This window comes from Natrix helvetica (genome assembly GCF_964273705.1).
Source record: "Natrix helvetica genome assembly, chromosome: 11".
NCBI classification, from domain to species: Eukaryota; Metazoa; Chordata; class Lepidosauria; order Squamata; family Natricidae; genus Natrix; species Natrix helvetica.
Genome location: NC_138562.1, coordinates 5275311 through 5419196, shown reverse-complemented (window position 1 = coordinate 5419196; position 143886 = coordinate 5275311). Strand labels below are relative to the sequence as shown.

General features: G+C 45.9%; 2 protein-coding genes across 2 annotated transcripts; one reads left to right on the top strand and one right to left on the bottom strand.

Annotated features, from left to right (window-relative positions):
* The first annotated feature begins 33068 nt into the window (after positions 1-33068).
* LOC309397712 (uncharacterized protein) lies at positions 33069-101823 on the top strand. Its single transcript, XM_081963973.1, has 15 exons — positions 33069-33522; positions 74075-74157; positions 80416-80589; positions 81609-81758; positions 82375-82416; positions 83921-84005; positions 85872-85949; positions 87476-87542; positions 89734-89922; positions 90404-90579; positions 91827-91988; positions 93243-93352; positions 94820-95009; positions 96812-96929; positions 100138-101823. Exons 2-15 carry the CDS (start codon positions 74078-74080, stop codon positions 101817-101819), a joined length of 3303 nt encoding a protein of 1100 aa, XP_081820099.1. The 5' UTR covers positions 33069-33522; positions 74075-74077; the 3' UTR covers positions 101820-101823.
* A 6113-nt stretch (positions 101824-107936) lies between these two features.
* On the bottom strand, positions 107937-124696 carry LOC309397743 (adrenodoxin-like). The gene is made up of 4 exons (XM_081964038.1): positions 124513-124696; positions 116812-116936; positions 113949-114078; positions 107937-110724 (listed from the first exon to the last, which is right to left on the bottom strand). The coding sequence occupies exons 1-4, from the start codon at positions 124662-124664 to the stop codon at positions 110604-110606; spliced, it is 528 nt and encodes a 175-aa protein (XP_081820164.1). The 5' UTR covers positions 124665-124696; the 3' UTR covers positions 107937-110603.
* Positions 124697-143886: the final 19190 nt, after the last annotated feature.

Below are 143886 nucleotides of genomic sequence, written 5' to 3'. Positions count from 1 at the left end.
CAGCATCTTAGCCACTGAGCCACTGGATCCCTACTAGACATATACTATACATATAATAAATTAGGTATTACATGCTGCATTATTAGATTTATATTTATTTTGTGCAAATCAAGGTAGCTCAAAAGATGTTCCCTTCTCCTATTTGCCCCAAGACAGCCTTTTCTCCTTCCATTTCCTGAATATATCCTTTTTTACCTTTTATTTTCAGCATTTTAGAGAACTCTCTGATTTTTTCTCTTGGGAGAGTGGTGGTGGGTGTGGTAGAGTCTTCAATACTGTAGAATTTCCCATCTTTCCTGGACCTTGTTCTCCCTCAGGATTTTACTCCATCGGGCCCTTGGATCCAACCTGCCTTTCATCCCAATTCTGCTGTGTTTGTGTTGCAGGCTGACTCTTTTCAGACCCTGCTTCTGCGGCTCTCTCAGATTCAAGGATGACAGGATCATTTCCCCTCAGCTCAGCGTCATTTCTTCAGCCAATTCCTTCCTGTTGGTGGGGTCCAGGATAGCAAACCCGGATTTTTTTATTTCTCTTTCTGACAGGGGAATTTGTGGAGAAGTATCTGTGCAAATTTAAAGTGTACCATCCTCAACCGGTTTGTCAGTTAGATTTTCTGAATAAGTTGTAGATTTTCATTGCTGTTCTAATCATGAGCAACACCCAACTAAGTTTTAGGGGAGGCTGTCCTTCCTGAGTTAGGAAACCCTTTAGCTCTCTCTCATCCGTCCCCTGGCCCTGGCTTTGATGGCATTGCTGACTGCCTTCCTGTTGCTCTTTCTTTCTTTCTTTCTTTCTTTCTTTCTTTCTTTCTTTCTTTCTTTCTTTCTTTCTTTCCTTCTTTCTTTCTTTCTTTCTTTCTTTCCTTCTTTCTTTCTTTCTTTCTTTCATCTTTCTTTCTTTCTTTTTCTTTCTTTTTCTTTCTTTCTTTCGTTCTTTCCTTCTTTCTTTCTTTCTTTCTTTCCTTCTTTCTTTCTTTCTTTCATCTTTCTTTCTATCTTTCTATCTTTCTATCTTTCTATCTTTCTTTCTTTCTTTCTTTCTTTCTTTCATCTTTCTTTCTTTCTATCTTTCCTTCTATATTTCTTTCTTTCCTTCTTTCTTTCTTTCTTTCTTTCATCTTTCTTTCTATCTTTCCTTCTTTCTTTCTTTCTTTCTTTCTTTCTTTCTTTCTTTCTTTCTTTCTTTCTTTCCTTTCTTCTTCTTCTTCTTCTTCTTCTTCTTCTTCTTCTTCTTCTTCTTCTTCTTCTTCTTCTTCTTCTTCTTCTTCTCCTCCTCCTCCTCCTCCTCCTCCTCCTCCTCCTCCTCCTCCTTCTAAATTATAAACGTTTTATTAGATTATAGAATAAAATACAAAAACACAAAAGCAAATAGGAGGACACAGTGGGGAGGAGAAAGGGAAAAAGAACTGAGGAGCAGAAGGAGAAAAGAAGGGGGGAGCATTGATTTCCGACTTTCCGACAGGAAAATGAAGCATTAACATTGAACCAAAACTTTTGACTTTATCATAATATAAACTAACCATTTCTATAAAAACAAATCAATCTATTCAGTAAAACCCAAAATCAAAGCTTCGTTTTTCTCCACCCCAAGCACAAAGTCCAGAAGTGGTTTCCATGTAACAACAAGAGTACACTTTTCTTTGATCAAAACGGTCAATTTAGACATCTCTGCCAACGCCATTTCTTCTGACACCGAGTCCCTCACATTGGCTGATTCCTTTCCTGCTTCTCCCTTTTGGTTTTTGATTAATATGCAGTGCTGGATATTTTTAATTCTTCCTCTTTTATTCTAATAAAAGAATCTCTTGGCGAGATTGGTGAAGGACCTGACAAACACTTCCTTCCTGCTCTTTGTAAGACGTAACTCATATCTTTCCAGGAGTCCTTTGGAATGTAGCCCAGGCCATAGTAGAATTCAAACCAGTGGCGAAATTCAAATCTTTTTACTACTGGTTCTGTGGGCATGGTTTGGTGGATGTGGCTTAGTGGACGTGGCAGGGGAAGGATACTGCAAAATCTCCATTCCCTCCCCACTCCAGTTCTCTGAACTAATCAAAATTTCCGCTGCCGGTTCTCCACAACCTGTCAGAACCTGCTGGCTTTCACCCCTGATTCAAACCCTTAGTCACCATATTTAGCCAAGTGTCGACTTCCACGAAGTTCTTCCTCAAAGACAGGTGCTTCCTACTGGTCATCCAGATTTGCTCAAGGGCAATGCGGCCACTGTTGGAGAGCCAGGCTGAGCTAGAGACTCGGCACTCCCGAGAACCTTCCTGCCTCCGCCGGTTGTCCAGCTGGCATGGCCCCGCTCGCGCACCTCCTTCTCCCTCCTCCTCCTCCTCACTCCCCAAAGGCTCTTCTCCTCCTTACCGGAGCTCAGCGGGAGCCAGGCACAAGGGATGGGAGGAAAACCACACCTTGGAAAACTTCGCCGGGAAGGGAGGCAGGGAACCAGTGGGGGGCGGGGATGCCCTTGAATGGCCAAGCCTCCTAGGCAGGTTCGGGGAGCTACCACCCGTGAGTGGCGATGGAATGGGCGGGGCAAGCGAGTGAGGGGGGGAGAGTAGGTGCTCCATGACGAACCTCTTTTAACCAGTACAGTTGATTTCTGGAAGCTCTTCTTCTGAACCAGTTAGAACCGGCAGGAACCCACCCCTGGGTGACATGATAGCAGTCTTCCAATATCTCAGGGGCTGCCACAAAGAAGAGGGAGTCAAGCTATTCTCCAAAGCACCTAAGGATAGAAGAAGAAACAATGGATGAAAATTAATTAAGGCGAGAAGCAATCTGGAACCAAATTTCCTGACAGTTAGAACAATTAATCAGTGGAACAGAAGTTGCCTCCAGAAGTTGTGAATGCCCCAACACTGGAAGTCTTTAAGAAGATGTTGGATAGCCATTTGTCTGAAGTGGTGTAGGGTTTCCTGCCAAAGCAGGGGGTTGGACTAGAAGACCTTCAAGGTCCCTTCACAAGGTGCCTATTCCCTAAAGTGGGGGGGGGGGAACAAAATGAGATTTCTTCCAACAACCGGTTTTCCGAACTGCTTAGAAAGTTAACAACTGGTTCTCCCGAATAGGTGCGAAGTGGCTGAATCTCATCCCTGCTTCTCCCATGGATGTCAAACAGTTACATTTTGTAAAAGGAACTCCACTGTGTAATGGGAGCCATTGCTGAATCTCTGTGCATTGGGGGCATAAAATGCAGAGCCCCCTACTCCTGTTGCCACAGGCATTGCCCAATCCATGAACATTGCAATAAAGAAGCTCTCCATCAACATGAAGCGTTTGAAGAAAAACTCCAAGGATAAAAGCAATGAGCAGCCACTATGATAACATCATAGACTAAAATACAGTGGGGGGAGAGGGGAGCTTTTTAATTAGCATGTGAAAGCTAACAGAAGGAGAGATCAGCAGATCCCCGTGGGAAGGGAATTCCACAGTCATGGTGCCGCCATTGAAATATTGTCCTTCTCCAATACTGTCCCCTCTTGTCAGATCCACCCATCCTTGGAATGCAAGTTCAGCTCGGGTCCTCCCAGCTCCAGGGAAAAGGCTGTTGGGAGCTTGCCCACTATCCCACCCCCACCCCAGCATGCCAACGGGCTGGAACTGGCTCTTCTCAGCCTGCTTGGCCTGGCTCTGCCATCTTGACTGTTTGCTTGCAGACCAGAGGTGGTATTCAGCAAGTTCTGACCAGTTCTGGAGAACCAATAGCGGAAATTTTGAGTAGTTTGGAGAATCAACAAATACCACCTCTGGCTGGCCCCGCCCCCATCTATTCTCTGCCTCCCGAGTCCCGGCTGATTGGGAGGGAATGGGGATTTTGCAGTAACCTTCCCCTGCCATGCCCACCAAGCCACACCCACCAAGCCACACCATGCCATGCCCACAGAACCAGTAGTAATTTTTTTTTAATTCCACCACTATTGCAGACATTTCATTACCCAAATAAGTTACATTAGCAGGTCACTGATAACGTTACCTAGTCGGGTAATGAAATGCCTGCAAGCAAATAGCCAAGCTAAGAGAGCACGAAGGACTCTACCATTCAACCCTGAGCTACTAATATTATTTTATGTTGGAATAAACTACTTAACCCTACTTGTTTATCCTGTTCAGGTGATCTTCCGGTGACTCTCCCTTCCCCCCACCTTTCAAATTTTATAAAGAATGAAATTGCCCAAAATGGAATCTGCCCTTTCATAGAGAACCATAGTGGGAAGACACAACATGAGTCCTCTTTCTCTGCACATCTGAAGTGAATTATATCATGTTTTCCCCAAAATAAGACAGGCTCTTATTTTCTTTTGACCCCAGAAATAAGCACTTGGCCATATTTTTGGGGAGGTCTTATTATTTTTGAGGTGCAGAAGGCGGTGAGCGTGATTACCTCATGGCTGCTGCTGTGTTGCAATATTTTTGGGGAGGGTTTATTTTAGCGCATGCGCTCAAAAGCCCGATTGGGCTTATTATCCGGGGAGGTTTTATTTTTAGGGAAATAGGTCATGCATTTATCCTTGGATCTGAGGAAGGGACTTCTTCCTTTTGACAGTGTTCATATCTCCCTTTGGTGATAATCCAAACCTGTAAGTAGCACTAAACACACACGGCCTAGTGGGTAGATTCACTTCCCTCCACTATTTTGATTTTCTTTGGATACCAAAGATGGCTTTCTACAGAGCAATGTTGTTTTTCTGGCAACTGGCATCCTGATTCCTGATAAATGCATTCACCAAAGGCTGAGGTAGAAAAAAATAAAAAAGTAGAACTATGTCTCAAGGATATCTTCAGTAGGAATTTTGCAAAGTTCTAGACTGCATTTGTGAATAGCCCGATTTGCAGGCTACCCTGTTTCCCTGAAAATAAGGCCTCCCTGAAAATATTGCAACACAGCAGCAGCCATGAGGTGACCATGCTCACCGCCTCCTGCACCTCAAACATAATAATGTCTTATTTTCAGGGAAACATGTAGGATAGTATGATTTATAAATACTACTAAAAAAAAGTCAATCGATCAATGTAATAAATATATATAGTATATACCAGGGATGGCTGACCATTTTTGGATCGCATGCTAAAAGCCATGCGCAGGCATGCCACACCCATAATGCTATGTGTGCCCCCCCCATGCACACATGCACGCGCAACTAGCACCCTCCCCCCTGCTTTTGGCACACTTTTTTTGCCCTCCCCAGACTCCAGAGGCTTTCTAGGAGCCCAGGGAAAGCAAAAACAGCCCCCCTCACCCACCGGAGGCCCTCCAGAGGCTTCAGGAGACTTCTCTGAAGCCTCCAGAGTGCAAAAAATGGCCCCATGGGCAAACCAGAAGTTTGGGAACAGTGACTTCCGGTTTGCCTGTAGTGCTGTTTTTCACCCTCTGGAGGCTTCAGGAGGCTTTCCTGAAGTTCCCGGAGCACGAAAAACGGTCCTACGGGCAAACCGGAAGTCGCCGTTCCCAAATTTTGAAAGCTTTCCTTCAATAAGCTGAATTTCCAAAACAAAGCCAGCAAAATGGTGGCCTCAGAAGTGTGCAGTGGTGGGTTCCTACCGGTTCGAACCAGTTTGGCCAAACAGGTAGTGGTTTGTCAGCCTGGGTCGCTGGAACCGGCAGTGACCCAGGCCTGCCACACCCCTGAACCGGTTTCCCCAGGCAGTGGTGCCATCTTGTTTTTCAGCTCTGCGCATGCACAGAACAATTTCAATCGCACTGCACATGCGCACGCAGTGCACATCAAGCGAAGCAGCAGTAGTGCCTGCCCGAACCCACCCCTGGAAGTGTGTGTGTGTATGCATGTGTGTGTGATGCCTGTACCCAGTTGCAGAGGTTGTGGTGGAGGAAGCACTACAGAAAGGGCAGGTGCAGTGGGGGGGGGGGCGGAATGGAGTAGAGTGGGGGAGAAGCCCTTCCGCCTCCCCAGGGTTTTCCCCTTTCCAGAAACCTTCTGGGCGGATGTTCTTCGGTTGCCAAGGAGGTTTATAAATGTTATTTGCTTATAAATCCATTTTCTCTGGCTGCTCCCTCATACGTTCTCTGGGTGGTTGACAAAGGTTAAGATAACAGCATAACAATTTAAAAGGATATAAAAGTGGCCATACTAGAGCATGGGAAGCAAGGGGGAGATTGGCCTTTAATAATACATTTTGAGCCGGTTCAAAAGAGAACTCATAGGACAACTTGACCAGGGCTTGAAGAAAAGCCAGATTTTCAAGGATGGACGTTCTGTGCTGCTCAACACCAAAGAAGAAGCAGTCATGGGAATGCAAAACCCATAGCTGCATAGAGTCAACCTACTCTCCAAAGCACCAGAAGGCAAGACAAGAAGCAACGGATGGAAACTAATCAAAGAGAGATCCAACCTAGAACTGAGGTGAAATTTCCTGACAGTGAGAACAATTCATCAGTGTAATGGCTTGCCTTCAGAAGTTGTGGGTGCTCCCATTACTGGAGGTTTTCAAGAAGAGATTGGACAGTCATTTGTCTGAAATGATATAGAGTCTTCTGCTTGAGCATGGTGTTAGACTATAATACAATACAATAGTAGAGTTGGAAGGGACCTTGGAGGCCTTCTAGTCCAACCCCCTGCCTAGGCAGGAAACCCTATAGCGTTTCAGGCAAATGGCTATCCAACATCTTCTTAAAGACTTCCAGTGTTGGGGCATTCACAACTTCTGGAGGCAACTTCTGTTCCACTGATTAATTGTTCTCACTGTCAGGAAATTTCTCCTCAGTTCTAAGTTGCTTCTTTCCTTGATTAGTTTCCACCCATTGCTTCTTGTTCTATCCTCAGGTGCCTTGGAGAATAGCTTGACTCCCTCTTCTTTGTGGCAACCCCTGAGATATTGGAACACTGCTATCATGTCTCCCCTAGTCCTTCTTTCTCTTAAGTCCCTTTGGGGAGAGGGGGCGGTATAAAAATCGAAATAAAGGTAAAGGTAAAGGTAAACATACCCAGTTCCTAGAAAACCTCCAAGGTCTCTTTCAACTCTGTTATTCTGCTATCTATATCTGTCTGTCTGTCTGTCTGTCTGTCTGTCTGTCTGTCTGTCTGTCTGTCTGTCTGTCTATGTGTGTGTGTGTGTATATATATATGTGTGTGTGTGTGTGTGTGTCTGTGTGTGTGTGTTTTCGTAGATTTTCAGGGGTGTGGGTATGCTGGTCTTGTTGTATTCGGGTCTTCTCCCATGTAAGATTGAGATTGTCTTGGCAACGTTTCGACGAGGTCCCACTCGCCATCTTCAGGCTGGTGTTTTCGGCTTCCTGCTTGTGCGAGTAAGGTGTGGCCGGAGCTGTCGTCTTTCTATAAATCTTGTGAGGGGGGAGATGGAGTGCTGGCTTTGTTGCTGTAAATGGGTTGATTGGTTGTGTGGTTGCATCCTGATTGGTAGATGGAATTGATTTTTGTAGATTGGTCGGCTGTTTCGTATCATCCTGTGTGTCTGAGGTGCTGGCTGTGTGTCCGTTGTTCTTTTGTGTTGTAACGACCTGGGTGGTGAGTGGGGTTCATTTGTTGACTAGGGCTGGTTTCCAGATGTCTGGTAGGCGGGAGGTATCGTCACCTTTATTCATGTTGTGGGGGTGTTTCTCTATTTCGATGGCTTCCATAATTATTCTCTTGTTGAAGTGTTCTGTTTTGGAGATTAATTTGGTTCCTTCAAAATCAAGTTCATGTCCTGTTGCTTTAAGGTGCTGGAAAAGGGAGGAAGTTTTTTTCTTTTTTTCTGACTGCATTCTTGTGTTCTGCAATGCGTGCATTTATTCTCCTATTAGTTTGTCCTATGTATGTGGCTGGGCAGATTTTGCATGGTATTTCATAGACTCCTTGGTTTTCTAGCTGGATCTTGTCTTTGAGGTTTCTTAAGATGTTGGCTATTTTTTGGTCAGTGCTGAAGGTTGTCTTGATATTGTGCTTTTTGCTGAATCAGAATTTTGCTGATTTTATCTGTGGTGCCTTTGATGTATGGAAGGAGGGTTATGCCGTTGTCCTGTTCTGTGTCTCGGTTCTTGCTGTTACAACACGAAACAACAACGGACATACAGCCAGCACCAATCAGCACCAATCTACCAATCATGATACAACCATACAACCAATCATTCCACTTACTAAAACAAACCCAGCACTACACACACACACACACACACACACACACACACACACACACACACCAAGATTTATAGAAAGACGGCAGCTCCGACCACGCTTTAAGCCCAAAACCCAGCCTGAAGATGGTGAGTGAGACCTCTCCGAAACTTTACCAAGACAATCTCAATCTTACATGGGAAAAGACCCGAATACAACAAGACCAGCATATACATACATACATACATACATACATACATACATACATACATACACACACACACATATAGCTTTGTGTGTGTGTGTGAGTGTGTGTTTGCGTGTGTGTGTGTGTGTGTGTTCCAGCATAACTCTGGAACGCCTCAAGCAATTTCAACCAAACTTGGTACACATATGACTTACTCTCTGGAAACAAATATTGTAGGGGTAAGACATCCCTAACATCCCTCACTGTGGTGTGTGTGTGTGTGTTCTGTTAAGTTATAACCTGTTGTGCCTTAAAATGGCTTCTACTGTACTGCCGTAAAATGGCTTGTACTCTACAGTGCAGTGGAGTTGCCATGGCGATGCCTTCACAATACTCCACAAGGGCGGTCCCTCTGGTAAGGGGGAAAATCACCAACATTAGAAATTATGTTTGGTCTGGTAATTCCCCCCCTATAAATAAATACCCGGACAACACCGGCTTATCGACAAATTCTTTCATAAAAGTTGATGTCCTACAGCTGGCCATCAACCTCCTTCTGACTCTATCTTCACATGACACCAAATGCTGACCTGAAGAAGTTTCTTCTGCTTTCTGTCGAAACGCCTCCCTTTCCTGCAGGACCACCTTGTTCTGGCTTGCTTGAACCTGTCTCAGCAGCAGATAGGCCCAGATAGGTGACCCCATGGGAGGAGATGTCCATTATGGCACAGGGTTGAGGAGGGCATGTGGATTCATCCTCTCTAGCACAATGTTTCTCAACCTTGACAACTTTAAGATGCTGGCTGGGAAAATCTGGAAGTTGGGTCTATACTTTTTAAGCTGCCACAGTTGAGAAATAAGCTCTAGCATGTTCAGTAGCAAAAGAGGCTGCTACATCACAGCTTCTGCCATCAAAAGAAGGGAAGTAGAGCAGAGGTGGTATTCAGCAGGTTCTGAGCAGTTCTGGAGAACCAGTAGCAGAAATTTTGAGTAGTTTGGAGAATTTGTAAATACCATATCTGGCTGGCCCCGCCCCCATCTATTCTCTGCCTTCCGAGTCCCAGATGATTGGGAAGGGATGGGGATTTTGCAGTAACCTTCCCCTGGAGTGGGAAGGGAATGGGGATTTTGCAGTATCCTTCCCTCAGGAGTGGGGAGGGAATGGGGATTTTGCAGTATCCTTCCCCTGCCACACTCACCAAGCCACGTCCACCAAGCCATGCCACTCCCACCAAGCCATGCCACAGAACCAGTAGTAAAAATATTTGAATCCCACTTCTGAAGTAGGCTGAAGTTCCTTGGGGAAACAACTATGTCACTCCCTTGGAATCACATTTCTCCAACACAATGGAGTTGCATTGCAGAGACCTCCCAAGATTCTGCTCATGGCTGAACCATACATGCAATGGTACAGCTTCCATTAGGACAGAATAGAAAAGGGTCTGAGGAACTGGAGAAGGCTCACCCTCCCAAATTCATTAGGGGGTCTTCCTAACGCAGCAGGAGGAGAATTAGGGTGACAGGATCCTTGAAGGGCTGTCACAAGGAAGAGGGTGTTGATTTATTCTCCAAAGCATCTGAGAGCAGGCCAGAAAATAATGGGTGGAAGCTCATTAGAGGGAGATTCAACCTGGAAATCAGGAGGAATTTCCTGATGGTGAGAACAATTAATCCATGGAACAGATTGCCTCTCCAGTTGTGGGTGTTCCAACACTGGAAGTTTTTAAGAAGAGATTGGACAGCCATTTGTCCAGGATGTAATATGGTTTCCTTCATTGGGCAGGGAGTTGGACAAGAAAACCTCCAAGGTCCCTTCCAGTCCTAGGATTCTATGATTCTAAGACTTTGGTTTGAGCTGGGATTTGGCTACGGCAGTTTTCCTATCCTGGTTCCTTCAGATATTGTTCTGTTGATGCAAATGTCTCTCCATGTGGATCAGATCTGGCTCTTAAGGAAGCAGAAATTTTATTTATTTATTTATTTCATCAAGCATGTATTAGATAACAGATATAAATATAAGCCTGATTTGAATACATGAAAAGGATACGAATAAATGGGGACATTAGGACAGGGATGGCAGGCACTTTGGAGCGTTTATGCATGCCCCTTACAGACCTCTTAGGAATGGGGGGAGGTCGACAGTAGACAGTCTAAGGTTAAAGTTTTGGGGGTTTGGGGAAGAAACCAAAGAGTCAGGTAGAGCATTCCAGGCGTTGACCACTCTGTTGCTGAAGTCGTATTTTCTGCAATTGAGTTTGGAGCGGTTTACCTTGAGTTTGTAACTATTGTGTGCTCGTGTATTGTTGCAGTTGAAGCTGAAGTAGTCATTGACAGGTAGGACATTGTAGCAGATAATTTTATGTGCTACGCTTAGGTCAGACCAAAGGTGACGTAGTTCTAAGTTGTCTAAGCCCAAAATTTCAAGTCTGGTGGCATAAGGGATTCTGTTGCGAGCAGAGGAGTGGAGGACTCTTCTCGTGAAATATCTCTGGACTCGCTCGATTGTATTAATGTCCGATATGCAGTGTGGGTTCCAGACAGATGAACTGTATTCGAGAATTGGTCTAGCAAAGGTTTTGTATGCCCTAGTTTACAATACAATATTACCAGAGAAGTTATGCAGGATTAGGTTAACAACTCTTAATGCCTTTTTGGCAATGCTGTTACAGTGAGCTCTGGCACTTAGCAGGGAAGACTGGGAGGATAATGGGGAGAAAATTCTCTGCATATTCCAGGTACCCCTTCCATTTGGTGAAAGCTGCTGAAATATCATGTGTGAGAGAAGCAAACTTCAGTCACTTTCTGATTCATGGTGACCTTAATGAGTGTGTGTCAAAGTCTTGGCTTTTATACAGTCTTCTATCTTGTAGTTGCATCTTCTGGCACCGCGTATAATAGAAAAATTATCCGAGAACAAACAGGTTAAAAAGGGAGGTCCTTCACATGGGTGCAAATTTCTACCCAACATTTATTTATTTATGTTCTTAAACTTATGGGACTACTCAGGTCACCACAGCGACTCTGGGTGGCAACCAATTTTAAACCGAAGCCATAATATAAAACTATTAAAACATGCAACTGATCACAAACAATTGAAAGAAAAAAATGACAGCCACATGTGAAAAATAAACTATCAACCCATTCCCTAATGTCCTGATCCTCAGGTCTGGGCAGACAGCTAGGTCTTCAGTGTCTCTAAGGGTTCAGGCCAGACATGGTATTCAGCAGGTTCTGAGCAGTTCTGGAAAACCAGTAGCAGAAATTTTGAGTAGTTTGGAGAATTGGTAAATACCACCGCTGGCTGGCCCTGCCCCCATCTATTCTCTGCCTCCTGTGTCCGAGCTGATCGGGAGGGAATGGGGATTTTGCAGTATCCTTCCCTTGCCACGCCCACCAAGCCATGCCCACCAAACCACACCACGTCCACCAAGTCATGTCCACAGAATTGGTAGTAAAAAAAATTGAATCCCACCACTGGTGCTGCTCATGGGAAGAGATGGAAAAAAGGACGCCTTTACCAGCAACATGTCATCTATTGGGAGGCCTTAGTCAATTGAGAGATGTGTTTCTAACATACCAATGACTGAGCTCCCAGCTCCCCGCATCCTATGTACATTCCAATTATTTTATGGCAAAAGTCTCAGGGTGGGCTGTGGGAGGTGAAATAAGCCTAGGTGGGAGCCACTATTATACAGGTGAAATTCTTCCACTTTGTTTAATCTCCTGCCATAAACACCCTTTTTAGTGGACATCTTGTTCCTCTTTGTTATAATATTCTGTGTCAGTGGTTGCCTAAAAAAAGAAGGGACATGGTGTGGCTTGGTGGGTGTAGCTTGGTGGGCATGGCTTGGTGGGCGTGGTATGGCTTGGTTGGTGTGGCTTGGTGGACTCCCCAAAGTCCACCAAACTTTGCACTCCCCAAAGTGATCAACTGATTAAGAAATCAGCAGCAAGTAGAGTCCTGCTTGGCTCTGTTACATGACTGGTAAGATTAGTTCGCTGAGAACCAGTTGTTAACTTTCTAAGCAGTTCGGAGAACCGGTTGTTGGAAGAAATCTCCTTTTGTTTTTTCCACTTTACAGGGCTAATCCTGTAAGGAAGGCAGGAAGGAAAGATTCTGGTGTTGTTTCTAGCTTCATCTTGATTGCCCTGCTTACAGAAACTGCCTCTCTGGTTAACCCTTATTACATTGTAACAGCTAAGGCGAAGTGCCCATTGACGTGAGTGACCTTGAGTTGGCCACGCCAACACGGTCACATGACCAGCCATGACTACCCAGCTGGTCATTAGGGCAGAAAACTGGTTATTAAATTATTTGAATCCCACCACTGGGATTCAACTAATTTAACTAGTGCATAAAAATGAAATGATTCCAGATATGATATCCCCCTCCCTCACATTCCACACATTCAATCTTGGAATAAACACAGAGAAATCATTTCAGCCCTAAGATCTGAAAGAAGAGGGAGCCTGTTTAATATTCCAGTGATCTGCTCATTTGTTTAGTTAACTTATTTTTTTTATTAGACGCTGTCTCTAAAAGCTTTTAGGATGGAATTTATTTCAGACAGTTACAAGTTCGTAAACACTTTGATAAATCCCTTATAATCAAAGCTTTTTTAAATATCTGCTTAATGAACTTCAATTACAGGAGCTTGTAAACTAACTAAGGATATATTTTCTTTTCTAGGATATCTACTGCAGTGGTCTTCCTTGACTGAGTTGATTGCTCTGAGACTTCAGCTCCTATCTCAGGTGGCGTTCATACAGTGTCTCTCCTGGAGAAGAGAAACTGCCAGGTGGAGTGAGATTTTCAGGCACAGGTTTTGCTCGGAGGTGGCCATGGGCATCGGTGCATATCCTGCCTTTCCTCATTCAATCTTGTCTCCAGCAGCCTCCTCATTTCCTAGGGTTCTATCGAGTTCCAAAAGAGGTCTTATTGAGGTTATTTTCATGGTTGTTCTTCCAGGGTGGGAAGATAGACTTATGGGATTCAATTTTTTTTGCTACCGGTTCTGTGGGTGTGGCTTGGCTTGGTGGGTGTGGCTTGGTGGGCATAGCATGGCATGGGTTGCTGGGCATGGCAGGTGAAGGATACTGTAAAATCCATTCCCTCCCTACTCCAGGGGAAGGTTATTGCAAAATCCCCATTTCCTCCCGATCAGCTGGGACTTGGGAGACAGAGAATAGATAGGGGCAGGGCCAGCCAGAGATGGGATTTACCGGTTCTCTGAACTACTCAAAATTTCTGCTACTGGTTCTCCAGAACTGGTCAGAACCTGCTGAATAACACCACTGTTATGGGCCTATTCCACTGGATCAAAGGCCAGATGTTTCTTGTGAACAAGTCACTTGTTGATGTAGTTGGTGGATGGATAATGGCCACGGAGCATTAGAACTGTTGTGTAAAAATGTTAAACATTTGTGTATAAGAAGAGTCTGTATTTGTGTGTTTAGTTCTTGGTGCTATTTTGCTTTCTTGTTCCTCATTCTTTTTTTCCCCTTTCATTATTTTCTCTTTTGTTTTATTAAATTGGGGGGGGGGGGGATAGCAAAGGAGGACATCCAGAGGAAACATTTCCCATGAGGCTTTTTTTCCACTTTGGCCTTTGAGTCACGAGTGGAAAATGGCTTCTGCTTCATGTGTCTGTAAAAATAAAACAACCAATTTCTATTTCTACAGCCTGATGAAGTTCAGAAGCTCCCTTACTCAGCTCTCCTTCCAGCCTTGTCTGAAAAGAGGCTGCTGAGCTCACTTAGCTCGCTCCGTTACATGGCACTAGGCAGTGGTGGGTTGCAGGCGGTACATGGTTCTGGTACAGTACGGTGCTCCAGAGGACCCACCCGCCCATCCGAGCTCCTTACCGTGTTTTAAAGCTTTCAGCGCTTCCATGCATGTACATGGTGCGTACAGCACCTGTGTGATGCTCCGCCGAGCAGCTGGAGCATCGGGGAGGCTTGCAGAAGCATTGTTTGCAACTACAATGCATGCATGCTCCGCGCATGTCCATGTGAGTGACGCCGGGCCCGTTCCAGCCGTACTGTTTGGAATGGGATCCGGAACCCACCACTGGCACTAGGGATTTGAACCGCCAAACTGCTGACCTTTCTGATTGACACTCTCAGTGTCTTAGCCACTGAGCCACCATGTCCCTGTCATTCAGTGATTATCTATAGGTAAAATTATCATTCTGTACACAGAGCTCTGATTTCATTCAAAATGTTTTCTGCTGTGGTCCTAGCAATTCTCCTTTCTAACCCAGCCTCTCTCTTGTCCTACTCCCTCCCCAGGTCAGTGCAAAATATGTGGCCCAGAGCATCTCCTTTAAGACCTTTCTGGGGTGGGGAAGTCAATGACACCCCTATTTGCATCGTATCAAATGGCTAAGATGCTGAGCTTGTTGATCAGAAAGGTTGGCAGTTCGAATCCCTATTGTGGGTTAACAGAGTGAGCTCACGTTACTTGTCCCAGCTTCTGCCAACCTAGCAGTTCGAAAGCATGTAAAAATGCAAGTAGAAAAAACAGGAACCACCTTTTGTGAGAAATTAACAGTGTTCCATGTGCCTTCAGTGTTGAGTCATGCTGGCCACATGACCACGGAGACATCTTTGGACAGCGCTGGCTTTCAGCTTTGAAACAGAGATGAACAGCACCCTCTAGAGTCAGGAACGACTAACTTATGCACAAGGGGAACCGCCATCCACAAGGCCCTGGCCCTGCTCCTGGCTCTCAAGATGCTCGTCAGCATCCTCATCTTGAACGCCTTGGTGTCCGGCTGCAGGCGGGGCTGCAGTGGGAGTCTATAGCAGCCGTCCTTCATTTTTAGCGGAGCCATGCAGCTCCAATTTGGGAGATGGATCCCTGCCTAGAGTAGAATGAAGGCTTTAATTCTTTCATGGATGGATGGATAGATGGATGGATGGATGGATGGGAAGCAGTTAACTTACTGGGAGGGTTTTGGAATTCCAGAGCTACTAAGTAATTATTGGCAGTAGATTATAAAAATAACATTTTCCATCTGTGCACAAATTCAAACATGAGTTCTATATATTAGTATTACCTGTGAAGGGTATTTCAATTGAGTATTTTTCTTTTGCTTTTACTAAAAAGATAAATATTTGAAAGTGGTCTCTAAAGCTCAAGACTCAGCCATGCCCAGCCCTCCTCTTACACTTAAAGAAATGGGAGGGGGGGGTTCTTTCCACTGGACGTGTTCAAGCAAAGGCAGGAATATCTCCGGAACGCTTGACTCTCTTCCTAAATGGGTGTGCATTCCTCTCCAGCGTGGCCCTCCTCTCCTACGATCATGGCTTCCATATGGGAACAAGGGACACCAGCCATTAGGAAGTGGTTATGTAAATAGAGGGACCCGGTGGCTCAGTGGCTAAGACGCTGAGCTTGTCAATCAGAAAGGTCGGCAGTTCAGCGGTTCGAATCCCTAGAGCCGCGTAACGGACTGAGCTCCTGTTACTTGTCCCAGCTTCTGCCAACCTAGCAGTCCAAATGTAAAAAATGCAATTAGAAAAATAGGAGCCACCTTTGGTGGGAAGGTAACAGCGTTCCATGCACCTTCAGCATTTAGTCATGCCAACCACATGACCACGGAGATGTCTTTGGACAGTGCTGGCTCTCAGGCTTTGAAATGGGGATGAGCACCGCCCCCTAGAGTCGGGAACGACTAGCATGCACATGCGGGGGGACCTTTACCTTTACTTATGCAAATTCTATGTGACATCAGCAACTAATGAAAATCATTTATGTCAGTTGTGTGATACTGTCTTAAGGCTAAGCATATCCAGATTAAGCTCCCAATTGCCTATCACCATTGGTGCCCTTCTCTGGATCCCTTCCAGTTGATCTGAATCTTTCTCCATGGGTGCCATGTAGAACTGAACCCAGTTCTTTAAGTAGAATCTGTGAAAAGTCTGTTTTGTCTGTAGAGATTCTCAGTCATCCAGGTCATGGTTGTCCCAAAGGTGCTTTTTCAGGAGGCAACTAGACTTCCTTGATTTTTTCTTTTGAAGACATTTCACTTGTTCAGCTGTCAACTATCCAGTCAGAGTGCTGTGGTCTGCTGGCAGCCTGCAGAGCTAGCAGCAGATTCGGACAGTGAGGAGGTTGGGGAGGAACATGGGCCTGCCCTGGAATCTGGGGAAAGCTCGGACAAGGGCTTTGTGTTGGACGCAGAGAGGGGGCCAAGGCCATCTGGTAGTGATTTGTTTGTTTGTTTGGATTTATATGCCGCCCTTCTCCAAAAGGACTCAGGGTGGCGTACAACATTAAAAACCACACATCCCAAAAGTTAAAAAAAAATTAAATCCATATCCAAAAAAAACAAATTTAAAAGACAATACATTTAAAATGAGTTAACAGGCCAGGCCGGCTTGCTGGAAAAGCCAACTTTTTAGGGCGCGTCGGAAGGACCGGAGGTCAGGGATTATGCGAAGCTCTGGGGGCAGCTTATTCCAGAGGGAAGGCGCTCCCACAGAGAAGGCTCTCCCCCTGGGGGTCACCAGCCGACACTGTCTGGCCGACGGCACCCTGAGGAGGCCAACTCTGTGGGATCATACTGGACAGTGGGAGGCTACTGGTGGCATTTGCTGCCTCCGAAGCCTCTGGAGTCTGACATCAGCAAGGCAGAAGAACAACGGGAGCCTGTTCCCACTGTGCGCATGCGTAGAACTGCCAGAAGGCAAGAACAATTGAGAAAACAGGGTCGACACAGGAGTAAGGCTTGGAGATGACTGTCCCCTCCCATAAGACATAAAAATGGAGTGAACGGGATGTGAACTTTTTCAGGAAGTAATTAGTTCATCTGGTTGGTTCAAGCTTTGAGAAGTTCTGTGACTCTGTGCTAAATTGGCCTTGCAAAATTAATTTTGCAATTAGGTCTTTGGCAGCATTTCAAGGGAGATAAAGGTGGGTGCTTATCAACATTCCCTTGAAAGACTGTGACAACTCGAGCAAACATCTGTCGGAACCTTCACATATTGTTTGTGAAGCCTTGCAGACTGGGAATGACCATAATTCACAGCCGTATAAATAAAAGAGGGTTTTTGGGACTAAGATTATGATTTATGCTTTCTCAGGAAGCCTAGGTCAGAACACAGAGCTGAAGAAGCTTCTTGGATGACAAGCGAAAAGTCTTCAAAAGAAAAAAACAAGGAAGTCCAGTTGCCTCCTGAAAAAGCACCTTTGGGATGTCAGTTTTGTCAAATCCCGATTTTCTCTTTGCTGTAGCCACATCTGGCTGGAGAATTCTGGGCGTTGACGTCCACACATCTTAAGGTCGCTGAGGTTGAGAATCCTGCTGAAGTCACACCACTGATGACAATCCCAAGATTCTTTTCATACAATCTTGAGCCAAGGCGGAATGTCTCCATCCTAGTTTTTCTGTCTTTATCAGATCCTGGAGGAAATATAGAGGGGAAATGATCTATTTAACCCATGGCTTTCTTTTTTCTTTGGGAGGAGAAACTCCATTTCCTTCAGGGTTCTAAGGATTTAGTATTTATGCAAAAGTCAACCTGGTAAATTGACATGACTGCAAGGACTTTAGCATTCCAGTGGCCATATTATTGCTGAAGTGAAGCAGAGAACTCCTCCTGGATTTTGGTACTTGAAGAAAGAATTTACTCCGAGAATTCCCAACCAAAGCCATGATATTTGGGGAGAAATTGTCATCACTAAGGAGTGATGTCCCTGCCATTATTTTGTCATTTTTTTAAATAGTAATTTTATTGAGTGGTTCATGGCCTGGCAGAGAAGATGCTCGCTTCCAACTTGGAAGGTTGAGGTCTCGATCCTAAGTAGCGGCAGATGTTTCTCTCCCAGGGCGCAAAGAAAAAACATCATCTGTAAACTCTGTGTTGGTGTTGGGAAGGGCATCCAGCCAGTAAATGCACCTACTCACCCTGAATCTACCCCGAATAAAGGGATCTTGGGTTGTAAAAAAGGAAAAAAAATAGTAATTTTATTAAAAATTACAATTAAAAAAATAAAAACTAATACAAATTAAAGAAAAAGAAAAAAGAAAAAAGATGAACATTTTGAGCTTAATACCTCAAAAACCAAGATAATGGTCATCAGCAAACAACCCATTAACTTACCACTGATAAATTTGGAAGGAATGCCACTAGAAAAAGTTGAAACGATCACGTACCTTGGTTTCGATTGACATGAAAACTGGGACATGATCACTGAAGTAAAGACAAGGAGAGAAAAAGCTCGAACAGCATTCTTCAAAATGAAAAAGATTTTCTTCAATCATGACATAAGCCTAAAACTGAAAATCAGGCTTGTCAGATATTATATCTTTTCTATCCTGCTCTACGGAGTAGAGAGTTGGTCTCTGACAGAAAATGGAAGCATTTGAAATGTGGATGTACAGACGGCTGTTATGTATAAATTGGGCTGACAAAATCAGAAATGAGGAGGTGATAAATTGCTTGGGAAAGCCAAGGGAAATCATCAAAGCCATTAAAAAGCAAAAGTTAGAATATTTTGGACATGTGATGCGACACCCAGAAATATACGTCCTCCTTCACTTAATCCTCCAGGGAAAGATTGAAGGCAAACGAGGTCCAGGCAGAAGAAGAACATCATGGCTTCAAAACCTAAGGGACTGGTTTGGACAAAACTCAGCAGTACTCTTTCGTGCGGCTGTTGACAAAAATAGGATTGGCAACATCCAATAATGGATAAGGCACAAGAAGAAGAAGAAGTACATATTCCTATTTTCCCAAGTTTCACCACATCCTACTCTTCAATAAAGCCGCCAGATCTAGGCACTTGGTCTGTTTTATTGGAGGATAGGTGAGCTTAGCTGCATGTCGAGCTGCACACAGAGTAACGTGTAGTGCGGACAGAACAGTGGTTGTAGTAACAGAATCTTGTAGGTGTAATTGTGTATCTCCTTCTTCTTCTTATACTTACCGTATTTTTTGGACTATAAAATGCACTGGTGTATAAGACGCACTAAGATTTCAAAGAGGTAAGTAAGGAAAAAAAGGTTTTATCCTCCCCGGCCCCCAGGAGCACTCTGCAGGCTTCAGCAGGGCTGGGGGAAGGCAAAAACGCCTCCATTTTTGTGAAAAACGGCCTATTTTTCTCCCGTTTTTTGCAAAAATGAGATGCAGGGGCGGGGCTTCAGGAGGCCAAAAATGGCTGTGTTCAGTGTATAAGACGCACCCACATTTCCACTCTCTTTTGGAGGGGGGGAGGTGCATCTTATACTCTGACAAATATGATAATTAAGATGGTATCTGCCTGATCCACTTCCAAATGTTATCTGTAGATTCTGGGCTGAACAAATGCTTCAGCATCCTTTACTTAGGCAGCAGAACCTGCATATCTCTGCCAAGGTCATCTTCTTTACTCCTAACACTGAGGGTGCAGATAATGAAACAACAATTCCTCCAGTGGTTGGAGCCTCTTTGGCTTGGTCTCTTTAAATGCAAGGAGTGGACTTTACTAGAAACTCCTCCCTTTAGCCTTTTCCTGGCCTGCTCCCATCATCTCTGCTGAGAGGGAAAGCCCTACAGCCACATTCTTCAGGCATTTCTTCTTCTTTTCAAGGAATTGGGAGAAACTGTCTGTAGAATTCGTCTCTCCATAAATTAAACGGAAAGCTTGCAAACATCATCAGTATTTGGCCTTGCTTGTTGCCAGTTGTTCCAATAGCTCTGGATTATGATTTTTATTTTATTACATGCTATTTCTCAACAAATTCCTTTGAAAATATTCATTTCAATTAAAAAAAAAGAATATGCATGAATTAATCCGTCCCTTGCAATCCCAAACGCCTCCGGATTCCAGAGATTCATTTCTCTTCCCCGTAAAGATCACCAATCAGTGTGAGAAACAGCTATCAAAACTCTCTTGTGAGTTGGGGGTTTAAAGGTAAAGGTTCCCCTTGCACATACAGTATGTGCTAGTCGTTCCCGACTCTAGGGGGTGTTGCTCATCTCCATTTCAAAGCCGAAGGGCCAGCGCTATCTGAAGATGTCTCTGTGGTAATGGGGCTAGCATGACTAAACACCAAAGGCACATGGAAGGCTGTTACTTTCCCACTATAGGTGTTCCTATTTTTCTACTTGCATTTTAATGTGCTTTCGAACTGCTAGGTTGGCAGAAGCTGGGACAAATAACAGGAGCTCACTCCATTAAGCAGTGCTAGGGATTCGAACTGCCGAACTGCCAACCTTTCTGATTGACAAGCTCAATGTGTTAGCCACTGAGCCACCTCTGGAGGTCTAGGGTGTGCACAATCCAGGAAATCTGAATCAATAGAGTGAGATGTAGAAAAAGCCATAGGTGGCAGACAGACAGACAGATATTTGACCAGCAATGCTGGTTTCCCAGAAGACCAATATTTCCATGTCCAAAGCATCCCGGCTGACAGGTGATGAGGTAAAGGACAACGGGGGAACTTTTAGGCATGTTGTCAAGACTTCCTCCCACTTCATCACCCACTCTTTGTATGGCAAGATTTGTTTCCCCAAAGCGGGAGACTGAAGAACAGCCAGAAGTGATGCTGGGCTCTTATGCAGAAGATGCAGTGACATCATGAGGCCCCATCACTTAGAAACAGTGAAAGGAGCATCTTTACGCCCAAGGCTGTGGGGCTCAATCCCACCTGGCAACCGAAATGCTCTTGTGGGGAGAACACCTTGCAAAAATCCATGTAATTTGGGCTCTTAAAAAGACATTCAGTAAAGTGAATGTGACAGATAAAGCATGGAGAATAATCAGACTTGATGAATTTGCAGAAGAGACATTTTCTCCTCTCTACTGTAGGCTTCCTGTGCTCTGGGATACAAAGACTCCTGCAGGTGTGGGCTGGGTGGAGGTCCACCCCCACTTGGATTCCCTCACTCTTCTTCAGGTGGTGAAGGCTGCAGGCACCAAGAGAAAGGGGCTCCAATCTTTTTGTTGTTGTTGAAGAGGTAGTCTTGGCTAAGCAAAGGGTTAAAGGTAAAGGTTCCCTTTGCACATATGTGCTAGTCGTTCCCGACTCTAGGGGGCGGTGCTCATCTCCGTTTCAAAGCCGAAGGGCCAGCACCGTCCGAAGACATCTCCGTGGTCATGTGGCTAGCATGACTAAGTGCCAAAGGTGCACAGAACGCTGTTACCTTCCCACCAAAGGTGGTTCCTATTTTTCTACTTGCATTTTTAACATGTTTTTGAACTGCTAGGTTGGCAGAAGCTGGGACAAGTAATGGGAGCTCACTCCATTATGTGGCACTAGGGATTCAAACGGCTGAACTGCCGACCTTCCTGATTGACAAGCTCAGCGTCTTAGCCACTGAGCCACCACATCCCTTTTAAGCAAGGGGTTACTCAGTTTCCAAAAGTTCAAGACACCTTTCCCATTTCTGTGCGGCTGTGGGTGGGAAAGCAGTGGAGGGGTGGGGGGTCCTCATACTGCATACTTTTAGCAGAAAGACATTTCCTGAATCCTCTGTCCACTCAGCTTGTAGGCCTGGGCTCTGCTTCCGCCCCTGAGCTCATAAATGGAAAGGGCTGAATGACACAGAAAGGATTGAGACCTGCTCCTGCATTGTACGTTTTGCATACACTTTGACCTACTTTGGAGTATACAAGGAGCTTCCACTTTTCCTGGAATTAAGTTTTTTCCAAGGGCAAGGAAGCTGCATTTCCTGCCCTGGGCTTTGGCGCCGCTTTCCGCATTTTTACCCTGTGAGGTTGGGATTCAGGAGGAAAATTGTGGAGTCTGAAAAGTAGCTCTGCTCTAAAGCTTGGTGGAAGGACTTACCAAAGAGCAACTGGGACCAAAATGGGAGAAAGAGATGTCTTCTCAATTCGCAGACCCTAAACAAGCTGCTCCTTCTGCTAAAGAAGGGCAGCTTGGCCCAGAGGTGGTATTCAGCAGGTTCTGACCAGTTCTGGAGAACCAATAGCGGAAATTTTGAGTAGTTTGGAGAATCGGTAAATACCACCTCTGACTGGCCCTGCCCCCATCTATTCTCTACCTCCCGAGTCACAGCTGATTGGGAGGGAATGGGGATTTTGCAGTAACCTTTCCCTGCCGTGCCCACCAAGCCATGCCCACCAAGCCACGCCCACCAAGCCATAGAATCGGTATTAAAAATGTTTTAATCCCACCACTGTGAAGGATTCTGTAAAATCCCCATTCCCAGCGTTTCAAGAAAGATAATGGTGGGTGCTTATCAGCCTTATCCTGAAGGACTTTGGCAACCTACTGTAGGACTCTTTACAACTATTTGGGACTCATTGCGGGCTGTCAATGAACATAATTCACAGCCTTTGAAATAAAAAGAGGGTTTTGGGGACCAAGCATGTGCTTTTTACTGTCTCAGGAAGCCTAGTTCAGAACAGATGCATTCCCCCTACGCACGGTTCTTGGCAGTCTGTCACTGCATAGCAACGAAGCACAAGGAAGCCCAAAGGGGCAGCTGATACATGCAATCAGGATGTTTTTTTCTCATTTTCATACCTTTCTCCATAACCAAAAAGACCCTCTCCTGCCAACTTGTGCCTTTCCTCCTGGTCTTTTCCCTTTGCAGAGGGGAACAAAAAGGGCCACAGAGACAGTGAGGCATAGACGTCGATCTTGCATCTCTTAAACAAGCCATAGAATTTTCCATCAGGCATATCTCTACTTTAGCATGTTTCGTGTTAATCCCAGGCACTTGTAGTAGTTCCATAGTTTCAACACTCCCGCCCCAATTTATGGCTTCCTTCTCAGGCAGGCTCGCTTGGACGCGAATGCTATTCTTCTCAGCTCCACTCTTTGATGTATTATGTCCTGTGAAATCCATCCAGCAATCCTTCACTTCAATTTCATCTCAAATAATTTCATCACTTTTATTTTTATTTCCATGTACCTTACTGCTTTGTTTAGCTCTCTTCATTCAGTTCCAAAATATTCTTTTTTTATTTCTATCAAAACCACTCTGCAATTTCTCTGCTACTTCTAAGTCTTAAATATTCCTAGAACTCTTTGATTAATTCTTTATGAATATTTTTTCCTCTCAATACAGAGTATACAATGTATGCTTCCATTGTTTTTGCAACAATTATTCATATATATATATATATATATATATATATATATATATATATATATATATATATATATATATATATATATATATATATACATACATACATACATACATACATACATACATACATACATACATACATACATACATACATACATACATATATATATATATATATATATATATATATATTCTAATCCCAGTAAGGGTATGGCTAGCTGATGAGAGCTAATTAGCTCGAAATAGATGTGTGTGTGTGTGTGTGTGTGTGTGTGTGTGTGTGTGTATGTATGTATGTATGTACGTATGTATTTGTGTTACAACCCCTGGTATGACTAAATATGGGAGGAAGGTCACTACTCCCTCTTTCTGTCCTTCGGCTTATCACAAAGACCATGCAGGCAGAAAACCATATTTTTATTTTTAATGTTGCCTTTTTATATTTGTGTTGTATTTGTACTGATAAATAAATAACTAGTCTCCCTTTATTTATTTATCAGTACAAATACAACACACACACACACACACACACACACACACACACACACACACACACACACACACACACACACACACACACACACACACACACACACACACACACACACACACATACATACATATATATATATATATATATATATATATATATATATATATATTGTTCTTTTCATTATTTCCCTAGAAAATTCTACTTTATCATTGCATACATTCACTTTAATTCTGTTGGGAGATTAATCTCTTTTATACATCACTTTTTTTCTTTCTTTCACATTCATTTCCTTTACTTATTTCTCTTTCTTCCATCTCCAGTTTTCCAGTCCCATGGAGAAATGTCTGGCCCACATTAATTTTTACCCCTTTGCATGTTTAGGTCATGTGTTCAACCAGACTTTTTAAAAAACTTATGAAATATCCCAGTATAATTATCACTTTTACTTTGGGACATTGATTTATGTTGGACTTTGCTACAAACAGTCTCCATCCATAATCACTGGGACCAGAGATGGAATTCAGCCAGTTCTGACAGGTTCTGGAGAACGGGTAGTGGAAATTTTGAGTAGTTTGGAGAACTGGCAAATAGGCTGGCCCCGCCCCTGCTGCCTCCCAGCTGATCTTCTTTTGTTGCCCTGAACAGGAGAACGGAGCTGGAAAGCAGGTTAGTGGGGTGGGGAGGGAATGGGGATTTTGCGGTATCCTTCTCCTGCCACGTCCAGAAAGCCACACCACCCCCACAAAGCCACACCCACAGAACCAGTAGTAAAAAAAAATGAATCCCACCACTGACTGGGATCCAGAATGTAGCCTGTGAAAGTTTATGCCACAATAGTTTAGTTACTTTAATTCATCATTTTCAAAGAGATTTTGTTAGCTGTCAGTGCCAGGGCTTTAGCCAGCCTCTCTCTATCTGGAATAATCTTGAGGAACAAAATCATCTAGGTTTTCACATCTGAATAAGTAACTTCAAGAAGAAAAAGAAGAGACATTTCCCATTCAGTGGCATTCATGGTTTCTTTTCAGATTTTATGCATTTATTTACATCCTGCTTTTATTGTTTTTATAAGTAACTCAAAATGGCGAACATACCTATGGTGTTTCCCTGAAAATAAGACAGGGTCTCATTTTCTTTTGAACCTCAAAATAAAGGCGTGGCCTTATTTTCAGGGAGGTCTTATTATTTTTGAGGTGCAGGAGGCAGCGAGCGTGGTCACCTCATAGCTGCTGCTGTGTTGCAATAGCTTTAGGGAGGGCTTATTTTGGGGGGAGGGCTTATTTTAACCCATGCGCTCAAAAGTTCGATTGGGCTTATTATCCGGGGAGGTCTTATTTTTGGGAAAACGGTAATACTCCTCAAACAACAACTCTGTGAGATGGACTGGGCTGAGAGCCATTGGCCCAAAGTCACCCAGCTGTCTTTCCTGCCTAAAGCTGGACTAGACTTACCGTCTCCCACTTTCTAGCTTGGGACCTTCACTTGATGAATCTTTTGCCCTAATACATATTCATTTATGTAACCGTTTAATGAAAGAAATTTAGACTGACTAATTAACTGTTCTATATGTAAGCAGGTGATTGGGGTTCCAGACAGACAGACTGGGGAGGGTGGGCTATCCAAGGAGATTATCAGGAGAATGGCACAGAGGAAGCAGTGCAAAGGATGAACGACTCAGCCTAACTTCCAGATCTCCCACTTGCCACTGAGCGAAGGCTGAACTTCTTTCAGATGTGGTTGTAGCAAAAATTTGGCTTGGACAACCTAGAACTATGCCGCCTATGGTCTAACCTAAGTGTAGTACATAAAATGATCTGCTACAATGTCCTACCAATCAATGACTACCTCAGCTTCAATTGCAATAATAAACGAGCAAACAATCGATACAAACTCAAGGTCAACCGCTCCAAACTCAATTGCAGAAAATACGACTTCAGTGTCACTGCGTTAAATGTTTGCTAGCCGAACTGAAACTAAATAGTTACTGAAAGAGTTACTGCTCAGGTCATAAGGTCTTATCTGACAATGATGTACTGCGCCTGCTCATCACACATTCCAGAGACTTCTCTTCCCTTTTGATCTTTGTCCGTCTGCCAGGAAACTGGGAGACAGAATTGCTTTTGCCAAAATGTAACAATTAGATAGATTTGTTTTATTTCTATTTCTTATTTTTGTATTAAAGCTTGTTTTTCATTAGAATATGTTTTCCGGGATTTTTATTTCTTTTTCTTTCGCATCTTAAAGATAATGCTGTTTGGAAACGCCGCAATCTAAGACCTCATTTAGTTCAGGGTGAAATCTTCCCCTGACATTCAGCAACTGAGTGGTCAATACCTGGAATGCACTACCTGACTCTGTGGTTTCTTCCCCAAACCTCCATAATTTTTTTTTAATTGAAAAAGTTTTATACAAACAGATTTTCCCCCTTTTTACCCCCCCGACCCCCCCAACATATAATGTAAATCACATACAAATACTGTACTCCCTCCCCTCCCCCGTCTTAAAATAGATTTCTCATTCAAATATTATACCCCCTCACCTCCCAACAATCATAATATAAGTTTCTCTTAAAGTAACAATAGCCCATTAACCCCATCTTCTAAATTAATTGGGCATATATAAATCATAATATAGATTTCTCTTAAAGTAACAATATCCCATTGATCCCATCTTCTAAATTAATTATACATATATATTTCCCCACCCTCCCCCCTAACCCTCCCCCACCTCCCAATCAAACCCACCCCCCTGACTTCCGCTATACACCACTCTAACAATTCCAAGCATCCCATATATTATTTACTCTGTTCGTCTGTCAATCTAAACCCCCATAATTTTAACCTTAGGCTGTCTACTGTTGACCTCACCCTTTTCCTAAGAGGTCAGTAGGGGCGTGCATAAGCGCACCAGCGTGCCTAACGTCCCTGTCCTACTGTCTCCATTTATTTGTACCCATTTCCTGTGTTCTTATTCATCTTTATTCTTATTCCTGTTATCTTGTACCTGAGTGACAAACTAAATAAAATAAATAAATTTATAAATTAATGAATAAAGCCCAAAAAGTAAGAAATGTTGAGTGATGACTCAGTGGACAATCACCGGAAATGCCTTGTGCTGTGCATATGTGGTAGAGACTCAGAGAAAGCGGTGCGGAAGGGAGAGGATGTGTGTTCAATGCAGGAGGTGATGGGAAGGGGGACGGAGAAGGCAGCTTGGGGTAGGGGCGGTAGGGCAAATCCATGGGCACCTGAGACCCTGAAAGAGGAGGAGGAGGAGGAGGAGGAGATACAAGAGGCAAAAGGAGTCAGGTCTGGGAAAGAGAGCCATGCTCAGCTTTTCACAGACTCCTCTTATGAATTTTGAACTAATAAAAAAAGAGTTTCTGTTTTTGCCACTTAAAGCTGAATCTATCAGGAGAGGAGGCAAAGCAGAGGTGGTATTCAGCAGGTTCTGACCACTTCTTGAAAACCGGTAGCGAAAAGTTTGAGTAGTTCGGAGAACTGGTAAATCCCATCTCTGACTGGCTCTGTCAAGACTTTGAGGATAAAGAAGAGGGGATCAACCTGTTTTCCAAAGCACCAGAAGGCACAACAAGAAGCAACGGATGGAAACTAATCAAGGGCAAATCCAACTTAGATTTAAGGAGAAAGTTCCTGAGAATGAGAGCAATTAACTAGGGGAACCTCTTGCCTCCAGAAGTTGTAGATACTCCATCACTGGAGGTTCTTAACTGGACCAGATAGACATTTCTCCAAAATGGTATAGGAGCTGCTGCTTGAACAGGGGGATGTACTAGTACAGTGTTTCTCAAACTTGGCGACTTTAAGTCCTGTGGACTTCAACTCCCAGAATCCCCCAGCCAGCATAGCTGGCTGGGGAATTCTGGGAGTTGAAGTCCACAGGACTTAAAGTCGCCAAGTTTGAGAAACACTGTACTAGAAGATCTCCAAGATCCCCTCTAACTCTCTCCCCGACCTCATTTTTCAATCTTTCCTATTAGATCATGCCCTGCTTAGCTTTGGCTCTAGGCCATTGGCTCCCAACATGGGGCCCACGCCCCACAGGTGGGCAATTTGATTTGGGGGCAATTTTAACCTTGTTTATACCAAGTTAATGGCCTTTTAGGCTTCCTCCATGTGAGTAGAGTTCACTCTTTGAGTAAAGTAAGAATCATACGTCATGGGGGGAGGGGAATCAGGATTTTAGAGATGCTTAGGTGGGGCATGACTAAAAAAAAGTTTAGGAACCACTGCTCTAGACCCGGTTACTAATGCTGCCAATCATTGGACAGTCATTGATGTTGAAAAGTAAATACACTGGGGTGATTTCATTGAAGCATCCTGACATGAAACATCTCACATGGCAGGACCAGAGGTGGTATTCAGCAGGTTCTGACCAGTTCTGGAGAACTGATAGCAGAAATTTTGAGTAGTTCAGAGAACCAGTAAATACCACCTCTGCCTGGCCCTGCCCCCATCTATTCTTTGCCTCCCGAGTCCCAGCTGATCGGGAGGGAATGGGGATTTTGCATTATCCTTCCCCTGGAGTGGGATGGAAATTTTACAGTATCCTTCCCCTGCCACGCCTACCAAGTCAAGTCCACCAAGCCCAGCCACACCCACAGAACCAGTAATAAAAAAAATTGAATCCCACCACTGGGCAGTAATCACAGTGTATCCCATTTGAGCAGAGTTTCTTTTATCCCTCTGAAAATCTTTGATTCATTTTTTTTCCTTCTGGGCCAAAGCTTCTGGAAACAATCAGAAGGAGAAGGAGGAGGAGGAGGAGGAGGAGGAGGAGGAGGAGGAGGAGGAGGAGGAGGAGGAGGAGGAGGAGGAGGAGGAGGAGGAGGAGGAGGAGGAGGAGGAGGAGGAGAAGGAGAAGGAGAAGGAGAAGGAGAAGGAGAAGGAGAAGAAGAAGAAGAAGAAGAAGAAGAAGAAGAAGAAGAAGAAGAAGAAGAAGAAGAAGAAGAAGAAGAAGAAGAAGAAGAAGAAGAAGAAGAAGAAGAAGAAGAAGAAGAAGAAGAAGAAGAAGAAGAAGAAGAAGAAGAAGAAGAAGAAGAAGATCCCTGGTCACAAAACCACTTCGGTCTCCAAGTGAGCCTGTCAGGTCTGCTGGGCTGGCTCAGTTTTGCTACCTATTAACACCTACATTTTCCTCCAAAGCCTGATTTATGTTATTATATCAAATCCGATAGCATTCTCTGGAGAGAGTCAATATGACCCAGCAGTTATATTGTCAGTCCTGCTATTTTCGGTTTGTTCCATTTCATGTAAAATTTTCCTCTGAGAAAGGAAACTAAACTCTGCTACTGGAGTCTGAGCTACAGGTTGTGTCTATAAATGGGGATGCTGTTTCCCTGTTCTTGGAATCTGGCATCCTGCAGCCCAGTGTGTTTGTGATATATTCATTTACTCCACAGTATCGTTTGAAATCTGGGCTCAATCCTGGATGAAGAAGTTTAGCTGACATTTTTTTTAAAACCAAAAGATGAAATTTGAAATTATTTGAAATTTGTGGGTCTCTGAATTTTGCAATGCAGTTTGCCAATTGATGAAAAGCTCTATTTGGGAAATGTCTCCACAAAATTTATATGCTCGTAAACATAATGAGTAGCCTTGTCTTCTATTACAAATATTATTATGTTCCAAGGTCAGGATTTTAGGCAAAACCGCAAATGAAAACATACTTCTTTGCACAAGAATATGTAGACATTTGCTGTTTTACAGGACAACATACCAGGCAAAAATTGGCAACCAGGCTGACTGGATGTCCCTGCCATTTTCTTCCCTAGGGACATTTACAAGGGTTGTAAAAAAAAAACACAATTCAAGATAGTTGTCAGGGTTCCAAATAGCATCCTCTATGAAATAATAGCTCGAGGCAAGTTACTCAAAACACCAATTTATTAGATGAGCCATGTTGGCACATCTAGGAAAACCCAAATCTAAAAGCTTCCAGGTTTTCCCACCCAGTTGAAAGTTCAAGACCCTGCCCCAAACACCCCCAGGTTCATCACATGGTCCAATCGGTTACTGTCATGGATGAAGCTTCCTCCCATCCACATCCATCCAGCTGCTGCGATAAGGCAACCTTGACTTTCTGAGAAAGAATGTTATTATGGCTCCATATCTCCCAAGCTCCATACCATCCCGCCTCCCAGTTTCCCATAGTAACTATATTTGAATGTGTGGCAAGCTTGAGGCCCTATCCCCCGATGGCTTCCAAGCTTGGCAAGAGTGGTCACAACTGCCTAATTGAAGAGGACTGGAATCATGCGGACACAGGGACCATCTTACCTATTTTGATCCCACCCATGGGCTCCCTTTCTCTGCCGATACCTCCCCCACCCAGTGCCCTTGCTGGCGGTTCTAGTGCTGGTCTGCTTGAAGGACTTTCTGGCATTTCCGTAGCTCTTAATGGACTGAGACACATAGTTGTGAAGCCAAGTGCAGCAAAGGGAAAAGGAACTGGGAGAGAAAGCCAAGAACTGATAGATGGACCAGAGAACATTCCTTCCATGCCTACAAGCACAGTCAACCCCAGACAGTGTGAAGCAGGTGGGATATAGGCAGGGCTAGGCTTCAAAAATTTTAGCAAGGGGTTCTCTACTGGCTCCGGAGGCTTTCCTTGAGCCTCCGGGAGGGCGAAAACAGCCTCCCCAGGCTCCAGAGGCCCTCCCGAACTTCTGATAGGCCCGTTTTTCACCCTCCCCAAGCTACCACATGTGCCCTGCACTTACCTGCATCGAAAACGGGCCGCGTGGTGACTCCTGGGAGAGGTGGGGTGGATGGGTCCAGTCATGATTGGGATTGGGGGTTCTCTGAACTGCACAGAATCTTAGCTAGATGTTTCCCCGAAACCCTGCCAACCCCCAGCAGCCCTCCCCTGGGGGCCTCTCTTTTGAAGACACATTTTGGACAGAGGACCGCTGGTTTGAAAGGAGGGTCCAAGAAACCATCTATGTCAAAATTGAGCAGACCTCAGTCAACAAGAGGGGGGAGATACAACATCATCTCCCTCCAGTCTACAACACAATCCTTTCAGCAGTTCCAAGAAGGCTCCACCCCCATTTGCACTACTCAGGTGACTCTGAGGACACAGGTAAACCTGCGACCCTCTAAAAGAATGCAAATAACCAGCTGTCTGCAAGGAGTATAAATCCATTCCCCACCATCCGGTCAGAGCTGTAGAAGTTTCTTGAATGACAAGTGAAATGTACTCAAAGGAAAACACGAACGTTTTTTTATTAATAAAAAAATGAAATTACATTGATATTTTACAAATAATATTACAAATAACAATGAACATAAATATCTATAACAGATTTAACAGATTAACAGAGTTGGGACCATATAGGTTACGTAGTCTAACCCCCCACTCAAGCAGGAGATCCTACACCATTTCTGACAAGTGGCAGTCCAGTCTCTTCTTGAAAACCTCCAGGGATGAAGCTCCCACAACCTCCAAGGCAACTTCTATTCCATTGGTTGATTGTTCTCACTGTCAGAAAGTTTCTCCTTATTTCTAGGTTGAATTTCTCCTTTGTTCAGTTTCCATCCATTACCCCTTTTCTGGCCTTCGGGAGCTTTGGAAAATAGCTTGAACCCCCTCCTCTCTGTGGCAGCACCTCAAATATTGGAAGACTGCAATCATGTCTCCCCTGGTCCTTCTCTTCTCTAGACTAGCCAGGCCCAGTTCCTGTAATCATCTTCAAGTTGCCTCTTGAAAAAGCACCTTTGGGTCCTACAGGATGTGGACATTGAGACGCCAAGTGACATCATGGTTAGGATGTTGGACTAGAGCTGGAGAGACCCTCGTTCAGTCTATCTTCAGCTGCCAAAAGCTTCCTGGTCAATGACTGCCTAATAACCCTACCAGCACACAAATACACCACTGATAAAAGTGGGCTGTGCATCTTACATCAATCTCTACATCTTATTCAAAAATCAAGTAAGGATTTTTGTTTTACAAAGGCTACAGCAAATGGACAGGAACAAGAGAACCGTGGTTCCAGCCTCTTTCTTAGCAACCGAATTTATGCTATTAAAAACCTATTTTGAACTCCAGTTTGGTTCATTTCCTATTTCTGGGGACTTCCCAGTCATTCCAGCATATCTTGCAGTTGTAAGATCTGGGCCTGATGCTCAATGTCTGAGCAGACCCATGGCCCGTGGGGCACCTTTCACACATAGGAATAGAATAGCAGAGTTGGAAGGGACCTTGGAGGTCTTCTAGTCCAACCCGCTGCCTAGACAGGAAACCTTACATCACTTCAGACAAATGGTTATCCAACTTCTTCTTAAAAACTTTCAGCGTTGGAGCATTCACAAGTTCTGGAGGCAAGTTGTTCCTGATTAATTGTTCTAACAGTCAGGAAATTTCTCCTTATTTCTAGGTTGCTTCTCTCCTTGATTAGTTTTCACCCATTGCTTCTTGTTCTGCCCTCAGTGTGATATTCCTGCACTTCAGTGCTTAAGGAGTGGCACAAACATCCACAATGGATTGTGTAGCTTTTTGATACACAATCCATTTCCCAGCCCATTTGTTATCTCTCTAGTTGCTCACGCTCCTTCATCCTTAGGAAACGACCCCAGAAAGCAACTCATCCCAGGAGATCTATTCTGATGGAGAACTTGGGACAACCAGGAAGGTACAGAGCAATAGAGATAAGAAACAAAAAAACATTATGAATATCTCCTTGGCCACATCCATCCATCCATCCATCCATCTATCCATCCATCCAAATAGACCTGGAAGGAACCTTGGAGGTCTTCTAGTCCAACCCCCTGTTCAAGCAGGAAACCCTACACCACTTGAGACAAATGGTTATCCAACATCTTCTTAAAGACTTCCAGTGTTGGAGCATTCACAACTTCTGAAGGCAAGTCATCCCACTGAATAATTGTTCTCACTGTCAGGAAATTTCTCCTTAGTTCTAAGTTGCTTCTCTCCTTGATTAGTTTCCACCCATTGCTTCTTGTCCTGCCCTTAGGTGCTTTGGAGAATTAGTGGACTCCCTCTTCTTTGTGGCAGCCCCTGAGATATTGGAAGACTGCTATTGGAAAGAGTCCTGTCCTTCTCCAGCCCCTCTTGAGGTTTTTGAAACAGCTTTGGCTCAGCTCCAAGCAATTTCCTGGCTCCCCTCTCCGCTCTTCCCCTTCCCCCTCTCCTCCTCCTTCCTTCCCTGCCCTGGTGCCTCCTCCATGCAACCTTCTTGCTGCAGCCTCCCCATGCCAAGACTTTGCAGGCTCATTTTATTGGGGGAAACTATCTCCATCCTGAGCAATCGGTGGGGCTTCCAGAATGAAATCTGGGACAGCTCGCGAAGAGTAAAACTCCTTATTTAGGCAACATGGGGAGGAGCTGCTCAGTTGGTACACCCATCGCTCCTTCCTCTCCTGGCTAATAGGGGGTGGGGGGGGGGAGAAGTTCCTCCAGTCACTCTGTTCTTCTGCTTGGGTCCTGACGTCCAGCTGACACTCTGTCCGCATTCCTGTCAGGGATTTTACAGGGTCATCCGGACAGCTGGAATATGAGATGGGGCTCTTCTTTCCCTCTGGGTAGAGGGCCAGGAGGCTGAGGGTAACATGCTGGCAGCAGAAGTCCCAACGGCCAGTCCCCAGGATGACTTCCCTGCAGACAGCTAGCCTGCCACAAGGGCACCGCAAGGAAGGTGTGAGATCCTGTCTTCTCCCGTAGGTGTGGAGCAAGGTAAGGACCTGGCTAAGGTGGGTTGGGAAGCTGGCAACTTCGTTCTCCTTCCGAGAGGCAGAAGCCAGTTCTCCCCTCTGTCTGGAGCTGCAAACTCTGTCACGCCTGGAGGGCCGCTCTGCATTCCTTCCTCCACGTTTCATTTTTTCCAGCTAGTTTTTCTTCTCTTCTGTTTATCCCTGGTGCGCTTGTTCTTGGACAACTCCTGCGGAGGATCCGCTTAAAGTTCATTTTCTCGGGTTGATGGGACTTCCACATTTTGGAGTTTGTAGTTGCTTCCTCCAAGCTCTTTGGTGCCCTCGTTTTTTCCAGCCCCTCCTCCTGATTTCACTTTCCGTGCTAGCTGGACAGTGAATGCACAACAGGCTAGTCTCTGGAGAGGCTCCATCTGCACACACAAGATATGTGCATATGCAGTCGTTCTCTGTCACGCACAGAGATGGGACTGGGAGGCCTTCGCAGGTTCTCTGTCTGGTCTTCCTACTGCATGAGTATTTGCTGCATGCAAGCATTAGTGCTCTCTTCCCCAGTGGCATGAGGCAGCACTGGTTGGAGAAATGAATAAGAGCAGCGTGTTTCAACCTGCGCCGCTTGAAGATGGGTGGACTTCAACTCCCAGAATTCCCCAGACAGCATGCGTCTGACATATTGTCAATAAACTGCCAACTGGGGTGAATAAAAAGATATGTAGGAAGCTATCAGGCCAAAGAGCAATGCCAGGGAAGGACCTGGAAGCTGTTCAAGAATGGAGAAGCCATGACACATGTCTATTTGACCATGCTGGGTGGACATTTCTAGGAACTGTGGGCCAGCACAGCCCCTGGTTTGAGAAAATCCTGAGATGCGCTGTGTGACACAGACCAGAGGCCGTTCTGCTCCGCCTGTCACTCCTGCAGCTCATGTGCAGGTACAGGCAGATGCTCAGGGGGTGGGGGGGAGGTAAATATTATGAGTAAGGTTAGATTAACAGAGTTGCAAGGGATCTTGTAGGTCATCTAGTCCACCACCCCCTCCCCGCCCAAGCAAGAGACCCTACACCATTTCTGACAGATGGCAGTCCAGTCTCTTTTTGAAGGCTTCCAGTGATGAAGCTTGCACAACTTCTGAAGGCAGCTTCTGTTCCACTGGTTGATTGTTCTCACTGTCAGGAAATTTCTCCTTATTTCTAGTTTGAATCTCTCCTTGGTCAGTTTCCATCCATTATTCCTTGTCTGTCCTTTGGGTGCCTTGGAAAATAGTTTGACCCCCTCCTCTCTGTGGCAGCCCCTCAAATATTGGAAGACTGCTATCCTGTCTCTCCTGGTCCTTCTCTTCACTAGACTAGCCAGGGCCAGTTCTTGCAACCTTTCTTTGTATGTTTTAGCTTCCAGTCCCCTCATCATCTTGGTTGTTCTTCTCCGTACTCTTTCTACAGCCTCAACATCTTTTTTATAGTGTGGTGACCAAAACTGGATGCAGTACTCTAGGTGTGGTCTTACTAGGGCTTTAGAGAGTGGTATTAGTACCTCTCTTGATCTTGATTGATACCTCTGTTAATGCAACTTAGGACAGAATTGGCTTTTTTTGGCTGCCGACGCACACTGCTAGCTCATATTTAATTGGTTGTCTACTAAGACTCCAAGGTTCCTCTCACAGTCACTGCTATTAAGCCTGGTTTCACCCAGTCTATATGTGTACTTGTGGTTTTTCTTGCCTAAGTGTAAAACTTTTCTTTTCTCTACATTGAATTTCATTTTGTTAGATAGGGCCAGGGTTCAAGTCTATCCAGATCCATCTGGATCTTGAGCCTATCTTCTAGAGTATTAGCTATTCCTGCTAGCTTAGTATCATCTGCAAATTTGGTAAGTTCCTCTTCTATTCCCTCATCTAAGTTATTTATAAAGATATTGAAGAGTACTGGGCCTAAGACGGAACCTTGTAGTACCCCACTGCTTACTTCCCTCCATTTAGAAGTAGACCTGTTAAGGACTACTTGTTGAGTATGTTTGTCCGCCAGTTACAAATCCATCTGGTGATGATGCTATCTATCTCGCTAGCTTACCAAGAAGTAGGTTGTGGTCTACGTTGTTGAATGCCTTGCTGAAGTCTGAATATATTATGTGCACAGTATTTTGCTGGTCTACTAATTTAGTCACTATGTTGAAGAATGAAATAAGATTGGTTTGGCATGGTCTGTTTTAAAAAAAAAAACCATGCTGACTGCTAGTTATTACTTTACTCATTTCTAGATGTTGGCAAATCTGTTTTTATTTTATCATTATTATTATCTTTTACAGTATCTTCCTGGGTATTGATGTTAGGCTGATTTGTCTGTAGCTTCCTGGGTCTGTTTCCCCCCCGCCCACTTTTTTTTTGAAGATGGGAACCACATCAGATCTTTTCCAGTCCTCTGGTAGTTCCCAGATGCTCCAGGATTTTTGAAAGATGTGGTACAGTGGTTCTGAGATGACATCTGGCAGCTCCTTTAGAACTCTGAGATGTAATCCATTAGCTCCCGGTGATTTATCTTCATCAAGATCAGACAGTTGTTCTCTTACCATTTTCTTGCTTATTTTAATTTTAACTTTTAGTCTGTCTTTTACGGTTATGTTTTTGGTAGGTTGGGCTATAGTTTCCTTTTGCGTGAAGACTGATGCAGAGAATGAGTTAAGCAGCTCTACTTTCTCTCTGCTGCATGTTATTTCCTTGCCGTCTTCTCTCTTTAGTGGACCGAGTGTTTCCTTGTTTTTTTTTAATATATATATATTTCTTTTCTGAAAGATGAATCCCTTCCCAAACCTGCTCAAGTCTAAAGTAATCCTTTCCAATCTCCTGGATCTAATATCCTGGATATCCAGGCTGTTACGTAGGTCACTTTATGCAATTCAGCAGATCCGGTATGGGACTTTGGGAAGAAGGTTTGACTTATCAGAAATAAAAAAGTAATCTGTCAAAAGGCTCATGGTAAATCTGCTCAGGAAAAGCTGCATGAATTCAAGTTTTCCCTATTTGATAGTAATTCACACCACAGCAGAAGTGGTATTCAGCAGGTTCTGACCAGTTCTGGAGAACTGGTAGAGGAAACCCCCACTCCAGGGGAAGGATACTGCAAAATCTCCATTTCCTCCTGATCAGCTGAGACTCAGGAGGCAGAGAATAGATGGGGGCGGGGCCAGTTAGAGGTGGAATTTACCGGTTCTCTGAATTACTCAAAATTTCTACCACCAATTCTCCAGAACTGGTGAGAACCTGCTCAATACCACCTCTGCCCCACTGCCCCATCCTGCAGATCTCTTTCTCATCAGCACAGAATCCCTTTCTCAAGGCTTTGAGCCCCCCCCCCTTTCAAAAGTTTCCAAAGAAATATTTTCCCAATGTGCCCCCCCCCCCACCAAGAGACACAGGCCAGGCAGAAAGAGGGCCACCCCACTACACACACACTTTGCCGGATAAATGACAACTGAAATATTAATAAGAGTACTTTTGGGATGGGGGTGGGAGTGGGAGGTGTGTCTCTGCAGGCATCAGTAGCATCAGTGGTGGGATTCAAAATGTTTTACTACCAGTTCTGTGAGCGTGGTTTTGTGGGTGTGGCATGACTTGGTGGGTGTGACTTGGTGGGTGTGACAGGGGAAGGATACTGCAAAGTCCTCATTCCCTCCCCACCCCACTAACCTGCTTTCCAGCTCCGTTCTCCTGTTCAGGGCAACCAAGGAAGATCAGCTGGGAGGCAGCAGGGGCGGGGCCAGCCTATTTGCCAGTTCTCCAAACTACTCAAAATTTCCGCTACCGGTTCTCCAGAACCTGTCAGAACTGTCTGAATACCACCTTGAGTAGCATCCCTGGGCAGAGAGAAGGGAGGGCTTTGTAAGTCCTGCAAGCCGAGGAATATTGCATGGGCTCCTACAGCAAAATGTGTCCAACTCAAGGGTCACTCTGTCTTCCTGGAGCTGGGGACACATTTGGAATTTTAACAACATATTTTTGAGAGCACTTTCCAAAAAAGAATTGTCATGGTAAATATGGTCGGTTGTAATATATTCATCCCCCTCCCACCCTGGGGATATGACTGGAATATCTATCTATCTATCTATCTATCTATCTATCTATCTATCATCTATCTATCTATCTATCTATCTATCTATCTATCTATCTATCTATCTATCTATCTATCTATCTTACATAAAAGGTGTTCTTTAACTTTATACAAAAGTTAAAGTCCAGAATCTATTTACATGGAATGACAACTTTAAAATCTGATCAGAAATGGGCACTTTAATCATAGGCTACATCTATATATCATGCTTAGCTTGGTTACTGAATTTGGCTCTGAATAAATTGTAACATAACCAAACAAGATGGATTCCCACCACAAGCTGAGCCAAAGAAGCCAAGATGAAATTGAAGAGGGATGAGTGTCTGGGGCAAATGAAGGTGGTGAGCTTTAGAGTATTTGAACATCTTGTGTGAGTCTGGACACGGGGGACGACATCTGCTCCCCACTTTCTTAACAGTTTTCTTTCCCTACAAAGAAAACTATCTGTTATCCCCTTGTTCCCAGGTTGCTTGGGCATTTCAGATTCCTCTTGGTGGTGTTTTTGAGCCATGCTTAGTTGTTAGATGTTGTGCATGCGTGCATGTGTTCTCTTGCTGGTCCTTCATATCCTCCTTAGTTCTAAATTGGATCACACATCTCCTCCCACTTAGGACTGCAGCGCTGTAACTTTGTTGGTTGTATCCTTATGATTTATAAGGATATTGATTGTTTCCTGATTGCTTATTTGTACCCTGTGACTCTCATTAATTGTTGTACCTTAGGATTCTTGACAAAGATATCTTGTCTTTTTATGTACGGTGAGAGTATCTGCACCAAAGACAAATTCCTTGTGTGTCCAATCATACTTGGCCAATAAAGAATTCTATTCTATTCTATTCCATTCTAATATGCACCAAAGACAAATTCCTTGTGTGTCCAATCACACTTGGCCAATAAAGAATTCTATTCTATTCTATTCTATTCTATTCTAAAATGAACCAAAGACAAATTCCTTGTGTGTCCAATTACACTTGACCAATAAAGAATTCTATTCTCTTCTCTTCTCCATTCCTATTCTATTCTCTTCTCCATTCCTATTCTATTCTATTCTCCATTCCTATTCCTATTCTATCCTATCCTATCCCATCCCATCCCATCCCATTCTTATGCAATGCTACCCCATCCCATCCTATTTTCTATTCCATTCCATTCTACTGTACTTCCATATTCTATTCTATTCTATCCAATGCTATCCTATCCCATCCCATTCTCCTATGCAATGCTACCCCATCCCATCCTATTTTCTATTCCATTCCATTCTATTCTCTTTGATAAGTTTCCATCCTTTACTTCTTGACCTGCCTTCAGATGCTTTGAAAAATAGGTTGACCCTCTCTTCTTTGTGACAGCCCTTTAGATATTGGGAATACCACTATCATGTCACTCCTAGTCCTTCTCTTTGTTAGACACTCCCAGTTCTTGCAACAATTTTAGCCGCCAGCCCTCTAATCATCTTTGTTGCTCTTCTCTGCACTCTTCCTAGAATCTCAACTTCTTTTTTCTGTCATGCTGAGCAGAATTATCTGGTTGCAGAGAGTGTCTCTCCCCATCTCTTCTCAGCCTTTCCAAAAAGGCCTGTGTGGGAGGGGTGCAGGAGATTTTGGTAATCAGATTGAAGCCTGGGAAGCCAAGGGAGCAGCGCCCAGCTGGGCAGTAGGAGAACTGGGCACTCCTGCCTGAAATGCCCTGCTGTCGCTTTCCATGAGAATTTCACTGCAATATACTTCCTCTTTGGAAAAAAGGCAAAAACAAAGATCCTTTAGCATCAAAGAGGATGACTTTCTAATGTGTGGAGACATTTTATCATAGCCCAACACAATTACTTCGACTGAAATTAGTCCAAAAAAGAAAATCTAAACAGCTTGTCTAAGGGACAAGGTACACAAAATGCTAAGTGGCTTCTTAGATTTCATAACTGGGATTCTTCTCCACCACAGCAATAATTTAAAAGGCCGTTTTAAGAGAAACCTGAGACACTCTTTTCATTTTCAGATTTATAAGCTGTTTGATGTGAGGGTTCACTGTTTGTTGAATCTGGAGCGTTTATCACTTCCCAACTTCTCAAAACCTCAGTGATTCTGTAGAGCCATGGCCTCGTCCTTCTTCATCCTCCTTTCGCCGCTCCACAAATTTGCAGTCCTTGTAAATAGGTTTTCATCAGAAGGGCCAGCAGCAGGAACAAAGGCAGGGTGATGGCCGGCAGCTTCCAGCCTGCTCAAAAAAAGGATCTGCCTGCCGCTTTAAGAGAAGGAAGGCAATGTGTTTTAAGTAAGGCTTCTTCCTGTAAATTGTATGCTGGCAAACTGAGGCGTTCTCTATTTGAGGCCTTCTGTGGGGAAGCCATGCCATCGACTGCCGATGGCTTTGCGAGCTACGTGAGATTCTTGATTTATGTAAAAACTGGGGGGCCTTTATTGGAAAGGGCAGGGAGAGCTGAGAAGATCATTTCTGGCTTACTGGAGAGAAACCTTGGCGTTTTTACACCTGGGGCATGCTGGCCAGAGGTGGATTTCTACCAGTTTGCACCAATTCAAATGAACCGGTAGTGGTAATTTGGCCTTGGTTGCAGAACTCGCAGAGACTCAGGCTGGCCATGCCCCCAAACTGGTTCCATGGTCTCCATTGCTGGCATGTTTTTTAGTAGTTTTTCATGTTCTTCATGCATGTGCAGAACAATTTACAGTGAACTGCGCACACATGCGCAGAACGAACCAGTACCAACGCCGGTAGGAACCCATCACTGACATTGGCCAAAGGGCACCACACATGATGCGACCACCACGCATTCACCACGGAGATACATCATGGCAATCGATGCAGATTCCTAAGAATTTGGAGCAGGAAGGGAATCCCCTACAGCTGCCTTTCTCTCTAGTGTTCCCACGGGCATGTGACTATGGAGTTCCGACAGCGGCATCTCTCTCCAGTTCTCCTACTCAAGGGCAACATCAGCTCAAGCTGAAGCATCTCTGGGCAGCTGCACAGACCATGAGGAGATGCCCAAAGTGTTACAACCAGAATTGGCTGCTTCAAAGTTGGATAAAGGATCAAAGCTCTGTTCTGAATCAGGAGAAAACCTGCTCCCCAATCCCCCATCTCTTCAGAAATCTCACTCTTCTCTTGAGGCTGAAAACAGCCTTGCACTTTCTCCAAAGTTTTCGTCACCTTAGAAAGTAGCTTCTTTTTTATATATACTTTCAGGGTGCTGGTTTTATTTTTTTATTTTAATTCTCTCTAGCTAAAGGTGTGGTGCTTGCATTATAGGAGGAAGAGAAGGCTGCTTTTGCTGGTGAGGTTTTGTTCTTTCCATCCCTTTGTGGATGTCCCCCCCCCCTCTTCCCAAGTGGAAATGTCCCCAGGAGGAGCTGCTGGCTGAAATCTCCCCATGGAATTGAATGGAAGTGGAGACAACCTGAGGTCACAGAGAGGGAAAACTGGGCAAGAAAGCGCCCATGCTGATGTAGATAGCTGAATTGGGCGATGAAGAAGGGGTGGCTAACTCACAGGTAGACCAGGTAAAGATGGTACTGTAGAAGAGCGTCTATAGGGAGAGTCAAAAAAGTCAAGGTGGTGCCTGCAACCAGATCATCAAAGCTCTGATCTTGCAACACACATTAAAAACCAGTCTGGCCTTTGTTGGAATGATTGCAGGTGCCATCTTGATTTTTATTTTTATACCCTCTGTGGATGCTCTGGGTCTACAGCCCCATTTTTACCTAATCTAGTATCTGAGTTAGACACCTGTGGATGCCCCCAGGCTGGTTATCTCAGATTCTTTGTCTTGTAGGAACTAGCCATCATTCTGCCAGTGTCAGGGTTCCAAATAGCATCCAAAAGTAAATCAGAGTCCAAGGCAAAGTATTGTTCAACGTTCCAATTTATTAAGAGAGCCATGTTCGCACATCTGGGAAAACCTGAATCTGAAGGTTTCCTGATTTTCCCACCCAGTTGAAAGTTCAAGATCTTGCCCCCACAACCACAAGTCCATCCCATGGTCTAATCTTCCACTGCCATGCTGGCAGTTCCACCCATCCAGATCCGATCAGGTGCAGAGGTGCAGAGACAAAGGATGACCTTGGCTTTCTAGAAAGAATGTTGTTATGGCTACATATCATTAACTCCATACAATCCCTCCTCCCATTTTCCCACAATAGAGAATGCATAGTAGAATAATACAATACAATACAATACAATACAATACAATACAATACAATACAATACAATACAATACAATACAATAGTAGAGTTGGAAGTGACCTTGGAGGTCTTCTAGTCCAACCCTCTGCCTAGGCAGGAAACCCTATACCGTTTCAGACAAATAGCTATCCAACATCTTCTTAAAGACTTCCAGTGTTGGGGCATTCACAACTTCTGGAGGCAACTTCTGTTCCACTGATTAATTGTTGTGTCAGGAAATTTCTCCTCAGTTCTAAGTTGCTTCGCTCCTTGATTAGTTTCCACCCATTGCTTCTTGTTCTACACTCAGGTGCTTTGGAGAATAGTTTGACTCCCTCTTCTTTGGGGCAGCCCCTGAGATATTGGAAGACTGCTATCATGACTCCCCTAGTCCTTCTTTCTCTTAAGCTAGACATACCCAGTTCCTGCAACCGTTCCTCATATGTTTTAGTCTCCAGTCCCCTAATCATCTTTGTTGCTCTTCTCTGCACTCTTTCTAGAGTCTCCACATCTTAATAATAATAGAATAATAATAGAAAGTATGGCTGGACTGAGATCCACAAGCAAATATGGCTGCAGGCCTGATCGCCAGCTTGTGTGAAGGCGACCATTGCATTCAATTCCACTTTGATCTATTTTGTTTGGCCATAGATGAACAGTTGTGCTTGGATAGCGTGTGGTTTGGTGTGTTGGAAAAATGTGGCCTCTCTCTCTCTTTTCCATCTTCAGCGCAGCCAAGCCTCGTGCCACCACAGCGGTGTCTGCCTGGTGCTCCGGATTGCCCACTTGGGAGTTCGTAATGGGAAGAAAATGCATTCACACCCCGTGTCCTTCCATGTTTTTGCCCACTCTCTTGAAGAGCAGGGGTTGCAGTCTGACCTCCTTACACAAAGAAGACCGGCTAGCCCAGTGAAGGCACTAGTCCTTTGCAAATCTTTGTGGGAAATAAACAACTCTATAGTGCTGACAAATGTCTGGGAAAACTTTGTGAGCTCAAAATAATCTGATCTTCCAAAAACAGACAGGGTGGGGTTACGTTTGCATCCAGCATCAAGAAAACAGGATGTTTTTTCCCCCATGATAGAACTTATTTGTTCTGTTCCTCACCGAAATGTCGAGCGAGGGCCAGAGTTTTTGCTTTCGGAGCTGCCAGAAAATGTTTAGAAAAAGAAGAGAGCAAAGAGATTTTTAAAAAAATATACCAAGAAACCACGGAGGAGAAAGCAACAGAGAAAGAAACTTTGATTTCTGTAAACTGAGAGTAGGTGGGGCTATTCTGACCTCTTAGATATGGTGAGCTTCAACTCCCATAATCCCCAGCTAGCAGGGCCAGGCCAGGTTTTCTGACAGATTATGGGCGTTCAGACTGGAGGAGGCTATTTTTAACAATAATTATAGGGGACTTCGGATACATTCGAAATTATGAGGTTTCTCATCCTTATGAGTGAGTGATAATAGCAGAATGGGAGAATGGAAATCACACTCAATAACCAAGAAAAATAAACAGATCAGGAACAGAGCCCAGCCGGAAAAGTCGACAACCATCTCAGGACAGAAGCGAGGATGACATGTTGTTTCCAATTCTGTCTCGATGCCGTCCTTCAAAGGTGCTGCAACTGGGAAGAGGCCCCCCGGCTGAAAAGGTCTCATCCAACCTGAGCAGCTGTAATGGTAGTTAAACTACCATTGATTAAGATCTCAGCATCTCAGACTAAACCATACGATGAACAATTGAGGGAAATAGATGCGTCTAGTGACAAGAAGGTTTAGGGGTGACATGTCTTCCAGTATCTCAGGGGCTGCCACAAAGAAGAGGGGGTCAACCTGTTCTCCAAAGCAGCAGAAGGCAGGACAAGAAGCAACAGATAGAACCTAATCAAGGAGAGAAGCAACCTAGAACTAAGGGGAAATTTATCTCCTAGAACTAAGGAGAAATTTATCTCCACAATTAATCAGTAGAACGACTTGCCTCCAGAAGTTGTGGGTGCTCCCCCACAACCTGGAGTTTTTTAAAAGAAGAGATTGGACAACCATTTATCTGAAATGGTATAGGCTTTCCTGCCTGAGCATTAGGTTGGTCTAGAAGACCTCCAAGGTCCCTTCCAAACCTGTGATTCTATGTTCTATTTTTGGGGGGTGGCCCATGAAGACAAAGTTCACCTGTCAGTCATGCCTCGGGGACCCCAGAAGCCAATGGCAGCTTTCCATGATCTGCTTTTGGCAGGACATCACAAGTGACCTTGAAGAAATGTTGTATATTGAGTGTGTCTCTGAAGGCTTTTGGTTTCTTGGAAACATTCAGTTCCCGCTTCAGCATAAGAGGAACTCCATCAAGGATGTTCTGGTTTTTATATAAGCACCCACACAGCAACTCTAAAAATAGCTAGAAAGGAAATAAAATAAAGTCACCTATGAGTCTGCCTAAGTAGCAGTTTCCTATCTATTAGCCCTCTATTGGGAAGGGGCTCCCTTTCCTGGGCTGGAACTCTTGGTGGAGGCTCATCCCCCCCAGGCCATCGTGTGGCTCAGCGGCGAAGACACTGAGCTTGTCAATCAGAAAAGTCGGCAGTTCAGCGGTACAGGTCTCCTGCGTGAGCAGAGGGTTGGACTAGATGGCCTCCAAGGTCCCTTCCAACTCTGTTACTGTTTACCTTTACCTTTAGTTTCTCTTGAGCCAGAGAACAAATCCCCCAGGACACAAATAGGAAAGAGTCTTTATTTTATGTTGATTTATTTATGTTATTTTATTTAGTTTGTAAATGTAAAAGATAATAGGTATAAGTATAAACATAAGTATGACCACAGTAAATGGGTATGAATAAATGAAGACAGTAGGACAGGGCTGGTAGGCATGCTGGTGCGTTTATGCACGCCCCCTTACAGACCTCTTAGGAATGGGGTGATGTCAACAGTAGGCAGTTTAAGGTGGAAGCTGTGGGTGTTTGAGTCTGTAACAACGGAGTCAGGTGGAGCATTCCAGGCATTGACCACTCTGTTGCTGAAGTCATATTTTCTGCAATTGAGTTTGGAGCGGTTTACATTGAGTTTGTATCAATTGTGTGCACATATATTATTGTGGTTGAAGCTGAAGAAGTCGTTGACAGGTAGGACATTGTAGCAGATAATTGTGGGTACTATGCTTAGGTCATACCATAGGTGGTGTTGTCCAAGCCCAAAATTTCAAGTCTGGTGGTGTAAGGTATTCTGTTGCAAGCAGAGGAGTGGAGGGACTCTTCTCATGAAATACCTCTGGACTCACTCAATTGTATTAATGTCCGATATGCAGTGCGGGTTCCAGACAGACGGGCTGTATTCGAGGATTGGTCTAGCAAATGTTTTGTATGCCCTAGTTTGCAATGCAATATTACTGGAGAAGAAGCTTAGGTTAACAACTCTTAAAGCCTTTTTGGCAATGGTGTTACAGTGAGCTCTGGCACTTAGATCATTTGAGATGAGTACTCCAAGGTCCTTGACCGCTGAAGGCAAAAGCCAGCTCTCTTTAAAATGTTTTCTGAAATTTTTTTTAGAATAATCTTTCATCAGGGGAATGGCTTCCCTTCTGAAGTTATGAGTGTTTCATCACTGAGGATTTTAAGAAGAGTTTTGAATCTTTAATGACAGAGGGTCTCCTGCTTGAGTAGAGGGTTGGACTGGAAGACCTCCAAAATCCCTTCCATCTCTATTGTTTTCTTCTATTCTGCTTTCACCTTGGTCTGCTTTGTGTATAGAGCTGAAAGTAGGTTTATGCCCAGAGACATATTTAGCGTTAGGCTCTTAAAGCAGGTTGCAGCACATGTTGGTGAAATCCTACTGAAACTCACACTGAATCAAGAGCTCCCTACATCTCCTATGGGATGCTGAAGGTATAGAGGGATGTGGTGACTCAGTGGCTAAGACACTGAGCTTGTCGATCAGAAAGGTCGGACGTTCGGCAGTTTGAATCCCTAGCACCACGTAATGGAGTGAGCTCCTGTTACTTGTCCCAGCTTCTGCCAACCTAGCAGTTCGAAAGCACATGAAAAATGCAAGTAGAAAAATAGGAACCACCTTTGGTGGGAAGGTAACAGCGTGCTGTGCGCCTTCGGCATTTAGTCATGCCGGCCACATGACCACGGAGACGTCTTCGGACAGTGCTGGCCCTTCGGCTTTGAAACGGAGATGAGCACCGCCCCCTAGAGTCGGGAATGACTAGCACATATGTGCGAAGGGAACCTTTACCTTTAACCCTTTGCTTAGCCAAGACTACCTCTTCAACAACAACAAAAAGATTGGAGCCCCTTTCTCTTGGTGCCTGCAACCTTCACCACCTGAAGAAGAGTGAGGGAATGCAAGTGGGGGTGGACCTCCACCCAGCCCACACCTGCAGGAGTCTTTGTATCCCAGAGCACAGGAAGCCTACAGTAGAGAGGAGAAAATGTCTCTTCTGCAAACTCAATGGAGATGAGCACCGCCCCCTGGAGTCGGGAACAACTAGCACATATGTGCAAAGGGAACCTTTACCTTTAGTAACCATGAAGATGCAACATTAAAGTTGAAAGAAGGCAGGCGAAAAAAAATTATGCCCTCTTATCATGTTCCTTCTTGGCTGAAAGGGTAGGAACATGGGTGGGAGGGGCCTCCGTTTTGGCAGGCAGATAATGCGACTAAAGTAGTCTTTTGTGGCAACAAGGGGTCAAATAGCCTCTTTCCCCCAACTCCACCACTGCTTCTTTGAAGGCTACGTAGCACATTGGCAGCGGGTAGACGTACGTTGCTTATAAAGCATAAAGGAATTAATGTTCTGCTCTAATGGAAACCAGATGAACACTGTGCCTGGCCAAAAGTGCCTTTCTCCTGCCAAACGGCAGATGAAGTGATTCAATCAGCAGGAAAGCCTTGCCAAAACTGAAACTCTGACCACGCCGTTCTTGGGAGGAGATGCAGGAGCTCCAGGAGATGACTGGAGATGGTGGGGGTAGGGAGGGGGGAGACAAGGAAGCACCATTAAGAAATGAGCGAGGTCTCCCGCAGGGCCTGGGTCGGTTTTGCCGAAGTGAAGGGAGCAGGAGAAAGCATGCTGGATATTGTTGGGGACCCATAAGCTCCTACCCATTTCTGACTTTTAAGAAATGGAATTTTAGCATGCGCAGTGGGGCTGCCACAGGATGGGGAGAGGGAGAGAGAGCAGGGGCCCTTGGGATGTCTTCTACAGGACATCAGGACAGGACAAGGGTCTGATCCTTTAGGGCATCTTGTAGACCTTGTAAACGAAACCTACGCCTAAACCTATACCAAAGCAAACTCCTTAATAGTCTTGATCAGCTAAAAATTAAATGTAAAGGTTCCTCGCATATATCTGCTAGTCCTTCCTGACTCTAGGGGGCGGTGCTCATCTCCGTTTCAAAGCTGAAGAGCGAGCGCTGTCCAAAGACATCTCCATGGTCTTGTGGCCGGCATGACTAAACGCTGAAGGTGCACGGAACGCTATTACCCTTCCCACTAAAGGTGGTCCCTATTTTTCTACTTGCATTTTTGGATGCTTTTGAACTGCTAGGACAAGAAACAATGGGTGGAAACTAATCAAGGAGAGAAGCAACCTGGAACTAAGGAGAAATTTCCTGACAGTGAGAACAATTATTCAGTGGGATGACTTGCCTTCAGAAGCTGTGAATGCTCCAACACTGAAAGTTTTTAAGAAGAGGTTGGATAACCATTTGTCTGAAGTGGTGTAGTGTTACCTGCCTAAGCAGGGGGTTGGACTAGAAGACCTCAAAGGTCCCTTCCAACTCTGTTATTCTATTCTATTCTATAGACAGATCTATGAGACCCATTTAAGCCTCCCCACCCACACCCTCGATTGCTTCCGGGACCAGACAGGCAAGTATGGGCCAAAAAATGCATGATGGATTAGAATCATCTCTCTTTATGACTGCAGTATATTATCCTGTCCAGGGTAGAATCACACTGATTTACTAGAAAGCACAAGCTGCACTTCATTCTTCTAGTCATGAAAATGCTACAGCTGAAATTAATTTAAAAGGCAAAACCATGCTTGCTCAAAATATTTTTTGAGTTTGAAAACAATGCTTTTCTCATTTGGTCTCCGAGTTATCAGGTATCATCAGAAATAGCTGTAAAGCATGAAATTATGGTGACAGTGTTAGAGGTCTTTGGTATGTACTTTGCACTAAAGCAAAGTACAACTGTACACTGGTGTTTTGCTGTACAAATCCTTAGAAACTGTTTGTGCGAAATGCTTCCTTTTTGCTAAATTCAGATAGGTAGAAGAATGTCCTTTCGGCACTTGGATCTCTCTTCAGCCTTCAGCTGGTAGGCATTGACCTTGCTATTCCTACTTTATCCCAGTTAGAGAAACTGGTCTGGGCAACCACAACTAAGCTCCAAATCACTCCGTGAACGTCCGTGGCTGAAAGTTGACTTGGAGCTGCCACTTCTTGATCCTAATCAACCCTCTCAATGGAGCCTTGCATTCTGTCCGCATCTCAAGCAGCACATGTGCTAAAATGCTGCTCCTAAAGTCCTTGAGGTTCCTCAGCAACTTCTCAGAACTTCTTGATGAGATCATCATTAAAGCTGCTAACCTGGTAGAACCTTCCCCTTCCCCAGCAGTCGTGTGTTTATAGAATTTGAGGCCAACCTCACTCTGTCAAGGACCTGGGAGTACTCATCTCCAATGATCTAAGTGCCAGAGCCCACTGTAACAGCATTGCCAAAAAGGCATTAAGAGTTGTTAAAAGGATCTTGCGTAGCTTCTTCTCTAGTAATATTGTACTGCTAACCAGAGCATACAAAACCTTTGCTAGACCAAGTATCGAACACAGCTCATCTGCCTGGAACCCGCACTGCATAGCGGACATTAATACAATCGAGCAAGTCCAGAGATATTTCACGAGAAGAGTCCTCCACTCCTCTGCTCGCAACAGAATCCCTTATGCCACCAGGCTTCAAATTTTTGGCTCAGACAACTTAGAACTATGCCACCTTCAGTCTGACCTAAGCAAAGTACCCAAAATTATCTGCTACAACGTCCTACCTGTCAATGACTATTTCAGCTTCAACTGCAACAATACACGAGCACACAATAGATACAAACTCAAGGTAAACTGCTCCAAACTCTATTGCAGAAAATACGGCTTCAGCAACAGAGTGGTCAACGCCTGGAATGCTCTACCTGACTCTGTTGTTACATCCTCAAACCCCCCATAACTTTAACCTTAGACTGTCTACTGTCAACCTCATTTAAAATTAAAATTATAATCCTTTTTGGATATATTGGAGCTCCAACGTAGGCAAAGAGCATCCATGCAGGAAACCAACATTCTGACCTGGAAGCTTTCTAGAGTAGATCTGTCTTTGGGTTATTGCAATCCAACCACTAGATCTCAGCAATAGATGAAAGGGAGAAAGACACATTGACAGAAGCGGTGTGGCCTGCAACACTCAGCAGCCAGGGTGCCTGAAGACTTATGCTCAGGGGAATCAAAAGATGTTGCTTTAAAGGCACTGAAGGATGCGCTAGATTCTTCAAAACATCAGACTGGCTGCTACCCTGTTTCCCTGAAAATAAGACCTCCCCAGATAATACGCCCAATTGAGCTTTTGAGTGCATTTGCTAAAATATTTAACTGCATGCGCAGCTGGTTCCCACCATTTCCTGAAAGGAAGGGAGGAGTATGCCCCACGCGCTTCACATCCACCTGCCCATCCACATAGAACAGCCTTGCAGAGACTGCTCCCACAAACCCTAGCTCCCGTGCCCTTTTTCTTCGTGGTGTCTGCAAAAAGAGCGGCCCGTTGTCAGAGACCAAGATGTCGGGCAGGCCGTGCGTGGAGAAAAGTCTCCGTAGCACCTTGATGACCGCCTCTGCCGTTCTGGAGGTCATCAGGACTACCTCTAACCACTTCGAGTAGGCGTCCACAACTACTAAGAACGTTTGGCCATGAACTTGGCCAGCAAAGTCAATGGGCACCCTAGACCATGGTGCTTGAGGTCGCTCCCACTCCTTAGTGGATGCCTCTGGGGGAGCTGGTCTGGACTCCTGGCACGGTGTGCAGGTAGCCACCCATTCTTCGATCTCCCTGTTCATGTTAGGCCACCACACATAACACACACACATGGAACAGCCTTGCAGGGGCTGCTCCCACAAACCCTAGCTCCCACGCCCTTTTTCTTAGTGGCGTCTGCAAAAAGAGCGCCAGGCCCAGTGACCCTAGGGCTGGCAAGAGTGTGCCAGAAACAGAAAAAGAATTTCCGGCCATCCCTGTATCAGCTGATCTTTGGGCCGGGGTTAAGGGGCCTCCTGCCCCTCCCCCAAAATAAGGCCAAGCGCTTATTTCAGGGGTCAAAAGAAAACAGTGACGTGCGGTGAGGTTTATGACTGGTGAGGCACTGACACAGTGCTGGGTTTCAAATATTTTTAGACTTGTGGACTTCAACTCCCAGAATTCCACAGCCAGGCATGCTCAGTTCCAATTTAAAGCAACAGCATTTGTTTTTCTCCTTTGCTCCTTCTTTCTTTTTCTTTTTCTTCTCCTTCCCCTTCCTCCCCCTCTCTCAAACACACACACACACACACACACAGAAGTTGGATTGGACTATCTCTCCTACCCCTTTCCTCTCTCACTCACTCTCAAACAAACCCCCACACACACAAAAGTTGGATTGGATATCTTTTCCAGTGGCTTGAAAGCAGCTCCTCTGCCATCCCCCCACCCCCATTCCCCTGCTGCCTTTCCCAAACACCTCCACCATTGCAAATGCAGCCTGCTGTCTCGGTGGGAAATGCCTGGAACACAATAAAGCCCACCCACCACCTCCTGCTGGCAGGCTGGGGTGAGAGGAGAGGCAGAGAAGCTGGAGTGGAGCCGAGCCCAGCCTTCCAAAAGAAAGAGGCTGGGGGAGGGTGTGTGTACTACAGCATGGCTCTTTGCCTGGCTTCCTGCCTCCTCCTGTGGTCTCCTCAGTGCTCGCTTGTGCTCTCCCTCCCCAAGTGTAGTTTGATTGCAGGTGGAGCCACTGTTGCCTTTTCAAACTTGTAATCAGTGAAGCTGGGCTAGATTTTTATATAGTTTTATCCAGCTGTGTGTGTGAGAGAGAGAAATGAATCGGGGCCTGGGGAGGAAGTCACTACACTTGGGGAGGGAGAGCACCAGTGAGGTTAAGCAGAGTCATCCACGGTGAGGCAGAAACTAGCTCAGCTTTTTCCTTTTACTTTTTTTTTTCATGATGAGAGTGGTGAGGCTATGCCTCACTTGCCTCACCTGACTGCACGTCACTGAAAGAAAATAAGACTTATTTTGGGGAAAATACGGTACATGGAAAATGCTCATTCTTCAAACTTCAGCCTAAGGAAATGCTTGGCTTTGTTTGTTTTAAACCATTTCCTTGAATTGGATTCTGGCAAAATCACTTCACAATCGACCTTGGCCTGAAGATGAAGTTTTTACACACGCAAAAAAATGCAGTTCACTTTCCTTCCTAAATTTCAATCCTCTCAGAGCCATCCCAGGAGGGCCAACAGAGTTGAGATGGTGTTGGTGACTGTGATGGAACGGAGGTTCACAGCTGCAGCTGCTATCATGACTTTTCTGAGCCTTCTGTGGACATTCCTGCTCAGTCTCTTTTCTCTCCCCCCCACCCCGATCCCCTTGCATGGACATATGTACACATCTGTGCACACCTGGTTGTTCTACCTGGTAACTTTTATAGGCTGTCAAATTAAAGTGTTGCTCCTTCTCTAACAGCAGAACAGCCCAGGCCCTGGGCATAAGGTTCAGAAGCAACTCCCATGAATGTAGACCAAACACATGTTGCATTCTTTAGAAAATTCCACTAGGAACTTGCCTCTCAACCTTTTGGGGTGAAATACTTGCCAGACTTTTATTAAATGCAGAAATGTCTGCGAAATACACTGATTTTCAGATTTCCTTCATCTTGGAGGACAATCATGGAGTAACGTTTACAGCTTGGTTGTCGGCATGCTGAGAGTGAGGACACAATCCCTAGGAAAGATTGGAAAGGAGCTTTCTTTGCCTTGGACCTTAGAGATTCCTGCCATCCAAGTAATGGACAATGCTGGGGTCCTGGGATAACAACATTGCAAGGTGCTAATCTCTACTGCTCTGTCTCTATAAGTGATAATGTGAATTGCTGGAAAGTCATAGGAGCCTGTTCTGACTATGCCAAGTGGATCATCTTTGCCAGAGCTGCTATTGCTCCTCTTGGTCTGGTGTCGCCAGAGACTGCAAGTTCTCTTCTGCTGCCTCTCCAGGACTTTGTTTGTTTCTTTGTTATTTGTGAAGCATGTATAAGATAGCAGATATACAGTAAGTAAAAACATGATTATGAATACATGAAATGGCTTTGAATAAATGGGCACAGTAGGACAGGGATGGTAGGCACGTTGGTGCGCTTATGCACGCCCCTTACAGACCTCTTAGGAATGGGGTGCGGTCGAAAGGAGACAGCCGAGGATTAAAGTTTTGGGGGGTTGGGGAAGAAACCACAGAGTTGGGTAGTGCATTTGTCTGGGTTACTTTGTATATCCAACTTTATCATTCACAGGTCCATGTTATTACACTAAACCACAGGTTAGCAGGAATGGGCTTCAAAAATGTTAGTAAGGGGTTCTCTGCCTGGCTGCTTGGTGGGCATCGTCATGATGGGCATAGCCTAGTCAGCTTCCTACACCATGGCAGGGGGGGGTAATTTTTGCCCTCCCTGGGCTCCAGAGGCTTTTCTTGAGCCTCTGGGAGGGGGAAAACAGCCTCCCCAGGCTCCAGAGTCCAGAAACAGGCCTTCCCGAACTTCTGGTAGGCCTGTTTTTTGCCCTTCTTGAGCCTCCACATGCGCCCTGCACTTACCTGCATCCAAAACAGGCCACTTGGAGACTCCTGGGAGGAGAGGGGAGGGGAGTGGATGGGTGAATGGGGGCCAGATAGGAGTGGGATTTGGGGATTCTCCAAACTGCACAGAATCTTGGCTAGAGGTTCTCCCAAACCCCTATGAACACCTAGAAGCCCACCCCTGCAGGTTAGTCAACTAAACAGCAGCTCAGTTAGCTACTGGTTAGTAATGCTGTGCACAAAACCATCAAAATGCCTTTAAATAGTGTTTCCAGAAGAAGTGAATTACCTGCTGTGCATTTCATTAGAATCTAGCTTTCCCCCCCTACTTTAGCGCCACAGAAATTGCAGGATGACTTAGCTCAGTGATTGTTTTACTAAAATGAATATTGCCAGTAGTTTATATTATTGAATGGTTTCTGATGAAGGAAAAGAAGCAGAGTGATAACCTACATTTTGGATCTTGGAAATATATATTCCTATTGTCTGAGTCATGAGTGCCGCCTTGATTCATCAACCAGCTCATATTAATGAAAAGCAATGAATGAATGAATGAATGAATGAATGAATGAATGAATGAATGAATGATATGAAAATGCTTTCTTGTAGTCAATATATTTTTATAAGTGTTAGATGTGAACATGCAAACCTATTAGAATGGAAAAACAATCTGCACAACTGAATTGGTGTATATTCCTCAGCTTAATTGCTGCTTTGTGATGTAGAAGGAAGAAGGGAAGGGGGAACTTCTGCAGAATCAAGACTTTGAGTCTAATCCAACAACCAAAATTGTTGATTGATAGCTTTTCCAAAGAAATTTGCATTTTCCAAATCCAACTCAAGTTTGTGTATCAGCCATGCAATTGGCAGCCACATTTTCCCCTCTGTTGGGGCTTCTGAAACCAGTTGTGTACAACATTTCCAATCCATAATCCATTGATCCAAGATCACACTCGCCACTGGAGGTTTTCTTGAAGTCCAGATGTTGCCCGGTTCCATATTATATTATATTATTTCCCCTCACACATTTGGGCTAGTCATTCCCGACTCTAGGGGACGCTGCTCGTCTCCATTTCAAAGAGCCAGTGCTTTCCAAAGATGTCAGAAGTCAGCTGGGAAGGTGGCAAACAGTGATTGTGTGACCCTGGGACACTGCTAGAGTTGTAAATGCCAGCTAGTTGCCAAACTCTTGGGTCATGATCATGTGACTGCAGTGACAGTCATAAGTGCAAGGACCAGTCATTGTCCCTTTTTTTAGTACTGTTGTACTGAGCGGTGGCTCAGCTAAGACACTGACACTGAGCTTGTCAATCAGAAAGATCGGCAGTTCAGCGGTTCGAATCCCTAGCGCTGCATAACAGAGTGAGCTCCTGTTACTTGTCCCAGCTTCTGCCAACCTAGCAGTTCGAAAGCATGTGAAAGTAGGAAAAAATAGGGACCACCTTTGGTGGGAAAGTAACAGTGTTCCGTGTGCCTTCAGCGTTAAGTCATGCCGACCACATGACCACAGAGACGCCTTCGGACAGCGCTGGCTCTTCGGCTTTGAAATGGAGATGAACACTGCCCCCTAGAGTTGGGAACGATTAGTACATATGTGCGAAGGGAACCTTTACCTTTTTAACTTCAAACAGTCACTAAACAAATGACTGTTGATCCAGGACTCCCTATAATGTGTTCCATGAAATCTCACGACCAGCTTTCAATGAGATGGATGGTGCAAAGGAGAAAGGGAAATAATGGGGAGTGCTGGGGGGGGGGCTGCTGAGGGAGGGTCCTTGCTGTCCTTCCGTGCTCTTTGGTCACAATTCCCTTGGGCACAGCAGGTCCCCCATCTGGATGGAGCGTGTGAAGGCAGAGACATGAAAAGCAATGAAACCCATCCTGACTCAGAATGAGGTTAGGGCTGAAAAAGGCCCCTGGATTGGAAGACCACTCTCGGTGTGTGTGGGGGGGGGAATGGCGGGAGATAAATGGAATTCTTATATATGTATACTGTTAAAATGGGAATGTATGTAAATTATCAATATGAAAGATATGGGTTTTGGGGGGGAATGTAACTATCAATACCATCAACATTAAATGGAGCTCACTCAAGCGCTGAAATACACCATGTAAATTAATGAGTGGAAGGGAGAAAGAGAGAGGGAGAGAGGGAAGTAGAAGCGAGGAAAAGCATAGGAGAGAGAGGAGGAGTGGAGAGAGGAGAGGGAGAGAGGAAGGGGAAGTAGAGAAGAGAGGGATGGCAGAAAGAAGAAAGGAGGCAGGGAGGAGGAGAGAGGGAAGGAGATGGGTGGGAGATGTATGGAAAGCAGAAGGGCTAATGATAATTGTTGTGGGTTGATGGTAAGAGGAACTGATTAAATATTGAACAATCTAAGATAGTGCTTGTTAAGATGTAATGGTATACTTTGGGTTATCTGTATGTTAAGAAAAAAAAACTTTTTTAAAATAGGCCACTCTCATAATTTAATTTTATGGTTCTAAGTCTGAAATTAGCTGACTTTGAAGTCCTTTCTGGAACAAAAGGTGAAATAGAACTCCAGGCACAAAAAAACTAACCTAAAACAACAATAATTCATATTTGCATGGTTTACCACCCAGTCTTTGCAGACAAAGTATTTGATTACATTTATGCTGGTACTAGAAAAAGTTTGTCAGACATTTTTGTTTTGTACTTTTTGGGTGGTTTGGAAATCTGTTGCTGTCTCTTTTTTGCATCGTTCTATTAAACGAGAATGCCATGGTCTTACATGATCTGGAATTGGTATCTTATTCTGGATAGAAAGGCAGCACCAGGATTATGGACTCCATCTTGTTTTGCACCAGAAGCCCAAGGGTTGCCATTTGGAGCCAGAGGTGAACATTGTTAGTGACCCTGGCTGCTCTGTTGCAAGGAAGCATCTCCCACCCAGGGGAAAGTTTGTCTGCTGCACCAATTCAGAGGTGTCCTCCCTACCCTCTTGAGCAAACAGTGCTCTCAGCTCCACTCTTGCATGAGAGAAGGAAGGTCCCGGCACACACTGTGAAGCGCTGAGAAGCCTGTGGTTGACTGCAGTGGTGGGATTCAATTTTTTTTACTATCAGTTCTGTGGGCGTGGCTTGGTGGGGATGGTGTGGTTTGGTGGGTGTGGCAGGGAAAGAATACTGCAAAATCTCCATTCCCTCCCTATTCCAAGGGAAGGATACTGCAAAATACCCATTCCCTCCCTGCTCCAGGGGAAGGATACTGCAAAATCCCTGTTCCCTCCCACTGCAAGGGACGGATACTGCAAAATCCCTGTTCCCTCCCCACTCCAAGGGAAGGATACTGCAAAATCCCCGTTCCCTCCCCACTCCAGGGGAAGGATACTGCAAAATCCCCATTCCCTCCCCACTCCAAGGGAAGGATACTGCAAAATCCCCATTCTCTCCCCACTCCATTGGAAGGATACTGCAAAATACCCATTCCCTCCCTGCTCCAGGGGAAGGATACTGCAAAATCCCTGTTCCCTCCCACTCCAAGGGAAGGATACTGCAAAATCCCCATTCTCTCCCCACTCCATTGGAAGGATACTGCAAAATCTCCATTCCCTCCCCACTCCATGGGGAGGATACTGCAAAATCCCCATTTCCTCTCGATCAGCTGGGACTTGGCAGACAGAGAATAGACGGGGGCAGAGCCAGTCAGAGGTGGTATTTGCTGGTTCTCTGAACTACTCAAAATTTCTGCTATGGGTTCTCCAGAACTGGTCAGATCCTGCTGAATACCACCTCTGGTTGACTGAGACTTTCCTCTTTTTGTTGGCCTCCTTGGGAGAAAATCCCTGGACCCTGGCTTCCTTTTTCTTCAGCTATCATAAAACCCACCTCTTAAGGTTCGTATCTGAGGGCCAGCTTTTCTCCTTTCAGAAATTCTAAGGAAAATGTTGGTTTCCTAGAAAAGGAATAAGTTGGGTGCTCCCTGTGAGAGATCTTGTGGCATTTGGGAGCCTCGGATACTGATGCTTTTGGCTTTCATGGATCACAACTTGGTCTTTTAGAGGCAAGATGAGTGTCCATATATATTCTCAGGGGGAGGGCAGAAAATCAAGGGGGGGGAAATACTAGCTCCACACTTACCGTGTTTCCTCAAAAATAAGACAGGGTCTTATTTTCTTTTGAGCCCCCAAATAAGGGAGTTATTTTTGGGGAGTTATTATTTTTGAAGTGCAGGAGGCGGTGAGCATGGTCACTTCATAGCTGCTGCTGTGTTGCAATATTTTTGGGGAGGGCTTATTTTAGCGCATGCGCTCAAAAGCCTGATTGGGCTTATTATCCGGGAGGTCTTATTTTCTTGAAAACAGGGCCCTGTGTTTGATAAACTACAATCCACAAAACCTTATGCTATAATTAAGATTATTTTTGTCTCTTAGTTTTCATTGCCGTTGACTAATATAGACAAACCTTGGAAACAGGAAAACAAGAATGTATTAAATCAAGTAGCAAATGGCTCCGTTGTTGGCAGACAAGTTCCTGGTTCACCTTTTTGAGAACATTTAAAGTAACCCCAAAACCCGCCTTTGATTAGAAGGAAACAAGAAAGCTTTTTCCAACACAGAATGTCCTTCAGACGTTTAGTACTTTCAGATCCTGTATATTTTCAGAAATATTTGGAATTGTTGTATCATCAGAAAAACAAAAATAAAAATATCCACTGAATTCAAATTACAAATGTTTGCCAGCCTCTCCCTGCTTCATTGGTCATTAGCAGAGGAGGTATTGAGCAGGTTCTTACCAGTTCTGGAGAACCGGTAGCAGAAAGTTTGGGTTGTTCGGAAAACTGGCAAATACCACCTCTGGCTGGCCCCGCCCCATCTCTTCTCTGCTTCCCGAATCCCAGCTGATGGGGAGGAAATGGGGATTTTTCAGTATCCTTCCCCTGCCATGCCCACCCAGCCACGCCCACCAAGCCATTCCCATGGAACCAGTAGTAAAAGGTTTCGAATCCAACCATTGGTCATTAGGTGTTTCTCTTCTTGACCATGCCAGCAATGACACAGTGTGGCAACAAACGGACACTGCACCAAGAAAGTGTGGGAGAAACAGTGGTCATCCCTATCCAATGAGCAGCACCCTCTCCCACCCTTGCTCTCCTCACCCTCCACTTTAATAAAGGTGGCAAGTGCCCGCGGGGGTGGGAGGGGCAAAGCAAAGGCGGTCCCAACAAATGCAGGGATGAAAATTGCCCAATTGGATTTGGAGGCTGCATTAATTGTGCACGATGGCATTTGTCGATCCGGAAAGCAGACCCTGAGTCTGCGGGAACAACGCTAGGAAGGCGTAGAGCAGTGATGGGGAAACTTTTTGGCACCGAGTATCCAAACTGGAACACGCATGCAGGCACCTTCACTGGAAATCCAAAGACCAGCTGGCCAGCACACGCATGCCTGTCTTTTGGCCATTTGAGGGGCATTTTCAGGCTGGTTTTGGCCTGAAAATGGCCTGAAAAACGGCCTGAAAACAGCCCCCCAAATGGCCTTTTTGGCCATTTTTCAGGTCATTTTGAGGCACTCCAGTGACCAGCTGGCCAGCATGCATGTGCATACTGGAACCAGAAGAGCAGCTGGCAATGGCATGCATACCCCCAGAGAAGCTGTGTGTGCCACCTCTGGCACAGGTGCCATAGGTTCGCCATCACAGGTGTAGAGAGTAGCTCTGATAAACATTTCGACTCATTTTGTTTTTCATTTGAAACGGGATTTCTACCACAACTTCAGTTCCCTCTTCTGTCTGCTTCTGTTCAGTTCATTTAACACATCTAAAAGTCCAAGGACAAGCCAAGGCCTGAATACTACATGGAAAATATAAAGATGCTGTTTTCCCGAAGGGTCACTTGGACCAGAGAAAGGAATCTGAGGAGATCCTGGTGGGATTTCTAATATCAGCATATCATCTTGCATGAAATCAGCCTGGAGACAGACAGTAAGGGAAAACATAATTAGGAATATAATTTTCCAATGGTTTTTAAGTGTTCTTCTGTTTCCAAAACAAACAAAAACAGATAATCCCCCAAATTTTCTTTTTAAATAATCCATAGGACAATTAAGGAAAATGTTTACATATTGCTGCCCAGGATGGCCTCCCCAAGATAATCTCCAAAAGTGATAACTGTTGTTTTTTGTGTAAGACTTTTTAAAACAAGCCCAATTTATTTCACTGACTTTTAATGCACAAGCATCGTGAAAAGGTGCCCCCTCCTTAAAAGCTGTGCAAAAACCAGAGATTGAAACACCAACAGGAAATGGGTTGATTAATGTTACCTCCTCTAAGCTTTTTTAAAAAGTTTAATTCATTGTTTTACAGTTGGCTTTTAGCTCCCTGTGTTTGCATTCAGGATTTCTTTTGAGAAGTTGTTTTTTGAGAGCACAGACCCTCTTGATGGAGATCTAATGGATGATGGTGAACCTATGGCACGCATGCCACAGGTGGCACATGGAGCCATTTGTTAGGGCACATGGGGCATTGCCCTGTCAGCTCCAGCACCAGTGGTGGGTTTCAAAAGTTTTTAGAACCTCTTCTGTAGGTGTGGCCTGCTTTGTTGGAGTGGCTTGCCAGCCATGTGACCAGGTGGGAGTGGCTTGCCGGCCATGTGACCGGATGGGAGTGGCTTGACTAGGTGGGCATGGCGAACTTGTAAAATGTGGTGAAACTCATTTAACAACACTCTTGCTTAGCAACCAAAACGTTGGCTCAGGAACTCTGGCATTGAAGCACACAAGTCTTAAAGCTGTCAAGTTACAAGACCCTTGCACCCCTAACCCTTTAGAAAAAAAAAAACCCAGGGGTGTTCAAACTTGACAGCTTTAAGACTTGTGGACTTCATCTCCCAGAATTCCTCCTCTCGCTCTTCATCTTGATGATGTGCGGACAGGTGGGGGGGTGCGCTGGCCAGCTGACTCCGGCCGTCATTTTCAGCCCCTTTTCACCCTCCAGAGGCTTCAGGGAAGCCTCCTGAAGCCTCTGGAGAGCCTTGGGGTAGGAGGCTGTTTTTGCCCTCCCCAGGCTCCTAGAAAACGTCTGGAGCCTGGGAGGGCGAAAAACAGGTCCATCACATGCCAAAAACAGGGGGGAGGGCAGAGATCATGGGCATAGAATTATGGGTGTGGGCACGCCCGCATACGACCCCTCTGTGCTCTCCCCACTTTTAGCACCTGATGGGAAAAATGTTAGCCATCACTGCCCTAGGATATGGCTAGATGCCATGTTCCTCTGCACTTCCAATCATTCTCTTGGGATTTGTTCTGTCCTAGGCTTCCGAAGAAGGCACACATTACAATCTTTGTCCCAAAAATTCTCTTTTATTTAAATGGTTGTGAATTATGATCATTCAGAGCCCGTAATGATTCACAAACAGTCTGTGAAGAGTCCGACAGATGTCTGCTGAATCGCAACAATCTTTCAGGGTAATGTTGATAAGCACCCACCTTTATCCCCTTGAAACACTGCCAGAGACCTAATTGCCATTTAGTTTTGCAAGGCCAAAGAGAGCACAGAGTCAAACAGGACTTCTCAGAGCTTGAACTGACTAGATGAACTAATTGCATCCGTTTACTCCTCTTTTATGTCTTATGGGAGGAGTTAATCATCTCCAACCTAATTTCTGAGTCTCCCTTGTTGTCTTAACTGTTCTTGCCTTTTGGCAGCTCTGTGCATGCGCACACTGGGAACAGGCTCAGACTGTTCTTCTGCCTTGCTGATGTCAGACTCCAGAGGCTCTGGGGGCAGCACTTAACTCCCAGTTGGCCCTGGCCCCCTCTCTGCTTCCGACATAGAGACCTAGTCTGAGCTTTCCCCAGACTCCAGGACTGGCCTATCTTCCTCCCCAATCTCCTGACTGTCCGACTCTGCTGTCAGCTCCGCAGGCCGCTGGTGGACCACAACAGGATTCACTAATGTTCTGTTGCCCCAGAAAACTAAAGCAAAGCCCAAAAGCAACTATTGGTGGCTGTATGGGGACTTTTAACTAGCTCTGACCCTTACCTGTGGTGGGGAAGAGAGGCCAACTGAGCTCCATCAATATACAAAGCATCACGGATGAATGAAGCAAATTTAAAGGAGAATCTCTTCCAGTGTTTTGGCTGATGATTTTGAGATTCCCTTCTTTGCGGGGATGGAGGAGGTGGAGCTACACTGGGTCACACATTCTCAGATCATGTTGAAATATCTCTGGTTTCTCTCACTTCCCAATCTGATAAAGGACTGCAGGAGGAATTTCATCACAATATATTCTCTTGGAATTCAGTAGATATGTAGAAAGCTAGAGATACATTCATTCTCATTCTCTCTCTCTCTCTCTCTCTCTCTCTCTCTCTCTCTCTCTCTCTCACACACACACACACACACACACACACACTCCTTACTTCATCACTAAATAAGTCCAAGAATACTCCATTCCACCTCCAAAAATTTCACCAACACTCTTCTCTGCTTTGATGGAAATTTCAAAAGCAAATAAATTATTTCATCTTATCGAATGGACTAGAAGAAAAACATCCAGAGAACAATTTGATGTGATGGACTGGGCCAGGTGTCAAATCAATCCTTCAAGCACAAAGAAGATCTCCCAGCTAGGGATCCTGCAAATCAAAGATGTGGATGACCCTTTGGGGGGGGGAGGAAAAAGTCTTGATCTGCGTATAAGAACCAACTCTTGGCTGGACGCTCTTCCATATTTTCAAGAGCACCAAGCCAGGATGAATCCTTGTGGCATCTGCATTATATGTCTTCTCCCTTTTCTTGGCCCAGAAACATCTGGTAAAGTAAACTGAAATCGGTATCCCAAATCCTGATCTGTCTCATCATCTGAAATTAACTCTAGAGGGGGGGTCTCCTTTTGGCTATCTTTTGCATGATTGCGTGTGATCACTGCCTGCAGACAAGATGCAGAGAAACCATAGGATCTCAAATATAGACGTCTTCATTTTTGGCAGCAAAAAGAACATAATCTTGCAGCATCTTAAAGTCTAGAACACATCAGCTTCTGCATCCCAAGCATGCCACGGGATGCCACACTGTTTCTCACAGGGCTGCTCCTTCTGAATGGCCACCTGACTGCCAGCATTCCCTGGGCAGAGCCGATGGTATGATTGCCACCTTGCCAGACCAGTCCAGGCATCTTCCAGCTTTGGGCATTCTCCTTGGTTTGTCCCCACAAGCCCAGAGTCCCTCCCTTGAGGGTATGGATAGGGTCCTTGCCACAGTGATGAAATTTTGGAACGCTTACTCCCCCCATCCCCTCCCCAGCCTTTCTCCCAGAGTATTAATGAGCGCCACTTGAGCCCTGTGACTGCAGGAGGCTTCGGTACATACAAAGCACGATCCTAATCTCAGTTAGAATCGCTGTATCCTAATTCTGGGCAAGCTCATGGGGAAAGTAACAAAAAACAGATTTGCACTTGACGTCTGTTTTACTCCGTCGTGCCAAGGCAGAAACCGTCCCTGGTGCAGAGAGGGGCAGGTGAGTTGGGGTGTTTTGCGCTTCAGTTTAATGGTCTGGATAATAACACCGGAGCCTCTGCCACGCTCGGTGGCCAAACAGGAATCCTGGCCCCTTTGCTGAGCAGAGCTGATAGTGTCAGGCCATACATGGGTTTGAAACGCAGCTCTCGGACTCTCAGGTTTCGCCATGCCAAGAAACACAGCACTGAAACTGGCAGCTTTGGGATGACTAACGGGCAAACACAGTGCAGTGTTGCAAGTTTTCAAGCACTTTCTGAGTGTGTTTGAGTAAACGTGGATCTGTCACCAAGGCAACGGGACACAGCAAGAGGTCCTGCAACCCCCCTACACCCACCCCACACCCTTGGGAAGATCTGGGATTACAAACAGAAAGAACATACTGCAGAGCGGCGGTTGCACTCCTGATTCGGCCGTGGCGATTATGAAACAAGGGGATCCAACCGATGGAGGCGCCTTATCCGGCCTGCAGGATTCCTTCCTGTCACTGGCCCCAAACCCCAGGGCATTTCCCCCCCGGCAAACATTGTCCAGGTGGACAGCAAATATTCCTAAGCAATGTTCTGCCCTAGAATTCAGGGTGCTAATTTGTTTACCACAGGAGATCCTCCCCTACCAAGGAGAGGCTCAATAAAACAAGTCCCAAATAGGCAAAGATGGAACATGAGCCTGTCTAGGACTTTCCTATCTAATTGTACCCATGAGATGTCATTTAGGACATCTCAGTCCTACCACTAAAGTGGTGCTGAAAATAAAGCATGCCGATAACTGAAGTCTTGGCACCTTGCAGGAATGTTTGATCGGCCTCTTTCAGCTTATGGGCCTTTGGTGCTTGCTGTAATCAGTTCTCTTCCTTTCTAAAGAAAAATTCTCAGGACTGGAAAACGAGCAGGAATTCCTTCCACGATGAGCATATGGGCTCTAAAGCTTTCAAACATCGTGTGGATTGGGTGAGAAAGTCACATTTGATTGAGTTCATTGGGAAACATTCGGAGGAATCTGGTCTGAAGTGGGTTGCTTTCAAAATCAATCACTTCAGACTTTACCTTTCCTGGAGCTTTGTTGGTGATGGCAGGAGCCAGGTGGACAGGTGCCTACTGAAACGGATAAGATTCTTCGTATTATTTCTTTTCCTGAAGGTGAGGAAAGGGGAAGGAGGGATGTTCACCTGGGATCACCTGTTTCAGTTTTTAATGGTCAATTCAGAATTTTCAGAGTTATGTCACAGGGGACCAGGCTCAAATTATCCCACCTTGGACACAGACCTCTGGAAAAAGCTCTACTGCTCCTGGACTTTTAGGGGAAAGGTGGTAAGGATGGAGAAGAGGAAGACCAGCAACAAAGGTGATAGATTCAGTGGCAAACAATATACCTGAATATATGCCTGAAGGACCAGGTAACAAACAGATTATAACAGAGGAAGTCTATCTGTTGGCCATTGAAAGTCTTCAGCTTCCTAGAAAATAATCGTCATCTTCATCCAGTCAGGAATTTTCCAATTCTTAATATTAGGCATTAGGTTCCCCTCACATGTATGTGCTAGTTGTTCCCGACTCTAGGGGCCGGTGCTCAACTTCATTTCAAAGCTGAAGAGCCAGCGCTGTCCGAAGACGTCTCCATGGTCATGTGGCCGGCATGGCTAAACGTCGAAAGCGCATGGAACACTGTTACCTTCCCACCAAAGGTGGTTCCTATTTTTCTACTTGCATTTTTACATGCTTTCGAACTGCTAGGTTGACAGAAGCTGGGACAAGTAACAGGAGCTCACTCCGTTACGCGGCGCTAGGGATTCGAACCGCCGAACTGCCGACCTTTCTGATTGACAAGCTCAGCATCTTAGCCACTGAGCCACCGCATCCCTCAATATATCCGGCATTAAGGTGTAGTAATTTGGTTCTTGAAAGGTCCCTGGGAGACTGGGGTTCACCTCCAGAAATGCCCTGGGGATTTGAGGCCAATCACCCACTCAGCCCAATTTGTCTCACAGGATTGTTCTGGTAGGGAGAAGTAGAGAGGGAAAGTTATCTAGGTTGCCTTGAGATCCTACAGCAGTGATGGCTAATCTTTTCCAGACCGAGTGCCCAAAGTGTGCATCTGTGTGCATACCCAACCCCCCCAATGCAATGTGCACATGGCCCTGTGCATGCACCCCACATGTATTCATGGTCCCCACATGCGCCCCACTCTGCACATGCATGGCAGAGACCCAATGACCAACTGGCCGGCAGGAGACATGCGCGCATGCATGGTGGAGCTGAACAAGGGTGACGGGTCATGTGCCCACAGAGAGCGCACCATGTGCCACCTGTGGCACGCGTGCCATAGGTTCACCATCACGGTCCTAGAGGAGAGCAAGGATATAAATCTATCCAACCCATAATTGACAGGAATGTTAGACAATTTTGATTGAGGCAGTGGGATCAAGGATGATAAGTCAATGCTGGAGTTTCAAATTTTTTCCTGTCTTGCTCCACATCCATTAGCCAAAGGCCTCAGCACCAGAGTTCAAAGGCCTCCATTCTTTGGCACTCAGCCTTTCTTGTGGCCCAACTTTCACAGCCATCCATTGCAACTGGGATCGCAAGGGCTTACAGAGCAGCAAAGCCAGATCTGAAGATTTCCTGCTTAGTCCTGGTAAATTTTCTTTCTCCCAAGCCCTTCCCCCCTTGATCATCTTCGTGTCGTCCAGTAAGATTCAATTTAGTTCTACATTTTGGTGCGTCTTTGGACAGATGTTCCTCATTCCATTCCCAGGCTTGTGTCCTTGGATCTCTCAAGCTGTGTTCCAGGCTGGCACCTCTGGTTCTTCTCATCCTGTCAACCCTAGATCCCCTTGCTCCTCCTCCCCTTTTTTTTATGGCAAGATGCCATTGAAGCAAAGCAGGGCTGAAGTGATGCAATGGCAGACCTGACAGACCTCCTGTTTTAGAGGACCAACAGTTTGGATCCAAACAAGCCATGCTGACTGGAATCACTGCAGTGGAGCTTCAGTTTGCGATGACTTGTCCCACTGATCCCAGCATGACTTTTTGAATTTAGAAAAATCAGGATGCAGGCCAGAGATAGAAAGCCTGCATACACTGGCGCTCATGGACATTAGCTTCTGTACAGATGTCACAGATTTTACAGAGTTGGAAGGGACCTCATAGGTCATCTAGCCCAACCCCTTGCTCAAGCAGGAGACCCTACACCATTTCTGACAAATGGCAGGCCAATCTCTTCTTGGAAGTCTCAAGTGATGAAGCTCCTGAAGACAAACTGTCCCAAGGGTTAAATGTTTTCACTGTCAGAAAGTTCCTCCTTATTTCCAGGTTGAATCTCTCCTTGGTCAGTTTCCATCCATTATTCCTTGTCTGGCCTTCAGGAGCTTTGGAAAATATCTTGACCCCCTCCTCTCTGTGGCAGCCCCTCAAATATTGGAAGACTGCTATCCTGTCTCTCCTGGTCCTTCTCTTCACTAGACTAGCCAGGGCCAGTTCTTGCAACCTTTCTTCGTATGTTTTAGTCTCCATTCCCCTAATCATCCTGGTTGCTCTACTCTGCACTATTTTTAGAGTCTCAACATCTTTTTTATAGTGTGGTGACCAAAACTAGATGTAGTTCTCTAGGTGTGGTCTTACTAAGGCTTTACAGAGTGGTGTTAGTACCTCACCTGATCTTGATTGTATCCCTCTGTTAATGCAGTTTATGGTTGCATTGGCTTTTTTGGCTGCCGCTAGATGGAACCTCAGACACCCATGCACCTGCTTACCTTGGGAGTTGCTTGGGTAAGAGGCACAGCAGGTCAGTTTCTGACCTCACCATCCATGCCTGATCCATCTAGAGGCCAGGCTCAATTCTAAAAGTTAGGAAATAAAACATATCCTCCCTTCTACAAATACATATATCAGATCTTCCTTGAACAGTGCTTCAATCCCCTCTGTTCCCAACCCTGAGCTATTCCTTGCTCAAGTCATGCTGTGTTTTCCTAAATAGTAAGAGGTCAGAGGAGCTGCTAAGGGAAGAGACTTAGCCCCAGTGGCAAGAAGGTCTGCACAGGAAAACAAACCCTCATTGGGGAGCAGAAGGAGTGTCTCCAGCACAGGCTCCAGGCCATGCCTAGCATGAAACTAAGAAGCGTCTACTTGGCCTTGTAAGTGATCGTACTCGGGCAAAGTCACTGCAAAGACTTTCTGCAGTGCAAGCCAACAGCTGCTAAAGCTATCAGATGAACGGAAAAGTTTGGCATTATTGAATCAAAGTCTGTAAGATGTCAACTCAAGGTCAACTCAACTCAAGATAGTGAAAGCTATACCAGACCTAACATTTTATGCACCTCTCCTGTCCAATCAAAGTCACATTCAAAATATTGACCGGTCCTATTTCTTCACTCCTGAAAAACTTTTTCACAATAGCTGCTTCCGTGGGTGCACCATCCTGGATCTTCTGCTCTGAGGGAATCCTAGTTAGCCATCCACCCTCAGTGCTGACCAGTGGTTTTTTTCTCTTGCGAGGTTCTATGGGATGATTTTCTTCTTCATTGCTCTTCACTGTGTGATGCACTTTTCGTGATTGTTTGAAGCCACCGTTTCTTTTGTTTCTCTGGCCCTCACTGCTTACAGATTTTTAAAACAGCACAGCTGCAAGCATTGACATATAGCCTGCTATTTAAAAATGATGTTTGCAACATAGTGCAGGAAGTTAGCACCCATCTCTGTGTGAAAATGAAATATTTTAGGGAATATTAAAAGGGCAGAATATTTCCCCCTAAAAGGGAGGCAGAAACTCATCCACCACCACCTTTGTTAATGGGCCATTAAGGCCTGAGCCAGAGAAACATGTTTTAGGCAGGAAAGAGACTCACTCTTAATAGCTCCCCCAGCTTTGTCAATGGACCAGTAAGGCCTGAGCCAGTCTTTCCAAGCAGCCTCCATGTTTCCAGTGTCTTTTTCCCCACTTGGAACTGAACCCAAAAGGACATTTCTTGCAACAATAGGGAACAACAGGATTTTAAGCTGACGCCACTTATTAACAGAATAACAGAGTTGGGACAGAGCTTGGGATTCAGATTCTAGTCAACCCTCTGCTCAAGTAGGAGACCCTCTGCCATTCCAGACAAATGGCTGTTCAATCTCTTCTTCAAAACCTCCTGTGTTCGAGGGCCCACAGCTCCAGGAGGAAAGTCGTTCCACTGATTAATTGTTCTCACCGTCAGGAAATTCCTCTTTAGTTCCAGGTTGCTTCTCTCCTTGGTTAGTTTTAAGTAGGCATAGTCACCTATTTGGTTAGCAAGTCTAATAATTCCGATTATAGGCCAGTTGTAGTTGTGCATTTCAATTTGTCCGTAGGGGAGACTGAGTCCCATTTTCTTAAAAAAATAATCTTTATTGAAGACATTTTTAACAATATAACAAGCATGAGAAAAAAATTAAAAACTTGCTCCATCCACAGCCACTTTGATGAAATGGGGGAACTATGCAAATATGATAAATAAAGAATGAAGAAAAATAGTAAATAGTGAAAAAAAGAAAATAAAACGGAAATAGAAATAGAAAGTTTAAAAAAGAAGTGACTTGCGATCTTCTTAATAGTGATGATAGATATATTTATATTTTGCTTTCTCTCTCCCTTTTTCCATACGTCACCTTTCTAATCTTCAAATTCATCTATCACAAATTCATTTTGCTCTTTTTTCAGCAAAATGTCCATAAAAGAAAGTTATAGGAAGTTAGAAACAATTGTTGAGCTTTTGCTAATCAAACCAGATAAAGTTGCTATCTCTGCTACTGATGTCAGCTTCACCAGCCCTTCCTCCATTGTTGGCATTTCAGAATCTTTCCATTTTTTATGTATATAATAGTCTCGCAGCAATAGCAATAGCATTTAGACTTATATACTGATTTACAGTGCTTCACAGCCCTCTCTAAGCAGTTTACAGAGTCAGCATATTGCCCCCAACAATCTGGGTCCTCATTTTACCCACCTCAGAAGGATGGAAGGCTGAGTCAACCTTGATTTTACACAATTTACTGTTAAAATAGGGATGCGGTGGCTCAGTGGGTAAGACACTGAGCTTGTCGATCAGAAAGGTCAGCAGTTCGGCGGTTCGAATCCCTAGCACCGTGTAACGGAGTGAGCTCCTGTTACTTGTCCCAGCTTCTGCAAACCTAGCCATTCGAAAGCACGTAAAAATGCAAGTAAAAAAATAGGAACCACCTTTGGTGGGAAGGTAACAGCGTTCCGTGCGCCTTCCACATTTAGTCATGCTGGTCACATGACCATGGAGACGTCTTCGGACAGTGCTGTCTCTTCGGCTTTGAAATGGAGATGAGCACCGCCCCCTAGAGTCAGGAATGGCTAGCACATGCATGCGAGGGGAACCTTTACCTTTACTGTTAAAATAGTTCTATCTTTTTCACCAATCTTTCCTCCATTGTGACTAGTTCAGCGCTGTTCTCTTTTGGGTCATATAATGGTATTGCAGTAATCGCTATTTATGAAAATAATCATCCAGGCTCTTTTCTGTCCAATAATCCCAGCAAGAAAAGTTTTGGTTTCAGTTGGATGTTGATCTTTAAAATTCTTTGTATCAAAACTTCTAGCTTTTTCACAAACCTACCAGACATGATAAAATGACGCTTCTTGCAGCCCTTTTAAACCTGAAACACCTTTATATATTTTAGACAATTTTTCTGAATTCATGTGCCAATAATACATCATTTTATAAAAATTCTTAACATAATGTAAATTTCAGTGCTTTTAACGATATATTTTCCTTCTGTTCCATTTGAATTGTGTCCAAAGTTCTTAGTCCATTTTATCCTCCAGTCAGACGTTAGTTTTGTTTCAAAAGGTTACACATTTTACCAATTACATGTTCATCATTTGTATATATTTGAACATGAAATTCTGTCACCTGTTGCTTAATTCCAAGTACCCTATTATCTATCTTAAATCATTCTCTTAACTGTGCATATGAAAACCATCGAAAACTCATTTCTGCGTTCTAAATTCCTTTGCAGCTAGTTGCTCTCTTGATTTTCTTTCATTCTCCACGTTCCTATTCTAACAACTCACAATAAGTTAACCATTTCTCTTTAGCTGCCATTTCTTTCCTATAAAATCCTTCTTATACTGAAGCACACAAGGCATTTTTGAGCATCGTTTATATCTATGCCACTGCAGTCCCTTGCTGATCAGCTGATGCACTCACCGTGCCCTGCTCAGTGCATTGCCCTCAGTGGTGGGTTCCTACCAGTTCGGACCAGTTTGGCCAAACCAGTAGTAACTTGTACCCATGAGATGTAGGCACCGCCATCTTGATTTTTGCTTCTGCGCATGCAGATCCTCCCACTTATGACTGCAGGACTGTAATTTTGTTGCTTGTATCCTGACGATTTATATGGATATTGATTGTTTCCTGATTGCTTATTTGTACCCTGTGACTATCGTTAAGTATTGTACCTTAGGATTCTGGATGAATGTCTCTTGTCTTTTTATGTACACTGAGAGCATCTGCACCAAAGGCAAATTCCTTGTGTGTCCAATCACACTTAGCCAATAAAGAATTCTATTCTTTGCAACTTCCCTACACAGAAATGCCTGCAGCCTGGACGTGAGAAGGGCCATGCAAGCCATCAGGAATTTTCTGTGCTGAAACAGGAATATTTGGGACAAAGAATGGAATTGCCCCTGGCTTAGTCAGCTCACATATCAAGACAGATAAAATGAACTGCTAAGTTGCACAACTGGGTAGAAAATTTGAGAGTTTTTTCAGTGGTGGGTTGCCAATTTTTTTACTATTGGAAAATGGGTCTCGCACATTCATGCAATGCTTCTACACATGTGCAGAAGCTTCCGGGTTGGTGGGTGGGCGGAGCCTCCTGTCGCTACTACTACCGGTTCACCCGATCCGGGCCGATCCAGGAGCAACCCATCTCTGAGTTTTTCTCAGCTTGTTGGTTGTGTTTTATTACCATAGAACAATTTGAAAACAGAGAAAACAAGAGGGTTGTTTTTTAAAGTGTCCTCAATGCATAAATAAAAGATGTAACGTAACAAAATGTGTATCCTTCTGTCTGGGAATGTAAACACACAGTTTTTTTCAGTGTGGTCTACTAATTAAATCACCGAATGTGGCAGTTGAGGAATCAGATTCCCAGAAAGCAATTAAGGAAAGCAAGCTGAGAACTTGTAAATTAGGGGGAAAGCATCACAGATGACTCTGCAAGTGGAAATGTCAAGTAAGAAAGAAAAAGAAGTGCGGTCAGTTGCCATCCAGGCCTTCCCCTCCCTCCACACACACACACACACCCCTGTCCAGGCCTGCAAACCTTTGGCCCAGCTATTTGCTCTTTTCCTTTCTGCTTTCCTTTCTGCGCCCACTGAAATGGGTGCAGAAGCGACATGGGAATTGCGGATGAGAATGGATATTTTTACACAAAGCTGAACGAAGGCCCTTTAATTAATGGTGGGAAGCCCTGAGCCACGCAGTATCCTACGTGCAGCTGTTCAGCCAGCGGGTTACATGGAATCCCTTGTCCGGGAGCCAAAGATTCTCTTCATTCCATCGGATCTTCCTCACACCCAAGCTCTTGCTAACACCAGAGCAGATGATCACAGGTTCTGAATGCCACAGCCTAAATTCAAGTTGTAGCTCTCCTTAGCCCATCCTGGAGCCTTGATGGATTCTGGCCTGGCTCGTCATGGCAACAGGGTTCCCAACTCCCTGCCCCATTTTCCCAAAGTGAGCCTTCATCCCCTGTCTCTGGCCAGCTGCACTCAACGTGTAGTCCTTAATGGTACCCCATCTACATGGTGAAACAAGACTTAATAGTAGTAACTGTGAGATGGATCTTGGAGTCTTAGTGGACAATCAGCTAAATATGAGCCAGCAGTGTGCAGCAGCAGCCAAAAAAGCCAGTGCAATCCCAAACTGCATTAACAGAGGGATACGATCAAGATCAAGGGAGGTACTAATACCACTCTATAAAGCCTTAGTAAGACCACACCTAGAGTACTGCATCCAGTTTTGGTCACCACAGTATAAAAAGATGCCGAGACTCTAGAAAAAGTGCAGAAGAGAGCAACCAAGATGATTAGGGGACTGGAGACTAAAACATATGAAGAACAGTTACAGGAATTGGGCATGGCTAGTCCAATGAAGAGAAGGAGCAGGGGAGACATGATTGCAGTCTTCCAAAATTTGAGACGCTGCTACAGAGAGGAGGGGGTCAAGCTATTTTCCAAGGCACCTGAAGGCCAAACAAGGAATAAGGGATGGAAACTGACCAAGGAGAGATTCAACCTAGAAATAAGGAGGAACTTTCTGACAGTGAGAACAATCAACCCGTGGAACAGAAGTTGCCTTCGGAGGTTGTGGGAGCTTCATCACTTGAGACTTTCAAGAAGAGATTGGACTGCCATTTGTCAGAAGTGGCGTAGGGTCTCCTGCTTGAGGGGGGGTTGGAGTAGATGACCTATAAAGTCCTTCTAACTCTGTTAATCTGTCTGGAGGGAAGTAAGCAGCAATGAATTGCAAGATTTTGTTTTAGGCACAGTGCTCTTCAAAATCTTCAACATCAATGATTTAGATGAGGGCATAAAGGAAGAGAGATGCCAGTTTGTGGCTTGCCAGTGAAATGGTGCTTTGCTATTCCAAGAAGACCTATTTGGTCTCCTTCACAGGCTTGCTCCTTGAACCCTCTCAAGAGCCCTACCCAATATAACCCAAAAATTTAAATATCTGTTAAAATAGTTAAACTTGTATCATGGAGATTTGGATTTCTTGGGAAATCCAAATCTTGGATCACTTGGGCTGCTGAAAAGTGTGTGTGTGAAACATTAATTGGGGAAAAAAAGCTAGGAAATAAAAGGGAACATACAGAACAAGAAATAAGAGAAGAGGGGGGGGGGTGAAACAGGGCACAAATGAGGTACAGGAAAATAACATGGAAGAAAGAAAAATTGAAAATAAAATGCAGGTAGAAGATTTCACTGGGATTTACAGTCACAAAGAAAAAGCAGACAAAGGGGAGATCCCCAAAAAAAGAAACCACAAAACAATAAGGAAGGGAGAGGAACAGGGAAAACCCTGGAGAAAGTTTCTAGAACAATAAAAGTAAATACTCTGAAGAAAAGATACAATAACCACAAAAATAAGAAAAAGAAGAGGTTAGGAGACAGGGGGAGAAGAAGAAAAAGAATTAAAAGTGGAATGTTTGAGAGCCCAAGAGAAAATGGTTAAAAGAGAAAGAAAGGGGAAAGGAGTTACATTAGTGACCAAAGAGAATAGTAGTAAGATTGTTATTGTTATGTAATTAATTAAGAGATAAATAAATTATAGTATATTGCTAATTGTAGAAACATTGAAAGAAATGCTCTCTGTGTTTAAATTGAATTAGAGGATATATGTTGTTTATAGTAAAATATATAAATGGAGAAAATAAGAAATGAAAATTTGGTGTAACTTTGACGGGGCAATTGAAGATGTTGTTTATGTATTAAGAAAAAAAATAAGTACAAAGGTGAAAATAACAGAAGAGAATAATTTGGCTAAAAGTGAAAACTATGATATTAAATGGACTATGGAAATGAGAGGGTGTAAAAGAAGAGACCTGGACAGCCCTTTGTCCCTATAATATGCATAATTTGTATTTTAAAAAATAAAAAAATCTTGATTTTTTTAAAAAAAGAACCCAACCCAGGAACAGTGTAAAGCTCAAGACCCACCTATTCCAAGTAGCTGGCCTGGCTCAACCATAGTTTGATATCGCTCCTGACGGGTTTTTAATTTTGTAATTTTATTTAGGGGATTTTAAATTGCGATTGTAATTGTTTCCATTCATCTGTCTACCTCCTCCACGTACACGTATACGTCTATATTTTTGTGTATGTATTGTCCATTTTTGTATTTTATGTGTTTTTTATTGTACGCCGCCCCGAGTCCTTCGGGAGAGGGTGCGGCTAACAAATAAAATTTTATTATTATTATTATTATTATTATTATTAGTGAGATCTGGTTCCCACCAAGCCAGCCCTCCTGCAATCGGACACAGGGAATTCCTTCCCTCAGGCTTTCATTGCATGCTACTCACTCTTACTTCACCTGTTTTTGTGTCGCCTTTCCACCCATTGTCCATTGTGGGAGTACAAGTGATGGTTCTTTGGCTTGAACACCTTCTCCAACACCTTGAGCACATCAGGGGTGGAATCCTACCGGTTCAACAACTGGGTCACTGAGCGCAGGTGCACAGTTCAGAGAAAACTTACCTTCCAGATTACTGCTTGTGAAGGAAAACAGCTGAGGCGTGGCAATCCATTCTGCCGCGCAACTCAGCTGAGAAGATAAAGGTAGGCAAAGCGCAAGGGCAGGCAGGTAGGCCTACTTGCTAGTCAGAGCGAACCGGTACGCTCCCAGCTGATCTTCGGAGCTATCAGTTCGTGCGAACTGGTCCGAACCGGTAGAATCCCACCCAGTGGTGAAATTAATTTTTTTTACTACCGGTTCTGTGGGTGTGGCTTGGTGGGCATGGCAGGGGAAGGATACTGCAAAATCCCCATTCCCTCCCGATCAGCTGGGACTTGGCAGGCAGAGAATAGATGGGGGCAGGGCCAGCCACAGGTGGTATTTGCTGGTTCTCCGAACTACTCAAAAGTTCCACTACCGGTTCTCCAAATCCTGTCAGAACCTGCTGAATTTCACTCCTGATCCCACCCCTGCTGCACATAGACAGCTAGCACATCAAGGAGATCTTGAAGTTGGCTCTTCTCGCTAACAGCGCAACATTCCAAACATTAAGTTTCTGAATTGGGCCATCCCCTTGTTCTTGGAATTAGTCTCTGTCCTATTCTTTTCCTTTTAGTGCAGCTCCGCATGCTGGCTGAGGAATTCTGAGAATTTAAGTCCACCTATCTTAAAGTTGCCATCGTTTGGAAACTTTGATGTAGCTCATCCTGGATCACGAGCACTTAACTCACCCACTCTGTCCTTTTCTCCTACAGAAAATGAAACCCGTCATTCAAAGGAGACGCTCAACTTCAGCTGCCCTCAGCAAAGCCCTTGGCAAATCTAAATACCGTTCCAGGTAAGAAATGTGGATGCAAACGTTTTCCTAGAACATGGCTTTATTGTACCACAACCTTGGGGGGGGGAGAGTTGTTGGGGGGTGACAAGGGAAACAGTGGGTAGAGGTTTGTCATAGGTAGGGCTGGGGTTCTTACCAGTGATGGGATTCAATTTTGTTTACTACCAGTTTTGTGCGCATTGGTTCGTGGACGTGTCATGGCTTGGTGGGCATGGCAGGAGAAGGATGCTGGAAAATCTCCATTTCCTCCCCACTCCAGGGGAAGGTTACTGCAAAATCCCCATTTCCCTCCCAATCAGCTGATACTCGGGAGGCAGAGAATAGATGGGGACAGGGACAGTCAGAGATGCAATTGATTCCTGGTTTTGGACCACTGCAGACTAACCCCACTCCCCACCTTCAATCAATAACATTGAACTTGGCCAATATATCATGGATGGCTCCGTTTACCTGGAACCTTCATTCTCAGGGATCTTACATTTTACATCAAAGAGATTCAGGTCAGGTCATTAAAACAAAGGCAGGTATTTGGCCAAATGAGATCAGTTTAGAAAACAGGTTGTTACCAGCAGGAGAGAACTAAACTTTCCGTCTCCAAGAAGAGTGGCAGAATTTTAGAAAAGGATATATTTTACCCAGTTTTAACAAATTTCGTTGTATTTAAGTACAGTGACAATAAAGATTATATTTTAAAAGAGAGCTACTGAACAAAGTACAGGTCAGGTTTTCCTATTAACAGATTCAACACATTGACAGAGTTGGAAGGGACCTTATAGGTCATCTAGTCCAACCCACCGCTCAAGCAGGAGAGCCTATATCATTTCTGACAAATGGCAGTCCAATCTCTTCTTGAAAGTTTCAAGTGATGAAGCTCCCACAACTTCTGAAGGCAATTTCTGTTCCATGGGTTGATTGTTCTCACTATCAGAAAGTTCCTCCTTATTTCTAAATTGAATCTCTCCTTGGTCAGTTTCCATCCATCATTCCTTGTTTGGCCTTCAGATGCTTTGGAAAATAGCTTGACCCTCTCCTCTCTGGGGCAGCCCCTCAAATATTGGAAGACTGCAATCATGTCTCCCCTGGTCCTTCTCTTCACTAGACTATCCATGCCCAGTTCCTGTTACCATTCTTCAAATGTTTTAGTCTCCAGTCTTCTAATCATCTTTGTTGCTCTTCTCTGCACTCTTTCTAGAGTCTCAACATCTTTTTATAGTGTGGTAACCAAAACTGGATGCAGTACTCTTCCCATGCAGTATTCTGCAGTTCTCATTAAGAAATGAAAAAACAAACAAACAAATAACTTGGTTGTGGGGCCTGAGAAGAATTAAATGCAATTGATTTAGCCAACGGATTGAACTGCTTTGAGTTCCCTTGTTCCTTTGCACTGGTAGACCGAAGCCAGCGAGCATCCGGATTCGTAGAAGTCCATTGAATGGGCCACAGGGACCTTTCCTCCACCAACCTCTCAGATGCCTAGTAAAATCCAGGTGATCTCTCAAGTCATGTTGAATAGAGGGCCCGTTTCGACAGAATAGAGCCAGTGGGAAGGTGCCATCCATAGAAAGCACCCGAAGAGAGGAAGTAGAAATGAGCTGCCCTTCCTCTTGCGGAGCCACAGGTCTAAAAGAGTCACAGGCATTTCCTGTCTGGCTCAGAAGGTGCATTGATCCTATTCAAGTGACTCCTAGGACCATGAGTCACTGCCACTTCCTCTCCTCGCTGTTTCTGTTGACATCTGGAGCATCTCCAGAAATTACACTCCGCACCAAATTTATTACTATACAATCCTACAAAGGTCACTAGAACAGCTCTGGAGGAAGAGGTGTATCCCCACTGTTTGGGGCGTGCTTCTTCCTCTGAAATTCCTTACATGTTTCCATGGCGGATAAGATGTGATGGAAAGCCAAGGTCCGGCTATTTTTTTAACATGCCTTTAGCCATTTTGACATGTGCATTCAAAAGTGGTGGAAACAAGGTCCGTCCAACATTTCATGCATGATGATATCCTCCTTTAAAAAGTAAAGGTTCCCCTTGCACATATTTGCTAGTCACTTCCAACTCTAGGGAACGGTGCTCATCTCCGTTTCAAAGCCAAAGAGCCAGCGCTGTCCGAAGACGTCTCCATGGTCATGTGGCCGTGTGACTAAACACCGAAGGCGCATGGAACGCTGTTACCTTCCCACCAAAGCTGGTTCCTATTTTTCTACTTGCATTTTTTACGTACTTTCGAACGGCTAGGTTGGCAGAAGCTGGGACAAGTAACTGGAGCTCACTCCGATACGTGGAGCTAGGGATTCGAACCACCAAACTGCCAACCTTTCTGATCGACAAGCTCAGCATCTTAGCCACTGCGTCCTCAATATCCTCCTTTAAAATTTTCTTTTTAAGACGAGAGAAGAAATGCAGAATGGAACCATTATTGTTTAACTTCTCCCCTCACCAATAACAGTAGAAGGAAGATCAATGTAAAAACCAAGGATCGCCCAACAGTTGCCCTCTCTTTCTATTGGCTAGCTTTTATCCTAAAATAGAGAGGTTTCAGGCATGGGAAATTGTCCTTAAAGCTTGCATTCCTTAAGGTCTTAGATGAGTCCTTAAAACAACTGTTTTTCCAGGCAGCTTAAGTGAATGTTTTTTCTGGAGTCAGTAAGGATATACGGAATATGGAACAAAGTTACAATTTTGCTGAATGAAAATATATTCTGTCAGTTAGAAATTTGGCAGGAGTCCTTGGTTGGGACAGAACCATAAACAAAGAATGGACAGTGACGTCCACGGCTCCCTGGCTGGACTTGCTTGGAGAGGAGCCAGCGGCTTCAACAACATGCCATCATTTGGCTAAGTTAAATAAATTCCCTCCCCCCCCCGTTATGAAATCACCAGGTTTGCCAATTGTGGTGTGGGTGTGTTGGCTGGAATTTTCCCGGGGTTGCCAAGGGGAGGGGAGGGGGGAATTCTGTAGGGAAGTTAAAGCAATGTTGATCTCAGCTGTCTATACACACACGTACTATGAGGCACCTATGGGACAGGTGGGTTCTGTGTTGTTTGAGAGCTGGGCTACTACTCTGGGAGGGTGCGTTTCCAGTTCAGGTCTTCGTATTTCCATGGTAGGGCTTTAAAACATGGAGCTCCAAGTAGGTTTGTGAGCATCAGAAATGAACAAGGCAATTAATAGAAGCCAGCATCGCTTTGTTAAAAAGAGATCATGCCAGACAAAACATATTGCCTCTTTTCACAAAGTGACTAAGTGGGTCAAGGAGATGTTGTACACTTAGACCTCAGTAAGGCATGTGACAAAATAGACTACAATATATTTCTTGGTAAGATAGAAATCTGTGGCCTTAGAAATCTTAGGTACAGTGGCCGGAATCAAAAAAAAAATTTACTACTGGTTCTCTGGGTGTGGCTTGGTGGGCATGACAAGGGAAGGTTACTGCAAAATCCCCATTCCCTTCTAATCAGCTGGAACTTGGGAGGCAGAGAATAGATGGGGGTGAGCCAGTCAGAGGTGGTACTTACCGGTTCTCCGAACTACTCAAAATTTCCACTACCGGTTTTCCAGAACTGGCCAGAACCTGCTGAATACCCACCTCTGGTTAGATAGCATCAAAGGCAGATAGTTCCGCAACTGGCTGACCAACCACAGTCAGCAGGTCCTTCCTCAAGGGAGCCACATCTACCTGGAGGGAAGCGAGCAGTGGGGCATCCCATGGTTCTTCTTTGGGCCCAGGGCTCTTCTACGTCTTCATCAATGATGTAGATGAGATGATAGAAGGGAAGCTCATCAAATTTTCAGAAGACACCAGGCTGGGGGGATTTGCTAACACTTTGGAAGACAGACTCCACATTCAAAAGGTTCTTGACAGACGTGTTGTTCAAGTACCGCTTTATACTACACTAGTGAGACCACGCTTGGAATGTCGCACCCAATTCTGGTCACCATGTAGAAAAAGTGCAGAGAAGAGTAGCAAACCCGATTAGGGGACTGGATGGTTAAGGGAACTAAATGTGACCAACCTAATGAAGGGAAGAAGGAGTGGTGACAAGATAGCCATCTTCCCATATTTGAAAGGCTGTCACAGAGAAGAGGGCTCAACCAATCCTCCAAAGCATCAGATGCCAGGGCAAGAAGTAAGGGATAGAAGCTCTTTAAAGAGAACTCCAACCTAGAACTAAGGAGAAATTTCCTAATGGTGGAAGCAAATAATCAATGAAACAGTTTGCCTCCTGAATTTGTGGGTGCTCCATCGCTGGAGGTCTTCAAGGAAGGATTGGAAACCATTTGTCCAGGATAGTATAAGGCAGTGTTGGTTAATCATTTTGTTGTTGTGTGCCGGAAGCAAGCAAGTGCAACAGCGTGCCTGTGCATGTGTCCGCACCCATAATGCAATGTGCATGCAACAGCCTCTTGTGTGCCCTGCCCCCCTGCGCATGCATGTACGACCCAGGAGTGGGTTCCTGCCAGTTCTAACCTCTTCTATAGAAGAGGTTTCACAAATCTATAGTGCTGTTTAGAACTGGTTCCAGCTCCCTCCCCCTGCCCGTCTGCACATCATCAAGATGAAGAGCGAGAGGAGGAATTCTGGGAGTTGAAGTCCACACATCTTAAAGCTGTCAAGTTTGAACACCCCTGGGGGTTTTTTCTAAAGGGTTAGGGGTGCAAGGGTCTTGTAACTTGACAGCTTTAAGACTTGCGGGCTTCAAATGCCAGAGTTCCTGAGCCAATATTTTGGTTGCTAAGCAAGAGTGTTGATAAGTGAGTTTCACCACCTTTTACAAGTTGGCCACTCCCACCCACTCACATGACTGCCAAGCCACTCCCACCCAGTCACATGGCCGGCAAGCCACTCCCATAAAGTAGTCCACACCTACAGAAGAGGCTCTAAAAAAGTTTGAAACCCTGCCCCATTTTGGGCCTAGCAGGCTTCCCTGAAGACCATAAATTCCTAAGGGGTCTGTAAGGGGCGTGCATAAGCACACCAACATGCCTACCATCCCTGTACTAATGTTCCTTTTCATTCGTATCCATTTCATGTATTCAAAATCATGCCTGACAAAATTAATAAAATAAAAATAAGAAATAAATCCAAACTGAAGATACCCCAATAGCATAAAATTTTTCACAGGGTTGCACCTTAATGTTAATTATGCAGTTTGAATGATTAAAGTATCAGGCAATGGCTGACTCAGTAGAATCGTCAAGCATTAAAAAATCAGCACATCTGGCCAAGAGAGAAGCTGAAATCCTCCTTTTATCTGTCTGATGGTCTGTTCACACTTAAATGTGGCGTTTCTTTGCTTGTTTAATCTTGGATCTCTTGGTTTCTTTGCGCTTCACATCAAGACGACTCAGGCACTGCTGTGTTTTGCGTTTCAACTCTACCCACCCAATTCATTTTTCCTTTCAACTCATAATGGCCATCACATCATCCAGAGATTTCCCTTCTAGCCACAAAAAGATGATGGATAAACAAAGAACATGCACTTATCATAGTTGTTTCCAAAAATGCCCTCATAAATAATCTTTCCTGACAGTATTTTACTGAAATAAATATTGCTTTAAGCCAAGTTAAAGGCTCAGCTGATGTTCATTTAGAACCAAACAATCTTTTAGGAGCACTTTTTAGTCTACAATTGGCATCTACACTTGGTTTGGGGAAACAGCCTGCACAGGTTTCAGGCAACTTCAAGAAATTCTTGAATTGTCAATTGTGTGGGGGAGGGCGGGGGGGAAGTATTTTGCTTTCAGGCTTGCCCCTAATTTCTCAAGCAGGAGACCCAAATCCTTGGCATTGTTTGGAGGTCCTTCAAAGGATCCAGGAAGCAAGTGGTGGAGGCCAATGGTGGGATTCAAAACTTTTTACTACCAGTTCTGTTGTGTGGCTTTGTGGGCATGGCATGGCATGGCTTGGTAGGCATAGCTTGGTGGATGTGGCAGGGGAAGGTTACTGTAAAATCCCCATTTCCTCACGATCAGCTGGGACTCAGGAGGCAGAGAATAGATATGATGGACTTGTGGGTGTGGGGGCAAGATCTTGAACTTTCAACTAGGTGGGGAAAACCGGGAAGCTTTCAGATTTGGGTTTTCCCAGATGTGCCAACATGGCTCTCTTCATAACTTGGAACTTTGAGCAATACTTTGCCTCGGACTCTGATATAATTTTGGATGCAATTTGGAACCCTGACATGGTGACTGCGGTAAGCATAGTGCAACAGTAATTAATATCATTCCAATTCATGTCCTGCTCTCTTTTCCAGCAGGGAAATTATTTTGTCATCCTCACACGGAGATAATGGATTACCAGGTGGAGCTTTCAGCAACCCAAATTCCATCTTCATCTTGGACGAGCGAGTCCAGCTTTCTCTGGGGTTGCAAACCCAAGAGAGGCATTTGTTCCTCTTCAGCAACGTGCTAATTGTTGCAAAATCCAAGTAAGTGTGAGTGCCCCTTGGTTCCACCAGCTAATTCTCTTTGCTATTAGCAAACATTGGGTTCCTACAACATATGAATACCAAAGCAATTGTTCTGACCTAGGCTTCCTGGTAGATCACACGCTTAGTCCCCAAAACCCTCTTTTATTTAAACGGCTGTGAATTATGGTCATTCACAGCCCGTAATGATTCACAAACAGTCTGTGAAGAGTCCGACAGAAGTCTGCCACAGTCTTTCAGGATAAGGCTGATAAGCACCCACCTTTATCTCCCTTGAAAGGCTGCCAGAGACCTAATTGCCAATTAGTTTTGCAAGCCCAAACGGAGCGCAGAGTCAAACGGAGCTTCTCAGAGTTTGAACCGACCAGAATGAACAAAGTTGCTTCTTGCAAAGGCTCACGTCCGTTTGCTCCTCCTTTATGTCTTATGGGAGGGGCCAATGATCTCCAAGCCTTACTCCTGAGTTGCCTTTTTTTGTCTTAATTGTTCTTGCCTTCTGGAAGCTCTGTGCATGCGCACAATGGGAAGAGGCTCCCCCTGTTCTTCTGCTTCGCTGATGTCAGACTCCGGAGGCAGCACATAACTCCCAGATGGCCCTGGACCCCTCTCTGCCTCCGATGCAGAGCCCTCGTCTGAGCCTTCCCCAGACTCCAGGACTGGCCCATGTTCTTCCCCAATCTCCTCACTGTCTGAATCTGCTGCTGGCTCTGCAGGCTGCCGGTGGACCACAACAGCAACGCCCCCTACGTTAAGCCTTGGTGTGAACCCTGCTTTCTGATTTGTAACCACGAGTTAAGGCAAATCAAGCCAATTAGGGTTTATTTCAGAAAGGAAATTGTGGTACGGGACTTGAGTGTGAGCTGCTTAATGAGCATGTCACTTTAGGTAAGCAAGTGTGTCCGTGACTCTGTTGAAGAGCTCTTGATTGTGTGCAGGAGGAGACAGACCAGGGACATTAGCTGCGATCTCTTGAGTTCTGTGAATACGCTTAAGAGAAATGTCTCTGGCTTGTCCTGTAGGTCCTCTTCGAGCTTGAAACTGAAGAAAAGAATCCATCTGAGTGAAGTATGGACCGGATCCTGCCTTAGTGAAGTGTCAGAGAAGAAAATGAGCCCAGACACATCTTTTGTGATTGGCTGGCCAACTGTAAATTATGTCGTCACTTTCAGGTAACGTCCCTATACCCATCTCTTTGAAGGGACCACCGTGGCAAGAGATGAACTCATCAGCCTGCTCTGCCCTCGTCAACAAGTGGCGCCTTCCTGCTTACGGCAAGGGCAAAGTTGCAACTGAGGAGATGGGGCACTCCTCTTCTGACCTAGGCTTCCCGAGAAAGCATAAATCACAATCTTAGTCCCCAAAACATATATCTATATGTCTACACCCATGTGCACAGACCACACTACACTCTCACCCTCTTTAAAACAATTATGACACATTGCTCTTTGTAATCCCTTTTTACAATCAGTTGATTCTCCCATGCAAAGTTCTTCCTTTTGCTCATCCTGTCTGTACGTCAGCCTGAACTTTACGGCCAGTGGCTGGTTAATGAAAAGGAGCAGCCTTTTCCGGCTTGTGAGGTCTGCAGGGGACCCTCTTGCGCCCACAGGCAGACGTCCTCAAGGCCAGGAAGGATGTAGGGCGCCCCAAGTGTTTCCTCTCCTGGCAGAAGTAGAGCCGAGAACTGTGTCACACCTAAGATTCGGGGCTTTGCAGATTAATATACTAAAGTTGACAAAAGCTGTGTGATACCGTCCTGCCTCAATGTTTCTTCCTTATTTCCAGCTCTTCGGAAGTGAAGGAAAGATGGCTGTCCACGCTGCTTTGGTACGAGGTGGCTTCTTCCTTCTTTTCTGCTCTGTGTTACTGCATCCTGATCAGGGTTGGGTTGCTGCCGGCATTACTGCCAGTTCAGCGCGCAAAGTTTTTTTGCATGCGCATTTGCATCTAAGACGGTCTGTGCATGCGCAAAATGTTAGGAAGGGGGGGAATTACATTTCTGCAGCAAAAATTGTTCTGCACACGCGCAGAACCCAATATCAATAGGGCGCTGCTGGAGGAGAACCGGTTTGGGGGCATGGCAGGCATGGGTCGCTGCCAGTTCCAGAGACCCAGGCCACCAAGTTATTACCGGTTCGGCCAAACTGGTCCAAACCGGTTCGGCCAAACTGGTCCAAACCGGTTCGGCCAAACTGGTCCAAACCGGTTTTGCACATGTGCAGAAGGTTGCACATTCATTTTGGGTGGGTGGGTGGAAACTCCAGCAGCCGCCGCTACCGGTTCACCCGAACCGGTAAGATCTGGCAAAATACCACCACTGGTTCAAAGGCAGGAGATTCCCTGCCTTTATGTGTGCTCCCTATTTCAGCAGCTTAGAGATGAAAGGATACCTAGACTGTGAAAATGGGGGTGGCCAGCTTCATTTTATGACATACTTGCTCCTTCCTCCCCACCCAATAGTCGCTTTCACCAGTTTAGTCCATTCTGGACATTCCAGAGGTGGGTTCCTACCAGTTCGGTCTAGTTCAGCTGAACCGGTAGTAACTTGGCCTGCGTGACTGGAACCAGCAGTGGCCCATGCCTGCCATGCCCCTGAACCGGTTTTCCTATGGGGCCACCATCTTGTTTTTCAGTTCTGCGCATGGGCAGAACAATTTTCAGTCGAATTTTTTCCCCATTTTTTTAAGGTTCTGCAAATGCACAGACTTTTTTATTTGCAAATGCCTACATGTGCATAGCGCATGTTTGCCAAAGGGAGTGCATGCACACAAAACGTTTGAAGCACCAAACCAGCCCGCAATGCCAGCAGCAACCCACCCCTGGGGCATTCCTGAGTAGGAGATCACCTTGGGCCAATCCCAGAGACGGGCTGCACTGATCTTAAACAACCGGTTCACTGGGTCTGAGCGCGCATGCGCACCCATGCTAGCTTTGCTCACATGTGCCTCTTAGGGGCTGAATCAGAGCTTCAAACATGTAGCTAATCAACTCAGGCAGCTCCGGTGAGTACAGCAGGGGTGGCTCAGAACTCAGCTGGGCAGCGTGAGCGGGGGGTGGGGGGGAATGAGCCAGAAAGTAAGTTATAAGTGGAAAGGATAGCGCCCGGGTGGGTGGGTGGACCCAGCCAGTGATCACAACTACCTGTTCCCCCAAACAACAGCCCAGCACTGGCCAGTCCTCATCTTCACCTAATGGAATGCCAATGAAATCTGTATGGGAGTTCCAAAATTCCCAGGCAGAGGACTTTAAAAGGCTTTTTTCTACTCAACTTAATACAATTATACTGTCATTGTTCAGAAACAACATTTCTGAATCAATATTTGAATTACAGGCACATCTATGAAATGAAGCAGACGGAGTACACCAAAAGTTTGCCCATGCAGATTTTGGTGATGGATAGGGAGAAAAGCTCTTCTGTGAGTAATAAAGAAATTGTTGTTGTTTTTGTTCTTGTTGTATTTGTATTTGCTGTTGTTGTTGTTGTTGTTGTTGTTAAAAGCTGAAAGAAAAACTGCAACTGAAACTAATGAGTGAGGGGAACCAAGCCTCCAAAATAACATCAATAGGTGAAGAATTTCTTTTAGCCAAAATTCAATTGTCTTTCCATCATTAAAGAGTGTGAAACATCTTTTGACATTTAGGGAATTTAAATTCAATCCCTGCTTCCATGCCAAGAATGACACTTTAGGATCACGATAAATTCATTGGACTTCTTTGGGGTTTTTTTGTTTAAGAACTTGGGCAGAAGAAAAATGCTAGTACCAAGTTTTTGTTAATGACATCTTCAAAATCAGAAGAAAAAGTTGGATGTGGCCATAGCTACAGGGTCAGATTTCTGCGAGCAGTGATGTTTCCTTCTAATGCTCCATGGAAACAAAAGTTGAACTTTGAAGAAGAGGATAAGAAGAGTACTGACATTTTTGAATGTTGATATTGGAGAAGACTCTTGGGAATACTGTGGATAGCCAAGAAACGGGCACATGGCTTATCTGGCAAATCAAACCAGAATTCTCACTTCAGGCACAAGTGCTGCAAAGACCCAGCTCTCTAGAGAAAGCATTGATGCTGGGAAAGGTGGAAGAAAAGAGCAAAGAAGACACTCAACTTGAAGATGGGCAGAGTCCATTCAAGTGGCCATGGAAGATCTGAGGAGACACATTCTGGTCTGTCTAGGTCATGGGTCCTCAAACTACGGCCCATGGGCTGCATGTGGCCCATCGAAGCCATTAATCCAGCCCACGCATGACCTTGAGGCTGCCCTGCCCACCCTTTGGCCAAGCACAGGACTTACCTTTGTGAGCCCGCAGGCTGGAACTGAAAGGTAAGGCCAACAATTTTGGCCTGCAGAGACATTCTGGAGGCAAGGGAGGTGAAAAATGGGGCACACAGATGCCCCAGAAGGCAAAAAAAACAGGCAAAAATGGCACAATTTTCACCTCCCCTGCCTCCAGAAGATAGATAAAGAGACAGAGGGAGAGGGAGAGAGGGAGAGAGGGAGAGAGAGAGAGACAGAGACAGAGACAGAGACACAGAGAGGGAGAGAGAGGGAGAGAGAGGGAGAGAGAGAGACTTCTCAAGCTCCTTGGGGCTGAGAAGAATTGCTGCAAAACTGAGTTTCCTGAAGTGGACCACTAAACTCCTAAACAATTGAAAAAATGATCTAGGAAAAAGAAAAGTCAACCAAAAGAGCAACATGCAAACAAAAGCAAATGAAACACCCCCAGGAGCAAAACAAATTAAAGTTTAATTTGTGTGCATTGTTCAGTGGACTGTTAAATTGGCCACGCCCACCCTGTCACATGAGTACCTAGCCACACCAGCCCAGCCAGTCTGGTCCCCCCAACAGCCTGAAGGGGCATGAATTGGCCCCCTGTTTAAAAAGTTTGAGGACCCCTGGTCTAGGCGGTTACCGGAGTTAGCGTTGACTTGGTGGCACAGAATATTTAATCAATCAATCAATCAACATTTCAGAATGGCAATATATTCAAGTAAAATCTGATTCTTAAAAAATTTGGATCTGATATATTAGCGATTTTTGAAGCTTCCAGATTGCAGAGTCCTATTTATTGCTAGGGGAAACCAAGCCATTCCTCAAGATGGATATTGCTAATTTGCAACTCCTTTGGAATTTGGAGCTGGAATATCATAATGTGACAAATGAGTAATCTTATATGTTAAAGAATGTTGCTGTAAACATATTTCATGTGATGATATTAATTCATTAAAATATTCTTTTTCAGAAAGGAATAGGTATTATTAAGATGTATATTTGTTTTATTCAGAACACGGCATTAAGTATCTCCAACATGGAAACTGCTGACAATATTATCAAAAAGGCCACAGAACAGTTGGGTGTTCCTGTAAGTATAAAGTGTAACATGCAGTCAAAATGGTTCAGTGATCTTGGTGGGGAGGGGAACGGTTCCCATTTTTCATGAGAGAGAGAGAGACAGAGAGAGAGACAGAGAGAGGGAGACAGAGAGAGAGGGAGACAGAGAGACAGAGAACCAGAGAGAGAGAGAGAGAGACAGACAGAGAGAGAGGGGGAGACAGAGAGAGACAGAGACAGAGAGAGGGACAGAGGGACAGAAAACCACAGAGAGAGAGAGACAGAGAAAGACAGACAGACAGATAGAGAGACCACAGATCCAGTTGAGCTTCTACTTAGCCTATGAAGCAAGCCAGCTGAAGTAGAGAAAGTGTTGAAGTATCTTCATTAAAATCTTCTTTGCAAAATCCCTAAGCGCTAGATACTTCACAAAGAAACAGATGGTTTTCCTGCATAAACCATAACATAACTTATTAGGGTAACTTGTGCAGAAGCAATTATTCACAAATATTGCCCTGTGTGGCCATCTTTGGCCTGGCCCGGCTAAGCCAATGAATGGTCAAATGTTCTGTGCGAGGACAGCTGGGAAGTTTGTTTCACGAGAGGGCCACTGTAAGGACGTCTCTAGTCATGCAAAGAGGTGACCTGTTTGCATGTCAGAATGCGGTAGTGCCTCAGAGGCTGTTGTTACTTAGGAGCATAACCAAGGTGCACAGTCCATGAGATGAGCTTCACCAGGCAGATCAGGAAAAGCTGCTGTCCCAAAAACCTCTTCCAAACTGTCCTTTTCACAGCAAGAGAGGATGGAGTTGCAAGCTATATTTATCGTTGTTTGTGCTGGGCTATCAGACTGTCTATATGTTAAAATATTCATGACTGGGAGAGACATGGGAACAAGGTCAGCCAGTGAATAGGCATAGCAACTAAGTCAGCCAATGGGAGCTTAAACAGATCTGAGTCTGTGCAGAGAATTGAAACAGAAACTTAAGCAGTCTGCTGCTCTGAGAAGTAAACTAGCAGTCTGTCTGGGCTTGTCTGCTGAAATGAAGCTAACTGCTTGTGCTTGCCTATAACTCTCCTGCCTTGCATTTACTTGGAAGAACCACCTGTTGGTATTGTACATTTGTTCATCTATTCCTATGTTATTCATAAGTTAATGAATCCAGCTGAATCAGTTAACTGTGTGTGCTTCTGGATTTGAATTTATACAACAAACTCTGACAGTGTATGTGTATATGTGTATGTTTGTGTAAAATTAAACAGAGGTTCACTGACCCATTTGTGCTCGCCCTGTAATTTTTGCATAAATGAAGTGAAGTGCAGTGGATTTTTTGTTTGGACTTGTATCTTCCCGACTGTTTGTCTTGCCTCCGCCCTTTCACTTTCACTTTCCTTCCAAGGTCTGCGCTTGCTTTCCATGAGATTTATAACCCTGGATTTCCTGATCCCCTCCTTCCAGGCATGGCCTGCTTATTCTTCTTTCTATTGTTTTGCGTCCAATTGCTCTCCTCCTTCTACAACTTGATCTTCACTATTCTTCTATCTTTCCATTCCCAGGGCAGACCAAGTGACTATCACCTCTGGGTAATCTCAGGAAGGGACAATCCTGCATACCCTCTGATTGGTAAGAACTCTTCCTTTTTTGAGTGGAGGACCTCTGGTCTTTAATATTTACCCCTCTTCCATTTCAATTTCCACATCCCATCGCAGAGCCCTGTGACAATATTGCTGACCACCAGGTCCATGGACCCCCAGTTGAGAACCCCTGCGGTGGGGAATTGGATGGGTACCAGGGGTGGCATTGGCAGGCTTGGTTCTGTTCTCTCCTCTGCATTGGAGCCCAGAAGCCGTTGGCAGGAAAAAAAATGTATATTCCAGTTGTTGGCTGGCTGGCAGCATCCTAAAACAAGAAAGGAACAATTTCCCATCTTCGCACTTGAAGGAAGTCTTCTCCTTCAAGAGTTGTGCACATGAATATCTCTCCTTTCTTAAAGTCAGGGTATTTGGGGAAACTTCTCGGAAGTGGATCCGTGGTGAAGGGTTTTTTGCAAGGGGATGATGGGACTTCATCTATTTGTGACACAAAGAGCGGTTTGCTCTGCAGCCACACATCCTTATCAGGAAGGTCCTGCTGTCAAGGAAAGATCCCCCCCCATTTAGCTTCAGGCTGATCTCATTTCCTTGCTCAACAGCTGGACCACAGCTGGCTTGGGTCACTTGTCATTCTGCCGATATTCATACTCAGTCAGGGAGTTTTCTGGGCAATTCAGGATGGGACCACAAGTGGTATTCTGCAGCTTCATCCCGGTTTGAGCAAACCATTAGTGGTGGTGGCGGGATGCTCCGCCCACCTGCCTAGACATCATCACAGACGCGCTGCGCATGCACATACGGTTCTCGGCATGCACAGAAGCGTCGCACACAGAGGTGGGGTTCTACCGGTTCGGACCGGTTTGGCCAAGTAGGTAGTAACTGGGCCTGCCATGCCCCCGAAGCAGTTCGATCGGCAGTAGCACCATCTTGATTTTCGGCTCTGTGCATGCTCAGAACAATCTTCATTACAAATATATATATTTTCCTTTACTAACGTGCACATGTGCAGGCCGTTTTAGGAGCAAATGTGCATGCATGCGGAACGCGTGTTTGGTGTATGTGTGATCAAAGAGAGCGCGCACATGCAAAAAAATGTGCATGCTGAACCGGCAGTAATGCTGGCAGCAACTCACCCCTGGTCGTGCATGAGCGAAGCGAGTGCTTGCGCTCCCAGTTCTGAACCGGCAGCGAAGGTAAGAGGATTTCATGCCTGGATGGGATACCGTATTTTTCAGAGTATAAGATACGTCTTTCTCCCCCTAAAAGAGGGTGAAAATGTGGGTGCGTCTTATACACTGAATGTAGCCCACCCACCTACCCACCGTCCCTTACCCTTTGGCCTCTGCCTCTCAGCAAATTACCAATCCCTGCAGCCTGAAACAGCTTATAATCAGGAGAAATTGAAAGTGAAACTTGCTGTTTCTCCAGGAGGCAAATTGCTCGGAGGTAAAGGCAGATTTTTTTTTCCTTGTGCTAATCAGGCTGTTTGCTGCAAGGAGGTAAGTCAACAACTATAAATGCCTATAGAATGCTCAAATTATTAGACTTATTTTTTAAAGACTGTTTTATCATTGTTCTAGACAACTTAACAAAATGAAGAAGCTTTTAAAATAAATGCTTGATCTGAAGAGGCCCAGTGCTATTGTTTTAAAAAGTGCTATTCATTTAAATAGCAGGGAATAACTATACTTCCAAAAAGCACATCAATTTTAACAGCATCTGTACAAGTATAGTCTGAAATATAACACTACAAACAGTGTATATTGTCTGTACTGTTTGCTGTTTGTTGCAAGGAGGAAAATTGCTGGGAGGCAGAGGCAGATATTTTCCCCTTGTTTTCCTCTCCAAAAGCTAGGTGCATCTTATACTTCAGAGCGTCTTATACTCTGAAAAATATGGTAATTCGGTTTATGGAAATTTAAAGTGAATGGGGTCAAGCCAGTGATAAAATTGGACCTCTGAGGACTGAAGGTTGTTCCCTGACTTGATTTGACCAGTAACTGTGACAGGCCTTCATCCTGGGAGGATCAGCTGGATCTCCTTTCCCTGGGCATTAAACATGGAGAGGAAGATGATGTCTAGGTTCAGACTACTTCTGGTCATATGGACCAGGATTCCAGTGGGTCAAAATCCCAGTGTGCTGCTTTTTATTTCCCAAACTTAAACCTCGCCAGGCCTCTTTGCTTTCAGCAGTTGACGCCACCGGTCTGTTGTTGCCACAGGACACGAGCATCCCTTCAGCATTATCCTGGGTTGCCTCCGAGGCTCCATGGACCAGATGAGAGGCCCCAGCAATGGCCTGCTGCTTCCGGTGGAGTATGAAACATCACTGCTGGACCAGCTGCCCAGGGACCGGAGGTGCCAGTTCATCCTGAAGCCCAAACCCCAGGCTCCGGTGCAGTTGCGAAGAGGTGAGATCTCACTTGCTGGGAGGAAGAGTGAGGTTTTAATAAACCAGGCTTAATAGCAGTAACTGTGAGAGGGATCTTAAAGTCTTAGTGGACAACCACCTAAATGTAAGCCAGCAGTGTGCAGCGGCAGCCCAAAAAGTCAATGCAACCCTAAACTGCATTAACAGAGGGATACAATCAAGATCATGTACTAATACCACTCTCTAAATCCTTAGTAAGACCACACCTAGAGTACTGCATCCAGTTTTGATCCCCGTGTAGACTGCCTTGAACTAGCAGAGAGAAAAATGGGACAATAAATATTGTAAAGCTGCAGTAATGCATGCATTCATCAGTCAAGATGTCCATCACCCAGATTTCCATGAGCTGCCTTAATGGCGTCGGTTGTTCCTTTTTGACCACCGGTCTTCTTGACCAGGAGCTGCCCTGAAGTGCAAAAGGCCATTTGACCACAGACACCCATGTCCCTTTCTGCTCTCAGCCCCTTTGCAGAAAAATTCCAAGCGTAAGAAATCTCTGATCGACTGGGCTCTTCGGAGAAGTGTCAGCACCCCAACAGGCAGCCCTGCTTCTCAGTCCCCAACCAACCCCAGAAAACTCTTTGGCTTGTCGTTAACATCGGTCTGTCCTGATGGAACTCTTCCCAAGCCCATCATGGTAAGATGTGCTTCTCGGCTTACCTACCAGAGTTTGGGTTTGAGGGGGGAGGGTATGTTTGCATGAAAACTCCAACACAACCCAATTTTCCCATCTCTTTAATGGCATCTGCTGTTGTGGAGGGGAAGGTGTGGGAACCAGTGGTGGGATTCAAATATTTTTACTACCGGTTCAGTGGGTGTGGCTTGGTAGGCATGGCATGGCTTGGTGGGAGTGGCTTGGTGGGCATGGCAGGAGAAGGATACTGCAAAATTCCCATTCCCTCCCCACTCCAGGGGAAGGATGCTGCAAAATCCCCATTCCCTCCTGATCAGCTGAGACTTGGGAAGCAGAGAATAGATGGGGCGTGGCCAGCCAGAGGTAGTATTTGCTGGTTTTCCAAACTACTCAAAATTTCTGCTACCGGTTCTCTGGAACTAGTCAGAACCTGCTGGTTACCACCTCTGGTTTGAGGGGAGTATGTTTGTATGAAAACTCCAGCACAGCCCAGTTCTCCCATCTCTTTAATGGCATCTGCTATTTGGAGGGAAAGGTGTGGAAGCTCTAATCCTGGGCGGGGGGGGGGGGGCGAAGAGAGAGGCCAGTGCTCTCCCTGTAGTTCTAGCATGGAGGCAGCTTCACTTTTGAGGTTGCCTGAATGGACACCAAAGCTCAGCTGAAAACATGGATAAAACAGAACGGATGCCAGTGGTGGGATTCAATTTTTTTTTACTACCGGTTCTGTGGGCGTGGCTTTGTGAAACATGGCAGGGGAAGGTTACTGCAAAATCCCCATTCCCTCCATTACCACAATAACCTGCTTTCTGGCTCCATTTTCCTGTTCAGGGCAACAAAAGAAAATCAGCTGGGAGGTAGCAGGGGCACAGCCAGCCTATTTGCCAGTTTTCCAAACTACTTAAAATTTCCGCTACCGGTCCTCCAGAACATGTCAGAACTGGCTGAATACCTCCTCTGCCGGGTGACTCCACCCCAGATCCTACTGCAAAGGGAGGGGAGACTAAGAGTTGCCTCTAGTCTTACTTCCTACCCTCTAGAAGAAGCAAATGGCACCATTGTCATTTGGCTCTTGCTTTCTCCAGTTTTCATTAACTGGATTTCTTAGATAAACCCTTTGAGCAGTGTTTCTCAACCTCAACCGCTTTAAGCTGTGTGGACTTTAACTTCCAGAATTCCCCAGCCAGCAACAGCACAATAATTTAAAAGCAGTATTACAGTGACGGTGTGTTCTTTGCCTTCACCACCTGCAGGACATTTTGTATCTGCTCTACCATGAAGGTCCTTCCACCCGGGGCATCTTCAGGCGCTCTGCCAATGCCAAAAATTGCAAGGAGCTGAAAGAGAAACTCAACTCAGGCGATGATGTCCAAGTGGACGGCGAATCTGTCTTCGTGGCGGCAGCCATCATTACGGTAAAGTGGGCGGCCACGGGAGTCAGTTAAGAGTGATGTGGGAATTCAGAGTTCATGGAAAGCTAGTTCGCATAATTCCTAACCCATATATAAAGTAACAAAAGATGGATTTTGATTAAAGTAAATGCTTTAAGGCAGGGGTGTCCAAACTTGGGAACTTTAAGACTTGTGGACTTCAACTCCCAGAATTCCCCAGCCAGCTGGGAATTCTGGGAGTTGAAGTCCACAAGTCTTAAAGTTCCCAAGTTTGGACACCCCTGCTTTAAGGCAAAGGTGGATGTTCATTGCCTTGAGGAAATAGGAGAAGAAGTTCAAAGAACTTTAGAAATATTTCTGTAAGACTAGAAATATGCATTATCCCAGAAATGCTGAAGTGAAGGTAGAAGATTGATCCACAATCCAGAAGCAACAATGAAGATCACCACTTCTGAATATGGGTGCAACAACTGAGGAGTTGCTAGAGAACAAGATGTCTTTAGGTAGAGCAGTTCAGAGTCTCTTAAAAATACTTTACAAAAGATTCTAAGCTCCAGTGGACATAATTTCTCCTCTAGTAACTAGATGACAAATAACCCTTTGCAAATAATAGGAAAAATAGGGGAGGGAAGAGAAAAGTGTAGAAAAGAAGGGAAAAAGAAAGAAAAGGAGCCATCCAAGGGAAAGAATTTCCAGAGGGCGTGGGAGGCCGAAAACAGGCCAGTATTCTGTCTATAAGACTCACCGAAATTTTCACCCACTTTTAGGATGTGGGGAAAGTGAGTCTTATACTCCGAAAAATACGTTACAACTTGAGCAGAGTGATGGCACTGTCACTGTGTCTAGTTGTCTTGGCACACAATGCCCTATAGTGGCATCCCGAGGGGAGAAACTGAAACAGTTTATGTCCAGGATGTGAGGGGTCTGTAGATATTTTCTCAGCCCTCCCCCTATCCTCCTCCTGACCCAATAAATCTTCTATAGAAGGCAGTCTGGTTGCAGTTGTTTTTTCTGCAATCTTAACTATCTGTTGGAGTCCTGTTCGGTTGCTGTACCAAACTGCTTTATGGGAGTTGGGAAGAAGACAGCAACCCATCATCCACATGTGACCCACGAGGCCATTTTTGCTACACTCAGATTGTGACTTCAGAATCCTGTGGCCAGGCTGCTGATTCCTGGAGGCTCAATCACCAAAAGTGCCTTCAAAGAAAGCTCAAAGTTAACTTGGTGATTGTGTGACTAACTAAGCTACTCTACGTTATCTGTATTTAAATTTAGGACTTTCTACGAAATATACCTGACAGTGTTCTGTCCTCAGACATGCACAATCTATGGATGGAAGCCATGGATAAGGAATGCCGAGCTCCCAAGATTGAAGCCATCCAGAGGTAGGTGGTGCTTTCTCTGACAACCGTTGGCTTGGGACAGACACCTGCGTGAGGTTGGGTTTCACAGGCTCAGGGCATCATGTGCACGCAACTGTTCAGAGCATGTGTATTTCACTGCTTAGTAAGGTGCTCAGGGAGGTCATATCCTGGGTAACCTTTGGCAACCTGTGAGCTGGCTGATGCCACTGCACAATGTCTTCAGCATCTCCATACTGGCCGGAGCTGCTAAGAGCTGGGGTTGATCAATCAATCCCTATGAAGTCATGAACCCAACGAGATCTCACCATAGTCTGTGCCTTTCACATTTCCAAAGCTCAAGGCACATTTCCACATGGAGGCCTGCTTGTTTTGCATCGGTCAGTTCAGACAGTGTCTGAAGGAAAAAAAGCCCCTCTTCTGTGTCAGAGTTTGTTGCATACATTCAAATCCAGAAGCACAATACCACAATAAATCAGATAACAGATTCAGCTGGGTACATTAACTTCTTTATATACATAATAATAGATGAATAAGTGTACAATACCAACAGGTAATTCTTCCAAGTAAACCCAAGCAGTGAATTTCATATCAGCAGACAAGCCCAGGCAGACTGCTAGCTTACTTCTGAGAGCAGCAGATTGCTTAAGTTTAGTTTCACAGCACAGAGCTTAATACAGCTAAGCCACGCCTAGACTTCTTACTTAAGTTTCTGTTTCTAATTCTCTGCACAGACTCAGATCTGTTTAAGCTCCCATTGGCTGACTTAGTTGCTATCTATTCATTGGCTGACCTTGTTCCCATGTTTCTCCCAGCCATGAATATTTTAACATTCTGCCACTGTGCCACCTGATCACAAAGAGATGGCTTTTTCTCTCCACCAGCAGGAGGGACAAGACAGCCTTCTCGAGTTCTCCTCTTGGCATTCAGGTTCCTGGAGTTCTTCCCAGAAGTCCAGTGTCAGGGTTCCAAGTAACACCCCCAATGATAGAAGACTCCAAGGCTTGAAGTTCCTCAAAGTTCCATAGGGCTTAGAGATGCCCTATTGGCACATCTGGAAAAACCCAAATCTGAAAGCTTCCAGGTTTTCCCCACCCCAAAGAAAGTCCAAACAGCTAATGTCCATCACATGGTCCAATCAAAGTACCGTCCCAACTGGAGATGCATCCCAGTCACACCTCTCCAGGTGCAGGGCAGAATGTCCTTGACTCTCGGAGAAAGGGATGTTATTATGACTATATATTTGCCCAGCTCCATACAATCCCCCCTCCCAGTTTCCCACAGACTAAATGGGGCAGGCCTGAAGATCCAATGCCCAAGAGGGCTTGCAGGCCTGATATCCAGTTTCTGCTGAAGACTCCCAGGCAGGGGAGGCTCCCTACTCCATTCCTCGAGCACCCAAGCAGTGTGCTTGAGGAATATCTATGCTGACGACACACTGAGCACACAGGATTCTCCAACAGTTCTTCTTGGTCTCTTTTCTTTGGGCAGCTTGGTGAAGCAGCTTCCGGAGGCCAACCTCCTTTTGCTCAAGCACCTCTTTGGAGTCTTGCACCGTATTGAGCAGAATGCGGTGGAGAATCAGATGAATGCCTTCAACTTGGCCCTTTGCATCGCCCCCAACATGTTGTGGCTTCCCAGTCCCACTGGGCCTGAGGAGGAAAGCAAGTCAACCAAGAAGGTGATCTCATCTATCCTCAAATCTGCTCTTCCCAAGAGTCACTCGATCCCAAAGGAAGAGGGGTTTTCCTCTCTGAGAATAGAATAGAATAAGAATGAGAAGAGAAGAGAATGAGAATGAGAATGACAATAGAATAGAATTAAGGAATAGAATAGAATGGAATGGAATGGAATGGAACGGAACGGAACGGAATAGAATAGAATTCTTTATTGGCCAAGTGTGATTGGACACACAAGGAATTTGTCTTTGGTGCAGATGCTCTCAGTGTACATAAAAAGACAAGGTACATTCGTAAAGAATCATAAGGTAGAACACTTAATGATAGTCCCAGGGTACAAATAAGAAGTCAGGAAACAATCAATATCCATATAAATTGTCAGGATACAAGCAACAAAATTACAGTCCCGCAGTCATAAGTGGGAGGAGTTGGAGGATAGGAACGATGAGAAGTCTAATAGTAATAATAATGCAGCCTTAGTGAATAGTTTGACAGTGATGAGGGAATTATTTGCTTAGTAGAATGATGACATTCGGGGGAAAACTGTCCTTGTGTCTAGTTGTTCTGGTGTGCACTGCTCTATAGCATTGTTTTGAGGGTAGAAGTTGAAACAACATGTCCAGGATCCGAGGGGTCTGTAAATATTTTCACGCCCCTCTTTTTGACTCGTGCAGTGTACAGGTCCTCAATGGAAGGCAGGTTGGCAGTAATTGTTTTTTCTGCAGTTCTGATTCTCCTCTGAAGTCCGTGTCTGTCTTGTTTGGTTGCAGAGCCAAACCAGACAGTTACAGAGGAGCAGATGACAGACTCAATAATTCCTCTGCAGAACTGAATCAGCAGCTCCTTGGGCAGTTTGAGCTTCATGAGTTGGCGCAGAAAGAACATTGTTTGTTGTGCTTTTTTGATAATGTTTTTGATGTTAGGTGTCCGTTTTAGGTCTTCAGTTATGATAGAACCTAGAAATATTTCTTTCCTCCTCCATAGCCCACTGGGCAAGCCTTGAGCGGGTGGGGGTTTGGGACAGAAAAATGGGGGTCAAAGTTGTTGAAGGCCACTCTGCATTTAAACAACTTCAGCATCTTCAAAGTTGGCTTTCAAAGAGCCCAGAGAGGCAAATTCCATGATGAAAATCTGACTTGCCCAACCTGCAACCCAGGCAGGATGAAATATGAGCAGCCCCTCCAGATCATCCTGGCCATCCATGGGAATGGCTGGAAATGAAGGGAGTTGAGCTTCTGGGCCTCAGCAATTTGGGCAAGGCTGGAGTCAGTCTGGCATTAGAGTTGATGCATTAGGGGTTGAACTAGAAATGTTTCCCCTTTTGTAATTGTGCATCCAAGAAGGGGAAGGAAAGGAGAAAGGGAAAGAGGAAAGGCAAAGAAAAATAAGGAAAGATGGGAAGGAAGAAGGAAGGAGAATGAAGAGGGAAGGAAGGAAGGAAGGAAGGAAGGAAGGAAGGAAGGAAGGAAGGAAGGAAGGAAGGAAGGAAGGAAGGAAGGAAGGAAGGAGATTATAATGAGAGTGAGGGAGGGTCTGAGGGAAGTCCTACCTTAGCACTTGGTTACCATGAGGTTGGACTAGAAGACCTCCAAGGTCCCTTCCGTTATTCTATTATGTCCTGCTTCCCATTTACGTTCAACCTGCATAAATCTGGATTGTTAGATAAGCAAAAATTGACCACACATCCTGGCTTAGCCTGTTATTCAAACCGGGCCGTTGTCTTCCTCGGTGTTCCTAGTGCAACTACTTCTGCTTCTGAGAGGCTTCTTCTCCCATTCTGATCTGGAACTGTTCCATTTGGTAGGTGGCCATGTTGGTGCAATTCCTAATTGAGAACTCTGCTGAAATTTTTGGAGGGGACATTTCTTCCCTGTTCCAAAGGCCAGAGAAGAAGAAGTCCCGAAGTGTGGATGACTTGCTAGGTAAGTATTCATTCATTTTATCTTTTCCAGGTACACAAAGATGTAGGCCACATTTAACAGCATTAATAAGAGCAGGGCCAAGAAGGGGAAAACAGAAAAGAAAATATTAAATATACAAGTATATATTCAAGAGCAAGATATAAAGGGGGAAAAAACATAGTTAGCGAAGGTAAGGATATAAGAAATGATACTAAATTATATTTGGGTTTGTGGAAATACCATCCCAAGGAAACATAAACTGAGAGCTGAAAGAGACACGTATAACAACAGGAAAAAAAAGGGAGAGAGGAGGAGAGAACGAGAGGAAGAGGAGGGAAAGAAGAAAGAGGAAAGGAGCGGAGGGTGGAAGGGAGAGAAAGAGAAGGAGAGAGGGTAGGAAGGGGAAGAGTAAGAGTAGGAGTAGGGGAGAGGTAAGGGAAGGGGAAGGAGAGGAGGAAGGAAGAAAGTAGAGAATGGAAGGAGGGAGAAAAGAAAGGGAAAATAAGATGGTGTTACAACAGGCAGAAGGGATGGTAAATAAAGCAACCCAAACGGCATATTATAATCTATTAAATGAAATAACAAATGTATAAGAATAACAAATGTAAAAAAGAATAACAATTATATGAATGTATACTTAAAATGGTATGTAAGAGAATAAAAAATTTGGAAGTAATAAGCGCAGGGCCAATTGCAGAGGGAATCTGAAAAAAAATCAAGGAAGTTGCTACAACTGTATGATTGAAACCTTGTCCTTTTTTTATGTGCACTGCATGGTCAGTACACATGGAAAGAGGGTGGGGCTTCAGCCATGAGCTTGCAGCTACCACCTTGACTTTTAACACAGACACAGACACAGACACACACACACACAGCAACTCTAAACAAGAGTCTTCTCTTAGTTTCTAGGTGCTCGCTAAGAAAAGGATTTTTCGCAATGACACATCAGATCATTAGTATTTCTTATATTAATTCTAACACACTCTGATGCTAAGTAGTTAGACGTTCTAATCACCCTCCTCACGTGAAAAGAACTCTGTTACAACTGCCACTTGGGCATGGGCATGGGCAGCATGTGACTAATCCAGCCTGTGGGCTGGGAGTTTAGACATTGTACTCTCCCACCCCACATGAAAAATGCTCTCATGCTAAGGAGTTAGATTGAGGGAGAGAAGCGGACAAGATAGAAGAGGCCTCTGTGGGGCCAGCCTAAGGGAGAGAAGGGGAGAGGAGAGGCCGATCATAACTACTCATTAATTTTCAAGCTGTAAGTGTCGATTTATCAAGCCTGGGGAGGGGAGAGGAGAGGCCGATCATAACTACTCATTAATTTTCAAGCTGTAAGTGTCGATTTATCAAGCCTGATCACATAGCTTCATAGCGGAGCATGGGTATCATATATCAACTAGTGTCTCATATTCTCAGAACCTGGTTCTTTCTCATTATATACCCCCATCAAAACTTTTTAGCTGAAGAGAAACTGCAGATAGCTTGCCCTAAAAATACTATTCAAAATTAAAATCAGGCATATCCATAAGCAGCACTCTAAATCCATCAAGAAATGAGTCAGAATTTTTTCTTATTAAGCATCAACCAATCAGAAGCAGGGGGAAAGTTTTATTAAATCAGATTATCATTCCACCAAAGGCATCCTCATCTGATCATCACTCTGCAAGGACTAGGAGGGGAGAAGGACCAAAGAGGAAATGACCACTTTCTGGCTGGCTTAAATCTTTTATTGTTGAATTTGTATCTGTTTCTCAACAAGATGCAGTCACACCGCTGGAAATGTTCTTAGGCCAACCTGTCCGTGAAAATTCCTTTTAAAATAAATTTCTTGAAATGCACATCTTAGTAAATTACTTTGCCAACTTATTAAGTAGAGTTTTAAAATCAGCTAACCCTCCGTACAAAACCAGAGGGATAATACTGAGTGGTGGAGGAGGGACACTAATTTTTATTTTATTTTATTTATTTATTTAGTAATAAATTCAGTAAAACACTATCAGGAAAGATTATTTATGAGGGCATTCTTTGGAAACAGCTATGATAAGTGCATGTTCTTTGTTTATCCATCATCTTTTTGTGGCTAGAAGGGAAATCTCTGGATGATGTGATGGCCATTATGAGTTGAAAGGAAAAATGAATTGGGCGGGTAGAGTTGAAACGCAAAACATAGCAGTGCCTGAGTCGTCTTGATGCGAAGCGCAAAGAAACCATGGGATCCAAGATTAAACTAGCAAAGAAACGCCACATTTAAGTGTGAACAGACCATCAGACAGATAAAAGGAGGATTTCAGCTTCTCTCTTGGCCAGATGTGCTGATTTTTTAATGCTTGACGATTCTACTGAGTCAGCCATTGCCTGATACTTTAATCATTCAAACTGCATAATTAACATTAAGGTGCAACCCTGTGAAAAAATTTACGCTATTGGGGTATCTTCAGTTTGGATTTATTTTTTTATTGTTTACCTTTATTCGTCAAGCATGTATTAGATATCATATATAAGTATAAACATGATTTTGAAAACATGAAATGGATATGAATAAAAGGGAACATTAGGACAGGGAAGGGAACATTAGAACAAGCACATTGGTGTGCTCATGTACACCCCTTACAGACCTCTTAGGAATGGGGTGCAGTCAACAGTAGACAGTCTAAGGCCGTGATGGCGAACCTATGGCACGCATGCCACAAGTGGCACGTGGAGCCATTTGTCAGGCACGCGAGGTGCTGCTCTGTCAGCTGGCCAGCGCGCATGCACGCGCTGGCCAGCTGAGTTCACCTTTTAAAAGCCATTTTTCGCCTTCCCCAGGCTCCAGAGGCTTTATAGGAGCCTGGGAAGGGTGAAAAGAGCCTCCCCCGCCCCCCCCCCCGGAGGCCCTCCGGAGGCTTCAGGAACCGTCCGGAGGCTTCCCTGATGCCTTTGGAGTGCTTAAAACGACCCTCCGAGCAACCGGTTCTGGAGCCTCTGGAGCCTGGGGAGGGCGGAAAAAAGCATGTAAAAATGGGGGGGTCGCGCATTGCATTATGGGTGCGGCACGCCCGCACACGACCCCCCTGTGCTCCCCCCACTTGTGGCACGAGAGCCAAAAAAGGTTCGCCATCGCTGGTCTAAGGTTAATGTGTTGAGGGTTTGGGGAAGAAACCTCTTGGCCAGGCTTAGGCAACAAATGCTCCCATAGCTACCACATTCTGTCCTTCAACATTCTTTCTTCACTCCGCAGTTCAGCCCAATGATTCCTCGGATGAGATGGAATATGCAACCTCTTACCAAGAAAGAGGCCAACAACGTTACGGACTTGATGGAGAGGACGGCCTCTTCAGCCCATCTGGAGGGCTGATTCTCAGCGAGGAACAAGAAGACTGGGACTTGTTCAGTGAGATCACTGCTTGCTACCAGAATAAAGCCAGCAAGAATGCAAGTATTGACAGTTACGACCTCCTCGAAGAAGAAGAAAGTTCCTTCTGCTCACTCGGCTCCATCAGTTCGCTCAGCCCTGCAAGGAACCGATGCTCCTCGGAGCCCAGTGTTTGCCTGAGCTCTCAGTTCCCCGCCCAGGACCACGAGCCAGTGGCCCGCCAATCCAGCTGTGATGCCACCATCATGCACAGCCACGGCGATTACATCCATCGGCTCAAGCAGTTGCAGCTGGAGAGTCAGAAGCTCATTGATGAAGGTTTGAGTCCCGGGCTGAGCAGAGCAAGGCAAAGCTTCTGGAGGTCACCTCTCTGCAGCCATGCAGCAAAGAAGGTCAGCAGCACTCAGAAAACGAGCCTCTCCAACCGGTCCAGCTTCTCCAGCCTGTCCTCCACCACCACATCTCCCTCAGCCTCCTCCTTAAGCTCCCTAGACAGTGCCTTCTCCTATTGCTCTGAGTCCTCTGCCTTCAGCCCCATGGATGTCTCGAGCCTGCCCTTCATGTTTGGTACTTCCACCAGGATCCATGCTTTGTCCCCCAAAGAGCCTAAGAAGCCCACGAAAGGATGGCACAAGCCCTTTACTCCTCCTTTGCCCCGAGGCCCTGGCACTATGGACTCTTGCCATGACAGTGTCAGGCAAGTGGAGGATAAAGAGGAGAGCCACGGCAGAGGCGAGGGGCAGGTTTTCATGCCCCTTGGGATGACTGGAAATCTAGGAAATGAGGGCAACTTGGACAAAAACCAGCAGGAGACCACCGAGATGCCCTCTCTGGTTCTTGGGAGGCACGGTTCTGAAGACCCTGAGCGCAGGCACCATATTCCTGGGAGCTCTGCTCCAGCGAACCTGTATGTACACAGAGAGAAATATGTGAAGCACCTAGAGGTCAAATGTGCAGCACCTGCTCTTCACAATCAAGAGAGTTTGAAGCGCACCAAGATAACAGTGTACATGGCCCCCAAAGAGCGGAGTCCAAGGGATTCCCCAGGGGTGCCAGAGGAAGCCATTGTGACTGTTAGCAACCAGGGTGGCAGCTCAGATGGAAAACACAGTAGCAGTGAGGGCACTTCCAAGAGTCTGCCGACTCTACGGGTTCATATTCCCCAGACGGTTTTTTATGGACAAAACACTCCTTTGGTACTCCATTCCGTTTCAAGGAGGTACCACCAAGGATCTGTGGGCCGCTTGTCACAGGAGAAGCTTCCACAAAGGGCTGCTCTGGCGGAAGACCCAGGGCAGCTGCTGATGCATTCGGAAGAGAAGCCCGGCGGTGGCACTTTCCACTTCTTTCTCCCAACTTCCATTCGCAACACAGTCCGGGAATATTTCAGCCAGGACAACCCCAAAGACTTTGCCCCAACGGGAGCAGAAATGGTGGAGAAGGAACTGATCCGGGGCAGAGTCGAGTGGCTTAGAGGCCAGTCCTGCCCCAGCGTCCAAGCCGAGGAGCACAGCAGCTTCATGTTGGCAGAGGAGACCTTTGTTTAAGGGCCCACACTGGGTGGGAGGGAGGAGGGAGGGTTGGGAGGGTGGGTGGGTAGGTGAAGGTCTTCTGTAAAATAGAGGGTGGGGAGGATCTCACGGCTGCCTCAGCTGGCCCACCTGCAGGACCTCCAGGCAGCAGGAGCTTTTCCTGCCCAGGACAAAGAGCAGGAAGTGGGTCCCTCTGAGGCAGTGTTTGTCTAGCACAATTTCCAGTGTGTTGCTTGTAGCTGAAGCGGTTGTACCTTTTCCAGCTTTACATCATGGAGAGATGAGCAGGAAGGAAGGAGAGAGGAAATACACAAAAGTATGTTCAGCTTGGTTCAAAAGTCACACCAAACCTAATAATGAAGTAATAATTTTGCCCTTCTAAGAGTTTTCACCATTTTGTTTTGCTTTTTTTTTTAAGCACATTGAAAAAATGCCACAAAGCTGTTATTCATTGTTCCTGGATGCATCACGTGGAAATCCAAAAGTTTTAGCTGCTATTCCAGACTTCTTTTTCTTCCCAGTTTAGGCTTTTATCCTCTGCCTTCACTTGAAGTTTCAGCTTTGTCTGGATCTGTGTGTGCACACGCACACACCTGTGTGTGGGGGACTTATGCCTGCTGTTCTAGCATTGGCCAAACCCTTGAGTCCTTGAGATGAAGAAAAAGTTAGGCTCCAGATGCAGCCAAGTGTGGATCATCCCAAACCCCACCAAGCGGGGAGAGGGAATGGAACATGTCAGGAAAACCTGGTTTTATTTGCTGTACACAGTGGTGAGATTCAAAATTTTTTACTACCGGTTCTGTGGCTGTGGCTTTGTGAGCGTGGCTTTGTGGGCGTGGCAGGGGAAGGATATTGCAAAATCCCCATTCCCTCCCCATCCCACTAACCTGCTTTCCAGCCTTGTTCTCCTTTTCAGGGCAGCCAAAGAAGATCAGCTGGGAGGCAGCAGGGGACAGATTCTGACAGGTTGTAGAGAACCGGTAGCGGAAATTTTGAGTCGTTTGAAGAACCAGCAAATAGGCTGGCCACGCCCCCATTGCTTCCCAGCTGATCTTTTGTTGCCCTGAATGGGAAAATGGAGCTGGAAAGCAGGTTAGTGGGGAGGGAATGGGGATTTTCCAGTATCCTTCCCATGCCATGCCCACAAAGCCACGCCCACAGAACCAGTAGTAATCCCACCACTGGTCTAGAACTCCAAAAGCTGGAATTCGGGGAGGGGTTCTCCCAGGACCTTCTCAGGTTAACAGAAAGGAGACCAGGATGGCTAGAGGAAAAGAGTGTGGGGCGAAAGAAAGAAAAGCAGCCAAGTGAATAGAAGGAGAGGGCGGAAGTAGAGCTTGCAGAAACAGAGAAAGGTGGAAAGGTTGTGGTTTAAGATTTTCTAAGAATTATTAAAGGTTGGGTGTTTTTATGTATGTATGTATGCATGCATATATGAACTGTTTTTGTCCTGTTGCTGAGAGAAATGCAAGGGAGTGAAGGGACTTGATATTTGCACAACACGTGCACACACACACACACACACTACAAAGAGTATGTAGCAGAAATAGTTGGATTGTGGCAAAACCCTCATTCATAAATAAATAAATAAAAGCATTTTTATTTGCCCCTAATAGCTGTGGATTAATCTTGAATCTCTTTCATTTGCAAGCCAGGTAGGGGGCCCACAAGATGAAGTGCCCCAAAGAAGTGGAGATGGCAGCTGCGATCACCTCGTTACTTTTGTATGTGTCCCACGCACAACACAAGGGGGGAGGAGGCTTTTATCATTCAGGCACAGCCACCATCTTGATCATCTTTTTGTGAATAAGGTCGCAATTTGGGTTATATGGAGAAATTCTGGTTTTTTGTTTTTTTTTTTTTAAAGAAAAAGCTGAGTCAAACCCATTCCATTTCTCCTCTTTGAAACTGGAAGAAAAACAAATTATCCCTGTAAAATCTGTTTTTATCCATTTCTCTCCTTCCTAAGCTGGTTGGTGGATGTTGTGATTGGAAGACAAGTTATAAACTCTCCGCAGCCCTTGCACATCAGCTCCTTAAAGAGGCCATCTTTCTTTCATGGCGTTTCTAAGCTATTGATGTAAATATTTAAATAAAAGAAATATGGTTTTATTTGTCAAAGTTCTGGCTCATTTTTCTCAAAGCAGAATCCTTAATCGGCAAGGCGAAGAAGCCTATAGTTCAGCAACTCATCCAGCCGTGTGCTGCAGCTGCAGGAAGAGCCAATGTAGTCCTAGGCCAGGGGTCGGCAACCTTAAATGCTCAAAGAGCCACAAAGGTCCTAACCAGAAGCTCCCCGTTCAATTCCGGAGCTGACCAGAAGTCCGGTTCCCCCACCATAGAGTCTCCTCCTAGACGGCATCCTTTTTCCTCTACCTGTCCTAACTGAAAGTCCTAGCTATTGTGGAACCGACCAGCAATAGGGAGCCGCAGCAGAGGGATGAAAGAGCCACATGTGGCTCTAGAGCCACAGGTTGCTGACCCCTGTGACCCCTAGGCTCCATCAACAGAGGGAGAGAATCAAAATTAGGTGAAATCTTAGCCCTGCTTTGGTTAGGACCACACTTGGAATACGGTGTCCAGTACAGTTCACCACAATACAAAAAAGACTCCAGAAAGAGTGCAGAGAAGAGCAACAAAGATGCTCAGGGGTCTGGAGCAGTGGTGGGAATTAACCAATTCGCACATATTTGGGAGAACCGGTTCTGAAGTACCTGGGGATAACACTGGACAGATCACTAATCTTCCGGCAACACCTGGGGAAAAAAAACAGCTGCAAAATTGCAAAGCTGCAACAATTTACTGAATTGACCAGCTGAAACAACCTGGGGTGTTGATGCCAACACCCTACGAGCAACAGCCTTAGCTCTGGCGTATTTCACAGGTGAATCTTGTGCCAGCATATACTGCCCGCCGCCCAAATGCTCGATGTCCAATTCCAACAGACAGACAGTGCATATCATCTCTGGTACATTGCATCCAAAGGTTCTGACCAGTTCTGGAGAATCAGTAGCAGAAATTTTGAGTAGTTCAGAGAACTGGTAAATACCACCTCGACTGGCCCCACCCCCATCTATCCTTTGCTTCCCGCGTCCCAGCTGATCGGGTGGGAATGGAGACTTTACAGTATCCTTCCCCTGCCACATCCACCAAGCCACAGAACTGGTAGTAAAAAAAATGGAATCCACCATTGATTGCATCCCCCTCCTGTGCACTGGTCACCAGCATTGAGCCATATCATACCACCTCATTTAGAAGATAACAAGTTCTTGTTCAGCTTTGGTCAAGGATGCTGAACGGTGGCCTCTCAATTCCCCAGGACAATGCACAGCCGAACACAAGAGTGAAATCCCTAGGCCAGCTTGGAAAACAGCTATTCTCTTAACCTCTACCCATTTTAATCCCAAAAATCCCTGGAGGGAGCATTGTCCAAGGTACCTTCTCATGGCCTGACCATTAACGATCCCTCTACCAATTCACCTGGTTTTGACCTGCCTCGCTATATCTGGACGAAATTGAACAGAATTAGGTAGGTACTGGAAGAGGTGCCTCTGCCCTGTATCAGTGGGGATGGAAAAATTCCCCTCGTTGGGATTGTGATGCTGATAGGCAAACTATGAAACGTATTGCGCAAGATTGCCCAGGGCCTGTGCTCTCTGGTTCCCTAGATCTGCATGAAGCAATGCCAGAGGCGAGTGCCTGGATGGCTGAATTGGACATCCAGTCATACGGCCTCCGCTGTGACTCTGTAGAATGTTTGTATGTAACTGGAGGGATTGTGTGTTATATGCTTACTTCTCTTCCGTCAGGTTCTCATCATACGCAAAATAATAACATGTAAAACTTTAAATGGACAATGATTTGGGGATTCTATTTTTATACAGGGATATGAGATTTTGAGTATGCAGAATACAAAGCTACAATCTACAGCTGATTTTGAGCGTACTGAAGTTTTGTTTATATCACCCTTATGTCAAGATATACCATATTTTTTGGAGTATAAGATGCACCAGCGTATAAGATGCACCAAGGTTTTGAAGAAGCAAATAAAAAAAAGTTTTCGCACTATGCAAACCTCTCAAAAACAGCCATTTTTTTTTTGCAAAAACGGGACCGTTTTCCCCCTAAAAAAGGCATGAATAGCCTTTAGGGGGCTTGCAGAGTGCTCCTGGGGGGGATCAAAAATGAGCAAAAACAGCCAGTTTTTCACAAAAACGGGCCCGTTTTCATTTTAAAAAGGGCATGGATAGCCTTTAGGAATCTTATAGAGTGCTCCTGGGGATTGAGGGGGGGTAAATTCTGCCCTCCCCAGTCCCCAGGAGCTCTCTAAAAGCTTCCTAGAAGCTATGCATGGCCATTTGGTGAAGGGGGTGGGGTTTCAGGAGGCAAAAAATGCTGTATTCATTGTATAAGATGCACCCAGATTTTCAGCCTCTTTTTTGAGGGAAAAAGGTGCAACTTATACTCCGGAAAATATGGTAAATACTTGGGTATAGTTTTATTTAAACTTGTGCACCCCCCCCTCTCTCTCTCTCTCTCCTTCACCTATAAAATATTTACACATTAAGCAAAATAACATGAAGAATAGAACAAACACATGTCTCAAGTAGGTTAGGAAAAAGAAGCAAAGAAAAGGGCTGAGTGATTGAATACAGACTAACAGAATTAGAATATACCATCCCATACAAATGGCTGTCCAATCTCTTCTTGAAAACTTCCAGTGTTGAAGCACCTACAACTTCTAGAGGCATTTATTTAATTGGTTAATCAGTGTCAGAAAATTTCTCCTTAGTTCTAGGAGCAGGGATTGTTGGTCCAGGAAAAGATGTAACTGCCACACAATCAACAGTTGCACAAAGGCCCTCCTGGCCCAGATTATGTCTTGGGTCCGTCTGGGGGACACGAGCAACCAAGCTGACGTATTACAACGTACCCTAACTTTAGGAAGTAGCATTTTGATATGTTCACCAAAAAAGAGGAAAAATACTGAAAAACATTATCATGTCAAAATGGCACAAGTTAGATTTATAGAAGTGCTTAATGTCCTCTCAACTGTTGAATTTAGAAGTTTGCAGTTGCCCATATTTGGGGATGTTTACCCTGCTGCAACTAGGACCAGTAAACAAAATGTCAATCCTGCATGATCTAATTGGGCATAATGGCCTGACATTTGTTCAGATGGTTATAAAACTTCCTAGAACAACATCGGCTATGAAAATATGCATTTTGATGGAGATCAGAACTGGAGTGAATTTTAATGGGCAAAGTGACGAATGGCTATTAAAACCATCACTCACAGCAGGGTAACACACGGCATCTCCACCCAGTTTAAATTCTGAAAAGAGAAGGAATTGAGGGAGGATATGGATTGGGAAAGGTCAGAAGGAATCTGTTTGATTTTCCACTAGGTGCAGGGTTTGTTGCTGTCAGGCAGTGGTGGGATTCAGCCAGTTCGTATCTATTGGGGAGAACCGGTTGTTAACTTTCTAAGCAGTTTGGAGAACCGGTTGTTGGAAGAAATCTCCTTTTGTGTTTTTTCCACTTCACAGGGCTAATCCTGTAAGGAAGGCAGGAAGGAAACATTCTGGTGTTGTTTCTAGCCTAATCTTTATTGCCCTGCTTACAGAAACTGCCTCTCCTGTTAACCCTTATTACACTGTCACAGCTAAGGTGACGTTCAGTTGGCCGTGCCCACATGGTCACATGACCACTGAGCCACAACTACCCAGTGGTCATTAGGGCAGAGAGCCGGTTGTTAAATTATTTCAATCCCACCACTGGGTAGATCCCCTCCCAAGGCAGGTCTACTGAGTGGCCTCTATAACCGATGCATTGTAGGACAAGGTGACTTGAGATTTCCAGGCATTCAGCCAAGCCAGTTCCAACCGGATCCAAGGGCTTCGTATTTTGGACATGGTGGCAAACCCAGGACCAATTGTAACTCTTTGGCAAACTGGGGGATGCAGGTGGAACTGGACTCAACTACCATTTGCAGACCATCTTTGGCCTCTGCTGAGCCTGGTCCAGAGAGGCAAGAATGATTATTTTGTAAAGGCTTATTTGTAAATGAAGAGCATAGTTTGATGTCAAACCACTCAAAATAATCTCTTGGGAACACTAACATAAACAGTACCAAGAAACATTTATTTAATCATCCTCGGTGAAATGTAAAGGACCTTTCTATAGCCAAGAGATGTTGATGTGATGGATAAATATTGTCAAATAAAAAAAAAGCATTGAAAAATAAGTGTTTAATCCAGGATTTGCTATTCGATTACTAAAGATTGCCAGTGGTATCAAACTGTTCAGAATACATCCACTTTGATGTCCCTTTTCTTTCCTAGTCTATCCAAATCTCCACAAGTTCAAGAATTTTTTTGGGGGGGAAAAAAACCTTGATTAATTACTATGAGAAACCATTATCTCGGCAATTGGCAAGCCTAAAGAACAGTGGAGATTTCTCAGGGAGACTTTAAAAGTGCTTCTAATATGGGGCAGCATGAGCTTTGATACATTTACGATATGCTGTATATCGTTTCATATTATACAGTTTCACAAAGGTAGAAAGTCCTGACATCAGTAGCTAGTTCAATTTACAATTGTGTAAATATACTCCACGCAGAGCTTTGATTGCCTTCCCAGATTACACAGATTTTCACTTACAGAAAGTTGCATCTCTCCATCTGACAATTGCTAGGTAGTGTTGTGGCCAGCCAGCAGCCAGCAGACCTGGAAGCAGTTTCGGACAGTGAGGAGGTTGGGGAGGAACATGAGCCAGTCCTGGTGTCTGGGGAAGACTCAGACGAGGGCTCTGCGTCAGAGGCAGAGGGGGGAACCAAGCCCATCTAGTAGTCATTTGCTGCCTCCAGAGCCTCCAGAGTCTGACATCAGCGAGGCAGAAGAACAGCGGGAGCCTGTTCCCAGTGTGCCCATGCGCAGAGCTGCCAGAAGGCAAGAACAATTGGGAAAACAGGGTCGACTCGGGAGTAAGGCTTGGAGATGATTGGCCCCTCCCATAAGACATAAAAGAGGAGCGAACGGAACATGAACTTTTTCAGGAAGCAATTAGTTCATCTGGTCAATTCAAGCTTTGAAAAGTTCTGTTCGACTCTGTGCTAAGTTTGGCCTTGCTCTGTATTTGACAATTAGGTCTCTGGCCACATTCTAAGGGAAATAAGGTTGGTGTTTATCAACATTCCCCTGAAAGACTGTGGCAACTCAAGCAGACATCTGTCGGAATCTTCACAGACTGTTTGTGAAGTCTTGCGGACGGAGAATGACCATAATTTACAGCCGTATAAATAAAAGAGAGTTTTTAGGACTAAGATTCTGATTTATGCTTTCTCAGGAAGCCTAAGCCAGAACTTCTTGTTTTGTTTTGAAAGTTTTTATTTCTACCTTTCCAACAGAATAATATTTGACATGAGTAGATGTAAAAGGGAAAATTCTTCCAAATACACTTCAGGAAAATGCATAATAAAAATGCACACTGCAAAGAAATAATCCACAGTGAAAACCAGAACAATGGTCTTCATAGCCAAGAACAGACCCTAACCATTCACTGCATCTCTCTAACTTCACATCTGTGGAATCCAGTGTTCATCTTCTCCAAGGGATCAGCTCAAATGTGGATTGGCCTCCAGTATAGAAGAGCCAAAGTTGGGCTTGGAACTTAAGCAGGATTAGACTTGGTGGAAGGAAATCTCCAAGGGGACCACAGGGCCAGACTTGGAGATGAGTCTCGTGATCCAACCAATTAAGCTTGACTTTGTTTTTGCTGGCTCAGTTGGGGTGAATCCTGCTTCTCCACTGCACTGTACTCCACTGCATCACACAATGGCCAACGGGGGTGGGGAGCTCCAAGTAAGAGCACATCTGAGCCAGTGGTGGGATTCAAAAATTTTTACTACTAGTTCTCTGAATGTGGTTTGGTGGGCATGGCTTGGTGGGCGTGGCAGGGGAAGGTTACTGCAAAATCCCCATTCCCTCCCGATCAGCTGAGACTCGGGAGACAGAGAGTAGATGGGGGCGGGGCCAGCCAGAGGTGGTATTTACTGGTTCTCCAAACTACTCAAAATTTCCGCTACCGGTTCTTCAGAACTGGTCAGAACCTGCTGAATACCACCTCTGATCCCAGCCCATTTGAAGGGGATAAATGTAGCCCCCGGCCAAAGGGCTTGGAAGGGGCTGCTACTTTGGGACTTCACAATCTTTCTCCCATCAATTCTATCAAGCCATAAAGAAGCTTCCTTGGAAGCAGCAGTCATACAGCACCCTCTCTCAATCCGTCTGGCAGAAATAAGCCTCACAGGTCACCATTTTTTCATCCCAATTCAGGTCTCTTGCTTGAGGCTACAGATTCTGAGCACAGAACCCCTTTCAGGAGTTGGCCTGGCACCACAGCCTCAACGTAGGCTAAAATGGGGCTGTGTGGCACATGGTTAAGTGGTTAGATGACCCAAGTGATTCTATCCACGTCTAATCTGAACTAAGATGTCACATTAAGCCACCGTATGCTCGAGTTTGTTGGGCACAGCAGGTTATATGAACTCAGAAATGGGGTTTGGTTGGTTTAGGGCAGGGGTGTCCAAACTTGGGAAATTTAAGTCTTGTGGACTTCAATTCCCACAGCTGACTGGGGAATTCTGGGAGCTGAAGTCCACAAGTATTAAAGTTCCCAAGTTTTGACGCTCCTGGTTTAGGGTGTTTGCTTTCAGCCTGGAAAGTAAAGCCACCCATCCCCCGCCCCACTTTTAACAGGATCAGGATAATATTTTCAGAACATGTCATGCGCTTCGACTACTGTTTCTTTTGCTTCTCCACTTCCAGTTCTCTCCGGATGTCTGAGACATCTGTGGGCACCTGGACTGTCACGCCGTCCATCCATTTCTTCACACACACCTGGCAACCCAGGCGAGATCTGAAAAGCAGATGCAAAGAGATCTAGATTTGTTGGACTTGTAAAAAAGTTAAAGCATTTTGGATAAAAATATGGTGGGTTATTCAAAATATGCTGAAAAAGAGGATAAAGTTTACACCCCAGTTGCTTTTGTTAGGTATAGTTCCAGACTGTACTGTTATAGAGACTAATCTGATCTTGAACCTAATGACGGCAGCAAGATTGTTGGTGGCGCAATACTGGAAGAAGGAAGAGTTGCCTACTATCCAAGAATGGACGTTAAAAGTAGCAAATTTAGCAGAGATGCCCAAAATTTCAGCGTATTTGAAAGATCATCAAAAGGTCAGAAGCAGGAGAATTATATGCAGGAATGGGTAAAATGGATTGATTACATACAGAATAAATATCAGTCTAGGAAGTACTATGTAGCCTTTAGGTAAGAATGTTTAGATTGATAGATGATCAGAGTAAATAATATATGGGATGCGTGGAATTGTTAGAGTGGTGTATAGCGGAAGTCAGGGGGGTGGGTTTGATTGGGAGGTGGGGGAGGGCTAGGGTGGAGGGTGGGGAAATATATATGCATAATTAATCTAGAAGATGGGATTAATGAGATATTGCTACCTTAAGAGAAATCTATATTATGATCTATATATGTTTAATTAATTTAGAAGATGGGGTTAATGGGCTATTGTTACTTTAAGAGAAACTTATATTATGATTGTTGGGAGGTGAGGGGGTATAATATTTGAATGAGAAATCTATTTTAAGACGGGGGGAGGGGAGAGGGCACAGTATTTGTATGTGATTAACATTATATGGCGGGGGGGTAAAAAGGGGGAAAATTTGTTTGTATAAAACTTTTTCAATAAAAAAAATAAATAAAGATCATTCGGATGAGAAGTACAAGCTGGACTGGACAAGATGGATTGACTATATTCAAAACAAATACCGGACTAAAAAATTTCAGTTAGCTTATGAATGAAGGCATAAAGGACATTACAATTTATTCAAAGTTAGTTTAACAAAGGGGGAGTTAAAGCACAAGAATAGTAACATGTTAAAAGTAGTTAGCTTACGTTAGCGTATGGTTGTTAAATGTTTATACCCTGTGCTTTGCTCTGGGAGGTTGGGGGGAGGGAGGGCGGGAAGAGGGAAGGGGTGATAATTGTAAAATTTATTTAAAAATTTTAAAAAAGAGAGAGATCTGGATTTGGGTGTCACGTTCCTAGCATGAAACAGCCTAATTCTGTGATGGCTAACTGTTTTGTGGTCGGGTCCCGAAAGTGTGCATGTCTGCATGCACGATAGCAATTGCATAGTGCAATGCACATGCGACAGCCACAGGCATCCCCCCACGCATGTGCATGTAACACCCCCACCGTGCTCCCCCCACACCTGTGCCCCACCCCACCCCTTGCCCATTTTTATCTTCCAGGTTGGTGCAGGAAGCTTTCCAGGCCCAAAATGGGGCACGGGGGGTGGGGGGCTCACACAGCATTCCCACACCCTGTTTTGGGCCTGAAAGGCCTCCTGCACCAACCTGGAAGCCAAAATGGCCCCCCAAAATGCAATGCAAGCACCACCATCACCACACATGCGCCCCCTATGCATGCACACACACATCCCCTGTGCATGTGCTTCAGACACCCGAAGACCAGCTGGCCAGTGGAGAGGGCTCTGTGTGCTACCTGTGGCGCGAGTGCCATAGGTTCACCATCATGGGCCTAATTTGTTGCCAGATGTACCGTGGTTTGCAATAGGACAGTAGGCCTTTGGCGCCCCTGGTGAGTCCAGCCCTTAGACGCAGCTCAAAATGCCACTTGACGCTAAGGACACCATGAGAAGCGAGAATGGCAACCAAAATAAAAATCCCAAAGATTCTATAAAGGCCTGTGGGAAATGTGGTGGCTTAACCAAGTGGTTAAGATGCTGGGCTTATCAGCAGCCCAGGTTCATGACCCAAGCGCCACCCTATGGGGTGAGCGCCCACCCTTACCCCAGCCCTTGCCCACTTAACGATTCAAAAGCATGCAAATGTGAGTAGATAAATATGTACCACTTTGGTGGGAAGGTAACAGCACTCTGTGACATCATGCTGGCCACATGACTGCAGAAATGTCTTCGGACAGCGCTGGCTCAATGGCTAGACATGAGCTGAGTCCCCTAGAGATGGCTATGAGCAGTGGACTAAAATCCGTAGGGACTCCGCTTCCTTTACCTTTCCCCTATGAAGGATGCCCGAGGCAAATTGGTCCAGAAAGTAGCTGGATAAACAAGCATTTCTCTTCTCTAGATAACTGTGCTTCCACCTATGAGAGGCTGGGCAGGATCCTTTATGATGCCCTCTCAACTTTTTTTCCGGATGTGGCAAACTGACTGAGCTCACCAACATGTATGCAACAGTCGCAACATGCTTGGGGTTGCTCCCCAGGAAGGAGTCTTCAGAATCAAGTAGATAAGCAACTTGCATTCTTCCCTTCATTGAAACAATGGCCAGAGGGCAAAGAGTTGTGGCCCGCCATCAGCCAGCAGTGCTGGCTGCAGATTCGGACAGTGAGGAGGTTGGAGAGGAACATGGGCCAGTCCTGGAGTCTCTGGGGAAGGCACTGATGAGGGCTCTGTGTCAGAGGCAGAAAGAGGCCAAGGCCATCTGGTAGTTATTTTCTGCCTCCAGAGCCTAACATCCATGAAGCAGAAGAACAGTGGGAGCCTGTTCCCAGTGTGCTCAGGCGCAGAGCTGCCAGAAGGCAAGAACAATTAAGAAAACAGGGTCGACTCAGGAGTAAGGCTTGGAGATGGTTGACCCCTCCCATAAGACATAAAAGAGGAGCTAATGGGGCATGAGCTTTTGCAGGAAGCAATTAGTTCATCTGGTCAATTCAAGCTTTGAAAAGTTCTGTTCGACTCTGTGCTAAGTTTGGCCTTGCTCTGCATTTGGCAATTAGGTCTCTGGCCACATTCCATGGGAGATAAGGTGGGTGTTTAGCAACATTCCCCTGAAAGACTGTGGCAACTCAAGCAGACATCTGTCGGAATCTTCACAGACTGTCTGTGAATCATTACGGGCTGTGAATGATCATAATTTCCAGCTGTATAAATAAAAGGGTTTTTTTGAGACTAAGATTGTGATTTATGCTTTCTCGGGAAGCCTATGTCGGAACACAAAGTCAGAAGTGGCTGAAATGCCCCCCTTCTCCCCCCAATGCACTCAGAGCTGAGAAAGGGGAACCCGGGATGCTTACGTGTCAGTCAGTCCGTACGCCAAGTCCAGCATGTCCAGCTCTTCATCGTTGATCTCCCCCAGTTGCTGAAACACTGCTTTCTCAAAGATCAGGTGGCAAGTGGAGCAGGCCAGGGTGCCTTCACACGCCCCTGCAGGAGAAAAAAGCCCCCATCGTTGGCAGAAGCCACGCAAGGCTCCTTCTGCGGGTTGGCAACGTCGCCTGCATCCTATAAACTCAGGAGAACAACCAAAAATTTAAAAGCACCAGCTTCCCACCTTCAATTTTAGAAAGCACCGACGAAAGCAAACGAAAGTGTCATGTTGCGAGAAAACACAGGTTGGGCCATAGAATTGGTTGGATGGAGCTACGTTATATATTATAGGTGTGAAAATTAGAAAAAATTCAGAAATAAACTGGGGCTCGGTTATTCTTCCATCTGGGGATCCAAATGTGGAGGAAAGGGCTGCTTTGTACCATGTTTCCCCCAAAATAAGACAAGGTCTTATTTTCTTTTGACCCACGAAATAAGCCCTTGGCCTTATTTTCGGGGCGGTCTTATTATTTTTGAAGTGCAGGAGGCGGCTAGCGTGGTCACCTCATGGCCGCTGCTGTGTTGCCATATTTTCAGGGAGGGCTTACTTTCAGGGGAGGGCTTATTTTTAGCGCATGTACTCAAAAGCTTGATTCGGCTTATTATCAGGGGAGGTCTTATTTTCAGGGAAACAAGGCATTTTATTCTACATGTAAATGGAGTGGATGGATGAAGCAAACTTAAGTAAATACTTGAGTGTAAGAGATGATCATTTGGATGTGGGCATACCTTAGTGGTAGAGGCACACTTGGGATTTGAAAAGTGTGTGGTGGGTGTACTCACAAAACAGCAGCCACATCTAGTCACAAAGTAACCCTATCACCTGAGCAGGCTGATGAGAAGCATCCTTTTACCAGAAGAAGATTGTGCTACCGACAGTGGGGAATATCTGTAGCTCAGGTGTAGGATGAGGGTGAAGGTTCATTTTACAAGCTTGTGGATTGGTTTCTGAAGATTTCATTACCAGGCTGGGTAACATCTTCATTGGAAGAATGAGATGCTCAGATAGTTCAACCCTCAGAATTGAAGATCTGGGATCCCCTAAAGCAGGGGTGTCCAAACTTGGCAACTTTAAGACTTGTGGACTTCAACTCCCAGAATTCCCCAGCCAGCTGGCTGGAGAATTCTGGGAGTTGAAGTCCACAAGTCTTAAAGTTGCCAAGTTTGGACACCCCTGCCCTAAAGGATTTCCTCTACGTAAACAGAGGCTTGGACATTGTAGGGCCCAGTTTGCTGCCATCTCCTGGTTAATCTTTAGTATAAAGGTAAAGGTTCCCTTCACACATATGTGCTAATCGTTCCCAACTCTAGGGGGCGGTGCTCAAAGCTGAAGAGTCAGCGCTGTCCCAAGATGTCTCCGTGGTCACGTGGCCGGCATGACTAAAAACAGGAGGCGCATGGAATGCTGTTACCTGCCCAACAAAGGTGGTTCCTATTTTTCTACTTGCATTTCTACATGCTTTCAAAGTGCTAGGTTGGCAGAAGCTGGGACAAGTAACAGGAGCTCACTCCGTTATGCGGCACTAGGGATTCAAACCGCCAAACTGCTGACCTTTCTGATCGACAAGCTCAGTGTCTTAGCCACTGAGCCAACACGTCCCTCTATATCTTCAGTATACAAGTTTGATTAATAATAATAATAATAATAATAATAATAATAATAATAATAATAATAAAAAATGTGAGTAAAATCAAGGGACACAAACTTTCAAAGGCATGAAAGCCAGTTTGGCCTCGTAGCACCAGACTAGAAACTGGAGGACAGGGAGTTCTAGTTCCACCTAGGAATGAAAGCTGGGTGGGTGGCTTTGGGGCAATCGCTCTGTCTCTCAGCAGAATTCACCTCAGAAGGTTTTTGTTGGGAAAATAGGAGAAGGAGATTAGGGATGTTCATAATCTTGAATTATTAATAAAAAATAATACAGGTAGAATACAGATAAATGAATATATCTGGGCTTAGGGAGAAAATGCAGAATGTTCAAACTTTGAGCGTTAACTCTATGCAGCACTCTTGGTTCAACTTGCCTGGCCGTCCCAGAGAAAGGAGGCTAGTTCAGATCTTAGGACAGTGATGGCGAACCTATGGCACTCGTGCCACAAGTGGCACGCGGAGCCATTTGTCAGGGCACGCGAGGCGCTGCCCTGTCAGCTGAGTTCACCTTTTTAAAAGCTATTTTTCGCCTTCCCCAGGCTCCAGAGGCTTTATAGGAGCCTGGGGAGGGCGAAAAGAGCCCCCCCGCCCCCCGGAGGCTTCAGGGACCGTCCGAGGCTTCCCTGATGCCTTCGGAGTGCTTAAAATGACCCTCCGAGCAAACTGGAAGTGACTTCCGGGTTGCTCGGAGGGTGGTTTTAAGCGCTCCGAAGGTTTCAGGGACCGTCCGAGGCTTCCCTGATGCCTTCGGAGCGCTTAAAACCGGTTTGCTCGGAGGGTGGTTTTAAGCGCTCCGAAGGCTTCAGGGACGATCCCTGAAGCCTCCGGGGGTCGGGTGAGGCTCTTTTCGCCCTCCCCAGGCTCCTATAAAGCCCCTGGGGCCTGGGGAGGGCGAAAAAAGCATGTAAAAATGGGGGGGTCGCGCATTGCATTATGGGTGCGGCACGCCCGCACTCAACCCCCCTGCACTCCCCCCACTTGTGGCACACGAGCCAAAAAAGTTTCGCCATCACTGTCTTAGGAGGTGGGTGTTTTGGTGCCTAGACCAGTCTGTAAAACAATTCTGCCAACTCCTAAAAGAACAGATTATTGGTAACCAATAAAGCCTGAAGAGAGAAAGGCATAATCTCACCACTAACCAAAGCCATCGATGTTAATGTTTTGATTGATCACAACTTCCAGCAGACTCTCTCCTTCTTTGGCGCTGACCGAGTATTTCTCTCCATCCCGGTTAATAAAATGTAGCCTCACTTTGTCCGCAGAGCTGCATGGAGAGAGAAGCACAACACCCGTTCAGGGAGAGCTCATTGGACTCCCAACTGCCAAGTGACAATCAAAGAAGCCGCAGGTAGAAAATCGCCATTCCCATTGGCCAAAAGTTCAAAGCATTCCTACGCTTTTGTGACGGCTGGTTGGAACCAAGCTAAAGATGGGGAGGTGGTAAGTAATCCCTGGGCCCCGAGCCAGCAAGATATCTTTACACTAGGACAGTGTTTCCCAACCTTGGCAACTTGAAGATGTCCGGACTTCAACTCCCAGAATTCCCCAGCCAGCGGATGCTGGCTGGGGAATTCTGGGAGTTGAAGTCCGGACATCTTCAAGTTGCCAAGGTTGGGAAACACTGCACTAGGAGTTGTGCAGCCACAAGGAGGGTCTCCGTCAATTGGAAGTTTTCAAAAAAAGGCTGAACGGAATAGTATAGGGCAGGAATCAGCAACCTTAAACACTCAAAGAGGCATTTAGATCTGTTTCCCACAGAAAAGAAAACACCGGGGGCCACAAAATCCTTCCCGTGCCTGACTATTTTCTGAGCTGCCACAAAACTAGTATATGTAGTTGAATTAAAGCTTCTGTTTTCTTCTGAAACTTTTCTTTTCTTGCATTTAACCATGGTTGGCCTACCGGGGGTTAGAAAGATCAATGAATCACATGCCAGCAGGTGTCGCACATTGGCGGGCTCTGATGCATATCTGGAGCAAGAGGAAGCCACAGCCGAGGGATGGAAGAGCCACATGAGGCTCCAGAACAATAAATTGGGAACTTTGAGGAATCATTTGCCTCGGACTACAAGTACCAGCAGCCTCCCCTCAAGGAGCAACCCACAGGATGGAGAAGGTTGGGGGAGGCTGCTGCCAGCAACAGCTGCACGGTTCTGACTTTGATGACACTGTAGATGCTGTCAAGGTTTTTCTCAGTGGTCAAAAACACATTCCCATTGCTCCACCCTTCTTCAAGGACTCTGGGTCAAGGACTCAAGGATAACTAATTGCAAAACATTCCGGATGGCAGCAGAGTTTTCTATTTCTTTCTGCTGCCATCTAGTGGTCGTTCAGATCTGCGCAGCCCAAATCTGCTTGACCTGAACTTCAAAAATCCCCTTTCTTACTTCAGAGCAGGGGTCCCCAAACTTGGCAACTTTAAGACTTGTGGACTTCAACTTGAAGTCCACAAGTCATACATGCAAAAAAAGGGGCAGGCGACAGGGTTGAGCAAAGCCCCGTCAACAAATATTCTCAGATCTAAAATCCAATTGCACAGAATGGACTGCATCCAGTTTGGGTCGTCACATTACGAAAAAAGATGCTGAGACTTTGGAAAAAGTGCAAAGAAGAGCAACTAAGATGATTAAAGGCCTGGAGACTAAAACACGTGAAGAACGGTTGCAGGAACTGAATACGGCTAGTCTAGAGAAAAGAAGGACTAAGGGGGGGGGGGACATGATAGCAGAATTCCACTATTTGAGGGAATAAGAGCAGGGGGTCAATTTATTCTCCAAAACACCAGAAGGCAGGACAAGAGACAATGGATGGAAACTAATCAAGGAGAGAAGCAACCTGGAATTAAGGAGAAACCTCCTAACAGTGAGGACAATTAACCAGTGGAACAGCTTGCCCCTCAGAATTTGTGGGCGTTTCATCACTGGAAGTTTTTAAGAAGAGACTGGACAATCCCTTGTCTGAAATAGTATAGGGCAGCAATGGCGAAGCTTTTTTGGCTCGTGTTCCATAAGTGGGGGGAGGGCAGGGGGGTCATGTGCGGGTGTGCCACACCCATAATGCAATGCGTGACACCCCCCCCCCATTTTACATGCTTTTTTCACCCTCCCCAGGCTCCAGAGGCTTTATAGGAGCCTGGGGAGGCGAAAACAGCCTTCCCTCCCCCCCCGGATGCCCTCCGGAGGCGTCAGGGAAGCCTCTGGACGGTCCCTGATGCCTTTGGAGCACTCAAAACGACCCTCCGAGCAAACCGGAAGTGACTTCCAGTTTGCTCGGAGGGTCATTTTAAGCGCTTTGAAGGCGTCAGGGAAGCTAATGAGGCCTCTGGGGGGGGAGGCTCTTTTCGCCCTCCCCAGGCTCATATAAAGCCTCTGGAGCCTGGGGAGGGTGAAAAATGACTTTAAAAAAGGGTGAACTCAGCTGGCCAGCGTACACATGCACGCTGGCCAGCTGACAGGGCAGCGCTTTGCGTGCCCTGACAAATGGCTCCACGTGCCACCTGTGGCACGCATGCCATAGGTTCGCCATCACTGGTATAGGGTCTCCTGGTTGAGCAGGGGGCTGGACTAGAAGACCTCCAAAGTCCCTTCCAGATCTATTCTGACTGACTGATTGAATTAGGCTACCGCTTGGGGGTCGGCATCCTGCGCGGAGAGGGTTAAAAGCTGCAACCAAAACTCTTCTGGGAAACCTACAGGCATTTCCATTCCTCCTGCTAGGTCAATTCTCTTCCATCATCTTTTTGCAGAGGAGTAGACCGGAGCCAAATGTACCTGCATTGGCACGCTTCCTGTTAGTTTGGCAGGAGCTGGGGCAAGGGCGGGGACACACCCCCAACGCATGGTACTCGGGTCTTGAACGTGGGCTGCCGGCTTTCCAGCTGACGAGCCCAGCTCTTAACCACTGAGCCACCACAGTGCCGTATTAGCCTAGAAGGAAGAAAAATTGAAAATTCCTTGCAAACCTTGATCAGCCCATGAAATGGTTAGACTGTACCTCCCAGAATGCCAAGCCAGCTGGGAGACAGAATTGTGGGAATTTTAGTCCGAAAACAGGTGGTCTGGGGAGCTTGCCATGGCATTCAAAGTGCACTTTGAGTGCAGGCTTCTGCCGGTGTTGTTTTAAATCATCCTATGCTGACACCACGTTCCTTTTCCTTCACTGAAGTTCCAGCAGTTATCCCACCATTCACATTTCTGTCTGTGCAATTGAGGGTTTGCACGGTTGGAGGTCCTGTTTAGCCTGAGCGGCATCAGAGAGACCGATGAGCTGCTGGGCAGCATCTTGAACAGCTTGCCTCCAGAAGTTGTGAATGCCCCAACACTGGAAGTCTTTAAGAAGATGTTGGATAGCCATCTGTCTGAAACGGTATAGGGTTTCCTGCCTAGGCAGGGGGTTGGACTAGAAGACCTCCAAGGTCCCTTCCAACTCTACTATTGTATTGTATTGTATTGTATCTCAGGAAGACAACAAAGCAATGGCAGCATCTGTTTCCCACCTGCAAATAATTGTCACACGGCGTGAATATATTCCTTTTGTTTGTAATGTATCCAAAAAGCAAATTTAAGTTTTGATCGTGTACTTGTGAATATTATTATTTGCCTATTGTTTTGGGAACTTTCGAAGGAGAAACATATGAATGTAACGCTGAAATATATTTCCATTTGAATGTGTGTGTGTGTGTGTGTGTGTGTGTGTTTTAAAGAATTGGATACAGAGCAGTATTGGGATTGAATTTTTTTTACTACAAGCTCTGTGGGCATGGCTTGGTGGGCGTGGCTTGGTGGGCGTGATAGGGGATGATTACTGCAAAGTCCCCATTCCCTCCCAATCAGCTGGGACTCAGGAGACAGAGAATAGATGGGGGCGGGGCCAGCCAGAATGTGTATTTGCCAGTTTTCCGAACTTGTCAAAATTTCTGTTACCGGTTCTCCAGAACTGGTCAGAACCTGCTGAATACCACCTCTGATACAGAGGCTAAAACGAGGCTGTTGGCATCTAACAATCTCATAACTCGTTAGTCTGTGACTTGGTTACTGATTTGGGATCACTCCATTAATTTCATCATAAATCAAGCTTTGAAATGAAGTGGTTTTTTTATCCTTGTCCAAAATTTCAACTACCACATGATTATATGTTGTGAGTTGTATGAACTATCCATTCGCCCATCTGTTGTTTGCAAAAAATGAGCAAACAAGGGCGGGATGGAAAATCTCTTATGTTCGCTCTAGTGAAGCTTATTACTTTAAGTTGCTAAAGAGCAAATGAGCATATGGACATAAAGTATTTAGCGCTATTTAAACAGCTCATCTTGCAACTGATCACAGAAATAAGCATTAAGTTAAATAAATAACATTGTTATAAAGCCTTAGTAAGACCACACCTGGAATACTGCATCCAGTTTTGGTCACATTATAAAAAAAGATGTTGAGACACATTGGAAAAAGTGCAAAGAAGAGCAACTAAGATGATTAAGGGCCTGGAGACAAAAACATATGAAGAACGGTAGCAGGAACTGGGTATGGCCCACCTAGAAAAAAGAAGGACTAGGGGTGGCGTAATAGCAGTATTGCAGTATTTTAGGGTTTGCCACAAAGAGGAGGATATCAACTTATTTTCCAAAGCACCAGAAGGCAAGAAAAGAAACAATGGATGGAAACAAATCAATGAAAGAAGCAAGCTGGAATTAAGGAGAAACTTTCTAACAGTGAGAACAATTAACCAGTGGAACAGCCTGCCTTCAGAAGCTGTAGGGGCTTCATCACTGGAGGTGATGAAGAAGATACTGGACAGCCATTTGTCTAAAATGGTAGGGTCTCCTGCTTGAACAGGAGGTTGAACTAGAAGACCTCCAAGGTCCCTTCCAGCTCTATTCCGATAGATTGAATTTAGCTCTGATACTGACATAAGGGCAAAATGGCTCAGAGCCCTAGTAAGACCACATGTAGAGTATTGCATCCAGTTGTGGTCACCCCCCTATAAAAAAAGATGTTGAGACTCTAGAAAAAGTCCAGAGAAGATCAACCAGGATGATTAGGAAACTGGGGGCTAAAAAATATGAAGAACGGTTACAGGAACTGGGCCTGGCTAGTCTAGTGAAGAGAAAGACTAGGGGAGACATGATTGCAGTCTTCCAATATTTGAGGGGCTGCCACAGAGAGGAGGGGGTCAAGCTATTTTCCAAAGCACCTGAAGGCCAGACAAGGAATAATGGATGGAAACTGACCAAGGAGAGATTCAACCTAGAAATAAGGAGGAACTTTCTGACAGTGAGAACAATCAACCCATGGAACAGAAGTTGCTTTCAGAAGTTGTGGGAGCTTCATCACCTGAGACTTTCAAGAAGATACTGGGCTGCCATGTGTCAGAAATGGTGTAGGGTCTCCTGCTTGAGCGGGGGTTTGGACTAGATGACCTACAAGGTCCCTTCCAACTCTGTTAATCTGTTAAAAAGGCCAGCTGAGCTCCCACAGGAACCCCCTTTGCTGGGATTGTGTTGCAGGGAAGCAGATGGAAAATACCATCTTCTATCCTTTCTAAACTTTAACCTGCTATCCCATCTACCTGTTCTTTATTGTCAGAGGACTCTGTATGGGTGGGATGCCTAACCAGACACCCAAGGCCAAAAGTGACCCCCCCTAAAGGCTGAAAGGGGAGGGGTCCCCTCCCCAGGGTGTCCACAATCTAAAGGATGACACACACACAAACACACACACACACACACACACACACACACACACACACTTTCTAAGCCATGACTGCTTAACCATGGTATATTATTTGAAATAACCCAATGGGGCTGCAACATACTAAGCCACACCCATAATTATTAATTTCTGCAATTATAAATCAGAGCATTGTGCAGTTTGTTTGGTTTGGGGTTTAATGTGAAATGTGAACAATTGTAGCTTCTATAGTAAATCATGATTAAAACAAGCCGTGGCTTGCAGTTTAGACTCAACCCTACTGCATAACAGCAGTTCCAGATGGAGAGGGTGGGAAGATCAAACTGCAGAAGGCAAACTGTTCCCTTGGGGAAATGGAAGGGAAGCTGTGTGTTAAAACTCCTTGACGTCAGCAGCCATTCTGGGGATGCTTCCGAAGGCTTCCCTTCAAGGTTTGTTTTCAAGATAAACTGCACAGCCTTGGGGTGGCTCCCGCTTTGCCTTCCTCAGTTCCTCAGCAGATGCGGCCTTGGGAAGGACCGTCCTGGGCTGCTCACTCAGAAATCCTCCCTGGCTCTAGAGCTTCCGGGGATAGCGCAAGTCTGAAAGGTTTGTGAACTGATAAACCAACAAAGTTTTAATCCACCCTCAGGGCTGGTGCGCCTTGAGGAAGTCCCAAGAGAGATTTTTCTGCGCCCGGGTAAGCCGAGAGACACCTTTATCAGTTGCTTGGTGTGCAGGTTTCTGTCCAGTGGTGGGATTCAAAAAATGTTTACTACCTGTTCTGTGGACGTGGCATGGATTGGTGGGCGTGACAGGGGAAGGATACTGTAAAATCTCCATTCCCTCCCAATCAGCTGGAACTCGGGAGGCAGAGAATAGATGTGGGCAGGGCCAGCCAGAGGTGGTATTTACTGGTTCTCCGAACTACTCAAAATTTCCGCTACCGGTTCTCCAGAACTGGTCAGAACCTGCTGAATACCACCTCTGGTTCTGTCCCTGGAATTCTATCCCCAACTCCCTTCAGAAGGTGAAGGTGATGTAGTAGCTCCTCCTCCTCCTCCTCCTCCTTTTCCTCAGAATAACCCTTCCTCCGAGAGGGAGGAATGGGCTCAAAGTCATCCTGGGGCCGAGGCCTCCCTTAAAGCAGGTTGTCAAGCCTGCAGCGGTTCCTTTAAGAATCTTTGGCCTGCCACACTCTCTCTTCTAGCGTCATCTTTAGTATGAATATTCATTAAGGGGGGGGGGAATAGCAATGAGTAGAAGGTGTTGTTTTCAAAATAAAAAAATTCCTTTCTAGAAGCTCAAGGTTACTCTTTGTCCCCGCATCTTGGCACATGACCGGAACCAGCGAGATGGAGATGACAGCGTGGAAGAAGAAGATTGGAGCATGTGATGGATTAGTGGGTGTGGGGACAAAATCATGAACTTTCACTGGGTGGGAATCCTAGGTAACTTCCAGAATTGGGATCCATCCATTATTCCTTGTCTGGCCTTCAGGTGCTTTGGAAAATAGCTTGACCCCCCTCCTCTCTGTGGCAGCCCCTCAAATATTGGAACACTGCTATCATGTCTCCCCTGTCCTTCTCTTCACTAGACTATCCATGCCCAGTTCCTGTAACCTTTCTTTGTACGTTTTAGCCTGCAGTCCCCTCATCATCCTGGTTGCTCACCATTAAATTAATTAAATCCATTAATGCTCTACATTAAACCTCCTCCCCCCCCTGTTTTGTTTGGGCAAGCAGACAAAAATCTCTTGCTGAGTTTTCATGGACATCATCTACAATCTGTGACTTACGTGGGGTGCAGTTTTTTTTCAAGACTTCCTTACTGCATTTAAATGGCCTTGGGGGGAGGTTCGGGGGGGGGGGGGGAGAGCAAGATACTAAAGAGGTAGGAGAACCTCCTGTAACTCCAGCTAGCAGCAGCTGGGAGGGCAGAAGGTTTTACCAAGAGTCCTGGGGAGGCTGGAATTGAGGAGGTGCTGCAATCTCTGCTGTTCTGTCCCCAGAGTGCCTCAGCATCTCTCCAAACACTGCCCCCTCCTTTTGCAGAGCTTCAGAAAAGAGAGAGAGAGATGGAGGAGAGGGAGGGAGGGAGGGAGGGAGGGAGAGAGAGAGAGAGAGAGAGAGAGAGAGAGAGAGAGAGAGAGAGAGAGAGAGAGTAGGGTGATCCTTACCCCTGGTCTGTGCTATCTGGCTTCGGGCTGTCACTGAAGCATCTCCCCAGCTCCAAGTTGCCAGCTGCCAGCAGCCCCGGACATCCCCTGCCCACAGCTGCATGTCCAGAGGCACCAAGGCAGAGAAGTTTGACAATGCGCTGAGCCAGCATGTTGTGTTGTGTTGTGTGGCTGCTGAGCTTCAAGATTCGCAGAACAGACCCCCGCAGCTGAAGAAATATAAGGCCGGGGCCGAGGGGGCTGGGCTGCCACAAGTGCCCAGTGAGGAAGGTGGGAGGGAGTCCCATCAGCCCAGCCCACAGGGAGGGGGGTGTTGCTGGGAAGGAGGAGGAGGGAGGCCAACCGCAGCCCCCTGGGGCAGAATGGCTTTGGCTTATGGGCAACACCATATCTCCTCTTCTGTTCTCTCTCTGGGGGATTACAAGCAGGGCAACTAGCCTATTTCCCCCAAGAAATGACAGATAGAAAAAGGGAATGTGCTTTGTTTAACGGAAGGATTTATCTTCCTTCCTTCCTTCCCCCTTTCTTTCCTTCCTCCCTCCTTTCCCCCTTTCCTTCCTTTCCCCTTTCCTCCCTCCCTCCCTCCCCCTTTCTTTCTTTCCTCCCTCCCTTCCCCCTTCCCTCCCTTCCCCCTTTCCTTCCTTCCTCCCTTCCCCCTTTCCTTCCTTTCCCCTTTCCTCCCTCCCTCCTTCCCCCCCTTTTCCTTCCTCCCTTCCTTCCTCAGCTGTTCAGAAGAGTGCCAATGGGCATATGCAGAGCACATACAGAACACATTCAATTACTAAGGACAATCCATACTAAAAATACGGAAGGAAGAATTTGCCTGTGGATGTAGGACATTGTAGGTCTTGCCAGGAGTTACAAACACACCATTTTTCCTAATGTGTGTAGTTGTGTAGCTCCATCCCTAAAGATGCAGGGCTTGAGATGGGAAGCAAGGAAGGCTTCCTCCTCCTGGGACAGGAGTCAGCAACCTGTGGCTCTGGAGCCGCATGTGGCTCTTTCATCCCTCTGCTGCGGCTCCCTGTCGCCGGTTGGTTCCACAATTGATAGGGCTTTCGGTTAGGACAGGTAGAGGAAAAAGGATGCCACGCTAGGAGGAGACTCTATGGTGGGGGAACCGGACTTCCGGTTGGCAGAGGAAAAAGGACGCTGCGCTAGGAGGAGACTCTATGGTGGGGAACCGGACTTCCGCGCTAGGAGGAGACTCTATGGTGGGGGAACCGGACTTCCACGCTAGGAGGAGACTCTATGGTGGGGGAACCGGACTTCCGCGCTAGGAGGAGACTCTATGGTGGGGGAACCGGACTTCCGCGCTAGGAGGAGACTCTATGGTGGGGGAACCGGACTTCCGGTCGGCTCCAGAATTGAATGGGGGGCTTCCGGTTAGGACCTTTGTGGCTCTTTGAGTATTTAAGGTTGCCGACCCCTGTCCTGGGGGAATCTTGGGCCAAAGAGCTTCTGTGTTCCCAAGCAGCAAATGCAGGAGGGGCACCAAACATGGGCTGGATTGCTTGCCCCCCACCCTCCAAATGGCCTTGCCTGGGGCAGAAATCTGCACAAGGGAGGGGGGATTTGAGAAGGGGGGTGCAGTGCCTTCCCAACTGTGTTTGTGCAGCAGTTCCGTCTTCCTCTTTGTTTCTTGCAGTCCTTCAAAAGCATTTCTTTTCTTTTCTTTCTTCTTTCTCTATTCTATGGGGACAAATAAATGGGGATAGTAGGACGGGCTTAGGCACTTATGCACGCCCCTACATTTCTTGGAATGGTTGCTGTGACAGAAGGGGAAGTCCCACTTCCATAAGTTCTCAGAAACTCCTTGAACTCGGACAGAAAAACTGCTCTTCCTCAAGGCCACAGCCATACCGTTTCTCCTGTCCTTCAGTTGCCAGAAAAATATGTCAGAGTAAATATGTGACTCCCACAGCTCAGCTTTCCTGGGCCTCAGCAACAAGGCCGAGGGATGGTTAAGAAACAGAGGGGGCATAAGGAGGGGGGGCAAAAAATCAAGATGGGAGCAACAACCATGTGATCAAAGCAGATGTTTAACAGATGAACAGAGTTGGAAGGGACCTTATAGGTCAGTGACGGCAAACCTTTTGTGGCTCCCGTGCCAAAAGGGGGGGGAGCACAGGGGGGGCGTGCGGGGGCGTGCTACACCCATAATGCTATGCGCACAACTCCAGCATTCATGCGCGCATAACCAGCGCTCCCTGCATTTTTGGTGTGCTTCTTCCCCAGGCTTCAGAGGTTTTATAGGAGCCTTGGGAGGGCGAAAACAGCCTCTCCCCCACCCAGGCCCTCCAGAGGCTTCAGGAGCTTCCCTGAAGCCTCCAGAGCACAAAAAACTGGCCCTATGGGCAAACTGGAAGTTCGGGAACCATCCATGGGGCCATTTTTCATCCTCCAGAGCCTTCAGAAGCCTTCCAAAGTGACTTCCGGTTTGCTCATAGGGTCGTTTTTTGCCCTCCGGAACCTTCCGGGAAGCCTCCTGAAGGCTCCAGAGGGCTAAAACTGGCCCTACGAGCAAACCAGAAGTACGTTCCCGAATTTCCAGTTTGTCCATAGGGCTGGTTTTTCACACCCCGGAGGCTTCAGGGAAGCTCCTAAATCCTCTGGAGGGCGAAAAATGGCCTCAAAAGAAGGCTGAAGTCAGCTGACCAGCGTGCACATGCACATTGGCCAGTTGACAGGGCAACACCTTGCGTGCCCTGACAAATGGCTCTGCATGCCACCAGTAGCACGCATGCCATAGGTTCGCCATCACGGTTATAGGTCATCTAGTCCAACCCCCCGCTCAAACAGGAGACCCTACACCATTTCTGACAAATTGCAGTCCAATCTCTTCTTGAAAGTCTCAAGTGATGGAACTCCCACAACTTCCAAAGGCAACTTCTGTTCCCTTGGTTGATTCTTCCCACTGGGGGATTTTACGGTATCCTTCTCCTGCCACGCCCACCAAGCCACTCCAACAGAACCGGTAGTAAAAAAATTCGAATCCCCCCACTGCTCCATTTGTTCTTTTAGATATAAAACATGCAAGAACCCTAAATGGAAATGTTTCAGGTGCAGAAACCAGTGCTATTCACACAATCTGCTTAGGCATGAAGTATGGTTAGCAAGCCATGATGACAAAGCACACACCCAGAGCCAAAGGCTGCCTGAGGTGATGGCCAATAACCTCCTTAGGAGAAGACAGAGAAAAATGTCCTCGCCAGTCAGGCATGACAAGAATGCCATCTGTCAGGCCTGCAGTGACCTTCTTATGAGATGCAAAGGTTAAGAGGGGACACATTCTTTGTGCAAAGGCAACTTGGCAACCTCGCTCAGGGCTTGTCAGTGGTATTGGACTTCCCACTTCTCGAGCCTCCTTCAAGGCCGAGAGAGGATGCTGCCTGTTCTGTAGAGTTTGCCCTCCTGTTGATTTCAGGATAGTTAAAGCCCCCCATTGTGGTCTGCTTCCTACATACCTTAGTTAAGTGACTACTAAAACGTTCGTCTATTTCCTCTGTTTGGTTGGGTGGCCTGTAGTACACAATGACAATGTCCCTCTCCCCCTCCCCCCCTTTTTTTATATTGACACAACGGCATTCAAAATAGTTTTTCTCATTATTTTTCTGCAGACGATTGGCTCAGGATCCAGAAGGATCTTGACCGACCTGAACACTGGTCCCTATCCAGCATTTTACAACTGCAACACTGCAATTCAGTGTTGGGAGAAGTAAGGCTTATCCTATACACAGGTATAGGATAAGTGGTACCCAGCTCAACAGCCATAACTGTGAGAGAAATCTGGGAATCCTAATGGACAACCACTTAAGTGTGAGGCAGCAGTGCGCGGCAGCTGCCAAAATAGCCAATGCAATCCTTGGCTGCCTTAACAAAGGTATAGACTCAGGATCCAATGAAGTGACAGTACTACCATATTCTATTTTGGTAGGGCCACCCTTGGAAAACGGGCATCCAGTTTTGGTCACCATGATATACAAAAGATCTTGAGACTCTCAAAAAAGTGCCAAGAAAAGCAATAAAGATGATTAGGGGACTGGAGGCCAAAATGTACAATGAACTCTTGCAGGAATGAAGTATGTCCAGTCCAATGATGGCGAACCTTTTTCACTTCAGGTGCCAAAAGTACTTGTGCATGCCCTATCGTGCATACTCTTGAGGCAACCTCCATAATTTAATGCCCCCTGCACCGTGCATCCTGCGCATACACGCATGACACCACCACCACCTCCGCTGCCCTGCGCATGCACGCACAGCTTTCTTGGAGCCCGGGAAGGGCGAAAACAGCCTCCCCCACCCCTCCATTGTCCGACTTCCGGTGGGCTCAGTAGGTCTGTTTATCACCAGGGAAATGTCTTCAGAAATGGCTCTATGTGCCACCTGTGGCACATGTGCCATAGGTTCGCCATCACAGGTCTAGTCTAATGAAAGAAAGACTAGTTGTGACATGATAGCAGTCTTCTAATACAATACAATACAATAGCACAGTTGGAAGCGACCTTGGAGGTCTTCTAGTCCAACCCCCTGCCTAGGCAGGAAACCCTATACCATTTCAGGCAAATGGCTATCCAACATCTTCTTAAAGACTTCCAGTGTTGGGTCATTCACATCTTCTGGAGGCAAGCTGTTCCACTGATTAATTGTTCTAACTGTCAGGAAATTTCTCCTCAGTTCTAAGTTGCTTCTCTCCTTGATTAGTTTCCACCCATTGCTTCTTGTTCTGCCCTCAAGTGGTTTGGAGAATAGTTTGACTCCCTCTTTTTTGTGGCAACCCCTGAGATATTGGAACACTGCTATCATGTCTTCCCTAGTCCTTCTTTCTATTAAACTAGACATACCCAGTTCCTGCAACCGTTCTTCATATGTTTTAGTCTCCAGTCCCCTAATCCTCTTTGTTGCTCTTCTCTGCACTTTTTCTAGAGTCTCCACATCTTTTTTACATTGTGACGACCAAAACTGAATGCCGTATTCCAAGTGTGGCCTTACCAAGGCCCTATAAAGTGGTATTAATCCTTCACGTGATCTTGATTCTGTCCCTCTGTTGATGCAGCCTAGGACTGTGTTGGCTTTTTTGACAGCAGGTTATGGTCTACTTTATCAAATGCCTTGCTGAAGTCCAAGTAAATTATATCGACAGCATTCCTCTGGTCTGCTAATTTTGTCACTTTGTCGAAGAATGCAATAAGATTAGTCTGGCATGATCTGTTTTTGACAAACCCATATTGGCTTTTGGCTATTACTTTGTTTATTTCTAGGTGTTTGCTAATTCGTTGCTTGATTATCTTTTCCAGAATCTTGCTTGGCAATGAGGTCAGCCTGATATATCTATAGTTTCCTGGATCTATTTTTTTTCCTTTTTGGAAGATGGGAACCACATCAGCTCTTTTCCAGTCCTCTGGCAGTTCCCCGGTGCTCCAGGATCTCTGAAAGATATAATTGAGTGGTTCTGAGATCTCGTCTGCCAGTTCCTTCAGAACCCTGGGGTGTAATCCATCCAGTCCTGGTGATTTGAACTCGTCTAGAATAGACAGGTGCTCACTTACCATTTTCTTCCCTATTTCAATGTGTTCCTAATCTAATTTTTATGGTACTGTTTTTGGTAGGTTGGACTGTTTTTTCCCTTTGTGTAAAGGCAGATGCAAAAAAAATGGGTTAAATAGTTCTGCTTTCTCCCTGTTGCTTGTCACCTTCTTGCCATTTTCTCCCAGAAATGGACCAATTGTCTCCTTGACTTTTTTCTTGTTTTTAACATGTTGAAAGAAGCTTTTTTAAAATTATTTTTTACTTTTGTGGCAAGCCTTTCTTCATTGTGAGCCTTAGCTTTCCTCATTTCATCTTTACAGGCTCGGGCTATTTGCTGATATTCTGCCTTCGTTATGTCCCCCTCTTTCCACTTTTTATATTTATCCTTTTTGTCTTTCAATTTGTAATATTTAAGGGAAGAGGGGATCAATCTGTTCTCCAAAGCACCTGAAGGAAGGACAAGAAGCAATGGGTGGAAACTAATGAAGGACAACTAAGGAGACATTTCCTGACCATGGGAAGAATTAATCAGTGGAACAGCTTGTATCCTGAAGTTACGGGTGTGCCATCGTTAGAGGTTTTTCAGAAGAGACTGGACAGCCATTTGTCCAGAAGGGTAGGGGGGGTCTCCTGCTTTGGCAGGGAGTTGAACTAGAAGAGTTGCAAGATCCCTTTCAACCCTATTATTGTGTATTCTATGCTTTGCAAAATCATCCATTAACTTCCTGGCCAGGATTTGAAGGGTTTGATTCTTTAGCTGCCCTGAGCAGTGATGAACTCCTGCCATGCTCCATCCCGTATCCACACTGACTGTAAAACTGGCCAATCACATCAACCTGTAGAAGTGGCTGGGAGACGAACCACTAAGCTGCTTATCTCCCTGGAGAACCTTGAGCAGAGAGATACGAGAGACATATGTGGTGTGGAGGCTGTGCCAAGGACGTTGGCAGGCCAGCTGGTGACCTCTCTCCATTCTGGAATGTGGAGCCAGTGGAGTCGGTCAGGGATGACCATCAAGAGGAGGGGTGGCATGTTGGGGTGTGTCCCTCAACAGCTGAAGAAATTAGTGGAGCATCGTTCTGGACATATAGACAGAGAGGGAGGGAGGGAGGGAGCAGTGAGGACCAGGATTCCTTGTGTTCTTTAAACGTCTTGAGAGATAAATGTACAGGGATGTCTGCAAGGATGCTAGAGGCATTAGATGAGGCATATATTTTAGTGGGGAAATGATATTGTGTTGCTGTGAGAATCAAAATAATTTGCAATCCATATTAGTTAGATTTGAAGATGCATCGAGGAGAATGTTTTTGAGAGATAGGAAGCAACAGATAAAGCTAGGGAAAATTACATCGAGTACTCGGGCAATTAGCACAGGCAGCCCCCACGGCTGTGAGCTCTCTCCATCGACTCTCCATATACTGCACAATATAGGGATGTGGTGGCTCAGTAGCTAAGATGCTGAGCTTGTCGATCAGAAAGGTTGGCAGTTCGAATCCCTAGTGCTGCGTAACGGAGTGAGCTCCCATGACTTGTCCCAGCTTCTGCCAACCTAGCAGTTTGAAAGCATTAAAAAAATGCAAGTAGAAAAATAGGGTCTACTTTGGTGGGAAGGTAACAGAGTTACGTGTGCCTTCGGCGTTTAGTCATGCCAGCCATATGACTACGGAGACGTCTTCGGACAGCGTTGGCTCTTCGGCTTTGAAAGAGATGAGCACTGCCCTCTAGAGTTGGGAACGACTAGCACATATGTGCGATGGGAACCTTTACCTTTATACTGTAGACGAGCCCAAAAGAGGGCTGTCTACAGACCCCTACAGACCCTTCACATCCTTGACATAAACTGTTTAAGCTTCTCCCCTCGGGATGCATGCCACTATAGGGCATTGCATGCCAAGACTACTAGATATAGAGTTTTTCCCCTAGTGCCATCACTGTTCTCAACACCTAATTCTCACAGTGCTCTGTAATGTCTATGTGTATGTACCCATGTAGTAGGGCTGTAGTATAACTATGTACTCTTATTATCTTCTTTACTCTCCCCACTCCTATTGGTATGATGACAACGATAATGGTTATTCTGTTGCTTTGCTGGTACACTGAGAGCTTCTGCACCAGAAACAAATTCCGTGTGTGACTACTCACACTTGGCCAAAGAAAGGATTCAATTAATCCAATCCAATGAAGCTGAATATTAATGTTATCAAAGACAAGGTGGGTGTTGTGTTTGATGGGGTAATTGGGACAACAGCATGTTGTACAGAAATGTCAAGGGTTTACTTCACATTATCACAGCAGCATTCCTCTGGATGGGCAGAGGGGTCTGGTAGCCCAAAGGGGGTGAGGAGAGGCAATGCCGCTGAGGGCAAGAAAAGGAGCCAGCCTGGGACAGAAGTCCTCGGGTGCCAGTCAAAGGGGGTCTCTGCAGGGCATGGACCAGAGGAGGTATTCAGCAGGTTCTGACCAGTTCTGGAGAACTTGTAGCAGAATTTTTGAGTAGTTTGGAGAACTGGCAAAGACCACCTGACTGGCCATGCCCCCATCTATTCTCTGCCTCCTGAGTCCCAGCTGATTGGGAGGGAATGGGGATTTCACAGTATCCTTTCCCTGGAGTGGGAAGGGAATAGGGATTTCACAGTATCCTTTCCCTGCCACGCCCACAGAACCGGTAGTAAAATAATTTGAATCCCACCACTGGAATGAACACTTTTGTGGATGCCACCAACAGGATGGGGGGAGGGCAGATTTCAGCATTTTTCACCATCTTTTCCTATCTGAAATCTGCTAGGAATTGAATCTAAAGAGAAGCTAAAGACTGACGAGGCCAGAGTTTGCTCAGCTTCTCTATATCAGACAAGGTACAGAAGTGATGATGCTTTGGGAATGAGCTTACTTGGGAAAATGTACGTGAGAATGGAGAGGCAGGCCTTGTCAAAAGATTCCTGGGCACTTTTAACCGCAATGTAAATTATGAGAAATGTGAAGGCGGTGTTGGTCTAGAAAACGTTGGGAACATTTTACATGGATGTTGTCAATATTGCTACTTAACTGGGACCCTGCCCATAATGCACATCTGCTATTCTGCCTTATAGAAGGAGAACCGGGAAGAGCAGCTGAGTTGGTGTGTTTGGCTTAGGATAAGTAGTCCTTCACCTACCTGGGATGGCTTCAGAGATGGGATTCAGCAGGTTCTGACCAGTTCTGGAGAACCGGTAGCGGAAATTTTGAGTAGTTCGGAGAACCAGTAAATACCACCTCTGACTGGCCTCGCCCCCATCTATTCTCTGCCTCCTGAGTCCCAGCTGATCAGGAGGGAATGTGGATTTTGCAGTAGCCTTCCCCTGCCACGCCCTCCAAGCCATGCCACATCCACTGAGCCACGCCACTAGAACTGGTTGTAAAAAATGTTGAATCCCACCACTGGATGATTTGCTTGGACATCTTGAATTCACTTTTCTGTTGAGCTTCTAAATGCTTTTGTTTTTTTAAGGAAACTCATTAAAACACAAGAAAAGCAGGACTACCTTATGGAGCATGAAAGCATTGAAAAAGAAACAGGCCAGTAGCATAAATGTGGAGTTTCGCCTGAAGGAGGTGGGCTCCATATGAGGGGAAAGAGGAGTCTGCAAAATCCACCAGATAATTCATCAGTGCTGCAATTCACCTACAATGCAGCTTGATTTGTACAGAACTGTATAAAAAGCGACCACCTAAATGGTTAGAGCGCCCTCTAATGGCACCATTTTCAAGAGTTTCCCATTCTGGGAAAAACGGGTGCGCTGGGCCTGTTACGACCCTCTTTTCTCAACATTAAATGTACCCATTTTCCTTTCCTTACACAATTGATGCTGGCCTTTTTTCTACTTTCTAAATGAATCTGTTTCTCTTCTCTGAATTTTAATCGTAATTTTATTTACTGCAGCCGGATTTTGTCTTGTTATTTGGAAACTCTTGGGTGAGCCCTAAAATTGCATCCGACTACCATGTTTCCCCCAAAATAAGACAGGATCTTATTTTCTTTTGACACACACACCCCCGAAATAAGCACTTGGGTCTTATTTTGGGAGAGGTCTTATTATTTTCGAGGTGCAGGAGGCGGCGAGTGTGGTCACCTCGTGGCTGCTGCTGTGTTGCAATATTTTGGGGGGAGGGCTTATTTTAGTGCATGCGCTCAAAGCCCAATTGGGCTTATTATCTAGGGAGGTCTTATTTTCGGGAAAACGGGGTATTTTGCAGCCTGTCCTGTTGTTGGTTCATTTTCTGTCCACACGCAATGACTACAAGATTCTACACCCCACCCCACCCCACCCCCGTGTAATTACTAAACCTAGTATGTCACATCCTACAACAATGCATTTGATTTCTATTTCATTTTGCATCTACTTATTTTCAAAGCCTCGTTACTTGTAGCTTTGATCTCTAGGCTTATAAAGGCCATTCTAAATGTTTCTTTGCTTGGTGTCTCCTGGCTATTCCTCGTTCTCTTCATTTGCAAATTGGTTGTGCATCCCCTCCACTTCTTCTTCTGAACCGTTACAAATACTGAAGAATAAAGATGCTCGTGGGACTTCCTGTGGTGACGTCAGCGTGTCTGGAGCTGAGGAACGGGAGCTCTCCTGATCTTTAACTCCAACTTCTTCGCTTGGGCTCATCTTTGAGTGCTGTCGATCCTGTAGGGACCAACAGATTAAGGGGGAAACTCTGAAGACGCTGGGACGATAAGGCAAATCCTCCCAGCGGCAGGAGAAACCCACTAAACGGACGAAGAATCAGGCTGCCACTTTGTCAGGACTGAACAATGGCGGCCACATGAGAAGGGAGCGAAGATACACAGCAGCTGAAATTGAGGCATCCGTTACTACAACCCAATAAAGATGCTCGTGGTGGGGCATCCAATTGAGACCCAAGTCCAGTTTGATGATGGACGCCCTTGAAAGAGGCTGAGGGGCTCCCTAAGGCCAGTGCTGGGAGGGCAAGCAAGCCCAGGCCCGTCTCCTTTGGCCTCCAGGACTTGGCTGAAAGTCTGTGCAGGTTACTGGCCATTTTGGAAGGAAAGAGAGGTGTGAGCTCAGAAACAGAAAAGAAGTAGAATTACTTCCAACCGGAGAAGAAAGTCCTCATGCAGGATAAAGGCCCACCCACCATGCCCCTGACATCTCTCCAGAGTTTGTGTGCCCCCCCCCTTTAATGAAAACTTGCCTGCTTCTAATCAGTGAAAAATTACAGTGCCCGTTTGGTCTTAAGCAGGGGTGAAATTCAGAACTAGTAGCGGAAATATTGAGTAATTCGGAGATCCGGCAAATACCACCTCTGGCTGGTCCCAGAGTGGGGTGGGAATGGAGATTTTACAGTATCCTTCCCCCAAGAGTGGGAAGGTAAAGGGCATTGGTTCTTACCTGATACGCTCATTTTCTGGTAGAGTATAGACAGCAGCCAGACTGGGTATGCTCCGTCCATTAACCAATCAGACGGAGTCTACACTTATGATGTCATCGGGCCCTTGTGGCTCCTCCCCAGTTTCAGATGAAGGAAAACTAGACTCAAGTGAGAATTGTGAGCAAAAAGTGAAAGTCCATAGTCCCTGTATCTCTCTCCTCCGCACAAGGAATCCCCTCGCGTGACCCATACCAGGGGGGGGCTGGCTGCTGTCTCTACTCTACCAGAAAATGAGCGTATCAGGTAAGAACCAACGCCCATTTTCCTATGATCGTAGAGACAGCAGCCAGACTGGGAAGTGGATCTCATAGGTTCAAAGAGTGTGGAAATCAAAGCCTCTAGGACATGAGGCAAGTCCCAAGTTGGATATCTATGTATGGCAGGGGGATATAGGTTGGACGCTCCATGGAGAAATCTCCAGATCAAGGGGGGAGAAGGCAGATGTTCAGATGCCAGGCTGTCCAGAACAGAGGCCAGAGCGGCCACCTGTCAGCGTAGCATATTAGGGGTAAGTCCCTGATCAAGCCCCCTCTGCAGGAAGTCCAATATCTGTGGAATGGATTCCCTAAGTGGGTCAACAGTCTGGTTGGAACACCACAGAGCAAAAGTCCGCCATGTGGCATCATAAATGCGGTTAGTAGAGCTTCTGCGTGATGTCTGAATGGTAGCAATGATGTCAAGGGAGATGTTATCGGCTGTTAAGTCTTGCCACTCAATGGCCATGCGGTTAACTGCAGCCAATGGGGTTCGGGATGACAAACTGACCCTTGGTGTAGAGACAGGAGAGACCGTGGGATGTGCCATGGGGTGGAGATTGACAGAGTCACTAGATCGGCATACCAAGGCCGGCGTGGCCAATTCGGCGCTAGCAGCAACACTTCTGCCTCCTGCTCTAGCATTTTTTGAATTACCCTCTGAATGAGGGGAAGGGGAGGAAATGCATACAGGAGACCCTTGGGCCACTGGCATCTGAGAGCATCTACTCCTTCTGCCATGGGGTCCATGAACCTCAAGTAATACCTGAGTACCTGGTTGTTGTCTGCCGACGCGAACAGGTCTAGGACTGGGAGGCCGAACCATAGTGTCAGTCGATGGAAGAGGATCGGATGGATGGTCCACTCCACCTGATCTATCATTGGAGGAGCTTCCGGGGAATGGCAGCTGACTTCTGAGCTCCGAAAATGCTCCGGAGCTCTTTGACAAAGGAGGGGTTGCTGCCGGCCCTTTTTCCACCTTTTGGGCCGGGATTGAGCCTCAATGACCACCCTAGTTTTCTTTGAGACCTAATTTGGCCCGTCAGGATGGCGAATAGCCAGAGGGAGATTAAGAAAGCACTGGCTGACATGGAGATTGCAGTTGGAATTGGAGACCGATTATGGCGGCGGCCACCGGAGGGCAGCGCGAGGACGGAGAGAGGCCCGTGATGCAGGATGCCGACGGAAGGCCTTCGAGAGGCCTTCGAGAGGGCCGTAAGTTGACTGGAACGGCGCCCAGACCAGGAGGGGAGGCAGGTTGAAGCCAGGACTAGCTGCTGGAAGCTGTGGAAGCTGTGCTGTGTGCTGGAACCAGGCAGAAAGGGGAAGAGGGGCAGAACAGGGCTTCTGCAGTAGGGGCAGAACAGGGCCTGTCCTGGAGACAGGCAGAAGCCCCCCCCCCACCTGGCAGACTAAGATCTATTGCCCCCCCCACCTGGCAGACTAAGATCTACTGTCCTTTTGCAAACTACCTGCCATGGCTTGTGCCCAGGTGCCCCTGATGACTATAATCTGCCCGTTTAACATCTGGTATCCTGCTGACTTCCTGCTATTTATGACTTATGGCATTTCACCTGCCGGGCTACTCCTACTACCTCTCCCCCTCCCACCCTCGCCATCTGCTATTTTATAACAACTAGCTACTACAAACTATCTGCCCTCTTCCGCCCATAATGGACCGCACCCAGGCCTCCATCTATTTATTTACCATCCATCTTCCAACCGATCACCTGGCCAACATAAGATCTTCCCACCTAGTTGTGATCGTGGACATTTCTTTCCTCCCATTAGATCCTGGCTTATTGATTTTAACATCAACAGCACCCTGACTTTGTCATAGCTTTTTACCATTACGTATTCGAGGTCGGATTTGCTCCAGCTGCGGGAATCCCCCCTCTCGCAGGCATGGCCCTTTGCCCCCTCCGGGGCCCACCTTGATGACGGGTTTGTGAACCCAGAGAGGTGGAGGAAGCGCAAACTTAGGGGTTTTTTAATGAAATGTTTTTTATCCTTTTTAGGGGGCTCCAGGGTGGGGGGGGGCGGGGGCGGGTGGGTCAGATCAGGAGCGATGTGAGAGCTGGGCCTCCAGGTGTGGTTGTGAGCAGAAGGAGCGGAAGGGAGGAGGAGGGGGAGGATATCATTCCTATACAGGGCTCTTTAATTCCAACGGTCGCAGGGAGGGGCAGATACGAGGACAGATTAAGAACTTATAGTCGGTTGGGAGACCGTGGTTGCTGGTTACACCCGGTCGCTTGTACCAATCCCCGCGGTCTAGGTGGTCAAGAGTTACAGACCCAGGGCCTGAGGCTGTTGTTATGCAATGCGAGGTCCGTTGTTAACAAGGCCCCCCTCATTCACGATCTAATTTTAGAGGGGGAGCCGGACCTCGCGGGAATAATGGAGACCTGGTTGGGCCACGAGGGAGGTCTTCCCCTCGTGGAAATGTGCCCACCAGGCTACCGAGCATTTCACCAGCCCCGGGCCCAGGGAAGGGGCGGTGGGGTGGCAGTAATTATTCGGGAGGACTTAGAGCCGAGGGAGTCTACTGCACCACAGACGTCCGGATGTGAATCCCTTGTTGTGAAATGGGGCCCTGGGAGACAGTTGGGCCTGCTGATAGTATACCTGGCTCCTCGCTATACATCAGCGGCCCTGCCTGAACTCCTCGAGCTGATCGCATCGGTGGCGGTTGAGACCCCCAAACTTTTAGTGATGGGGGATTTTAACCTGCCATCGATGGGAGAAGCATCAGAGGGGGTTCGGGAGTTCATGGCTTCCATGACAGCCATGGACCTGACTCAAATGATTCAGGGCCCGACACACGAGGGAGGACACACTCTGGACCTCGTTTTTGTCTCTGGCCAGTGGTTGAGTGATCTGGGAGGAGGGGACTTAACCATCACTCCCCTGTCATGGTCAGATCACTCACTCCTTCGTCTTGACTTCCCTGGTGCTACCTCCCGCTGCGGGGAGGCGGAACCGGAAAGCACTAGATGGTTCCGCCCCAGGCGCCTGATGGAACCAGATAGGTTCCAGACGGAGCTTGGGCCACCTCCTGTAACCTTGACCCGCCCCCGGGTAGAGGACCTGGTGGTCGCGTGGAATAATGCGACTACCGGGGCCTTGAACCGGGTGGCGCCTTTGCGGCCTCTCCGGCGGCAACGATCCACCCTGGCCCCTTGGTTTACCGAGGAGCTGGGGGTGATGAAATGCCGCAAGAGATGTCTAGAGAGTCATTGGAGATCCTCTCGTTCCGAACTTGATCGAACACAGGCACGAGCCCATTTAAGGACGTACCTTGTGGCATTGAGAGTGGCCAAACGCCAATATTGTGCCACTCTCATTGCATCCGCAGAGAACCGCCCTGCCGCCCTGTTTCGGGTGTCCCGCTCCCTCTTGTTTCAGAGGCCGCGGGAGGCCCCTCTACAGGGCAGAGCAGAGGAATTTGGGAAATATCTGCAGGATAAAATCGCTCAAATCCGGAAGGATTGGGTCCCTGTTAGTGGTCCAATGGAGACGTCCGTGGCGAGTCTTGAGGAATCGACCTGGGAGGAGTTTGACTTGGTTGCCATCGAGGATTTGGACAGAATGCGTGGACGACTGCGACCCACCACATGTTTATTGGACCCGTGCCCCTCCTGGCTTGTACTGGCATCCTGGGAGGTTACACGAGACTGGCTCCTGGACCTAGTGAACGCTTCGCTGAGCGAGGGGTCTCTCCCGGCCGCCTTGAAAGAGGCGGTGGTGAGACCCTTGCTCAAGAAGCCTTCCCTGGATCCTTTGGAGCTGGCCAATTATCGTCCTGTCTCCAACCTTCCCTTTTTGGCGAAGGTTGTAGAGAGTGTGGTGGCCTACCAGTTTCCACGGCATCTGGAGGAAAATGATTATCTAGACCCGCGCCAGTCCGGCTTCCGCCCCGGTCACAGCACGGAGACGGCCTTGGTCGCGTTGGTGGATGATCTCTGGAGGGCCAGAGATAGAGGTTGTTCCTCTATCCTGGTCCTATTAGACCTCTCGGCGGCTTTTGATACCATCGACCATGGTATCCTGCTGCGCCGGCTGGAGGGGTTGGGGGTCCGGGGCACCGTTTTGCGGTGGTTCGGCTCCTACCTTTCTGGCCGGACGCAGCGTGTGTTGGCAGGGGAGGAGAGGTCGACCCTACGCCCCCTTACTTGTGGGGTGCCACAGGGGTCGGTCCTCTCGCCACTCCTGTTCAACACATATATGAAGCCGCTGGGTGAGATCATCCGTGGTTTCAGGGTGGGATACCATCTGTACGCTGATGATACTCAGCTGTACTTTTCCACCCCGAACCACCCCAACGAGGCCATCGAAGTGATGTCCCGGTGTGTGGAAGCAGTACGGATCTGGATGGATGACAACCGACTCAAACTCAACCCCTCCAAGACGGAGTGGCTGTGGGTACCGGCTCCCCGGTTCAGCCAATTAATTCCATCATTGGCCATCGGGGGCATTCAACTTGCCCCCGTGGAGCGGGCGCGCAATTTGGGCGTCCTCCTGGATGCCCGGCTGTCCATGGATGACCATGTGACAGCCGTGGCAAGGGGGGGCGTTCCACCAGGTTCGCCTGGTGCGCCAATTGCGCCCCCTACTGGACCGGGACGCCTTACGCACAGTCACTCATGCGCTGGTGACGTCTCGCTTGGACTACTGTAACGCTCTCTACATGGGGCTTCCCTTGAAATGCACCCGGAGGCTACAGTTGGTCCAGAACGCAGCCGTGCAGGTAATTATGGGGAGTACTAGGTATTCCCATGTGACACCGTTCCTGCGCGAGCTGCACTGGCTTCCTGTGGTCTATCGGGTGCGTTTCAAGGTTTTGATAACAATCTTTAAAGTGCTCCATGGCTCAGGACCTAGTTACTTGCGGGATCGTATTCTGCCCCATACATCCCTGCGACCAATCCGCTCGCACAGAGAGGGCCTCCTCCAGGTGCCGTCCACCAGACAGTGTCGAGGGGCGGCGCCTAGGAGTAGAGCCTTCTCTGTGGCGGGCCCAGCCCTGTGGAATGACCTCCCCCCGGATATTAGGAATACCTCTGACCTCCGTTCCTTTCGTGTAAAGCTCAAGACCCACCTTTTTCAAGTTGCTGGCCTGGCTCAACTTTGATCCAACTATATCGCTCCTGACGGGTTTTTTATTTGGGGTATTTTAATTGCATTCAATTTATTTAGGGGTTTTTAAACATTGTGTTTTTACTTGTTTTTATCTATCAGTTCACCTCCTCCTTGTATATGTCGTATATATGTCTTGGTATATGTTTTGTTATATGTATGTCGATATATTTATTTCCTATGTTTTGTTGTACGCCGCCCCGAGTCCTTCGGGAGAGGGTGCGGCTAAGAAATAAATATTTATTATTATTTATTTATATTATTATTGTCTGGCTCAGCCAGTCTGCTTGGATGCTGGAGACCCCTAAGATGTGTTCTGCCCTGAGAGATGACAGGTGAGATTCTGCCCACTGCCACAACGGGTTGGATTCCTGCATCAGGGACCAGGAATGAGTTCCCCTCTGTCTGTTTATGTGTGCCTTGGTCATGGTATTGTCCATGAGGACTAATATGTGACGGGCCTGAACTCTGTGGTGGAAGTGTCTGAGGGCAAGGCGAACTGCCCGCAATTCTAGCCAATTGATGCTGTTTTTGGCTCTTTGAGGGACCACTGACCCTGAGCCACTAGGTCCTATATGTGTGCCCCCCATCCTGTCAGACTTGCATCCGTCATAAGTATGAGATGGCATGGCTCTCTGAACAAGGTCTCTTGCAAAATCGCCAGGGACTGCCACCATTTGAGAGTGTAATACCTATCTGGGAAGGGGGACCCTGAGAGGAGAGCTGCCCCTGTCGGCCTTTTGATGTGGAAGCATGAACCATTGAAGGGTCCTGCTGTGAAACCTGGCCCACGGGACAATCCTGAAGCAGGATACCTTTTTCCCCAAGACATGGGAGAGAAGAAGAAGGGATGCCTTGCATAGATGTAGCACCTTCCTGACAAGTTCCCTCGGACTGAGAATGTGGTTGTTGGATAGGAACACCCGCTCTGCCATGGTGTCTATCAAGACCCCAAGGTGGAGAAGGCGAGTGCTGGGAACGAGGTGACTCTTTTTGAGATTCACCCCGAACCCGTGATTCCACAAGGTGTGAATGGTGAGGGCGAGATCTCTTTCTGCCTGAACCGGAGACCTGGACAAGAGGATGTCATCCAGGTAACAGAAAATCCGAACTGGGGATGACCTGATGTAGGCAGCTAGTGCTGCCAGTACCTTTATGAATACCCTGGGGGCAGAGGATAGACCTAATGGAAGAGCTCGGTACTGGAAGTGCCTCTCCCCATAGGAGAAGCAGAGATATTTTCGGTGGTCTATGAAGATGGGGATATGAAGATAAGCTTCGGTCAAGTCTACTGATGTGAGGAAGTCACCTTTCCTGACCGCCTGGAGGATGGTGTGCAGAGAATGCATTTTGAACCGCCAATAGACAATGTGGCAGTTCAATGTTTTTAGATCTAAAATTCAGGAATATCTTGGGAACAGGGATCACCTCTTTTTTCTCCGTGAGTTTGGTGAATGGGGTACTGGGGCCCTCAGTTGAAGCCAGTTCTGCCGGCTTATCCTGTGAAGTAGAAGCTGAAGCAGAAGATGGTAAGTTAGCAGCTTTAATGGCCTTAAGTAGAAGGGACTTGAAATGATCAGTTTTGAATAATCCGGTAAAGGCAGGGGTATCTGGGGTGACCACCTCGTCATCTGACAGGTCTGAGTCCCACAGGTTATCTTGCTCCCCGCCAATTGAGGCCTGAGAAGTAGAGGCAGAGGGATCAGGTTGCTGAGCTGCAGCAGAAGATTTATGCTTATGGCCATGTGATGGAGCAGGTTGGGGTTGCTGTTGTAGGCCAGCAGCCATGACCTGTTTAATGGTTTCAGCAATGATGGTTGCCATATCAGCAGGAGAGGTGTACATGGTGTGGGAGGGGGGCAGAGCCATGTGTAACTGGGAGGGAAGCCTGTTCAAAGGTGCGCTTCCTATTGAGAGGGACATCAAAGAAATTGCCTCTGTTGTCAGGTTCCATCGAAGATGAGGACTCCGAAGAAGACAATTCCCCTTCTGAATAGGCCGATTGGGGTGGTGGTGGTCATGGCCCATGGGAGACAAGACAGGTGGAGCTGGGGATGCCACTCGGTGATCCTCGGAGGGAGGGAGGGAGGGAGGGCTGGGCAGTTAGAATATGTTGTTGTTTTTGGGCCCTCTGAAATTCTTTCTCAAGGGCCTTCTGCCTGCGCTCTTCTGCCCTGGTAGTCGCTTTGGAGACCTTGGGGTTTACTCCTGAGGAAGGGGCCTCTTTGGCTTGCCTCTTCCTGCTGCTCTTTGCCCCTAATGGCCCTGCCTCTTCTAATCCTGCATTCGTATCCACAGCTGGATCAGCCATTTCCCTAAACATAAATCAACACCCCAATAAGATAGGCAACGGTCTCATCCGTTTGCCGGCCAGGCACTCCTGATCCGGTTCACCTGGGGTGATTCTGCATTGCTGGGCACTCCAAACGGCTGCTGTAGAGTTCGCGCCTTTTTTTAAAGCGTCCAAAATGACCGACTTTTTTTCAGAGGCTTTTCCGAGCCTCAAAATGGCCACCGATACTAAGTGGGCCAGGCGATCTGCAAAATGGACGCCGGTCGCGCGTCCCTCCGAGTGCCCAGAATCAAGGAGCGCCGAGGGGAAACAGCCGTGGAGCCGTAGCTCGTGAACTGGCCAATCTGATTGCAAGGCAGACTTCTTGAGTGAACTCTTGGCCGCAGGCAATCAGATGGCTGAGGAGAGGCAGCCAGGGATCAGTTTCGAATTTCCCTCCAATTTGTAGAATAAAGGATAATTTAAGGAACCAATTTAAAGGAACAACAAACTTTTTTGGAAAAATTCACCAATTAAAGATATAATTAAATAATTTGGATGAGAGATCAATTCTCACAGCCAGTCCAGGTTGGACTGAGTCTGAAACTGTGGAGGAGCCACAAGGGCCCGATGACATCATAAGTGTAGACTCAGTCCAATTGGTTAATGGACAGAGCATACCCAGTCTGGCTGCTGTCTCTACGATAACAGGAAAATGGGGATTTTACGGTATCCTTCCCTCAGGGGCGG

Bases quoted from the DNA above. Each gene is read 5' to 3' on its own strand.
- LOC309397743 (XM_081964038.1), bottom strand. From the start codon at position 124,664: ATGCTGGCTCAGCGCATTGTCAAACTTCTCTGCCTTGGTGCCTCTGGA. The intron at 116,937-124,512 runs GTAAGGATCACC...CTCTCCATGCAG, and splicing joins CCAGATAGCACAGACCAGGG to CTCTGCGGACAAAGTGAGGC. The intron at 114,079-116,811 runs GTTAGTGGTGAG...TTTCTCCTGCAG, and splicing joins CATTAACATCGATGGCTTTG to GGGCGTGTGAAGGCACCCTG.
- LOC309397712 (XM_081963973.1), top strand. From the start codon at position 74,078: ATGAAACCCGTCATTCAAAGGAGACGCTCAACTTCAGCTGCCCTCAGC. The intron at 91,989-93,242 runs GTAAAGTGGGCG...ATTTAAATTTAG, and splicing joins TGGCGGCAGCCATCATTACG to GACTTTCTACGAAATATACC. The intron at 95,010-96,811 runs GTGATCTCATCT...TCCATTTGGTAG, and splicing joins AAAGCAAGTCAACCAAGAAG to GTGGCCATGTTGGTGCAATT.